This window comes from Tenrec ecaudatus, chromosome 2 (genome assembly GCF_050624435.1).
Source record: "Tenrec ecaudatus isolate mTenEca1 chromosome 2, mTenEca1.hap1, whole genome shotgun sequence".
NCBI classification, from domain to species: Eukaryota; Metazoa; Chordata; class Mammalia; order Afrosoricida; family Tenrecidae; genus Tenrec; species Tenrec ecaudatus.
The window spans coordinates 139,978,228-140,109,446 of record NC_134531.1 but is presented as its reverse complement, the minus strand read 5'-3'; the positions used below and the strand labels follow the sequence as shown (position 1 = coordinate 140,109,446).

The 131,219-nt window shown below is 39.9% G+C and overlaps 3 protein-coding genes and 1 pseudogene across 4 annotated transcripts; 1 reads left to right on the top strand and 3 right to left on the bottom strand.

Moving 5' to 3' along the window:
- Positions 1-11,492: 11,492 nt before the first annotated feature.
- On the bottom strand, positions 11,493-17,610 carry CAMLG (calcium modulating ligand). Its single transcript, XM_075541570.1, has 4 exons — positions 17,377-17,610; positions 15,535-15,995; positions 13,314-13,379; positions 11,493-12,682 (listed from the first exon to the last, which is right to left on the bottom strand). The coding sequence occupies exons 1-4, from the start codon at positions 17,546-17,548 to the stop codon at positions 12,491-12,493; spliced, it is 891 nt and encodes a 296-aa protein (XP_075397685.1). The 5' UTR covers positions 17,549-17,610; the 3' UTR covers positions 11,493-12,490.
- A 7,479-nt stretch (positions 17,611-25,089) lies between these two features.
- Positions 25,090-25,208, top strand: LOC142441676 (U6atac minor spliceosomal RNA; annotated as a pseudogene).
- Positions 25,209-29,756: 4,548 nt separating this feature from the next.
- Positions 29,757-124,058, bottom strand: SEC24A (SEC24 homolog A, COPII component). 2 transcript variants are annotated; one of them, XM_075541567.1, is made up of 23 exons: positions 123,632-124,054; positions 93,373-93,867; positions 84,090-84,260; positions 81,739-81,816; positions 80,114-80,274; positions 79,447-79,619; positions 78,590-78,692; positions 76,737-76,863; positions 71,160-71,269; positions 69,520-69,632; positions 68,088-68,206; positions 63,741-63,796; positions 61,533-61,739; positions 60,078-60,198; positions 59,629-59,787; positions 53,082-53,255; positions 45,912-46,022; positions 44,241-44,416; positions 41,976-42,113; positions 40,204-40,308; positions 39,838-39,930; positions 33,369-33,472; positions 29,759-32,947 (listed from the first exon to the last, which is right to left on the bottom strand). In XM_075541567.1, the coding sequence occupies exons 1-23, from the start codon at positions 123,726-123,728 to the stop codon at positions 32,833-32,835; spliced, it is 3,306 nt and encodes a 1,101-aa protein (XP_075397682.1). In that variant the 5' UTR covers positions 123,729-124,054; the 3' UTR covers positions 29,759-32,832. The 2 variants fall into 2 exon arrangements, with proteins under 2 accessions (XP_075397683.1, XP_075397682.1); XM_075541568.1 differs by lacking the exon at positions 81,739-81,816 and having other exon boundaries at positions 29,757-32,947; positions 123,632-124,058.
- Positions 124,059-129,518: 5,460 nt separating this feature from the next.
- Positions 129,519-129,992, bottom strand: LOC142439304 (large ribosomal subunit protein eL24-like). Its single transcript, XM_075541569.1, has one exon. It carries the CDS (start codon positions 129,990-129,992, stop codon positions 129,519-129,521), a length of 474 nt encoding a protein of 157 aa, XP_075397684.1.
- Positions 129,993-131,219: the final 1,227 nt, after the last annotated feature.

The following is a 131,219-nucleotide window of genomic DNA, read 5'->3' as shown; positions in this document are numbered from 1 at the left end:
TCACCATCACCACGGCCACTCTTTTTCTCCAGGGCGTCACTCACCGCAGGCCCATACCGCTGCACGGAAACAGACCAGTATTTGGCAACTTGAGACGACCATGTATTTGCTATTTTCATAATTTGTTTCATGTGACATACCTTAGTTCTGTAGACAAATAGTTTTGCTTTGAAGGAGAAATTGTTGCCTTGTGTCTAACCGTTGTTTTATTAAGCAGTGTTCTATCACTTAAATCTATATAAGTAAAACTTCTTAAATCTGTGTAAGTAAAAGTTCCATGTACTTCTCTAAAAATATTCAATGTATATTCATATTCTCCTTTTCTCACTAATATCTTAAACTCTATAACACTGGCTAAATTAATATTATCAGAATTACCAAATATCCCATGGAAGCTACTTATATTATTTCTCAAGAAGTCGATTGTGCTGCCTCGAAAGTGAAATATATATATATATATTCCATAGATCTTAGATAATTATGAACTCACACTTAATTGGAAGCGCCAATCTATAGACAATTCGTTCTTATGACGTGGCCCTGCCATGAAGAGATCACTAACGATATGGGTGCAGAAGCAAAGTTTGTTACAGAAATCAGATGGTGCCAGCTTTCAGAAAGAATAGCATCTGGGGCCTTAAAAGCTTGGCTTAGAACAAGCAGTCATCAAAGTGAGGTGTCAGCTAAATCCACACAGAAGTAGGTCAGCTTGTGTGATCCAAGAATTGTTAATATAATCCGTGATCAGAGAAGGGAATTTTATTAGCACTTAAATTCTGAGCACCCGTTTGCAGTAGGCTGTGGATAACAGTGAAAGGCCAACATCTATTTGTAGAGTTCTTATGTGGATTAAGACTCCATTGAATTCCTCTTGACCATTAACCAGGAATCTGAACAGCCTTGCCCTCGCTGGATAGCGAAGGCACCCGGTCCAGCCAGCCTGGGGAGGGGTGTGGTGCCCTTGATGGAGATCCGACACTGGGGTTGCATCGTACATGAACCATACTCTCACTGCCTTGGTCAGAAGCTCTTCTCAACTAATGTACATCCGCAGTCGTGGTTCTGATGCTGCCTCTTCAGTCTCACCTGCATCTCTGATGTGTTGATCTGCCACCCACCATGCTTTTGGGAGTTTTCTTTGCTCTTCCATGTTCTTTTTAAAAGTTATTTCCGCAAACACTTGGAGGCCATTATGACCTCATGCTAATGATCTCTTTCATCCAGATGATATGTCTTTGTCTTAGTCCCATTTAAGACGTAATAAATGTTCATTTTAAATATTATATATATTTAGACTCAAAATCGAGTGAGGACTTCCACTGTATTTGCATTTTTCCACAAATTAAATGTTTTCAAATTTAAGCTGTAATGTAATATTAGAAATTTATAATGGTTCTCAATATTCACTGCAATAAAAATTTTTTAAGTGATGTCCAGATTCCACCCCAAAACTCTGATATGCTTGGTCTGGATTGCTACATGTACACTGGAAAAATTTAAGCTTCCCAGGTGATTATAAAATACAATTGAGGTAGAAAATGGTTAACCTAGAGGAACCTGACCTTTTGGTTAGCGGTTGTTTTTGCAGAAAAGTGTCATGGTGCCACTCAGAGACCCTGTGCTTTATGAGAGCGTATTTTACATCTAAAAGCGATAAAAACCAGTCCGCCTCCCGAGTTTGGTACAGTCGCCAAAGTTCATTCACTTTAAAATGACACATTTCGTTGGATGTAAATTTATTCACAATCAAGTTAACTTGTAAAAAAGTCATCTACAGGTAAGATTCCAAGCCTAGCGCCTGTTCTTCTGTTGACATATGCCCCCCACGGGCAGCAGAGAGCAAACACTGGAGGCCCTGGCAGATTGTGCCAACCTAAAGACGACCTGAACAGCCTGTGGCGAATAGTCAGTTGGCTCAGGGTATCAGAGATTGTAAATGGAAAGAATTGACAATTGCTTGGATGTGGAAAGGTAGTAAACCTTTCTCTAATCGACGCCACGTTCTTCTGGATGCACTCCAGTTCCTCAGAGTTTGTGTGCCGCACACAGACAGAGTAAGTACAACGAAAGGATACAACCCGGACACACACCTTTTCTGATCTACACCCTTGGACTTGGCGAGTCACTTTTGGATGGATCCCTTACTCCTCGTCCTCTCTGAAGCTGCCTCGACGTCCGTGATGTGACCTTTGACATGCCACTGCAGTCATTTAAAATCATCTGCAGCAAAACTTTCCTTCCTGTGCTATTAATGATATTATTTGATTAATTTCTACAGGGTGTTGGGTCACCTTTCAATGGAGTGGGAACACATGGATCTCGTAGAGTTGGCTCACCAGGTGGCTGTTTCCCAGTTCCTTGGACTACCTTAGCAAATGCTCCCAGTGCTGCATCAGTTTTTGAAACATTTCACAAACACATCCATTTTGTTAATGCTTTCAGTGCAACTTTCGGACTCCTCCCTTCAAACTATTGGTTCTGGGTCATATGCTACCTCTTAAAATGGTTGGACATCAATCCTTTTAGGTTCAGTGTCTCATGTATTCCTTCCCTCTTCTCTGGAGGCTTCCCGAATCATTCAGGATTTTGCTTTTTACATTGAGTTGCCATCCAGACTAAAGTCTTTGATTTTTATCAGCAAGTGTTGCAAATGGTCCTCATTTTCAGCAAGCACAGGTTGTTCATAAGCATCCTCCAATGCTGATTTTTCTTCATATAAGCCTAGCTTCTCTGATGATTGGTCCACAGCATTTTGTCCATAGACTCCTTCAATATTCTAATTGAAGGCTAATTTTTCTCTTCGATTCTTTCAGCTGGAGATATGCTGAGCATGTACTTCCTGTAGTTTCCTAACCTCGGATCTTTCATATTTATTTCAGCAAAATAGTACAATCTACCGTCTTCCCCACTGTCCTTTGACATGTTCTCTTCAGCTCTTCCTTTAGCTAATCTGTATTGAAGAGTAAGTTTCAGAGTCTCTTCTGATAGCCACTCTGGCTTTCCCCCTCCCTTTTAATGATCTGCTTTCTGCATATATGATGTTCTTGATACCCTCCCACAATTCCTCTGGTCTTCTGGTCAGTGAGTATGGTGATGGTCTCCATATTCAGGTGGGTGAATATTCAGGGTGATATTTTAGCTTTTGCGGACTTGTTTTTTTGTGTTCAACAATGTTCATTGCAGCACTATTTACAACAGATAAAAGGTGTGAACTATTTAGGTGTCCATCACAGATAAATGGATCGACAAAATGAAGAATATACAAACAATGAAGTATTTTTCAGCCATGAAGAGAAAGTTCTGATCCATGTGATGGCATGGTGAATCTTGAAAGCATGACACTGATTTGCAATCAGACATAAAAGGACAAATATTGTCTGATGCCACTGACATGGAAAAGCCAAAGAGGCACTTACATTAGGGATTACCAGGAGCCTAGGGAGACTGAGTCTTTGTATGGAATAATTAGAAGCTTTTCAAACGCAACATTATGAATATGTCAGTGGATTACACGTGTCAAAATGGTTGAAATAGTGTTATAGATGTTACCATACCACATTTTTTATCCTACTAAAATCTTATTTTAAAATTTTACTCTCCCTCAGGAAGCCATGGATTTGCTTTAATTTTCTTCAGCTTCAACCTGAACTTGCGTATGACCAACTGATGGTCTGTCCATTTGGTCCTGAGCCTTATTTTGACTGTTCTTTTCGCATGTCTCCTCCCCCAGATGTCATCCTTTTGATTCTTCTTGATTCCATCCACATGCACAGTCACTGTTTATCACTGAAAAAGGGTGTTTACAACGAAGAAGTCATTGGTTGGTCTCACAAAATTCTACCAAGCAATCCCCAGCCTTGTTTCTATCACTAGGGCCCATGTCTAGTAATCCTTCTGTTTTCAACATTCCACTCACCAGCAATTACCAATGAAACTTGATTGCAAGTTTGATCCATTTCAGATTAAAGAAGTTGGTAGAATTCACATTTGTCTTCATCTCTTTAGTGGTTGGTGCAGATTTGAATAATAGTTGTATTAACTGTTCTTCCTTTTAGGAGTATAGAAATCATCCTTTCACAGACAGTACTGTATTTGAAGATAGATCATGAAATGTTCTTTTTGATGATCAACACAATGCCTTTCCTCTTGAATGTTTCATTCCTGTCTGATTCCAAATGGCCAATGAAATTCCATTTCAGCTCACTAATGTCTAGATCCATCTTTAAATGAATTCCATTTCATTTTTACTTCCCATTTTCCTAGATTCATACTTCCTACATTTCACATGCTGATTGTTAATGGATGTATGCTGCTGTTTCTTCTAATTTTGAATAGTGTTCCATCAGCAAGTGAAGGGCTTAAAGCTTTATTCCATCCGTGTCATTATGGTTGACTCATTTTAAGTGCTTCCAACCTGAGTGGCTCACCTCCCAGCACTATATCAATGTTCTACTCTATTATGATGGTTTCAGTGATTAATTTCTCAGAGAGGCACCCTAGTGCACTAGTGGGTTATGTATTGGTCCACTAATTACAAAGTCAGCAGTTGGAACTCACCAGGAACTCCATGGGAGAAAGATGAGGCTTTCTGCTCCCTTAAAGATTTTTTTAAAAAGTTTTGTTAGGGGCTCATATAACTCGTATCACAATCCATACATACATCAATTGTGAAAAGCACATCTGTACATTCATTGCCCTCATCATTTTCTTTCATTTATTTATTTATTATTAGAACCTTGATTTTAAAAAAAAAACATTAGGTGCTCATACAACTTTTATCAGAATCCATACATACATCAATTGTGTAAAGCACATCTGTACATTCTTTGCCCTCATCATTTTCAAAGCATTTTCTCTCTACTTAAGCCCTTGGCATCAGGTCCTCTTTCACCCCCCCTCTCTCCCCGCTCCCTCCCCCTCATGAGCCCTTGATAATTTATAAATTATATTCTCATATCTTGCCCTGTCCCACGTGTCCCTTCACCCCCTTTTCTGTTGTCTGTCCCACAGGGAGGAGGTCACATGTAGATCCTTGTAATCGGTTCCCTCTTTCCAACCCAGTCTCCCTCTACCCTCCCAGTATCGCCACTCACACTCCTGGTCCTGAAGGTATCATCTGCCCTGGATTCCCTGTGCCTCCAGCTCCTATCTGCACCAGTGTACAACCTCTGCCCTATCCAGACTTGCAAGGTAGAATTCGGATCATGATAGTTGGGAGGGGAGGGAGCATTTAGGAACTGGAGGAAAGCTGTATTCTTCATCGGTGCTACATCGCACCTTGACTGACTTATCTCCTCCCCTAGGCTCCTCTGCAAGAGGATGTCCAGTGGCTGACAAATGGGCTTGGGTCTCCACTCTGCACTTCCTTCATTCACTATGGTAAGATTTTTTTTTTGTTCTGATGACGCCTGATAACTGATCCCTTTGGCACCTCATGATCACACAGGCTGGTGTGCTTCTTCCATGTGGGCTTTGTTGCTTCTGAGCTAGATTGTTTACCTTCAAGCCTTTAAGACCCCAGATGCTATCTCTTTTGATAGCCGGACACTATCAGCTTTCTTCGCCACATTTGCTTATGCACCCATTTGTCTTCAGTGATCCAATGATATGATTTTTTTGTTCTTTGATGCCTGACAACTGATCCCTTCAGAACCACGTGATCACACAGGCTGGTGTATTCTTCCATGTGGGCTTTGTTGCTTCTGAGCTAGATGGATGCTTGTTTACTTTCAAGCCTTTAAGACGCCAGATGCTAACTCTTTTGATAGCCGGGCACCATCAGCTTACTTCATATTTGTTTGTTCACCTGCTTTGTCTTCAGCAGTTGTGTCGGGAGGGTGAGCATCATAGAAAGCCAATTTAATAGAAGAAAGTATTCTTGCATTGAGGGAGTCCTTGAGTGGAGGCCCAAATGTCCTTCCGCCACCTTAATCCTAAATCTATAAATATAAGCACATAAATCTATTTCCCCAACCTCATATATATATATTTGCATATGCACATGTCTTTGTCTAGACCTCTATAAATGCCCTTTGCCTCCCAGCTCTTTCCTCTATTTCCCTTGACTTTCCTCCTGTCCCACTATCATGCTCCGTTCCCACCTGGGTTTCAGCTATATCTCTTCATTACATTACCCTTGATCATGCCCTACCAGGCCTGCCACACCCACCTCACCACCGATTTGGATCACTTGTTGTTCCCTTGTCCCTGGGTTTGTTAACACCACTTCCTTTCCCCCCACCTCCCCCTATCCCATGTCCCCCTGGAACTGTTGGTCCCTTTGTTTTTCCTCCAGATAGTTCATCCAGCCTATCTTATTTAGACAGAACTGCGGAGATAATAACATGCACAAAAACAAGACAGAGCAAAACGAAGCAACAATATGCATCAAAACAACAACAAACCACTGACAAAAAACAAAACATAATGAGAAAGAAAAGCTTGTAGCTAGTTCAAGGATCATTTGTTGGCCTTTAGGAGTGTTTTCCAGTCTAGTCTGTTGGGGCACCATGCCATAGCCCCAAAGTCCACCTTCGGCATTTCCTGGGGACCTTGCTGCTCCATTCCCTTGCTGTTCTGCTGCACTCCCCTAGTGCTTTGCCTCAGTGTGGTGGGATCAGGTTGGGTGTAATTCCCACACTGTGTCTCTGGTGCTGTCCCCTGCAGAGCCATGGGTCAGTGAGTGTCTCATCATTTTCAAAGCATTTTCTCTCCACGTAAGCCCTTGGCATCAGGTCCTCATTTTGTCCCCCCTCCCTCATGAGCCCTTGATAATTTATAAATTATTTCGTCATATCTTGTCCTGCCCAATGTCTCCCTTCACCCCCTTTTCTGTTGTCCGTCCCACAGGGAGGAGGTCACATGTAGATCCTTGTAATCAATTCCCTCTTTCCAACCCAGTCTCCCTCTACCCTCCCAGTATCGCCACTCACACTCCTGGTCCTGAAGGGGTCATCCGCCCTGGATTCCCTGTTTCCAGTTCCTACCTGTATCAGTGTACATCCTCTGGTCTAGCCAGACTTGCAAGGTAGAATTCGGATCATGGTATGGGGGGGCGGGGAAGGAGAAAGCATTTAGGAACTAGAGGAAAGTTGTATTTTCATCGGTGCTATATCACACCTTGACTGGCTCATCTGCTCCCCTAGACCCCTCTGCAAGGGGCTCTCCTCTCTGCACTTCCCCCTTCATTCACTATGGTAAGATTTTTTTGTTCTGATGATGCCTTATACCTGATCCCTTTGACACCTCGTGATTGCACAGGCTGGTGTGCTTCCTCCATGTGGGCTTTGTTGCTTCTGAGCTAGATGGCTGCTTGTTTACCTTCAAGCCTTTAAGACGCCAGACGCTATCTCTTTTGATAGCCGGGCACCATCAGCTTTCTTTGCCACATTTGTTTATGCACCCATTTGTCTTCAGCAATCGTATCATGGAGGTGTTCACCCAATGATATAATTTTTTGTTCTTTGATGCCCAATAACTGATCCCATCGGCACCTCATGATTACACAGGCTGGTGTCCTTCTTCTATGTGGGCTTTGTTGCTTCTGAGCTAGATGGATGCTTTTTTACCTTCAAGCCTTTAAGACCCCAGACGCTATATTTTTTGATAGCTGGGCACCATCAGCTTTCTTCACATTTGCTTATTCACCCGCTTTGTCTTCAGCAGTTGTGTCAGGAGGGTGAGCATCATAGAATGCCAATTTTATAGAAGAAAGTATTTTTGCATTGAGGGAGTACTTGAGTGGAGGCCCAATATCCTTCTGCTACCTTAATACTAAACCTATAAATATAGGGACATAGATCTATTTCCCCATCCTCATATACAAATATATTTGCATATGTACATGTCTTTATCTAGACCTCTATAAATACCCTTTGCCTCACAGCTCTTTCCTCCATTTCCCTTGACTTTCCTCCTGTTCCACTATCATGCTCCATCCGCACCTGCCCTTAAAGATTTATAGCCAAAAAAAAAAAAGATTTATAGCCTTGAAAAAGCAAAAGGGCAATTCTATCCTGTCCTGTAGGATTGCTATTAGTGGAAATGAACTTAATGGCGATGAGTTAGTGTTTTAATTTCTCAAGTGGGCCGCCTATGTTTTCTCCCTCGTCTGTTCTTAATCTGGAAGCTCATCTGAAATCTGTCCACCATAGGTAATCCCGCTGACATTTGAAATACCAGTAGTACAGTTTCTAGCATCACAGCAACATGCATATCACCACAATATGACCAACTGGCAGACAAATGGTGGGAGAACGCATATATAGTACATGCTTTGAAGCTATGCAACTGGATGCAGCCATGCAGAAATATATGGGATTACTGCTTATCCACCCAAAACTCACTGCCATGAAGCTGATTCTGACTCACAGAGACCCTAAAGAACAGAATAGAACTATTCCCTTTGGATTCCAAGACTTAAGTCTTTATGGAAGCAGACAGCCCCATCTTTCTCCATTAAACTGGGGAGTTCAACTCACTAAGCTGGGGGTTTGCAACTCACTAGGTAATCCAATACACTACCAGGGTTCCTTGAACACTTCTAGTGGTCACATGATTAAAGCTGTATCTCCAACAAATATTTAAAATCACAAGTTTCAACCTTAAAGTGAGTATACAGAATCAGAAAACATTTTGTCTTAGAGATCACTTATTAGCATCTGATGCCTCAACCAGAGTTCTCTTCCAGATATTCCACCTCTAATTCACTGTAGGGGCCACTGAGTCAGGACTGCCTCAATGGCAGTGGGTAATTTCATCTTTTTTTAGAAGACAATTCTGACTGCCTTAGCTATTTTATACCTACAATATATTGACCGTAAGTTCCTATCACTTCTATATCCTAGAAGAAACTGCTTTTGTGATTGAGTGAATGAAATATTTCAATGTCTCTATTATATTAAAATACAACAAAGGACTGGCTCACTTGTAAAAGGTGGTGTTGTCTTTTGAAGCAGATTTTGAGTTTGACACATGACCACCATTCTGAGGATCTCACATCCTCTTACTGAATTCAGTTCCAACTGTGATCCACAGATCCCTTGGGGGCAGTTTGCACTTTACTAATCTAAAAGTTGGCAGTTTGAGCCCACATAGCAGTAGCACAGAAGAAAGGTATGCTCCCATAAAGATTAACATTTTTGAAATTAAAAATATCCAGATGGAGGGAATAAAGAGGAGTTGTTATCAAGGGGCTCAAGCAGGAAAAAAAAGTTTTGAAAAAGATGATGAAAGCATCTGTACAAGTTTACGTAATGCAATTGATTTATGGATTGTTATAAAATCTGTAAGAGCCCCCAATAAAATGATCAATTAAAAAAAATCCAAACATGCAACCATGTAAGTGAGATGTCAACTAAGTCCTCATGGAAGAAGCACACCAACATCAGTGACCGAAGGATTATAAATCTGAAGCTGAAGAAGGGAATAGTATCAGAGCCTAAACGTTTTCTACTTTTCCTTAGTATCAGCTCATTCTCCCCTCCCTCCCTCCCTCTCCTGAACCTCGGTAATTCATATTTTTTCATGTCTTACACTGACCAATAACCCCTCACCCACTTTTCTGTTGTCTGTTCCCCTGGGGGGGGGTTATATGTAGATCATTGTGATCAGCTTCCCCCTTCTCCTCCTACCGTCCCTTTACCCTCCTGGTATCACTACTCTCAATATTGGTCCTGCGGGGTTTGTCTAGGATTCCCTGTATTACAAGCTCTTATCTGTACCTGTGTAGATGCTCTGGTCTAGCTGGATTTATAAGGTAGAATTGGGGTCATGCTAGTCATGGGGAGGAAGCATTAAAGAAGTAGAGGAATGTTGTGTTTCATTGGTGCTATACTGCACCCTGACTGGCTCACCTCTTCCTTGTGACCCTTCTGTGAGGGATGTCCAATTGTCTACAAATGGGCTTTGGGTCTCCACCCTGCACCCCACCACATTCAAAATGATATGATTTTTTGTTCTGGGTCTTTGATGCCCGACACCTGATCCCATCAACATCTCATCACACAGGCTGGTGTGCTTCTTCCATGTGGACTTTGTTGTTTTTCAGCTAGATGCGTGCTTGTTTATCTTCAAGCCTTTAAAGATCCCAGATACGATATCTTTTGATAGCTGGGCACCATCAGCTTTCTTCATATTTGCTTATGCACCCATTTTGTCTTCAGTGATCACGTAGAGAAGGAATTCCAGTTAAAAGAACAGTGTTCTTATGTTGAGGGAGTACTTGAGTGGCGGCCCAATCTGCTACCTTAATACTAAACCTATAAATATATGCACATAGATCTATTTTCCCATTATATATATTTACATATATATACCTATATTTAGACCTCTATAAATGCCCTTTGCCTCCTAGTTCTTTCCTCTATTTCCTTTTACTTTCCTCTTGTTCCACTATCACGTTTGGCCTTCATTCAGATTTCGGTAATTCTTCTCGGCTACACTGCCCTTGATCAAGCCCTACCAGGCATACTATGCCTTTTTTGCCATCGATTTTAGATCGCCTGTTCCCTTGTGCCTGGGTTTGTTGCACGCCCCCTTCCTTTTCTCAATCTTGGTCCTGAGGGGTTTATCTATCTTTGATTCCCTGTGTTGTGAGCTCTTACCTGTACCGTGTAGATGATCTGGTCTAGCCGGATTTTACGGTGGAGTGGGGGTCATGATAGGCATGGAGAAGCATTAGAGGAATGTTGTATGTTTCAACAGTGCTATGCTGCACCTTTCCACTGGAGCCCTTGGCATCAGCTCATTTTTTTCTCTCCCTCCCTCTTGAACCTTGATAATTTATACATTATTTTTTCATGTCTTACACTGACCGTTATCTCTCTTCACCCACTCTTCTTTGTCTGTCCCCCCGGGAGGGGGCTATATGTAGATCATTGTGATCGGTTTCCCTTCTCCTCCCACCCTCCCCTTACCCTCCTGGTACCACTACTTGTTCAACATGGACCCTAGCTGTAGCTGCCTGGGGTTTTGCAAAGGCAGCTTACATACCCCTCTGGAGTCTGTCACCCACAGCCCAGGACAGCTTATTGATGTGGATGACCTGGAAGCAACAGATGGAGACACAGCTGATGTGAAAGCCAACTGAGCCACCTTTTACCATGTACTTATTGGCACAAATATGGACAGCCTCAAGGGCTTCTGAGGAGAGCTGCTTGTATTCCTTTGACGTCATGTGGTCAGAGTGGGAATTCAGCCATTCTTGTCTTTTTATAACCCAGGTCGAAGATGTGACTCCGGCATGAGGGAAACAGCGTGGCTGAAGCAGGACTTTGGGTGGGGCTTGTTCTTACAATGCTGGAAACACTGCTTGCTAACAGCTGGATCTCGAAGGTAAGAGCCCATGCTGTACAGTTACAGCAGCTGACTGCCACCTGTGTGTAATATCAAGAATTAACCAAACGGCCATGCAAAAATCTGTAAAGGAAATGAAACAACAAATGACATACCACGTAGGTTTTATTCTCTTTCAGGAAGATCCACACAACCATGTAACCCACTTTGTTGGGTTGTAAGACCTCAGTTAACTCTTCAGATCCAACTTATGTGTATATATATACACAGATATATAATTACGTTGTTGGAGTCGAAATCATGTCAATGGTAGTGAGTTTGGTTCTAGTTGGCTTTAAAAACACACTTTAGAAATTTTTCAATTTGAGTTTGGTGTCCAACTCAAAAAACAACAACAACAAAACCCACACTCACTGGCATCAAGTAGATTCCAGCTCATAGTGACCCTACAGGACAGGGTAGAACTGCCCCTGTGCGTCCCAAGACTGTAATTTGTTTACTAGAATCGAAAGCTGTCTTTCTCCCACGGAGCAGCCAATGGTTTCAAACTGTTGACCTTATTATTAGCAGCCCAATGTGTACCCACTATGCCACCAGAGAATATAGCAAGGAATAATTTTCTAAATAGTTCCTAATTTCACATGTATGAAATTTAGCTATTTCTTCCATTAAATAATATTTGCCAAAAAACCCCAAAACTGTGCCAGAGTAAAATCAGAATACTGACTCGAGGTAGGATTGACTACCTTATTCATTCTTTTAAAGTAAAAATATACAGACTTAACATTTGACACTTATTTTTATTATGGCTCCATTACTTAGGACAGCATGACACAATACAAGAAACAGTTCTTAGGATTGGCTGAGACCATGTTCACTTGCCCTCCTAAAAGCATTAGCTCAGCCCTCAAAAGTGGGATTACAACTCTGAGAAAGTGAGGGAAAGGTAAAGACTAGGAATCTAATCAAGAAAAATCAATTCATGACCTTCAGTAGTCTATGCTTCACATCAGTACTAATACAAACGAGATCATTTTAAATCACGGAACCTGCCATTCCCTTTCTAATTGAGTGATTTTACCACCCATAGATGTAAAAGAATTACATAAAGGTGTAACCAGCTTGCCTCCTTTAGAGATACTGTTGTATGGAAGAAAAATGGTTTCTTGTAAGCTCCTTCCAAGTTCTGTAGGCTTCAAGGTACTTCTGAGCCCCAATAATCAAGCAGTTCATGACAAAAGATAAAAGTGAAAAAGTAGACACAGAGATCTGTAAAGACCTCGCCCATTTTGCTGTAGGTATCCATGGACCGATTGATCACCTCAGCAGGAATTCCCGATAGCAGAAGTGCGGCCGTTAGTACTGTTGTCTTTATTTTCTTCTCACCCTGCACAGAGAAATGCTCAGATGAATGTCACAGCTTTCAGTCGACTACCATATATACTCGAGTATAAGCCAACCGAAGATCCACTGAGACACCTAATTTTAACCACAAAAACTGCATTAAAACTGTGCTGAAAAACTCACTTATACTTGAGTATATACGGTACTTTAGTGTTCATGAAGATTCAAAACTCCAGTGATATACTAACATTTCTTAAGCAAAAGGTCTAAGAAGTAGGGAAGAGATGCCATTCTTACACTCAAAAAGGTTTAAAAAGGTAAAAATATTAAAAAACTTATACAACACTACAAGACCAAAACAAGAAAAAGGAGAGATAGAAATGGCTCCAGGTTTTTACTTGTACATAAAACTCAGGGAGAGATTCCAGGAGGAAGTAGAATTAAAATCAGAATTTCAAGGCTGAGCAGGATATTTAGAAAGACAAAATCATGAGGAGAAATTTTATTATTCATTTTCTGAATTTCTCACAAACAAAAAACTGTTTCAAGGTTGGCACTACCGGGAATTCACACCTGCAACAGCACTGATTCCAATAGGTAAAACTAAGGTTTAAAAAAGCTAAAAAATTTGCTAGTTTGTACATAATCATTATTTACAAAAGTAGTTACTTTACCTTAGGAAAATATTTGTATAGTCCCATGTATGCAAGTTGTAAAGTAAGAAATGGAGCAAATATTGACTGTGGAAAAAGAAGATAAAAATTGTGTTATTTTCAACATAATCATTCAAATGATAAATCTGACAGCAGCTATAAAATTCCAAGCAAAACTAACAGGAATATTTTGATCTTCATGATCTTGTTTCTGCAGAAGAATCAAGAAAGGACAGGGATTTGAGTTACTACCAATAAAACATGTTTCTCAAGTCATACAAGTCGTTCCTATTTTTTTATGTTCTCAAAGTCTTCCTCTCATGAAAACCCATCTTTAAAATGATCTACAATATTGCGTGGTGGTAGTGCTTGCTCCCGCATCTACCGTGAATGAGCCAGTGGGACATAAAAGGTCCTAGCAATCAAAATTAAAACCATTTATTGATGATGCCAGGAAATTAATGACCACCACATCTCTAGCTTTCCATCACTGAGCAAGTGCTATTATAGATGGAGTGCTTGGTTTTATGACTTCTCAGACAGTAAAGTAGTAAAGATACAAATAATAGTAAATTTCCACGTACTTCTAAATGAAGGACTTCTAAAATGAAAAACTCAAGGGGGCTTCAAAAAGTTAATGAAAAAATGGAATTGATGTTAAGGGAATTTCCCATGAACTTTGGCAAGTCTTCTGGTCCTATGGAGAGGAGCAAACATTGTCAGGTAGAAATATGGTGAGAGCAGCGAGAGGTTGAAAATATGATAGCAGGAAAAACAACACAAAATTGAGGTCCCAAAACAACAGGATACACTTTAAAGCAAGGAATGAGTCTCTTCAGTTACACTTCTCACTAACTGCTGCAAGCATCACTCACCCTTCTTTGTAACCATGCCCCCACTTGTCAATAGGAAAAATAAGAAAACCTAGTCAACATTCTAGTTTTAAAATATTTGCATAAAATCACTAAGAAATAAAACCAAAATCTTTTTTGCTTCATGATAGTCACATTGTCTTGAGAATGCATCTATTTACCTGGTAGATGGCTGCCGGTTTTAAAATGTTTACGGAACAGAAGACACCGAATCATGAGCTCTGCTTTTCTGCATTCCTCCATATGCTGGAAAACTAAAGGACCACGGCGTCCCGACTTTCAAGGAAGAGCCACTGGCACATCACAGAACAGTGAAAACTGTACACTAGCCCAACCCCACCCCAAACTCACTGTTGGCTGACGCCTGGCTCGCCTATAGGACAGAGAACTGCCCTGTTGGGTTTCCAAGACTAGTGTTTTAATTGTGCTATAGGTGAAAGGTTTGCAGAGCAAATTCATTTCCCATTCAGTAGCCTGTACATAAAATGCTCCATGTCATTGGCTGTACTCCTCAGTGTCAGCATGTGCCCCATTTCATCAGACTCTCCTACCCTTCCTGTTCTCTCACCTTTGCAATTGTTTACTTTATGGGCCTAGTTTTTGGTTAAAAGGTTGTCTCCAAGAACGGAGACTATAAATCTTTACAGAAGTGGACTGTGACATCTTTCTCCTGGAGAGTGGCTGGTGGGTATAAACCACTGACTTTCTGGTTAGCAGCCAAGAGCTTTAACCACAGCGATCCTCTGTACAACTGAGGATTAATAATAGTATGAAATGCTCAAATGCATTCTGAAGCATAAAAATGTGTCATGATCAGGACTGGGGAACTAAAATGCTTCAAATTATTTAAAAGTTGGTAATACATAATATAGGGTTTACCCTTTGATTCTGCAACTGCATGGGTTGAAATCCCAGTTGCCATTTTGTAGCTGTGTAACCTTGGACAACTGATCTAACAACTCTGGAGTCTCCATTCCACCACTCGTAAAACATGGGTTCAAAGGACAGCTAATTCATAAGGATTACAATTACATGAATTAATACATAAAGGACTTAGAATGGTGGAAAGAGTCCTACTCCCATATAAAATTACAGTATTGGAAATCCATAGGATTAGTTCTACCCTGTCCTATAGGGTCACTACCCTGTCCTATAGGGTCCTAACTAGCATGGACTCAATGGCAGTGAGTTTGGCCTTGGTTTTTTATCCAAGTCGAACATGCAGGTGAGTAATACATTTCTAAAAGTCATGTGAATAGGGTAAAATGTTAAGTTAAAGTTGATAATGAATTCTATGGATTAAAAACAATCATTATTATAACTAACTTTCAGTTTCCACTGTTGGTAAAGCTACCATTATTTTTCCTTACCAAATATTTGCAAACAAAAGCCCTGACTCCAAGGGCAAGAAGAGCACATCCCACCAATCGAAATATTCGAAAAGAGTCAAATTCTTCTGTTGTACTACCATCTTCTTGACTGGGTTTCTCACTGATGAGCTGTTTCCTTAGCTTCATTGCTTCTTCAAATCTGGAGAGGTACTGTTCCAGGCCGTGGCGAGAAGCCCTCTGGACCGGGTCCGAGGTCAGGTCCCCTCGGTTCCGATGCCGGAGCTCAATGTTGACATCAGCACTGCATTCAGGTGGTTTAATGAGAGAGTCTAGTTTGTCTCCCAGTTGGGTCACCTTTGCTTCTGCCACTCCACCCTGTTGGTCAGCTGCTCCCGTGGTGACAGAATCCCCCAGCACTACCCGCTTTGAAACGGAAGGGATGGTGAGGGGGTTCAGTTTATCACTGTCCAGCTGCTTTGATCTCGTCTGGCTTTCGTCTTCTGAGAAAAGAAAATTTTAAAACCTTATGTATTACATACTAAGCAAACACTTCTACGTTAATGGTTCCAAAAAAATATGCTGCTGCAAGTGAATTCAGAAGTTTATGAATCCAATTAGTACTCAGTTTGCATAAAGTATGTATTAGTTTCTTCCTTAAGAAATAAGGGGCTTCACTTCTTTTCATCCCATTAGTTCCCCATGGGCTTTTGAAACCTCCTTGCATACAGGAGGTTTTTGCTATTCTCAAATGAGATCACCGAGATGGAAAAATTTGGAAACAGATACTGGCAATGGTTCTTCAACAAGAATGTAATTAATGCCACTGAATTCTATATGGAAAATGTGTTGAAATGGCAAATGTTCTGTTACCTACATTTGAACTACAATAAAAAAGAGTATGTTTTTAAAAAATCACCCAAAACAGAATTCCTGCCAAAGGAATTATCTAATTCTTGGAAAAAGGATATATAGACTAAACCAAGAATGCCACTCAAAGGAAGGTCAGGTCAAAAAGGCCAATTTTTCACAGATATTATATTCCAGATCTAAGTCTGCATTGCCTGCTCTACCATACGTGTTCAAATTGTAAAATGATGAAGGCGTTAAAAAAAACCCGTACTTTGAATGTATATTTCAGAACCCTGGAGTCTGGTCAGCATGGGGTGTGGCCCATCTCGCGGCCACTGTGGACCAATCCTCCTACTGCAGCCAGGCAGCCCTTTAGGAGCAGTTGGGATGCTGTTCTATTATTCCTCAACTTGAAATCCTGCTCTTTCCTTTCCGGGTCACTCTCGGCCTCGAGCTTGGAAACTGCCTGAAGTTCAAGACTACAAGGCTAGCTGACCCTCAGGGAACAGCACACCAATCACGCAGATCTGCGGCCCTTGCAATGGGTGACAAAGACCCGTTCCTACAGGCACGCGGGCACGCACTGCGCTGAGCCAATGTTCACATGAACACATCGGCTTTGAAGGACCTCATTCCTGGACACGTCCCGGCGGGGAATTAGAAGCCCCATCCCACCCCCACCCTTTTAGGGGTACGTGCGTTTCCATCACAATAACTTCAGGGGGGCAGCGCTCAGGGGGCACTTCCACCTGTGCGGAAGCCCCGTCCGCGCGGGGGCGCCTGGGGACGGGCCGAGGGGGGCAGTCAGCGGGGGAGCCGGGGAGCGGGCTCGCCCGGAAGGGGTCGACCTCAGGTAACGGGCAGGGGCCGCGGCGGGTCCGGCGGAGCGCGGGGCCTCGGGTCGCGCTTGGGGTGCAGGCGTGCGGAGCAGACAGGAGGCATGGGGCGGGGCCGGGGTCAGAGGGCCAGGCGGGCGCGGCGGACCGGTGGGCGAAGGTTCCCGAAGCCCCGGAGGGCGGGGTGGGCGCTCACCCGCGCCGCTCCCGGGCCTGTGGAAGCCCATGATGCGGTTGATGCGCTGCTCCGAGTTCATGAGCAGCTTTCGCCGCCGCAGCTCGGCCCGGCGCTGCGAAGCCGACAGGCCCGAGCCCGCAGGAGAGCCCGGCCGCTCCCCGCCGTCCGACGCGGCGGCCACGGGCTCCATCCTCCCTCCAGTCAGGGAGACGGTGCGGACTGTCGCGGCGGCGCCGACGACGTCACGCCGGCCCGCGAGGCGCGCTCCCGGAGACGGCGGGCGCCGCGCGCGGTGCCCGACGGGAAGCAGCGCAGCCCCGCCGCCATCTTGGATGAGGGCAACCGGGTGGCTTAGCAACCTTGCGGCCCAGCCGCCCCGCTCTCCCGGCACCCGTCTCTGCGAGCTCAGTCGGGCTGGGGGAAATGGGTGCACAGCCTGACGGACGAGAACGGGACGGGAGCAGGAGCCGCCTCACCCGGACTCCCAGACGGAGGCCAGGGAGTAAAATGGAAGTCGCAGAAACGGGCAGACACTTGTTTCCTGGGTCTTCTGCGGACTCACAGGCGCGGGCCTGCGTGTGACTGCGGAAGCGACGCGTCAGAGAGCACGGCGTTCCTGTGGGTGGCCGTCCCTCGAGAAGCTGCTCCCGCCCCAGTCCTCGCCCGCTGTGTTCCCAGGCGACCTCACGTCCGGCCTAAGGAAACAAAGGTATACACGACCTCCTAACTATCTATCAAAATAGCAACATGCTGTCTTTTCCTACCCTCTTCTCCCTGCACAACAAAGTGGGTCAAATGCAATTACAGGATAAACAAAATACATTTGAGAAAATCTTTGCAAGAATGGATGTGTTTGAAATAGGGTCCCGGCGAAGATATTGGTTAGACAAACTCGGGGAAGAACGAACAGACCGGTTTTCCAGCAAGAATGCACCTTAGATGGCGAGACTCTGACGTACTTGGGCATGTTAGCAGCGACTGGTATCTGGAGAAGGACGTTGTGCTTGGTGATATAAAAGGTTGGAGAACAAGCAAACCCGCAGGGAGGAGGATTGCTCCGAATAGCAACCCCTGTGAGGATGGTGCAGGACCAATGTTCAGTTCACGGAGTCGGACTGGTACAGTGCACCCAACAGCTCTGTCAGCCTGATGGAAATTTCAGAGTTAAGTGTCCAGATTCCCTATTATTTCTGGGAAATTTCACTTGTGATTATTAAATCTACTCATTATCCTTCCTAGTATTCCTCAGTGGTTCTTTGATAAAGACCTGCACACTTTTAATTCTTACATGAATTTATATTACATTCACTAGACCGTAAACTCCAAAGGAGCCCATCCTCTCATTTACAGACTTTACCCCACCCTGACACAGGGAACACTTGACGAAACCTAGCTGAGTATTTGAAGAAAAAATTTTAAGTTGTTGATAAAAGGAGGGCAGTTTTAATGGATTTTGCATATATTTGACCCTAGCATTTTTAGGCTAATGTTAATAATTTATTAATAAACTGCAGATATAAAGCTGACATGATTTAATACTAAGAATTAAGTGATACACAGAGAATCCAGGACAGATGACCTAGAGGGTGGAGAGAATGTGGGGTAGAAAGGCAGAACTGATTACAAAAATCTTCATATAGCCTCCTCCCTGGGGGAAGGACAGCAGAGAAGAAGGTGGGGGGGAAATGTTGGACAGTATAATATATGAAAAAATGATTTATAAATGATGAAGGGTTCATGAGGTAGGTGGGAGTGGGGAATGGGGAGGGAGGGGGAAAATGAGCAGCAGATATTAAGGGCTCAAGTAGAAGGCAGATGTTTTGAGAATGATGATGGCAACAAATGTACATATGTTCTTGACACAATGGATGTATGTATGGATTGTGATAAGAATTGTACGAGCCTCAATAAAATGATTTTTTTTAAGTGACAATAAAAACAAAATTTCAATGCCATCAAATTCTATGGAGAGAGTAGAGCCGCCCTGTGAGTTTCCCTGTCTGTAAATCTTTATGGGAGCAGAAAGCCTTGTCTTTGTCCTGTGTAGCAGTTTGTGTGTTTAAACTGTTGACCTTTTGGTTAGCAGCCCAAAGCAGAACACTTTCTGCTACCAAGGCTTTTTAGTAAAAGGAAACCACCTAAGTATTTTCATCAACAGATGTCGTCCATGCAGTGGGATAAAGAACAATCATAAAGGGGGAAAATGAGCTGATACCAAAGGTTCAACTAGAAAGAAAATGTTTTGAGCATGATGATGGCAAAAAATACACAAATGTGCTTGACACGATGGATGGATTGTGATGAGTTGTACGATCCTCCAATAAAATGATTTTAAAAAAACCAACAATAATGATCCCACAGCACATCTCACAGATGGGCCCTAGATGTAATGCTAAGTGAAATAAGTCAACCACATAAAGGATAAATATTTCATGATCCTATGCACACAAAGAGCTAAAAAAGTAAAATAAATAAAAAAACAAACTCATTGCCATCAAGTCGATTCCAACCCATAGCAACCCTATAGGGCTGAGTAGAACTGCCCCTATGGGCATCTGAGGCTGTAATTCTTTACAGGAATAGAAAATCTCATCTTTCTCCTGCACAGCAGCTGGTGTTTCAAGTTGCCGACCATGAAGTGTGTCGCCCACCTATTCATTGGTGGCTATCAGGGAGGGGAAGAGGGAGTGTCACCCTTGAGCTCAGTGTTTCCCAGTGTGAGTGAGGCTGCCCCTGGGAGGGGCTGCACTGGACAGATAGAGCAGGGCTGCAAAAGCTCACAGCTCCACTTTCTCCTGAGCTGTGGCTATAGCACAAAGGGGCGCTGAGTTAAACCCACAGACAAAACTGGAATGGGGTGGTAGGTCAAATACCTTTGGCAACCTATGTTCTCAATTAGGAGTCAGCAAACTTTTGAGACAGAAGTGCCAATCCTGTCCCCCACAACCATTTAACAATTATTCGAGAGCCTTTTACCAACTATGAAATCACCATTAAAAAAAAGAAAAAAATCACCATTATCTGAATATCCTTTTTTTTTTTTCACTTTTACTTCAGAGCCACATGTATGTGCCAAAAGAGCCCAATGTACACCTGGCTTTCCAGTCGCAGTTTCCCCACCTGTTTTAGATCATGAGTACTTATTATTTTGGATAATATTAATGTGAGTGTTGTCAGCACAGATTGATTAAAGTCAATCATGTTGCTCAGAAGCACTCAAGAGAAAAAGATGCTTTGTATTCAAGAATTTTGACATAGATAATTGGCAACTTCAACAAAGACTAAGAAAACAGTGTATCGTTATGCATATATGTACATTGGTGTAGAGACATATGAGTAGGTACTGACAGGGACAGAATAGGGGTTTTGCCTGCCAAGAGAATGGACTGTCTGCAGGGGCAGTGGATTATTTAATATGGCTCTTGTAGCCAAAGTCTCTAATTCCCACCAAATGATCTTTCCCTGCATAGATCTGGTAAGAGAATGGGGGAAGATATTGATAGGATTTGTAATGAATAAGATTTCCTGGCATGGTATCCTGTGTATGAAAACCCTCTGAGAAGCAGGAGCAGCGGCCTCATTACCTGCAAGAGCTGGGAATGGAGCATCCTCTGGACCTGAGATCCCTGTGCAGAGACCTCTTGGATCCAGAAGACAGCTGTTCCCTCAGATTAGCAGTAGCAGAAACAGGAATCAGAGCATGGGAAAGAGTGATGAACTTCTGAACCCACAGAGTAAGTAAAGGTGAGTGTTTTTATACTGGAGGCTAGCTTGCATAGTAGGGTACCTCTGGGCACTTAATTGGGGAAGTTGGACTGGCTGACCTACAGAACTTAAGCTGAATGCCTTCTGGTTGAGGCTTATGAGTGGTAAGCCCTTTGGGCATTTTTTAGCAGACTTGACAGAACTTGGTCACATGTCCTGGTAAACAACTCAACCCTGAGCATCTCTCACTGGCATGACAACTTGATAACTTCCTTAATAAACCCTTTCATCATGAATCTTGTCTACGAGTGCCTGTCTAGTCATTGCCGTGGATATTAGAACCCAGAGAGGTCAAATTGAGAGCATTAGTTAAGACATCATACCCTCTGCTCTTGAGAATATTTTGCTTATTAAAGACGGAGAATTCTACAAGGTAAGAACATGAACAACGAGCTAACATATGTCTCAGGCTGAGCGGACATCCTAAATGGTCTCACCCAGATTTACAGCTCATGAGAAGATTGCAAGCATTCTGATGAAGAATTGTCAGCTAAGATGAATCAGAATTTAGTAACTTGTTAGAAAGTATCCTGACCATCAGTGAAGCATCAGTCCCTCTCCCTGTTGAAACCCAAGATCCAACTCACAGTCATCCTTTCTGCGCCGACTCCTAGTGACCCTACAGAACAAGGAAGACTGTCCCTGTGAGTTTCCAAGATATACTTCTTACAAAAATAAAACGTCTCATCTTCTTCCCTTGGAGCAGCTGGTGGTTTCGAACTGCTGACCTTGCAGTTCACTTAGCAGTCGACCAGCAGAGCCCTTTGAAAGTACCCTTAAAAAAACCTAGACGTGTGATGTATGTGTGGATTGTGATGAGTTGTATGAGCCCCTAATAAAATTATTTTAAAAATATGTTTAGTAAAAAAATTAATAATGTATTGTTTTCCTAAATGACTCACTGTAAGTTCTTCCCACAAAAGCTCATAAATGATAAAATAGCAACGACAACAACAAAAAAAACCCTAGAAGTGTTTCCTGGCGTAGACAAAGTCCTCCTCTTTTACCTTGCTAGGGGGACCGGCTTCATCTTTTTTTTAAATAACCATATGCTTAAATCAACTTTGGCTTAACTCTTTTCTGCTTTGTGTGTGGACGCATGCACCGGAGCACAGCTTGTCCTTGGCCCCTTACAAATCACATGGGGGTGGAGCTTGCTGGTTCCCCTGTGGATGACAACCCCATGCTGAAAAGTCAGACCTGGCATTCCTCTGTGGGACTGAACATCCCAGGTACCAAAGCCAAACCAAACCCATGGCCACAGAGTCAACTCTGACTCCTAGTGTCTCTACGTAGGTTTTGCAAGTGTATTGGAGAGAAGTATCTTTTTTTCTGTAGAGCAGCTGGTGGGTTTGAACTACTAACCTTGCAGTTAGCAGTCCAACACTAACCCAAAAGTGCCACGAGGGCTCCTTATGGGTAGGTACAGGTGTATACATATGTGTGCACAAAAGCAATATATGTACCTGTAAGTACAGATGTGTGTGCAGGTACATATATTCACAGAAGATACAACTACAGATACACTTCATAAATAATCAAACACCTTGGAAGATTAGTTTTGTAGGTTTTCAGGCCTAGGACCTTAGTCCTCTGAGCTAACAGTGTCAATTGGTATACAGTAGTTCACAAGTTCATGTTCTGCATCTTAGTGACATAAATAGTATCTGAGGTCTTAAAAATTGTGATTGGCCATCTAAAATATAACTATTGGTCTCCAATATTTGCCAGGAACAAGAGTAAGAAAGAAAGAAAAATCTCAGAGGAAAAAAGATTTACAAGGCTAATTGTTTACCCAAACCATAACCTGACCTACTTTGAGACCAGAAGAACTAGATGGTGCCTGGCCACGACTTATCCAACTATTCTGACCTAGATTACCATAGATGATCCCTGATAGAAAGGGAGAATGTTACTCTGAGATGTTCTTTAAACTTTGACCCCAAATTATGCATTTCTAGTGAAATGACAAAGTGGCACACAGAATAAAAGGATACTACCTGTAAATACAGGTCCACCAAAAACCCATCTCTCTGAAGTCAAAAGATCATCATGTAAAAACGCAGGGATGAGAATACAAAGCAGGGATGAGAATACAAGGAGGTCTGGACACCAGAATATGGAAAATGGAGTAGCCAGAAGACAAGAAGAGAATGTTGACATACTTTGAAACACTTAACCAATGTCACTGAATAATTTGTATAGAAATTGTCAACTAGGAACCCAATTTACTGTGTAAATGTTTACTGGAGACACAAACAAATATTTTTAAAAATAAGTGAAATAAACCTAACATTCAGTCTCTGGGATGAAGGTAAAAAATCAGACAAGTTCACTACTATCAAGTCGATCCTGACTCAGAGCGACCCTATAGACAGAACAAATCTGCCCCTGTGGGTTTCCAAGACTGAACTTTTGCTGGAACAGAAAGCCACCGCTTCCTCCCACAGTGACTGGTGGTTTCAAACTGCTGACCTTGAGGTTAGTAGCCCAATGCATAACCCACAACCCTGAGGCTCCAGGGATTAAGGTTAGGCAGTAGTACATTTGTTCCCCTTTCTGCTGCACACAGTAAATAACATTTAACTGTAACAGAAATATAAAAAGGGAAAAATTAAAAATAAACACTGCCGTTGACTCATGGTGACCCTATAGGAGCAGGTAGAACTGCTCCAGAGAGTTTCCAAGACTGTCCATCTTTATGGTTCCGAGGAGAGACTGGTGGGCTTAGACCACAGCCCAACCCTTAGCCCACTGGGCCACCCCAGCTCTTTAAACATGAACAGTGGTTGGACTAAAAAACAAGAGAAACAGCCAATCAAATGATGAGAAACGAAGCAGGATGAAGCTGAGATCGGGTGCCTGCTAGTTGGCTGTGGGTAGTAGGCACTACAAGTGTGCCACAGGAGAGAGGGCTGCCGGCAACCTTCCTTTCCCCTGAAGGAGTAGCAGTCATGCAGCCACCTCGCCTTGGACTTCAGTTTGACAGGACACTGTGGACCTAGCGATGAGCAGACCCACCAGGGGGCTGGAAGGGTGGCATACCAAATTCCAATAACCATGCACACATATAACACTTAACCTTTTGCCAAATGAAAATGAGATTAAGAATTCCATCCCAAAGTAACTATTTTATAGTTTCCAAACAAGTACTTTGATACTTAGCCATAATCGAACAGCTCACAGGATTGATTTTCGGGGTTGGGAGGCTTACAGATATGGGTCAACTCACTCAATTGGTGTAGAATGTGTAGTTTATGTTCTACACCCTAGTTTGATGAGTAGTGTCTGGGGTCCTGAAACTGGTGAGCAGCTGTCTAAGAGACTATTGTTGGAGGAGAAGAAAGAGAAAGCAAAGATCCAAAGGAGAAATTAATCTATAGTACTACTAGCCTACCCTAACCATGGCTTCTTCTGGCCTGAGGTCCGAATTCCATGTTGCTTAACTCCCACTACTGCTCAGCAACAGAAGAGGCCCCTGTTAGAATGGGAGGGGAATGTAGAACAAGACTCAATCAAATTCTTAAAAATGCCAGACTTACTGGATTGTCTGAGACTAGAGGAGCCCCAAGACGATGACCCTGACATAACCTTCAAACTCAGGACTGAAACCACTCTCAGGAGCTACCTTTCCGCTAATTAATAGATGGACACAATACACTAAAACTAAAGAGATGCTTGGAAATTGTATTCTTGTACCTCAAAAAGTTTAAAATCCTGTGAGAAAGACACCTTTCTAGAAACACACTACTGTTCTCACTCAAACTAACACCAATACAGGAAGAACATCTAAACAAATCTACTTAAACAAACACAGACTGAAACTGCATTTATAAAAAAAAAAAAAACAACCCATAAAACAACAAGTGCTGGCGAGTTTCTGAAGGGACCCAGTTGGTGGGATTATGGAAAGGCACAGTCACTATGGAAAGCAATGTGACAGGTCCTCAGAAAGCTCGAGCAGGTGTGTTGCATGCCAGGGTTAGCACTGCCCTGGACCAGGGTGGAAGAGGCCCGCGGGCCCGACAGCACACATAAGGTGAAAGCCTTGCCGCCGCCTTTGTGACATTGAACCATATATATATTTTCTCTTACCACTGCAACGGCAGGATGACACCCTTCTATTTTTTTTAGTAGCTCTTGTGGCTAGTGGATAGTTTTTGGGCTACTAATTGCAAGGTCAGCAATTCGAAACTGCCAGCTACCCCAATGGAGAAAGATAAGGCTATCTAATCCTCTATAGAGTTACATTCCCAGAAACCTACAAGGACAGGTCTAACATGTGCTGTGGAGTCACTCTGAGGCAAAAGTAACTCAATGGCAATGAATTAAAAAAAAAAAGCTAGAAAACTATGATCCAGCAATTCCACTCCTAGAGATGCAATAGGGACATAAATAGACATCTGTGGGAGCAGATTGTTTTCAGATATGCTCTGTTGTTTGGAATTTCCAGGCTTCTGAGTAACCAAGTACATTTATAGGACTGTCTGTAACTCATTTCCTTTCTCAATTAAGACAGGACTATCGACATAATTCATGATTTAACAGGCCGTAGGAATGCAGACTCTGCAAAAAGTCTGATCTTCAACTAAGATAAACTAAAAGCTTTCGCTCCCATTCCTTGGGAAATGGTTGAAACACAGCATTCTACAGGGGTTCATTTATATTCCCCTCCAGACCATATTCTCATTGGCTAAAGATATTCTTGCTTGTTTGCCTTCAGAGAAATGGTCAACAATCCATTTGTGTGAGAACTTGATAGTGTGAGACTGCAGGATAGGTGACAAGAATTGTCTATAAACCTGCCTCAACTACAGTTCTGGGCCCTCGAGTGTCTAGTGCTGCAGGAGTCCCCTACACCCTCACCAGTCCTGTCTCTTTATCTTTCTTAATTGCACATGTCTTACAGACAATGCACATCTATAGTCTCCGCAGCATGATTCACAACAGCAAAAAGGTGAAGCTACCTCTTCATCACCAGATGGAGAAAGGGTAGTACATAGAAACAATGGAATATAGGAACCGACAAAGAATATGGGGTTCAGGAACACCTCATGACATGGATGAATCTAGATGATATTATGCTAAGTAAAACAGGTCAATCACAAAATGAGAAATACTGTATAGTGCACCTTTATAAAAAGCTGAGTATACATACAGAAATCAACATTCTTTGATTGTTAGCAGGAAGGGAGCAATTGGAAGGGAATGACTTTCTAGATAGTAACTTACTGCCATCGCGTCGACTCCAACTCATAGCCACCCAATAGGACAGAGGAGAGCTGCCTGGATGGGTTTCCAAGACTTTATTTACAGGAGCAAAAAGGTCCATCTTTCTCCAAATGAAGTGGCTAGTGGATTCAAAATGCTGACCTGTGGTTACCCCACTATGCCACCAGGGCTCCTTTCAGAGTAGAAACTTGTTATTTTTGGTGATTGGAAAGATCATACCTAATAGGAGTGAAGTCTGCCCAAACTAAATGAAGACAACAAGAAGTAAGGATGATGTATATACAACTCATTTTAAAAGTGATATAACCATGGAAGTGTATGATATGTGAATACTATATCAAGAAAACTAATGAGGAAAAAAACAAACGAAAAGAAAGGAACCAAATGACCAACGTTACCATGGGTGAAGGAGAAAGAGGTGTTGCTTAGGGGACATTGAGTCTATGCTAAAGAGGTGAAATAATTTGGAAAAGGTTATCAGTAATAGTTGTACAACATGAAGAGTATAATCAATGGGACTGAATTGGACAATGTTTTGTTGTGTATATTTTTGCCAAAATTAGAAAAAAATTACATGAATAACAATGAGTACAAGGAAGAAGAAAACATTCTAGAATTGAATGTGATGATTGTACAACTCTTCTTGATATGATTGAATTGTATGACGTGGATGAAGTGCTCATAAAACTTTTTTTAAAAAACATTTTATTAGGGGCTCATACAATGCTTATCACAATCCATACATATACATACATCAATTGTATAAAGCACATCTGTACATTCTTTGCCCTAATCATTTTCTTTTATTTTCTCTTTTCTTTTTTTACATTTTATTAGGGACTCATACAAATCTTATCACAATCCATACATACACATACATCAATTGTATAAAGCACATCCATACATTCCCTGCCCCAATCATTCTCAAAGCATTGGCTCTCCACTTAAGCCCTTTGCATCAGGTCCTCTTTTTTCCCCCCTCCCTCCCTGCTCCCCCCAAAACTATTTTTTAAAGTATGCAAAACTAGGACTGATTTTGGTAAATGCTTTAACAAAATTTTACGGAGTATTTATAACAAAAAAAGCTAGTGGTTATTACATAACTAGATATGTAAGCATATCTGTTTAAGAGGGCACATGTGAACACATGTATATATGGGTATTTGTGTACATATGTATATACATGTTTGTGTGCTACAGATACAGTAGCCATATAATAAAGCACATCGGGGGAGCAGTTATGGAGACTTGCTAGACATCCAAACACCTTGTGGGCCTGGATTTCTGGGTTAAAAGGCTTAGGCCCATCCTATCTTGAGACAATTTGGTCAATTGGCTTGACAAGAACATAATTCATAATGTTCGATACCCTAGTTGGGTAAGTAGCAGCTGGGTCTTTAAAATAAGAAGGGAAGGAAGGAGAAGCTAGAATAAGGGTGACAACAAACAAAACGAGAATGCTGATACATTATGAAAACTGTAACCAAAGGTCTGGAACATATTGTATAAAAATTGTTAAATAGAAGGCTGAGCATGATATTGGGACAAGAGGAAAGTAAAAGGAAATAGAGGAGAGAACTAGGAGGCAAAGGGCATTTATAGAGGTCTAAATACAGGCATGTACATATGTAAATATATTTATATATGACAATGGGGAAATAGATGTATGTGCATATATTTATAGGTTTAGTATTAAGGTAGCAGGACACTGGGCCTCTACTCAAGTACTCCCTCAATCAAGAACACTGTGTTCCATTAAACTGGCATTCCATGATGCTCACCTTCCCAACAGGGTTACTGAAGACAAAGTGGGTGCATAAGCAAATGTGGTGAAGAAAGCTGATGGTGCCCAGCTATCAAAAGATACAGCATCTGGGGTCTTAAAGACTTGATCAACAAGTGGTCATCTAGCTGAGAAGCAACAAAGCCCACATGGAGGAAGCACACCAGCCCATGTGATCACGAGGTCTCAGTACGATCAGTTATCAGGCATCAAAGAACAAAAAAATCATATAGATGTGAATGAGAGGTAGTGCAGAATGGAGACCCAAAGTCAATCTGTAGGCAAATGGACATCCGCTTACAGAAGGACCACAGGGAAGAGACGAGCCAGTCAGGGTGCAGTGTAGCAATGATGAAACATATAACTTTTCTCTAGTTCTTTAATGCTTTAACGCCCCCCCCCCCACTATCATGATCCCAATTCTACCTTCCAACTCCAGCTACACCAGATAATGTACACTGGTACAGATAGAGCTGGAAACACAGGGAATCCAGGACAGATAAACACCTCAGGACCAATAATAACAGTAACAATACCAGGAGGGTAAGGGACACATGGAGGGAGAAAGGAGGAACTGAACTGATCACAATGATATACTTATAACCCCCTTCCTGGGGGATGGACAACAGAAGAGTGGGTGAAGGGAGACCGGTCAGTGTAGGACATGAAAAAATAATAATTTATAAATTATCAGGGGTTCACAAGGGAGGGAGGGTGGAGGAGGGGCTGGGGAAAATGAGCTGATACCAAGGGCTCAAGTAGAAAGCAAATTTTTTTTTAAAGCAAATGTTTTAAGAATGATGATGGCAAAAAATGTGCTTGACACGTAGAATGAATGTAAGGATTGTGTTAAGAGCTGTACGAGGCCCCAATAAAATGATTATTAAAGTGGACAGATAATTTTTTAAAAAGTAGTGAAAACATATTTAATAGGAGGAATCCTGGAGGTTGAAAATAGAATGGCAAACCAGAAAAGCAAACTTAATGCCATTGCGTCAATTCTGACTCATAGCAACCCTGTAGGACAGAACTGCCCTGTGGCTTCTGAGACTGCACTCTGCGGGAGCAGAAAGCGTTCCTATTTCTTTGGTGGGGTGACTGACTGTGGCTTCAGACTCGCCCATCCTGTTCTTAGCAGCACAATTCACGACCCACTTCTTAAACTCGGGCCACTCTACCCTTAAAGGAATGGCAGAGGAAATATGTGTATAGGAAAGCAGCTGGAAGATCCCAGGATTGAAAATAGAGAATCATTTCTGAATTAATTAAAGGACATCCTGAATAAAAGTATATAAAACACAGAGTAGTAATAACTATAGCACATTAAGGATAAGAGAAAAATGTTAAAATATACAGAGACTATCTACAAATGAACAATTAGACTGACTTTGGTGACCTTCTGATAAGTAAGATGAGTCCAAAAGATAAAAATCTTTAAAATAATGAGAAAAAAATAACTTTTAATCTAGATTTAAAACCTGATACCCTTGAGGAATGAGTGTTTATGACCTCCAAAGCATGTACTTAGGAGATTTAAAGAACTATCTGCAATTGACTTAACTTGATACACAATGAAGTTGGGGTTGGCAAACTAATGTTATCACTTTAAACAACTAGTCATTGTATGCAATCTCTTTCAATTAACTTTATTGATAGCCAAATCAATAAGTTAGCACAGATCAAATGATTATTTGCATGGGTTACAAATGACTCTTTAACAGGAAGAAAACAGTGAAAATTACAAACAGTAAAAAGGGGGACAAATCTTGTCTCTTCACATTTCAGAGAAGCAAGATTGAACACAACACACTGAAAATCAATACATTTGAATTTGAGAACAAGAATTGAATGTTACAATATTATACACTACTTTACAAAATTAAAATTTCTATATAAGGATTATATTGGTAATAGTTAACAAAATCTTAAAATCACATTTGGTGGTCCCCTAGATAATAGCTGTTATGCATCTTTGATTAGAAGAAATAAATCTTTCCTAATTATTGCAAACAGTCTATTAGACTCAATACATTATATTAAATTAAAAAGAAAGAAAGTATATGCAAACTAAATAGTACTGCTTGGATGGATATTAGTATGTCAGACATACAGAAATGTTACTTTAAAAATCTTAGAAATTAGAAAAATAGAGTTCTTTTTATGGTAGAACTGTCATGCTCAGATTTAAATACCAAGATTGCCCTTGCCTGTTACTTTAGTAGTTGTAGATCTGTAGAAAATTCAAGGATCTTTCATGATAATTTACAACTATAATAAAAAAAATATGGCATATTGTAAATATTAGTTGTTTTACATCAAAAAAGTAATACAAGATGAGACAGGAGATAGTGCCCCACTGCCCCTGTCCCCCAAAAGAAAATCAAACAAAAACACCCCACATTCAATATTGTGAAAAAAATAATTGCTTTAATATCAACATCCCAAAAAGGTTCTTTCATTCCCTCATAATCTGGAGATGAAGAAAAATTATTGGAAAGGTAAGGACTTTTTTAATGAACTGGTTGTTACAAAATTATTTGATTGCACATGTTATGCAATACTTAAAGGAAATTTGTGAAGTATGCTAACAAAGCTTATATGGTAATTACAAGAGTCAACCCATGAAGGGATGTAGTGAGGCACAAGAAAGATTACTGTCCCTAGAAGCATGACATTTTCCTCTGGACGATCCTTTACTGTTAAGGACTTATGAATACCAACATTTAAAATTCACATTGAGAAGATAATTTATTATTTTAAGAAACATCAGTGCATAATAGTGACTTAGTTTCTTTAAAAGAGGGGAAAATAGAAATTTAATTGTTACCATTTGAAACTTGCTTCCTAATAAAAGAAACCTTGTCATTTAATGTACAATGTATACACTGAAAACAAACATTAACACTGCTTCAGGGAGATGATATTCTTATAAAACACAATTATTCTTGATCCACCAGTGGTGGTGGTATACTCTCAAAGGTCCTTCTTTACTACCCCAAAAGCTTCAGTTGACGTTTGCTCAGATTGAAATGAACCAGAAAGTTACCATTTCATTGGTTGGTAATCATATAAAACCAAGATTGTAAACACATTTTCTGACCCATTAAAACAAACAAAAATTTTTTCATCTGGTTATATACATGAAGATCTTTTACTTTAAGAAGTTCATACCAAACAGAATCTGTGAAAATGGAGCCAAATTTCCCGAAGACACTAGATCACATCATTTTAAATATACAGATACATAATTCACCTATTTGTAAACAAAATTTGCTTAAAAGTTTTGACTATAATATTCTCCTTGCTGAATCAAAAAATCAGCCTCTTGAGCGTGTTCAGAAATCAAGTTTCTTCCATAATTTCATGTCTGTATGACTTTAATAGCCACCAAATCAAATAGCAGCATTAATGCTTTAATAGGTTTCTACATCTAAGTAAAATTTCTTAGGATCAAATTTCAATTTGATTATTAAATTCCTTCGAAAAATGGTACTGATGCATTTGAGACAGCATTTAAGAAACCTTCAATTTCTTTCAATCACCCTCATTTCACCAAAATAACACTTTCATTATACATCACAGGGCAGAAATGTACCAAATAATACCCACTTAATGGATCAAGATCATTAGTTTCCCATCTCCCTATCCATCACTGCCCAGTTCCAATATATTTATGAAGACAGCTCTGATGCTTTTTACTGCAGAATATAACAGAATCTCTAAGCAATCTTGAGGCAGATGAGAAAACCACTTAGTTTTTACTACAGACTGTAGTCACTTTGTTCTTCAAGTATAGAGAATACTGACAGATTTTAAAGCTTGAATGTATTCATATTCTTAAGTTTAAGTGAGTTCACTCTAGTTTTAGTTAACACGATGATCCCTTTCCTTCCTTAAGAAAAGAGAAAAAAAATATGTATGGGGGAAATATTGTAGTTTTTCTACATTTTATTCCTTTCTAAAGTTTTTTAAAAGATCATTTTCAATAGATTTATAACTTCCCTGCAACACTTGGGTCTTGTGAGGTTTAAAATGTAGCAGCCAAAAATTTGGAAATTAAAAAAATGACAAATATTGTGAACACAGAAGCATTTATTAACAAAAGTTCTTTGCCTCTGCAATACTGTCTCATCTTATTTCAATTCATAACAATGAAAACATAATTGATAACAAAAGAAAAAATGTACCTAATAATATGCAGATATATTTTGAGTTGAAGAATACAGTATTTGGGGTTGCATGTTTCATTCTCTGCTGTGGTCTTTTATTTGCTACAGTTTGTTGAAGTCACCGTGAGAATGACCAAATTATTTTCTACTTTGGATTATCGTTGATACCATGTGTTTTTTTCAGTATGCTGAAATCAAAGGGAAAACTTTTTTATTTTGTGGTAACAGGGATTTTGATACAATTATGTGGGACATGTACATCCCACATGGACTCTGGTGATGGGACTGATGGGGGAAGACCAGTTTCTTCAGATCCACGCAGTTTTACCAGTGCCCCCACAAGGCGGCAGCATGTACTACAATTGGGATAGCAGCTTCCCAAAAAACCTGAGAGGCTGAAAAGGTTGGTGGACAATATGTGTCCCACAGGCCAGAAAAGGGCTAATCATCACATTAGTTCAAAAGCCTAATAGAAAAGGAAGATGTTCCATATTCTCATATGCTCCATCAAATTTCTTCATTTGCTCATTTATTCACTTGTTGTTGTATATGCAAAAGGAATTCATAATACGATAACGCAGACTCTGTTCTGTCTTCTACCATGTACTGCAGGAAAGTTGCTTTCATTGGACTCTCATCCCTTAGGAATAAAAGGTAAAAGTATTTATATTCATTAGATAAAGTTAGTAATTTAAAAAAGGCTTGTCATGAAACTTTTGGTACATTCTGGTAACTATCATAATATAACACACAAATAGCTGCTAGTTTCTCATGTTTCTCTGAGAATAGCTGGGAGATAATGATGACTTTGTTACACAGGAGGTAAAAGTTCAGAGTGGAAGTAGAATTAGTTAAGCATTTTACCAACAAGTTCATTAAAAGCTGAGGAAATTCAATACTTGTGTATAAAGCAAAATTTAGTACTTTCTATTAGAAGCATCTTTTTCATTTTTAAAGAGTTTACTTAAGCAATAATTCTCATATATATTTAATTCAAAATCGGTCCTTTTTCAGGGTAAAACAAATTGTTTCACTACTAGGAAATGAAAATTCCAACTTACCTTATTATATATAGTATTGGAAAAAATGGTCTTTGTTCTCTAAGCCAAGAGATGAAAGCTATTGTTCTGGCAGATTCTGGTGTATTAAGTTCTGGAAGATCAGTCTGTTAAATAAAAAACAGGAATACCCAATTGACATTAGTCATGTGCCTAATAAATCATTACCCAAACCTACTGCTGTCCAGTCAAATCCAACTGACATTAACCTTACTACAGGACAGAGTAGAGCTGTCCCAGAGGATTTCCAAAGCTCTAAATCTCCTTCACAGAGCAGACTGCCACATCTTCATTCAACAAAGCAGCCAGTGGTCTAAGGGCTTCTTTTATCAGGCAAAGTACTGCTCAAAAGTTAACTGGAGACGAGCCAGTCAGGATGCAGTGCAGCAACAATGAAACATACAATTTTCCTCTAGTTCTTTAATGCTTCTTCACCCCCACTATCATGATCCCAATTCTACCTTACACATCCGGCTAGACCAGAGGATGTACACTGATACAGATAGGAACTGGGAACACAGGGAATCCAAGACAGATGATCCCTTCAGAACCAGTGGTGAGTGGCGATACCAGGAGGATGGAGGGAAGGTGGGGTAGAAAGGGGGAACCGATTACAATGATCTACATATAACCTCCTCCCTTGGGGATGACAACAGAAAAGTGAGTGAAGGGAGATGTCGGACAGTATAAGACATGACAAAATAATAATAATTTATACATTATTAAGGGTTCATGTGGGGCCAGGGAGGGAGGGGAAAATGAGCTGATACCAAGGGCTCAAGTAGAAAGCAAATGTCTTCAGAATGATGATGGGAACAAATGTGCTTGACACAATGGATGTATGTGTGGATTGTGAGAAGAGTTGTATAAGCCCCCAATACAATGATTTAAAGAAAACAAGGAAAAAACAAAGTTAGATGGCATACAAAAATCACCTGGTAATCTACTGAGATTCAGACTGGTTTAGGAGGTGAGGAGAAGAGACAAAATGTCTAACCATTTCCTAGGTGATGAATACTATATGCTACTTGGCTGGAAACTACGTTTACCACAAGGATCCAGAATAGCGGTTCTCAACCTGTGGGTCTCAACCCCTTTGGGGGTCGAATGACTCTTTCAGAGGGGTCACCTGCTTCATAACAGTAGCAAAATGACAGTTATGAAGTAGCAACAAAAATAATTTTATAGTTGGGGAGAGGGGGTGTCACCACAACATGAGAGACTGTATTTATAGGGTCACGGCATTAGGTTGAGAACCACTGATCTAGAACAGCAGGCAAACATCTTTTCTGAAAAAAAAAAAAAAAAGATGCATAGGAATGTTTTTATTGTTTCATTTGTTTCAACTTCTAGGATTTTAAAATATTTTATTGTAGTAAATGTAGTAACTCAGTGACATGAAATCACTACCTTGTCCAGCCATTAGCACTACTCATTCCCCAAAGCTTTTCAACTCCCAAAGAGAAAGCAAGTGCCTACCAAGCAATACTTCCCCTTTCTCTTTTCCCTCCGGCCCCAGGTGGCTGTTGTCTCATTAGGTGCTACTGAATCAATGCTCACTCAGAGCAATCAAACGTGGAGGAGCAGAACTGCTCCATGGTGATTTCTTGGCTGTAATATTAATGGGGACAGATCACCAGCCTTATCCTCCACTGTGCCAACCTCTAGGTTCCCTGCTTGTCCAGGCCCAGAGGACTTCCAACTCCTGGTGACCAGGAATACACTTTTGTCTATGCATTTGCCTGAATGAGATATTTTGTGTAAGTAGCATTACATAGTAATATTTCTTTTTTATTTTTATGTTTGACTTATTTCACTCAGTACAATGTTTTCAGGATTCATCTACATTGGAGCATGTATCAGAATTTCATTAATTGCTATCACTGAATGACATTCCATTGTATGAATAGACCACATTTTGTTTATCCACTCATCTGTTCCAGACACTTGAGTTGTTTCCACCTTTTGGCTATTGTGAATAATGCTGCAATAAACTGGGCGTATAATTAATATCCTTCTGAAAAGACCACATAGTAAATTAGACTTGTAGGTCATTTAGCTCCTAATCCAATTATTCAGTGCTGCTATTAAAGTAGCCACAGAAAATAACTAAAGAGAGGGGCATGGCTACGTTCCAGTTGAACTTACGTGCTGGTCAGTTTGTGCCGTGCTGGCTTGTGTGTGGCTGTGGTGCTGGGAGCTGTGCCACTGGGATTTCCAAGGCCAGCAGGGTCAGCCAATGTATGTGAACGGGCTTCAGCGGAGCTTCCAGACTAAGAACAGACACTGAAGAAGGACTCTGCTCCCCACTTTGGAGGAAGAAGCTGCTGAAAACCTTAAGCCTAGCTTCTAAGCATTGTCAAATTCTGAAAGGCTAAATAAAGGAAGCAGAACATTGTCAGAGATACTGTCAGAGGATGGACCCCTCAGGTCTGCGGGCACTGGAAAGGTGACTGAAGAACAGCTGGTTTCTGGGAGGGAAGTCGACCATGGTGACATGAGTCGGGTAAAGCCTGTGGAAATGGAGCCTTCAGAATTTTCATGTGCTGATGGAGCTTGACTCAAAATAAGGAGAAATAGCTGCAAAAATCTTCTAATGATTAGAGTTTAGAATGTGTTAAGTATGAATTTAGGATGATTGGGAGTAGTCAAGTGCATGAAGATTGATGTCCTGGCTATTAGTGAGCAGAAATGGACTGGTAATGGGCACTTTGAATAGACAAGCGTATAATTTCGTATGCCAGGAATAACACAATCAAGAGGAAAGGTGTGGCATTCACAAAGGATACTGGCAAGTCAGTCATGACGTGCAATACTATCTGTGATTGGATTATAGCTATCTGCCTTCAAGGAAATCCAATCAATACAACAATGGTTCAAATTTATGGACCAAACACCAAAGCTAATGGTGAAGAAATTAAAGAATTCTACCAATGACTTCGGTTGGAAATTAATCAAACATACAATCAAGATGCAATGATAGTTATTGGGGATTGGAATGCAAACGCTGGAAGCAAAGCGGAAGGAACAGTAGTTGAAACTAAGGACTTGGTGAGAGAAATGAAGTTGGAGATCGCATGATAGAATTTTGCAAGACCAACAACATAGCAAATACCTTTTCCAACAAGACAAAAGGCAACTAGACATAGACTTCCCCATATGGAATACACAGAAATCAAATTGACTACATCTGTGGGAAGGCATGAAGAAGCTCAATAGCAGCACTTAAAACCTGGCCAGGGGCCAACTGTGGAACAGACTATAAATCACTCATATGTAAGTTCAAGATGAAACTGAAGAAAATTAAAACAAGTCCACAGGAGCCAAAACAGGACCTTGAGACTATCCCCCCTGAATTTCGAGAACATTCTCAAGAACAGATGTGCTGCATTGAACACTAATGACAGAAGACCCGATGCGCTGTGGAAGGACATCAAGAACATCATTCATGAAGAAAGCCAAAGGTCATGTTAATGGCGGTGGAACAATTAGGCAAGGGATAACAATAGTGGTTGTACAACATGAAGAGTATAATCAATAGCACTGAATTATATGAAGTTGTTGAATTGGTGAATGTTTTGTTGTGTGTATTTTTTAAAAACTTACATTAATAACAATGAGTACAGAATAAAAGTAATGTCAAAAATTGATTGTGGTAAAGATTATACAACTATTCTTTATATGGGTGAACTACTGAATTGTATGATATGTGGATGAAGTACCAATACAACAATTTTTCAAAAAAAAAGCAAAAGAACAAAAGAGAAGATCAAAGTGGATGTCCAAAGAGGCTGAAACTTGCTATTAATCATAGAGTAGCAAAAGCAAGAGGAAGAAAGGATGAAGTTAAGATGCTGAACAGAGGAGGTACAGGGAATCCAGGGTGGATGATACCTTCAGGACCAAGGGTGTGAGGGGCGATGCTGGGAGAGTGGAGGGTGAGTGGGTTGGAAAGGGGGAACTGATTACAAGGATCCACATGTGACCTCTTCCCTGGGAGAGGGACAGCAGAGAAGGGGGGGAAGGGAGACTCCGGATAAAGCAAGATATGACAAAATAACGATGTATAAATTACCAAGGGCACATGAGGGAGGGGGGAGCGGGGAGGGAGGGGGAAAAAAGAGGACCTGATACAAAGGGCTTAAGTGGAGAGCAAATGCTTTGAGAATGATTGGGGCAGGGAATGTATGGATGTGCTTTATAAAATTGATGTATGTATATGTATGAACTGTGATAAGAATTGTATGAGCCCCAATAAATTGTTAAAAAAAAAAAGATGCTGAACAGAAAATTTCAAAGGGTAGTTTGAGAAGACACAGCCACACATAATAAAACGTGCACGGCTGTAGAACTAGAAACCCACAGGAAGAACATGCTCAGCTTATCTGAAACTGAGAGAATTCAAGAAATTCAAGCCTTGATTCGCAATTTAGAAAGATTCTATAGGCAAAATAGTAAATGATATAGAAAGCATCAAGATAGAAAAAATACACAGTCACTGTGCCAAAAAGAACTAGTCAACACCTTTTCAGGAGCTAGCATATAAGGAAGAACCAATGGTGCTGAAGGAAGGTCAGGCTGCATTGAATGCATTAGCACCCCAAAAGGTTCCAGGAATTGATGGAATTCCAATTGAGATGTTTCAGAAAGCTGAAGCAGCACTGGAAGCACTCACTCGTCTAGGCCAGGAAATGTGGAAAACTGACTAGAAGAGATCCATATTTATGCCCATTCCAAAGAAAGGCGACCCAACAGAATGTGCAAACTACAGGACAGCATCATCGATACTGCGTGCAAGTACAGTTTTGCTTAATATCAGCCAACAGTGGTTGCAGCAATACATTGACAGGGAACTGCCAGAAGTTCAGGCTGGATTCAGCGGAGGATGCGCAGCAAGGGCTATCATTGCTGATGTCAGATGGATCTTGGTTCAAAGCAAAGATCTGTACCACAAGGATCTTGGCTCATACCAGAGATTTACTTGTGTTTCACTGACTATGCAAAGGCATTCAACTGCGTGGACCACAATAAACTGTGGATAACCTTCAGAATGAGAATTTCAGAACAATCCATTGTGCTCGTGAGGAACTTGTACATGGATCAAGAGGCAGTTATGCAAACAGAACAAGGGAATGGCTTAAAATCAGGAAAGGTGTACATAATAGTTGTATCCTCTCACCATACTTGTTCAATCTGTATGCTGAACAAATCAGAGAAGCTGGATTCTAGGAAGAAGAGTGCAGCATCAGGGATGGAGGAAGGCTTATTAACAACCTGTGGTATGCAGATGACACACCGTGCTTGCTGAAATTGAGGACTTGAAGGACTTTCGGATGAAGATCACGGATTGTAACCTTTAGTATGGATTATACTCAATGTAAGGAAGAGCAAAATCCTCACAACTTGACTAACAGAGAAAGGGTTGAAGTTGTCAAGAATTTTTTTCTTACTTGGAACCACAATCAATGCTCATGGAAGCAGTAGTCCAGAGAGCAAAAGATGTTACTTTGAGGAGTAAGGAGCGCCTGACCTGAGCCATGGTGTTCTCTATTGCATCAGATGCATGTGAAAGTTGGACATGGACTAAGGAAGACCGTAAAGGAATAGATGCATTTGAATTGTGGTGCTGGAGAAGAAGTGAACATACCTTGGACTGATAAAAGGACAAACCAACCTGAGTTGGAAGAACTAAGACCAGAGTGCTCCTTACAGGCAAGGATGGCAAGACTTCGTCTTACATACTTTGGACATATTGTCAGGAGAGAGCAGTCCCTAGAGAAGGACATCTTGCTTGGTAAAGTGGAGGGGCGGTGAAAAAGAGGAAGGCCCTCAACGAGCTGGACTGACACCGTGGCTGCCACAATGGGCTCGGGCACGGGGACAATGGTGAGCAGGGTGCAGGGTGGTGCGGTGGGTTGTTCTTTTGAGCATCAGACTCAATGGCACCTAACAACCACCAATAGGAAGAGCAGCTGCCGAGCGCTTCTCATTTTATTATGTCTTTCATTAGTTGAGACAATAAGGTTGAGACATATTATTACAAATATGATCCTTTCTCACCCTCTTAAGACTAGCTTGTCGGTCCAGCAGTACAAGTCAAGGCATGAAAGCTAGTGCTTACATTAGCTCAATCCTGACATGTGTCCTTTTTTTATTGGGGGCTCTTACTACAATCCATACATCATCAATTGTGTCAGGCATATTTGTACATATGCTACCATTGTTCTTTTCTAGACATTTACTTTCTCTTGAGTCCTTGGTTTCAGCTCCTCTTTTTTCCCTTCCCTTCCCACCAATCAAATACGAAATGAGGGTGATCAATTGGAAGAGAAGCATAACTGTAGAGACATTTTACTTTTAGAGAAGTTCCTGAGATGATGCTTTTATTTCACAATAGGAAATTCCTGTCCTTGTTGCCTTTGAAACCTACTTTATGTGTCCTATGTAGCTGCTGTAGTGAGGGACATCTTACCATCGTCTGTGGAACTGACGCATAGTTCTGAACTCCTAGAACGTGACTGAGGAAATTCTGCCCACAGTTTTTTCCAACCCAAAGAATCATTACCTGGGGGAGAAGGAAAAGAAAATTACTTGGAAATACCCAGCAGTGAGTCTCTCCAGTCACTTCTACCACTGCATGTGTCACAAAGATAAACAAGATGAGAAAGTTCACTGAATGAAGTAGGCTGTGAAGAGAGATGGTAGGTTAGCACAAATACAAACTGATTCAGTTGAAGTAGGTCTATCATTCGTTCAGAAATAAAAATGTTAAGGAGAAAATATGAATGCTAATCAGGTACGGCAAAAGACAGAGGAGGGTCAGGTTCAAGCTACTTACAAAGCCTGCGTCCATGAGGAAAGCTCCGTCCCTGCTCAGCTTCTCCACAGAGAGCTGAAGGATAGGGGGCTGCGGTATGGTTCTATCGCTGACACTGAGCGCTCCCTGAGGAATTAAGCACAAGAGCAAAGCTTCCAGATACTGCTAGGTAAGGTGGAATCACAGTTGGACAAGCAAACAAACAGAATGTTTCAATAAATATTCTAAGACAGTGGGTCTCAACCTTCCTAATGCCTCCATCCTTTAATACAGTTCCTCATGTTGTGGTGACCTCCCAACCATAACATTATTTTCACTGATACTTCATAACTGTAATTTTGCTACTGCTATGACACAGGCAACCCCTGTGAAAGGGTCGTTTGACCCTCAAAGGGGTCATGATCCACAGGTTGAGAACTGTGGCTCTAAGAGGTTGGGCAAATTATTCACATTTAAATATAAAAGAGAGAAATCACTATCTTAAGTATTGTTTTAAAAACAAATACAACCTATTGGGATCTGGGTTTACAAAAAACAAAACAAAGTTCTTGCCATCGAGTCAATTCGACGGATATAAACCCTGTAGAACAGCAGAGCTGCCCCGTGGCTTTCTGAGACCGTCAGTTCCCGGAGTTGAAAGGCTCATCCTTCTCCTGCAGAGCACCTGGTCTCAAACTGCTGAACCTGTGTCTGGCAGCCCAAGAGCTGCCGCTAGAGCTCGCTGTGTGTTCCCCCTCTTTTTATCCAGTTGTTCTGGATAAACCATGTTCAGGAATGGTAGCCGACCACCATCCAGTCTGGGGCTGATGGCAAAGGCAGTGGTGGTTTGTGGAGGCAACTAGCCACATGCAGCGGATCCACCTCCTGTTCCTGACAGGCCTTCTTCCCCTGCTGCTCCAGGTGACTAGAGACCAACTGCTGTGCTTTGAAAGGGATGAGTCTGGCTAATGGCAAAAATCGTGCTGCAAGTGATACTAGTGAGCTTTTTCTTTTAAAAATATTTTTGGCTTAGAGTGGTGGAAAATTCATATTAATTAAGGGCAGGATTGCATAGTTGATTAACTGTCAGAAGTTGTAACAAGTTGAAACATTTGCTAAAACATTGTGTGGTAGATATCTTTACAACAATGAAAAACAACACACATGTCATTTTTGAGGTTGTACAATGGACTACCTCCTGGGACTAGGTTAGGTTCATGGTTTCATGGGATATCCCGGGCAATTAGCCTAATGATGCATTTGATCACCCTATTCTGCCTCCTAGTTCACTGTATCCTCCCTTGTGAACAGTTGTCCCGGGCACGTCAGTTGGTCGGGATCAACTTGATGACAGTGAGTTTGCTTTAGCTTGGGTTTATGGGTTTCGATTTATGTTTATACTTATAAATTAAACATGGGTAAATGTCCAATGAAGGGCTGAACGTGCTACAACCTACACATCTCCCCCCTTTAACTCAAGGACAGTGACACGGGACAATGACTTGGGATTTTCAGATGGACTTTTACGCCTAGAATATTCTTTTCAGAACAATTTATTTAAATAAATAAACAAAGGTTGAATCGTTCAATTTGTTAATCATATCATTTACTTAGATACACTTTATGTATTTTTCTTAGTAAATGTAAAGAAAGTCACTAATTTCAGGTGCAAACAGAATTTTTTTATTCAAACTTAGTGAAGAAATAAATTATAAAGCTTTAAAAAACATATAAGCCCTTTCTCATTTCTGTATTTGATTCCATATCATTAGGCTTCTACACTTAATAAAAGTACAACAATGAAACAACCTTACCTCATCTGAGAGGTTATCCACTCGATACAAACTGGGATGAGTTGTTAGCATAAGGTAAATCAGGGGCTGATTTTTCACTTGACACATAGCAAAAATGCGCTCATCTAGACGAACATTTGTCCCAGTCTGGAATGATTTCTGTAACAAAAAACAATGCCCCCACCCAGGAGAGAAAAATCTATTTTAAAAGTATGTAAAAAACTTTATAAATGCTAGATCTTTTAAGAATATCTTCAGATAAAATTAGCAAATTTATCATTAACTATTCTTTGAAAAATACCATATTTATTATACAGTGGCTATTCTCGATCAAAAGCCTAAAGAAATTAATTATTCAATCAGGACAAAGGCATTTGACGTGCTTTCTACCCAGGACGAGTAGTCATGTAGCAATCTCAGCAAGGCCACGAGAAGGCTGAAGTGACACTGTAGATGACGAAACGAAAGCCCGTAACAGGACCTAATAAAGAAGTGATGGTTAGCCTGGCTGTCTTTATTTCTCCCCCAGGAAGAGAAACTGAATGATACAAACCACATGTGCAGATCGACCAACAAACAAGCAGAGAACCTTCGAGCAGCCGCTGACTAGTGGAACACAGGAAATCAGGACCTTTTTAGGCCTCACGCCTTCTTCGGGGCTCTGTGTGCCCCCCTATTCTCCATCTGAGGAGGCCGATGGGAGTGCCTATAATCTTAGGGGTCACAATAGCTTTCTGGAGACTCATACTTTGAGGTAAGATTTTAAGCATTTAAATTGATAGGAAAAATAAAAAGAAAGACTAGCAAAAAAAAGACTAGTAACGAAATTATATATTAAAACAAGTCTAGACACTGTAGATAAAGGAAAATTCGAAAAGGCTCTGAGGCCTTTTGCAATTGGCACAGGGATAGTCATTAGGGAAGAGAAAAGAGTATTGTAGGAAATGAAAGAAGATAATATCTATATATTGGTTTTAAAAATGAAAATCATATGTACTAGGTGGAATCCTGGGTGGTGTAAACAGTTAACATACACAGCTGTGAAGTGAAAGGTTGGAGGTTCAAGACCACTTAGAGGAACTACAGAATAAAAGTCTGGCAATTTACTTATAAAACACCAGCCATTAAAAACTACGGAGCACATTTTACTGTGATATGCATGGGCTGCCACTGAGCAGAATCAACTTGGGGGTAACTGGTATGGTAAGCACTAGGAATTGTTCTAGGTGCTGGGACTTACTGGTGAATGAAAGATGAAAATCCTTACTCTAATAAGGTAGAGGTAGAAAATAAATAAGTATAACTGTTAGTAGTAAGTGCTATGGGAAATAAAATAAAAGAGGGAAGAATAAAGAAGATCAGAGTAAAGGTGGGATGGGATGAGGAGAGACAGATGCAGAATAAACAGACCAGAGATGGCAAGCCTCAGTTAAATACAGCATTTGAGGAAAGAGCTCAGATTTGTAAATATTAAAATATATTTACTTTCTGTGAGGGTACATTATATTTGGAAGTAAAACACATCATTGGAGTAAAAGAAACAACAGCTGTAGATTCAAATGCCATTCAGAGGAAGGAGGAGCAGCCTGCCTTACACTTGGGAGAGGCAATGTAGCAGGCAGGCTGGGTTGATTATGGCAGTGGAAAAAGAAACCTTCTCCACCAGCTCAGGCTTTTCTTCCTTTCTATGAGGGGGAAAGCGGGGAGGTAGGGAGAGACATACATAATTGTCAAGTGTAAATCTGTACAGGAAAGAGGTGCAGATGAAAAGGCAACTGCCAGAAAAATCACATTTGAGCTTAAAGACAAGGGAAGCGCACGCCACATCATGGAAATGAGCAGGCAGGTTTGAGTAGGTCTATCTAAAGACCCTTATGAAGAGTCATGGGGCTGAACTAATGCAGGGAGGAGGGCAGGGCCATGAAGAGTCTCATGTGTGACTCCTTCCTTCAAGATAAAATATTTTTGAAAATATGGATAAAAAGAAAACTGATCATCCCACGAATCTTAGATAACATTTACGGAATGCTTACTTAGTAAGCATTTCTTATTACCAAGGCACGCGCTTTAGATCTGCTATTGGTGAACTTCTTTGGTTATAAATCTGTTCAAAGTTCGAATAAGAGCTAGGGTCCATGTCCTCAGAAAACATAACTGGTGTGAAGTTACATAGATAATGCTTAGGAGTTCAAAGGATAAAACACTTGGCATTTCACATTCCCTGCAGAGTTCTGGCTCCTCTGCTCCACCCTCACCCCCCCACCTCCTCCTTTCCTTTTTCCTTACCTGCTTAAGAAGAGCCAACACAAAGAGTGGGAAAAGCCGCAAAGAAAAAGGAACCATGAGTCCAGGATGCTGGTTACTTAGGACGGAAGAACGGTAAGCTGAGAGGGAGTCAATGACAGCGTTCACGAGGGCATCGCGAGCATCACTCAGACTGGCAGTGACGGACCTGTCAACAGCTAATGGAGGTGGAGAGCGAGACAAAAGAGAAGACGATAAGGCTTAGCAACACCACTGTCAATGGTATAAAAGACCATTTGAAAAATTATACAAAGTCTCCCTCCAGTTGATTACATACACAAGAGGCAAACAGCAATTAAAACAGTTGGGAAAGACTGAGAAATGAAAGCGGAAACAGTGGAAGGAAATGGGATAAATGATAATACATCAAGGGGTTTTAAATAATTAAGTTGAAACAAACAAATAAATCATTGAATGTAAAACTGATGATGTGCTTTGTAGACATTTCCCTAAATCACAATAAAAAAGTTAAAAAGAAAATCCATGCTTTGGATAATCAAACTGACCCCTGAAGTAATGCTACTCTGCTCCTTCTTCACTGTATGACAACTTGGCAAGTAAGCTTTCTGAGCTCTAGTGTCTGGTAAAATGGGAAAAACTGCATTTCATTGAATCTAAGATGCTACTGATTAAAATTCATCACGATATATCACTAACAAAAAATACTGCAATGAACAAATAATGCTTCTCAGCACATATAATTTTTATTTTAGACTTACTAAAATAGCTCTTAGAGTTACTTAGACAGATTTCTATCATCTATCCTGCTACTCTGATTATAAGCCTTTCTACATGCTTAACACCTTTTCTTTTCAGATTTAAGCTAATAAACTACTTGTACCTACCTTGTAGGAGAAAATATGCAAGGATTAAATTGACAATGAGTTGTATAGATATTTGAAAAAGGGACCCAAAATTTAAAAAATTAAAAAGAATCAAGAAGCCAACTATATCTGAAAAAGAAATAAAGAGGTAGCAATATCTATAACATTTTTGCTAGGCCACATGATTTGGTTAATGGTCAAAGCTAAAAAACTGAAGTGTGGTAGGAAATTGGTTTTCCATGATTCCAAGTATAATGTTTAATAATCTTTATGGTGCACTTCAAGCTCTTATAATCTAAGTTAATAAACTTAGAAAAAGCAATGAAGTATTAGTGTTATGCACTAAGTAAGAGGAGGTTATTTAAGCTCAACAGATAAATCAATAGAGACAGAAAATAACTTAGTGGTTGCCTGAGGCCAGTGGAGAAGGGTCAGAGAAGTGTGTTGTGACTGCAGCTGGCATGTGGTTTCTTTGTGGGGTGACGAAATGCTCTGAAATGACACTGGTGATGACAGCACGACCCTGTACATACGCTAGGAACAACTGAATTATATACTGAAAATGAGAGAAATGTCAAGGCATATTAAGTTACACTTCAATAAAGCTGTTTAAATGCTGCAAACGATAAGCCCATTAACTTAAGTCAAACACATCACAGGCACACACACAAGGAAAAAGATATTCTTTTTTATCATGGAAAATAATAATACTATCATCTGCAGAAGATTATTTCATTCAAATTATTTAACAGGTATCACTTAAAGAAAAACAAAGCTACATGTCTAATAATATTACCTATAAAATATTTAAAAAGATAATAACTCTTACCCATATTGGCCAATAACCCTGCTATTGCTTGAACATCAGCCCCAAGAAATATTTCATTCAGAGTTGAAACTACAGGCAAACACAAGGTATGAACACGGATTCTTCTTTCACCTTTGGGGAAAAGATATAACTGATGGTAAGGAAAATATTTAAATGGTTTATATCAGTCACGCACAGTCAGGTTGGCTGCTCAGAAGCCCCAGCTGCTCCTCGGGAGAAACACAGGGCTCCTACTCCACAGGTAGTCTCAGAATATCACAGGGCCGCTTTACCCTGTCTGATGGGGGCACCATCACTCAGCACTGACTGGATGGCAGTGAGTTTCTATTTTTGAGTTTGTGGAAAAACCACTGAGATTTATTTATTTATTTATAATCACAGATTTAGAACTCAATAGAGTTATACAGTATGTAGACACAGTGTCAAAAGTTTAACAAGTAAAACTGTGAAGTTTTAGTTCCTGACTACACAATCCCTTGCTGAAGCTCTTTCTAAAAAGAGAACAGCAATTATACTCAAGTGATTGTAATACATTAATTTGCTTGGGGTTTTGATTATTTTTTTAAAAGTCTCTTTTTCTGAACTTTACAGCTATATTTTGAATTTACATGTGTGGTAAAAGATATGACTACTCTACCCAACATGTGTTCTGTAGTCTGCTTTGACATTTAAAATCCTGAATAATCATACTTTGCTTTTTAATCACAGAAATAATTTTTAAAGAAATAAGCTAAATGGTCACTAAGCTTTCTGTTTTATAACTATTCAAAATAACAAATATCAACAATTGTACATCAAACTATACACAAAAATTCAAAGTAGATCAGAGACCTAAATGTAAAAGTGAAAATTATAATGTTCCTGGAAGATAATATAGGGAAAAAAACTAGGGGACCCGATTTTCAGAATAAATAGCCTGTCAAACAAAATTTTAAAATGCACAAATGATAGAAGATAAAACTGTTAACTGGGACTTCATAAAAATTAAATACTAATGCTCACCCAAACACGTTACCAAAAGGGGAGATAAAGAACTTACACCAATGACGTATGTGATAAAGGTTTGATTTTTAAATTATAACGAAAACAAACAACTCACAATAAAGACAATCTACTTAAAAAATGGCAAAGGACAGGAACACACACTTCACTAAAGAAGGCATATTAAGGCAATCAATAAATAGTGAAAACATTTGCAATCATGAGCCATTTAAAAACCAAACAAGACCACTGCCACTGAGTTAATTCTGACTCATAGCAACTCAATATAGGGTTTCTGAAACTGTGGATCTTTAGTGGAGGAGCTGCTTCATCTTTGTCTTGAAGAACAGCTGGTGGGTAGAACTGCACATCAAAACCACAAGGAGATACTATCTTACCATGGCAAGAATGCCACTGATCCATCCCACCTCTCAACAACAACAACAACAACAACAACAATACATTCCGGTGAGGTTGAGGGGAGACTAAACTCTTGTATATTGTTGGAGTGGTAAAATGGTAATAATCATATGGAAAACAGAAAGGTGCTCCCTCCGAAAGCAAGAATATGAGTATCTTATGATTCAGCAATCCCACTCCAGAGTATAAGAAAGGGCAGCAACTTTCACTAGCTAAATTGTTTCTTTTCCCCAACCGCACTTCTGAGTATTGTATTCTTGGTCATCTCAGCCTCTAGACTCAACTATATTCCATTCCCCAAGTTTCCATTCTCTAATTCTATCTAATCTCCCACTGCCCCACCCCCACTTGATTGGGAGGTTAAAGGATTTTATAAGACCTACTTTCAGGTTCCTACATTAGAGGCATAGTTAACTTGCTGAAAAGAGTTGAAAATGGGTTCAACTCTTGCTTCATTCTACCACCAGTGTAAATCTCATCACCAACTATTAAAGAATGTTTTGCTGGCGGCATAGTACTGAGACTTGCTAGAATAATGGTTCTAGAAGAAAGTTCTAGAACACAGTCAGGATTTTTCTGGGTTCATTCTCCACTAGCTTACTTATGATCTCTGCCACACAGAGCCTCAGTACGTCTGTGCAACAGAATGATGATCACCCAGAGTCACGTCAGAGTACATATTGAGACAACAGTTGCACCTTTCGAGAGTGAACTTTGCCAATGAAGACCAAAAACAGAGAGGAGGGCTTCCACAAGTGCATGGGACATTTTCATTTAATTTTCCCACCACATGTTAAAGCCCTCTCATATATTAGTATGTGGGTATGTCAAAAAAGACTTGCTACAAAATCACTGTAGTTTATTAGGTGTCATCAAGTTGGCTCCAACTCACAGTGGCCCATGTGCAAAAGGACAAAATACTACCTGGTCCATTTTTTTACAACCTCTAATTTTCCCAAGTCCATCCTCTGTACATTCCACATTTTAATTAAGAGTGGATGTTGACAGCTGTTTCTTCTCATTTTGAATCATATCCTCTCCACAAATAAATCATGTCTTGAAAGCCGAAGCTTCTTTGGGAAGGCAGCCCTTCCAGTTGTGTTTTGAGCACCGTCCACCCTGAGGGGCCCATCTTCCGGCACAATACCAGATAATGTTCCACTGCTGTTCCTAAGGTGTTCAGGGCCTGGTTTTCCACAAAGTGGACTGGACTGCATCTTCCTTCTTCCTAGTCTGTTCTAAGCTGGGAGCCCTGTGAAAACCTGTTCACTATGGATGCTCCGCTGGTGGCACAGCTCCCAGCATCACCAAGTGACAGGTGAGTGGGCCTCAAGACTGACTGCCATTCAGTCAATGCTGACTCAAAGCGACCTGCAGGGGTCACTGCTTATGGAGTAAAAAGCCCAGTCATTCTCCGGAGGAGCTGCTGGTGGTTTTGGACGGCCCAGGGTATGAATTACACCACCAGGGCTCTATAAAATAGCAGAAGCTCTGATTCAATGAAACTATCGAAACGCGAAGCTGCCAGGAAGCTAAGGGGAGGTGGGGGGAGAAAGGGAGAACCGATCACAATGATCTACATATAACCCCTCCCAGGGGGATGGACGACAGAAAGTAGGTGAAGGGAGATATTGGTCAGCCTAAGACAAAAATTTTGTTACAAATTATCAAGGGTTCATAAAGAAGGGAGGGGAGGGGGGAAATGAGCTGATACCAAGGACTCAAGTAGAAAGAAAATATTTTGAAAAGGATGATGGCAACATATGTACAATGTGCTTGACACAATGGATGTATGTATAGAATGTGATCAGAGCTGTACGAGCCCCCAATAAAATGATTTTTTTAAAAACACACAAAAAAAGCCGTGAAGCTGCTGTTTCTTATTTCTGAAGACAGTGTTTGTGTCTAACTGCCCCCCACCCCTGGAAGAATTCTGCACTCTAATATCACATCAAAAAGCAGTATTGGCATCCCCAGGGGCTCAAATACCATTCCTTTTAAGTGTTCTTTGAATTTTATGGCCAAAAATGTCTAGAAGGTTAACACTGAGGTTGTAGGGTGATGGAGTTAAAGTTCCCCAACAAAGGTTCTATGGGACAGTCTTTGCTGTCATTACAGAATAAACAGGTCCATTGTCAGGATGGAGAGAAATCCTTGCAATAATGTTCCTGCCCTTTTTCTCCCCACTGCCCTTGTCCATTTTCTTAGTTTTCTTCATAATAAACCCCTGTGACTAGTGATAAAAAGACGTAACAACACAAATGTGCTTGACACAATGTATGTATGCATTGTGATAAGAGTTGTATGAGCCCCCAATGAAATGATTAAAAAAAAAGATGTAACAACATGGCAGGATCCATGTCAAATATACTATGTCAGTGAGAGAAGACAGATTTAAAAGGGTATATACTATGTGATTCCATTTTTTTTTTCTACTACACATTAGAAAAGCAGGTGTTTATTTAAAAGCACACAGTAAAGTTACAGGCCTCAACATGGGACTGTTACCACAACCTACTAAGTAATTTTTTCCAAAAGACTATTGAATAGTGTTTATGGAATGCATACCTTGGGTTTATGTGTATATAAAAAGTTAGAGAGCAGAGAGATTTATCGTGGAGGTAGTCAGGAATTTCTGCAATTTTTGTGTAGCCCGTTTTTTATAGTGCATTTGTATTACTAAAAACTGAAAAGACCCTGAAGATTTGCGTTTTAATTGGTATAGAAAATTAAAGATAAAAAAATTAAAGATGATACTTAAATATTCATCCACATCAGATTAGAGCAGTGATTCTCAACCTGTGGGTCGTGACCCCTTTGGGGATTGAGTCACCCTTTCACAGGGGTCACCTGATTTATAACAGTAGCAAAGTTACAGTGATGAAGTAGCAACAAAATAATTTTATGGTCGAAGGGTCATCACCACATGAGGAACTGTATTAAAGGGTCTTGGCATTAGGAAGGTTGAGAACCACTGGATTGGAGTATCATATATACACTTGATAGTAGTTTTTTGGGGTGAGTAATTCAATGATTTATTCTTTGTACTCTGTTAGTAGTATTCTAACAAGTATAGAAAATGGATAACATTTTCCAAATACTTTTCTTGCATGCCCAAAATAGTAATAATGACTTCAAATAAAAGCAGCTATAATGACCTTACTTGAAATGTGGTCAGAACCTTCATCAATTGAGGGTCTTCTTTGTTGAAGACTCAGGAATAGTCTTGATTAGCTGCCATTCAATAAAATAGGTCACCAAAAAATTGGCTTTGCTAAGTCTTTCCATTTACCTCCCCTTTTTTCCCCTCCATAAATAATCAGAGTGGTTGCCTTTGATTGCAGGTCTATGGTCGACACATGAGAAATTTGGAAAGTTTCTTAGAAATAAAGATACTTGGGACCCACTCCATTTATAAGATGTTATGGGAAAGGCAAAACTAGGGACAGAAAAGAGATGAGTGGCATTTAGTGATGGAAGATGGGAAAGGTGTTCACTATAAAGAGGAACAGAGAAATTTTCAGGGGGGAGTTGCTTGTATATCTTGATGGTGGTAGTTACATAACAGTCTTTCAGAACTTGTGGAACTATATACTACAAAGCTGCATTTTACTGTATGTAAGTTACACATTAATTTTAAAAAAGAGTAACAAGAAAATTCAATGAGCAGAAAAGGGACTAAACTATCCTTTCATTAAATGCAAAATGGGATATTCTATGACAGCGTTGAGTCACGACCCCTTTGGGGGTCAAACGACCCTTTCACAGGGGTTGCCTGAGACCATTGGAAAACACATATTTCCGATGGTTTTAGGAACCAAGACACTGCTCCTCAATCCGTCTCCAGGAGGGTATGCCCATATAGAGATACATCCACATACGAGTACCCGGCATGAAGACTGTTATCCATGCTACACCATGATTAAAGACAAAATTTCATTTGTAATTAGAAATAAATATTTCACAATCTATAATTACATATTATTTTTGTGATTAATCACTATGCTTTAATTATGTTCAATTTGTAACAATGAATATATATTCTGCATATCAGATATTTACATGACGATTAATAACAGTAGCAAAATTACAGTTATGAAGTAGCAATGGAAAATTATTTTAAGATCGGGGTCAGCACATGAAGAACTGTATTAAAGGGTCACAACATTAAGAAGGTTGAGAACCACTGTTCTAAGATAGGATAGATTATATGTGTATTATATTTAATATTAATATATATTCACAAAGGTCAGAATGAGTATTCAACTCAACTGCAATGGATTTGGTTATTTGCTCTTTTGAATCAGAAATCCAACATACTTCATCCTACATTTAAAGTGGTGCTGCGTATTCATTATAGGAGTCCTCGAGCCCTGGTGGTATAGTGGTTACACGTTGGGCTGCTAACTACAAGGCCAGCAATTTGAAACCACCCGACGCTCCTTGGCATCAGGTCCTCTTTTTTCCTCCTCCCCCTTCCCTCCCTCCACCCCCATGAGCCCTTGATAATTTATAAATTATTATTTTGTCATTATCTTGCCCTGTCCAACATCTCCCTTCACCCACTATTCTGTTGTCTGTCCCCCAGGGAGGAGGTCACATGTAGATCCTTGTAAATGGTTCCCTCTTTCCAACCCACTCTCCCTCTACCCTCCCAGTATCGCCACTCACACAGCTGGTCCTGAAGGGATCCTCCACCCTAGATTACCTGTGTCTCCAGCTCCTATCTGCACCAGTGTACATCCTCTGGTCTAGCCAGACTTGCAAGGTAGAATTTGGATCATGATAGTGGGGGGTGAGGAAGCATTTAGGAACGAGAGGAAAGCTGTATTTTTCATTGGTGCTACATCGCACCTTGACTGGCTCGTCTCCTCCCCTAGACCCCTCTGCAAGGGAATCTCCCGTGGCCGAAAAATGGACTTTGAGTGTCCACTCTGCACCACCCCCGCCATTCACTATGGAAAGATTTTTTTTTTTCTGACAATGCCTTATACCTGATCCCTTCTACACCTTGTGATCACACAAGCTGGTGTGCTTCTTCCATGTGGGCTTTGTTGCTTCTGAGCTAGATGGCCACTTGTTTACCTCCTTTCCTTTATTTTTATCCTTAACTCTTACCAGTATATGAGGGAGTTTCAAAACATTTGTGGAAAAATGGAGCTAAAGATAATGAAAAATTTCCAAACTTTTTGAACCTATCTTGTATGAGATATAGTTTTACTTATTTATCATGTTTATTGTTTGTCTTCCCTTCTAGAATTAAGTTTTATTGTGGGGGGAGGCCAGACGCTTACAGACATCCTCCCTGAGGACAGTTAGTCAACAGACTACAGGGTAGGCCTTGCTCCCTGCTGCTGGGGACAATAAACTATGATGCTGTAGTACCATCTAATACATAGTTCGAGTATCTGATACATAGTTCCCTCAATAGGTAGGTGTTAAAATACATAAACTAAAACAAATTAGAAAATGAACACCAGCTATCTCGCTTGATCAACAGGAGCACTAATGCTCGAAGAGGAACAATAGGCCTCTACTGAAAGGAGTTGCTGCTAACTGCCTTTGAGGGGGCGCTACCTTATGGGGCCCTCCTCTGGTGCACAATGAAAAGCTGCCCAGTCCCAACCCACCATCAGGATCGCTGGTCTGTTTGAGGCCACTGCTGCAATTACTGGAACAATCTCTGTCACTGTTTCCCTGGTGTTCACTGACCCAAGACAGGAGGGAGTTCATCTTAGGGCATGCTATAGAACTACATTTACAACTTACCTTTGCTAGATGTATACAACAGTGCTGACTGAAAAGAAACCAACTGAGTGTCAGTAAGACTCTCTTCCACGGACATCTGTACTGCATACCCAGCATCTGGGTTGACATTGGGCAAAGAGAGTAAGTCTGTTGACCGAACAAAGAAGTTCCCATGGAAAGTATGAATGGAAAGACCTAGAAGAGAAAAAGTAAACAAAATTATTTATATGTACTTATATACAGATATTTGATCCTGGCCACTTTTCAGACTGGCAAAGACAAAAAACTTCAGATACTGTAAATTATGACATTCCCCAAGAAAATAAGCTATCATCGGTGTATTTGTAATCTATGGATATTATCATTTGTTAATTATTATTTTAAAAATTATATAGAGACAGTGAAGGATAATAGATGTCTTTTTCTTTTTTCCTTGTTCAAGGTCTGTTTGTTGACCTTTAGGAGTATTTTCTGGTCCAGTCTGATGGAGTGCCATGCGCTGGCTCCAAAGTCTATTTTTGGTATTTCCTTGGGACTTCCTTGCTCTGCACCCCTTGATATTCTGTTGTACGCCCTCAGTGTTTCGCCTCGGTGTGGTGGGTCAGATTGGGCGCAATTCCCACACCACTTTGTCTCCAGTGCTGTCCCCTGTAGGGCTGTGGGTCAGTGAAGGATGTCGTGTCTCAATAGTGGGATCAGCCATATGGTCCACTCTGTGCATTGACTGCTCTGAGTAGGGATATCGTCCTCAATGCTTGCTGGGCCAGGATGTGCTCCACTCTCTCTTTCTCCCCCTTCATTTGCTCCCATGTGCTCTGATCAGACATGTCCCTCTCCCTGAGCTGTAACTTCAGTGTTGTCCTCTGAAGTAAATTCTTCTGGGGGGAGGGGCAGATGTCCACGTAGATGGGATTGGAGCCGGCCTCTCAGACTTCTCAATAGATTTCTTTTTCTTTTTGGTAGGCCACAGTATTTTATTATTCTTCATCAACACTACAATAAAAATTCATTAATTCTGCAGTCTTTAAAATTTTTTTAATTGTTTTATTAGGGGCTCATACAACTCTTATCACAACCACACATATATCAATTGTATAAAGCACATTTGTACATTCATTGCCCTCATCACTCTCAAAACATTTGCTCTCCACTTAAGCCCCTGGTATCAGCTCCTCACTTTTTCCCCTCCCTCCCTGTACCACCCTCCCTCATGAACCCTTGATAATTTATAAATGATTATTTTTAGATATCTTTTTCAATGAAGGTAGGAACATGAATCTTTTAAAAACTTATTTGTAAGATAATTTTCAAAATTCTAAATTAATGTTAGGCTATAAAAATCTTATACCTAAAAATCAATGTATAGACTTCTATAAGTACCAAATTAATATGAGTAAAAGTTTAAGTCAGAGCAAAAAAAAATTATAACACTCTCAGTCAGGTGATTTGCATATTCAACTGAATACATGGTAGAAATGAAAAGAATCAGATAGATCTATTTATACTAAAAATAATGGATCTTCAAGACTTATTGACTCAAGACTTTAAGACTTAGCAAAAGAGAAGCTATTTTACACACCCCAAAGGTGTAGTGGTTATTCAGCAGTTGACCTGTTCAAGTTTCTTTTTCTGTTTTAGGATAAGTTTCATAACAAGTCAAATACAGGCTCTTGGTAATGTGAAAAAGGATATATTTTTATATGGGTTCATAAAAATATACAAAGATATAAAACATAAAAGTTTCAAAAGTCAAATTCAAAGTTAACACACTTTTTTCTATATCAATATCTTTTATATATATATCAAAAAATTTCTCATGCATATAAAAGCCTTCTCTGCATTTATTTTTATCTTAATTTTAAATTAAAAAGTCAAGAGCATAGCTGATTTTTGAAATCACATTATCTGGGATACCTTTCTATATTTGTACATAAATAGAAACCTAAATCCTTCTATTTTCCATGATACTTATTTTTGAATTGCATTCATTATTCTTGTAAAAACTACAGGTAATTCCTCTTATCCCAGCAAGGGCACCCTCTCATTCCTTGTGTTCCAGCATTCTTACTGTAATCTCTTAGGTGTATATTGCACTTTTTCTACATAGTTATATACTTATGTATATCTCCATAGAACATATGTAACATGATATATTTGCATATATGCCACATTTTTAACATGCAATATATCCAAAGGCTGTAAGATAAAATCTTACTATCTATCCTCCCTTCTAAGGAGCATTCTGACTACACTTCTCTCAAGGAAGATTGATGCACAGTTGAAGAAACAAACACAAATCACTGTCATCAAGTTAATTCTGATTCATAGCAACTCTACAGTGACAGGGCAGAACGGCCCGGGTGGGTTTCTGAGATGTGTGAGTGGAAAGCTTTGTCTTTCTCCTGTGCAATGGCTGGTGGTTTCGAGCTGCCGAACCTGCTGCATTCACAGCCCAATGAATAACCACTACACCACTGGGGTGTATTAAATTGCTTCTATTTTGCTAAGTAGAAAATCTTAAAAGGTCAGTCAACTGTGAAAGAATGGGACATCCAATATTTCTACACAGTAGCAATCAATAAGCAAAAATCGGAAACTAACAAATTTATAATAATATTAAAAAGAATAAAACTAGCAGCGGTTCTCAACCTGTGGGATGCGACCCCTTTGGGGGTCAAACAACCTTTTCACAGGGGTCGTCCTATTCATAAGAGTAACAAAATTTCAGTGATGAAGTAGCAATGAAAATAACTTTCTGGTTGCGGGGGTCACCACAGCATGAGGAGCTGTCTGACAGGGTCGCGGCGTCAGGGAGGCTGCATTAAAGAGTCCATTTAGTAAGTGTGGACTTATATTCAGAAAACTCTAAAGCATTTTTGATGTCAATACAGATCTAAATAAGTAGCTTGTGAATGAGATATTTTTATATTGGTAATTTGGCAATATCTATCAAATTCATCTTTTGATTCAATGCAATACCTATAAAAATCCCAGTTGGGGCAAACAAATTAAAGAAGAAGGGAAAAACAACCCAGCTGGCTTCTTTGCAGAAATGAACAAGATGATTCTTAAATTCATCTGGAAATTCAAGGTGTCTAGAACAACCTTAAAAAAGAACAAAATCGGAGGAGACACAATTCCCCATTTCTTAATGACTACAAAGCAGCAGTAAACAAGACAATGTGGTAATGGAACAAGAAGAGATACATATCAACAGACTATAGGCTCACATTATCGATCAACTGACTTTTGTCAGTGGTGCAAAAGCCATTCAATGAGGGAAAGAATAACCTTTCTAAAAAAGATGCTAGGAGATTGGATATCCACAGAATAAAGTAAGCCAAAAACAAAAATTACACCTAATACAAAAATTAACTTAAGGGGAACCGATTACAAGGATCTACATATAACCTCCTTCCTGGAGAATGGACAACAGGAAAGTGGGTGAAGGGAGATGTCGGACAGTGTAAGATATGACAAAATAAAAACAATTTTTAAAATATCAAGGGTTCATGAGGGAAGGAAGGTGGGGGAGAGGGGAAATGAGCTGATACCAAGGGCTCAAGTAGAAAGCAAATGTTTTGAGAATGATGATGCTAACAGATGTACAAATGTGCTTGACACAATGGATGTATATATAGATTATGATAAGAATTGTACGAGCCCCTAATAAAATGATTAAAAGTAATAATAATAACTTAAGTGGGCCAAGAATTAATGTAAGAGAGAAAACTAGAAATCTTAGGAGAAAAGAAGGGCATAAATCTTTGTAGCCTTAGATTATGAAGTGATTTTGTCTATAAAACAGTAAAAGAAAAAAGTTATATATATATATATATGAGTAGACATCACTAAATTTGAAAACATTTATGCTTTTAAAGGGTACCAGTTGAAAAAAATAGAATGGCTAAAAAAATTCTGTAAATTATATACTCTCATCTGATAGGAGATCTTTATCTGAAACATATAATGAACTTTTACAAATCAATAATAAAATAATAAAAATTTTAAAATAGGAAAAGGTTTGAATATGCATTTCTCCCAAAATAGACAAACAGTAAATAAGCAGATGAAAAAATTTTCAATACCTTTAATTATTAGAGAAATGTAAATCAAAACCACATCAAAGTACCACTTTACATAGTCTAGGATGACTAACATAAAAAATGACAGAAAATAAGTACTGATGAAGAGGTCAGAAATAGACTCATATACTGCTAATGGAGATGTAAAACAGTACAGCCATGATGGAAAACAGTTGAGCAGTTCTTCAAAAAGTTAAGCATAGAGTTACCATATAACTCAGGTACAGACCCGAAGTTACTTGAAAGAAATTCAAACACATCCTACAAAAACTTGTACGTGAACGCTCATAGCAGCATTATTCATAACTTCCAAAGGTAGAAATCTCCACTTGTAAAGACTTTTATTTTAAATTGTGGTGTAATTCATCTTGAAGGCTGTAGTCTTGATCCCCAGTAAGTGCTTCAGGTCTTCTTCACTTTCTGGAGAGAAGGTTGTGGTATCTGTACATCGCAGCTGTTAATGACCTTGTCTCTAATCCTAAGAATGAATTCTCATTCACATAGATTATTTACTGAATATACAGATCAAAAAGTATTGTGCAAGGATACAGCCCTGGCACACACCACTCTTGATTTTCAGTCATAGAGCGCCTTCTTGTTTTACACAGCCGCCTCTCAGCGTATCCACGGGTGCTGAATGAGCACAATACTGGTTCTGGACCTCTTCGTTTTTGCAATGTTACCCATAAAGTGCTATGTTCCACACAGCCTTGACTGCCTTGGTATAGTCAATAAAAGACAGATAAACATCTTTCTGGTAGTCTCTGCTTTCAGTCAAGATCCATCTGGCATCAACAATGATATCTGTCATTACATGTTCTCTTCTGAAGCCATTTAAATTTTTGGCAGTACTGTTGTGATTATTTTTAAATTATCTTCAGCATGTGATATTAATAATACACTCTGATAATTTCCACAAATCTTCTGGGTCAACTTTCTCTGGTTATTATATTCATAACAGTTGCTAGGATTTTGTTTTGTGTTCACGTTGTTTCTTCTCTTAACTATGTATTCTGTCAGTCAGCAAAGTATGGGAGAGTGTTAATCTGGGTAGACTAGAGACACAAATCCAGGGAGACTCATATGTGTATAGTGTCTCATATAAAAGGGCAATTGTATATTGACAAAACATCCCAGTCCCATCCAGATCAAGTCGATAAGTTCAATATTACCCCATATGTCCATTCTAGTCCATATATTCCTCTTTAGACGCAAACAGTCATGCAATGACACTGAATGCAGGAAGAGCCAGCCCAGTGGGTGGAAAGTCTTGTAGATCTATTTGTGGTAGAAACATCTCAGTGAAGGCATGGCTCCTCCAGCTCCAAGGCCCTGGCTGCCATTAGCCTGTCTCCATGTGGCTTGTCAACAGGAATGTCTCATAGGGAGTGTGTGTGTGTGTGTGTGTCCTGCCTCCAGCAAGCTATTGATCTCCTTAGGGTCCCCAAATGAGGTCAGCAAGCTCTGACCTGATTGACAGGCTAAACTCCACCCCTTTACTCTTAAGTCTTAAATTGACAACAGATTATGTAACTACCATAAAGAGTTGGTTGAAATTTTTCATTATTTTAAAAATTCACATATAATTCATAAACCATACAGTTCAATGGTTTAAACATATTAAAATGTGGTACAATCATCACCACAATCCATTTTAATTGATTAATACATTTTCTTCATTCTTGTACCCATTACTATTAGCTCCTCATTATGTTATAACCTCTCCTGCTATAACCCCAAGGAATTATTAACCTAATTACTGTCTCTATAGTCTCTGGATTTCATATAAGGAAAATAATATTAAAAATCTCCAAGGACAACAAAATAAAACATAGAAAAATCTTAATCCTAGAGGAAGCAAAAGTTAATAGCCACTAGAACAAATTAAAAATGAGTCAAAGGGAAACAAATGATCATATGTTAAATTTTAACCTAACATCTACTATATTCCACTTTCCAATGCACTCTGAAGGCAAGATTATTTACATCACTGGTGGGGACTTGGTAAGTGGGTTTTCGGCTTTCACTGTCATCCATAACCTTTTGAAATCTGGGTGCTCAGATTTTAAGCTCTAACACAATTTCCTCCTTTGATTAGATTTTATTCTTTATAATTCTTGGGTCACATAGGCTGGAATGCTTCTTCTGTGTATACTGAGCTGACAGTTCACTTAGATAGTTGCTTGATGACAAGCCTTTTAGATACCAGATGGCTGAGCACACTCTGATCTCTTCACTCCACATTGCTCTAGAACCCATAACGCTTCAGTGATCGCTTCATGCGGGCAAGTGTTGGGCAAGGTCACCTCATAACAACTAACTGTTCTTAGGTTAGGGATTTTTCCCATAACCTTTTATTCCATTTTCCACACATGTTTTAAAACTCCCTCATAACTTTGAAGATTATATTTTACAAGACTATGTAAAAACAACTATATTTTTGGGTATCATAAACATTTGTTCTCCTAAGTCTGTGTCCCTACCTTTGGTACACCGAATTCTCATGACTGCTTCAAAGCCAATCTTCCGAGTGAGGTATCTTTGCAGTTCTTTCTGTAACTTCTGTGCTTGGACTGGGTTATGTTGATGGTGATAGGAGGGATAGTAATAGACACTACCTGCCGAGTACCGAGAAATACAACCTGGAAGAGAATGCACAATCCTTTTAACTATACAGCAATCTACTATTACAACCTCAAAGCAATTAAGACATTTAAATCAATCCTGCTTTATCTTTCCAAGATACAGAGGTATAGACATTTCTCTGCACTAAATATTTAGAATAAAAGACTGTACTGTTCAAAACAGACTAAATTGTTTAGAACTCTTACGAGAGAATAAAAATTCTTTTACTTGTACCCTACCTCAAATACTATCATATAAATAGTATTTAATATTCACTTGAGAAAAAATAATCATGAGAAGAACTTACCCAGAGAAGCCAGATCTGAATACTGTCCACTAAGAAGGAATAAGTCAACAGCTACCTGCTGACCAGAACAGTCCAAGGCTAATTTCTTATAGAAGTCAGTGGATGGTGTCAGATGTATTTCCTATTAATAACAAATAACAAAGATTAATCTTAAAAAATAATGACAGTAATTGTCATACATTTTAAATGTATATCAACATTGCTAAGAATGACTGCCTCTGGGTATTACACAAAGATTTTTTTTGTTAGATTTTCTGATATATTTTTTTTTAGTAAGAAGCCTTACTGCTAGTAATTTTCTATATTTTGCTTTTTAGTTTGGTTTAAATTTGTTTCTATAATTTGTTTAAAAGAAATGAAAAAAAGAGAAAGAAATGCAACCAACACAGGTACTAATTTCCTGATTAGTAAAGATAAATATTTTTTACAACTAAAATCTATTAAATGCTTACTACACTGGAAACTGTTCTAAACAATTCACACATACTATCTATTTAATCCCCTTAAGTACTCTAAGAGATAGGTGTTATCATTATTTTACACACACATACATAGGCACTTAGGAAAATTCATGAAAAATGGAATGAAATGATAATGGAATTTTCCCATAAACTTTTTAAAGACCCTCATATGGATGTAAAAAAGCAGAGCAGCAGAAATCACCTAACTATTCAAGCCATACATCCAGTGTTGCCAGGTGCTGCGGTGCTGGTCCCAACTCAAAGCGACACTGTACAACAGAGTTAAACATCGCCTGGTCCTGCACCATCCTCACGATTGTTCTCTATTTGACCCCATGCTACAGCCACTATGTCAATCCATCTTGTTGAGGGCCTTCATTTTTTGCTACCCCTCCACTTTAGCAAGTATGTCCTTTTCCAGAGATTGGTCTCTCCTGATAATATGCCCAAAATATGTGAGACAAACTCGTACCATCCTTGCCTCTAAGGAATACTGCGGCTATAGTTCTTCCAAGACACCCATTAAGCAGGAGTATTTAGGCAGTCAACACTATGATCGACACCATTATAGCAAACAACTTTTGCTCCCATAGTCTTTTGGGAAAGAGGTGTCAGACTCTATGTCTGTGCATACGAAGGGTTCAAATGCAATCCTTGACAGTCACTACTCATATATCCAACTAGGACTATTCCAAACTGGCCATCTAGGTTCTACTTTGTTCCTAAGCAGCATATTCTCTTACTCTGCCAGATTTTTCTTTCAAAGGCAAGTTGGATTGCTAGTAGCCTGCTTAAAACTCTGAGAGTGAAAGGAGGCAGATCATGTAAGAGAATAATGGAATAAGCTGGGAATGACTATATGAAAGAGAAAATGCCTACAAATCCCCTTATATTCACTCCCTTCCCCCAACTGAAAACACACACACATCAACAGACCCTATGATCGAAGGGCCAGAGCATCAGCATGAAACTTATACCAGGACAGCTGTCTCACCTTAGCAGACGACCTTTGGTTGGGTTCCTCTCGTAGTTTCAGGGCTCCCACTCCAAGAGTTGGGAGTTGTGTTTGAAAGACAGACATTCGACCACCAGTTGGGGACAGCAACTTAAAGGCAGCCTGAAGTGTAGGTCCCAAGGCACTCTGGGTCTCCAGAGTCTTTTTAAACATTTGTGGCATAGTTTTCAGTAAATCTTGGACAAGCTTGTGAAATAAAGCAAGAAAACTCAAGAGTTAGATTAAAAATATACTTTCTTTCCCCCACAGTTAGTCAATAAATAATACAATAGACGAGAGACATTGAATCATGATGATGGTTAGAGAATCTACAGACAGTACAATAAACAATGAAACTGCTCACATGACAAGAAAGCAATTTCAAGTCAACATTATAAATTGGCAAGCAAGACAAATCAAAATTGGGGCCTTATAGTCTTTGCACATGCAATCGTCCAGCAAGACTATAAGTCCAAAATGTACCAAAAGAACCATCCAGTTTATATTTATTTTACTGCCACGAAGATGGCCTTCTCAATGACTTCTACATACTCAATTCTTTTCATTTTCAAAGTGAGTTGAACTCTTCCCCTTGCAAAATGTAAAATATCCAGTAAAGTTGCTATCTAGCATTATCACTACAAAAGGAAAACAAAATGAAAAACAAACAAAAACCCAACTACCTATATTCAAGTTGTTCTTCACTACAAATAAAAAGTTATGGGTGAAAAATTCTTTTCACTATGGCAAAATCACCATTGCCAACAGCTGAGACCACGGACTTGCTAGTTTAAATGTTACCCCTATGGCATATATGCATGTACAGGGTAGACAACACCCCCCCTCAGACACATTCTGTTCACCTCTCACTGTATTATGTCATGGCAATTCCCAGGCAGGTAATAAGAGTCTCTTCTGAACTGACCCAATGACACTCTGTGAATCAGAAAAGCAAAGGGCACTGAGAGCAGCCTAGCTCATGTGCTCATTTTGTGACCAGATGCTAAACTCAGCAACCCTCCCAAGTTCCCAAAGGGCTGGCAAGACAGGTTCCCTTTAGCTTTTCCTCCTTTGTGGAAAGGCTTATTTTCGACCTTATTAAAAATAACTTGCTACAGTCTGGCTAGACCAGAGGATGTACACTGGTGCAGATGGGAGCTGGAGGCACAGGGAATCTAGGGCGGATGCTCCCTTCAGGACCAGGGGTGTGAGTGGCAATACTGGGAGGGTAGAGGGAGAGTGGGTTGGAAAGAGGGAACGATTACAAGGATCTGCATGTGACCTCCTCCCTGGGGAACGGACAACAGAAAAGGGGGTAAAGGGAGACATCGGACAGGGCAGGATATGACAAAATAATAATTTATAAATTATCAAGGGCTCATAAGGGAGGGGAAAAAAAAGGAGGACCTGATGCTAAGGGTTTAAGTGGAGAGCAAATGCTTTGAAAGTGATGAGGGCAAAGAATGTACAGATGTGCTTTACACAATTGATGTATGTATGGATTGTGATAAGAGTTGTATGAGCCCCTAATGAAACGTTTAAAAAAATAACTTGCTACATAAGACTTAAAAACAATCACCTCACAGGCAAATCAAGAGCTGCTCAATCTAATGGACTTTTAAAAAAAATTAATAAATCTTTTTATTGGGGCTCGTACAGCTCTTATCACAATCCGTACATACATCAATTGAGCAAAGCACCCTTATACATTCGTTGCACTTGTCATTCTCATAATTCACCTTCCACTTGGCTTCCTGGAATCAGCTCAGTTTCCCTTTTTTTCCCCCTCCCCCTCCCTCCCCGCTCCCCTCTTCCCCCTGGTCCCTTGATAGTTTATCTTACACTCCCCGGTGTCTTCCCTCACCCACCTCTCCATTGCCCATCTCCCAGAGAGGAAGTTACATATAGATCTCCAAGATCGGTTCTCCCTTTCTACACCCCCTTCCATCCTGGTGTCGCCACTCCTACCGCGGGTGTTGAGGGGTTCGTCTGTCCTAGATTCCCTGTGCTTCCAGATCCCTACTGCACCGCTGTGCATCCTCTGGTCTAACCAGGTCTCTAATGGACTTTTAACTATGATCAAATATAAAGTGCTACACATCTTAGAAATGTCACAGAAAGAAGCAAAGTTTACTTAAAAAGGTCATTTCAAAAATATACTCCTTCAGTATTTCAATTAAACATGTCGGGTAAGAAAATGTGCCTTACCTCTTTACTTTCATTTAAATTTACTAGTAAGTTCTCTGGCATAGGTATAAAAACATCTGAAAGAATAAAAAAATAAATATTTACTTAAAACAAAACATAATTGTTTACATTTCAAAGTAACCACCCCCACCTACAAAGAAGAGCTACCTCTCCCACTTTTGGAGTACTGTCTGTGTGTGTCCTAAGAGCCGTCAAAGGAAAGCTGATTCAGGTCGTCATTGCTTCTTGCTTGCTACCTTGTAAGAGTGTCCCAGTTAAAAAAGCATGGATCAATAAGCACTCCGAGTGCATGCACATGCTCTGGTGTTTACATTAAAGGCAATTTCGAGTCCTGCTTTCTCATCTTGCTTAGCTTTGGAAGCCACTCTGTTGTTGCTGTTGTTGTTAGGTACCATCACATTGGTCCCCTGAGTGACCCCATGCAGACAGGACAAGCCCCTGTCTGGTTCTGGGCCCTCCTCACAATTGTTCCTAAGCTGGAGCACACTACTGCAGCCACTTTACCAAGCCATCTTGATGAAGGCCTAGGGCACCGGTTCTCCACCTTCCTAATGCCGCGACCCTTTCATACAGTTCCTCATGCTATGGTGACCCCAACCATAACGTTATTCTTGTTGCTGCTTCATCACTAATTTTGCTACTGTTATGAATCCAGTGACTCCTGTGAAAGGGTCATTCAACTCCCCAAAGAGGTCGCAACCCTCAGGTTGAGAACCACTGGCTTAGAGTTACTCTAGGTTTTAAAAAATATGTTGACTAAGAAGACACACATGACTATGATTTTTCACAGAAGCAATAGAGATCACCAAACACTGTCATTCAGAAAGCAGGGGCGTTCGCAAAAGTTTCCACCAACTAATAGGACGACAAGATTAAGTAAATAATATGGCATATTAACTGACTACATCAAATGAATTTCTCAGATGTCAAATTCACTAGGAATTAAATTCCCCTTCTAAGAGGAGCACAAACATGGAAGGTAAATGGGTGGTGGTGGAAGATTATAAATGTTTCACTGTTAAGATATGCTTCACATACCAGAAACCCCATCCCTTAAAGGACATGATTCTGTGATTTTCAGAATATTCAGAATTGTGGAATTACCACTACCAAATCCCAGAACTGTTAAATCATCTCTCAACGTCATCACATGGATACTAATAGTCACACTCCCTACGTGAATTTAGCCCCTCATTCCTAAGCTTCTGGTAACCACTGATCTACTTTCTACCTCTGTGGATTGCCTACTTAGGGCATTACCTATAAATGGAACCATATAATAATGTGCTCTTTTGTGTCTGGTTTCTTTCAGATACCATAAAATTTAAAGATCTAGCTGAGTTGTAACATCTATCAGTACCTCATTCATTTTTATTGCCTTACATCCTTCTAAACTTACATCACATTTTGTTTAGCTGATGGATACTTGGGTTGTTTCCAATTTTTAGCTATGCTGGTATGAACATTCATGTAAAAATGTTTTGTTAGAGAGATGCTTTTCGTTCTCTTGGGATTCCTGCTCATGCTGCAGCTCTGAAGGGGCTTTGGGGGCACAATGGGTAAGTACTTGCCTGCTAACCAAAGGTCAGCATTTTGGGATCACCAGCAGCTCCTCAGGATGAAAGACTGATATGCTCCCATAAAATTACATAGCAAGACAAACTCACTGCCATCAAGTCGATGCAAACTACAGCTTAGGAAACCCTGTCGGGCAGTTCTACTTAGTCCTGTGGAGTTCACTGTGAGTTGGACTTGACAGTGCACAAGAGGCAGCTTTATGTTTAATTTTTTGAGGAACTGCCAATTGTTTTTCATAGTGGTTGTACTATTTTACACCCCCCCCCACACACCCGCTAGCAAAGTACATGGGTTCTCGTTTCTTCCCATCCTGGCCAGCATGTGTTATTGTTAGTCTTTTTTACTTTAGTCATTTTAATTGATGTGAGGTAGTATCTCTTTGATATTTTGTTTTGCACTTTCCTGATAATTCTGATGTGCAGTAGTCTTGTGTGCTTATTAGCTACTTAGAAGAGCCCTGCTGGTGTAGTGGTTACGAGTTGGGCTGCTAACTGCAAAGTTAGCAGTTTGAAGCCACCAGCCACTCCTCTGGAGAAAGACAGGTCTTTCTACTCTTGTACAGAGCTGTAGTCTAGGAAACCCACCAGGACAGTTCTACCCTGTCCTACAGGGTTGTTATTAGTTGGCATTAGCTCTATGGCAGTAAGTTTGTTTGTTTTTTAGCTGTTTGTATATATAAACAATTGACTGTTGAATGTATATTAAATTCTTTTGTCAATTTGGAAATTTGGCTGTCTTGATATTAAGTTGTAGAAATTCACTGTTTATGTTACAGATACACATCCCTTATCAGGCACAATTGGAATTTACTAATTCACTGCTACTCTGTAGATTATCTTCTCACTATCTTGATGGTGTCCTCTGAAACACAAATGTTTTCAGTGTCAATGAAGTCCAATTTATCTATATTTCTCTAGTTGCTTGTTTTTGATATCATATCTAAGAAGCTACCCACAGCTTAATTCAAGGCCATAAAAATTTATTTCTGAGTTTTATTCTAAGTTTTTAATTTTAGTTTTCTCATTTTGGCCTATAATCTATAAGTTTTATATATGATCTGAGATAGGGGTATACATATTCTTTTGCAACATAGGTATATATCTAGTTCTGGCTTTATGTTGTTTTGTGAATAAAGCACTATACTCATTAGCCTTAAAAAATAACAAGGGTTAATTCAAGTGAAATGCTTCTATTTCCTCTTATGTTGTTGTATCATAATGACCTATGCACAACAAAACAAAACACTGCCTGAGCCTCCTTCATCCTCACAATTTTTATGTTGGAGCATACTGTTGCATTTCCTCTCATATTCTTTAAAAGGGAAAATAATTGTCCAATCATAAACTATGTAATACAGCTTTATTTAGCTAAGAATGTTCCTTTATACTCAACCAAATGTACTTGATAAAAAATATTAACTGACTTGAGCCACAAAATATAGATAAGAGGTTTCTGAGAAATCCTAAAATTTCAGTAATACTTAGTCTGACACAATCAATAGAAATAGAACATTACATCTCCCTGATACGACTGCTGAAGACAAATGGGTGCACAGGCAAATGTGGCGAAGAAAGCTGATGGTGCCCGGCTAGCAAAAAATATAGCGTCTGGGGTTTTAAAGGCTTGAAGGTAAACGGCCATCTAGCTCAGAAGCAACAAAGCCCACATGGAAGAAAGACACCAGCCTGTGCGATCACAAGGTGTTGAAGGGATCAGGTATTAGGCATCATCAGAACAAAAAATCATAATCCCTTCAGGACCAGTGGTATGAGTGGTGATACTGAGAGGGTGGAGGGAGAGTGGGTTGGAAAGGGGAAACCAATTACAAGGATCTATATATAACCTCCTCCCTGGGGGACGGACAACAGAAAAGTAGGTGAAAGGAGACGTCGGATAGTGTAAGATAAGACAAAATAATAATTTATAAATTGTCAAGGGTTATGAGGAGTGGGGTAGCAGGGAGGGAGGGGAAAAAATGAGGAGCGGATGTCAGGGGCTTAGGTGGAGAGCAAATGTTTTGAGAATAATGAGGGCAATGAATGTACAAATGTGCTCTACACAATTGATGTATGTATGGATTGTGGTAAGAGTTGTATGAGCCCCTAATAAAATGACTAAAAAAAGAGAAATACTCTCAGTATTCAGTTATTGCTCATGAAAGTCTTACAACTTAAATAGGATCTGAATATATATCTTTAAATTTTAATAATCTTCGATTATGCCACTAATTCATAGTATGCATCTTTATACTATATATAAAACAAGAAGCCTTTTCCGCCCACCCAGTTCATCTAGTAGTCATCCTCCATTTCCATTCGTATCTTATTCATTTCTTTAAGGGTAATTAATTCCATGTAAGTTTAGTGTTGGCTATCTGCTCATCGCCTTTCTCGGTACAAGATGAGCTCTATATTAGCAGGAGACTTGTCTGCCTTGCTCACCAATAGAGTCCCAGAATAAGCAGCAAAATAGTTCCTCATGAGTGCATGAGGAAAAATGGTACGAGATAAGTTAATGAGCTCTAACACTAACATGTTTTTGTTGTCTTGTTCAGAGTTCATTCTACCGCCATGACCCTGACTCCTCTTCTATAAAGCGAGAGATTCAAGGGCAGTTACCGCTCCAGTGATCTTACACTTTTACAATGAGGATTTTGCTTGATGAAGTAGATTCACACAATATATGCATTCATTTATCAAATAATCACAAACTATATCTAAGGCTAAAGTTTACTAAGGCAGCTCAATAATTTTAAGTATAAACATATACCGTCGATATCTGAAACTATTAGCATCTGCGGTTGAGAGAGACCTTCTTGAAGACTGTAGAAATGGATTGTACTATCAAATGTTATGAAGCCAATTTTCGTTCTAGTGTTGCCAGGAAGCCTATAAACAAATTCAAAAGAGACTTTTATCAAAATCTCCCACATGTATGTTTTTACATATATATACATTATGTATTTTTAAGTAACATTTAAATATCTAATTTATCATTGTGGAAATTGTCCTGATGGAAACAGAAGCAATAGACTCAATGTTTAAAAACTTTGAAAGCATACCTTATTCAAAATAGAAAGACCAGCTATAAGGCAAATAATTTAAGAAATTGTATGTAAAAAAATACTGGAAGATACTTACATGTATAAAACTTTACAGATAATTTATTATGACAACTCTAAAAGATAAATTAGACTTATCAACAGACAACCTCCATATATAACTAGCAAAATTAAATATATTAAAGTTGCCGTTTTCAACAAGGTGAGGGAGTTATCCTTTTTCTGATGATATCTAGCCTTTCAAAATCCTCCATATTATGCAACTGTAATTTACTGAAAGGTCACACAAGCCCATCTGAATTACACTAAGTATATAAACATGGCTTAAAATACTTAAAAATATTTTTACTTTACTAAGAACCTTAAGAGATACTATAACCAAATGCAACGTGTGTGTATTGTTTTGATTGTGATTCCAACAAAGTTACAGTTAAAAAGACAATTTCCAGAAACTGAAGAAGAAAAAAATGAACTGGGTATGAGATCATAAAATCTTACTGTATTTTTACCCATGTAAATAAATAGTGCGTACACACACAGAACATGCACAGTGACCATAGGAGACTAATGTAAAAGGGGAGTGTGTGTGTGTTCCAGCCCCATCCCTGCCAAACTCATAAATGAGGACATTATTTGCAAAAAAATACAGGGCTGACTATTTTGTTATGATGCTAGTATTGTGGTTAGGATTAAACAAAACAAAACACAACAAAACACAATACCCTCAAGTCTTTATAAGTGAAACGACATGCTATCTGAGATCTGCTTTCAAATGCTAACGAGAAAAACAGAAGTGTGTATGTGGAGGAGCAGGTAAAACAAGCACCAAAGAACGCTGAAACCCTGAAGCTGGGGTACAGGTACCTGCGCACAGTCCTTAGGGTTCTCTTTCTACTTATATGTTCAATGTTTCTCCACAATTAAGAGGAAACATTTTAAAGGTTAAAACAAATATTTCAAATGGAAAGAGACTTAATGATTTAAATGTACTTTTGAAAATTTACATTTTGCTTTGTATATTCTCTGCAACAACAAAGTAAATTTAGAGAAAAAAATACAGAACCATTGTTGTATTTAAAACCATTTGTTCATTTTGCCAGCACTGTTCACTTTAGATTTAAGCGGAATTAAAACACTTACAAATCCAGATTGTCTAACAAACTCTGGCAAACCAAATTCAAGTATCCGGTTTCAATTGCATTATGAGATACATCAAATACAAAGAGGTACACAGGAGGCTGAGGTGGTCGTAACTAAAGAAAATAAAAAGGATCTCGTTAAATACATTTAACAGGACTGAATTTACACTTAGGTCTGCCTATAACTAAGATGCTGTGTTCAAATGCAAACTGGTAAGCAAACATTGTGGGTGAAGAACGCAGAGGGAGCAGCATAACTGTACTGGACTGTTTACATATGCACAACGGAGAAAGAAAAGGGGGGATGAGCGTGTCATACATTCCTTTTTTCCTAGGACAGAAAAGGAGACTGTGATCACAAGAGCTTCTGGACATATTGGCAATATTCAGTTTCTTAAACTGAGGACATTTACTTAACTGACCACCTGGCAGGCCTTACATGTGCATAACCTTTGGGCATAAGCATCACATGCACTACTTCGGGAAATTATAGCTCTGAAAGCGACAGACCAATTTAGTCTACTATTTAACCAACACATTTAAGCCAGATTTAACAAAAAATGCCATATTCTACATTCTAAACTTCAGCTTGTTATTAATTTCATAAAAAGCATCAAATAGCCAAAACCGAAATGACATAAAAAATACATTAGTCAAATGGCTTCAATTGGCCAGATAGTGAAAAATAACTAAACAGAAACATATTAAAATAAGATATTAAAAGCTGGTGTTATGTGGACTAAGTTTTATATATTGATATTTATCAAAAAAGTATCCTAAATATAAATATTGAACTTAAATACATAACAAGTATGTACCGCAGCTTTGGCTGATTGTCTTGTGTTTTGACTTCAAAGGGCCTTCTTTCTGCTCTTGATAAACTAACTAGACTTGAAATCTACTTACAAATCAATTTCAAGTTTGTGTTTTTTAAATTATTCTAAAAAAATGTTAATTTAAAAAAAAGCTGGTGTTAGCTCTTATCTTCATATTCCCTTTCCTTTGAAGTTGTTATATCACAGCCAAAGAGGAAGAAAATCAAAAGTCAGAATTTTTATGCAAACTTTACCACGTAATAAATGAGGCTTGGCAAACAAAATAGGATTAATAGCATTTCTCTAGCTTACTGTAGAAAGTAGATGAGGAGGATCAAACTACAGAAGCACTGTGTAAAACACAGCTACTTCAATACGCGGCAGAAGTGAGTAGTCTTATCCCTCCCTCACTGCCACTGAGCTGGTTCTGACTCACAGTGACCGATAAGACAGAGGAGGACTGTCCCTGTGCGCTTCTTTCATTTTTTTTACCCTGTGGGTTTCTGAGGCTGTAAGTCTTTACAGGAGTGAGAACTGCCAGATCTGCGATATTCATTCATGAGTTTAAAAGTTCTCGCAATAGGATATTCATCATACCATTATTTGTAACAAAAAAGATCAGAAGTGACTTATAAGTAAATGTAATCCTAACATTATATTGCAAATTTCTGAGTGGGCAAGCAAGATTTAAATGGAACTTATACATAAACTTATTTTCCAACATGCACTTTAAAACATAAAATCCTAATAAATGATATGTTGTTCTATTTAAAACCCAGTATGATGTAGTGAGTATACTATGCTGTTTAAAACAATGAACGCTTACCATGTATTCTGAAGGCGCCATAAACTCAATGGTAGCATTCTGAACTTCAGGTCTTCTGTGAGGTTCTCCATAAACCCGGGTCAAAGGGTTGTACATAAATTCTTCAGGAACTGTATAAAGTTAGCAGCATATAATGATAAAACTAATAGCTTAAGTTTAATAAACATTGCCTTTGGTTACATTCTTAATTAAGGAATTTATCAATAATATTGACACAATATTACGAGATAAAGACATGTTTTGTGAGATCCATTTAAGTTTTCCATATACTAAAGCTGGACTAACTGTAACTTGCTTTTATATCTATAATCACTATAATTGTTCTTTTCCTATTTCTTGATTCCTTTGTCTTAATTTCTGCTAAAGCTGCATTTCTAAAATAGTTTGGATGACAAAGGTTATCGCATGCAAATTATTTATTAAATGCAAGATTTGTCTTCACTTTCAAAACTGTATAAGGATGTCAACTCTTTCAAGAATGGTGGTGGTGGAGTGAGTTATATCAGCAGTGGGAACCCAGCAGTCACTCCAAGGGAGAATGAGGAGCGATTTTTTTACTTCTGTGAAGATTTACAGCCTTGGGCACTCAAAGTGGCAGCTCCAGTCTGTCCTATAAGGTTACTAGGGGCCAGAATCAACTTGATGGCAGTGGTTTGGGTTTTTCTGCGGGGGATATTGACTCATTATTTGTCAGGCTCTGGCTGAACTCAAATAGTTCCTGGGTAGCACAAATAGTTCAGTGCTCAACTACTAACTGAAATTGAACTCCCCAAGAGATGCCTTGGGAACTCTGGTGGTGTAGTGGGTTATGCACTGGGCTGCTAACCACAAGGTCAGCAGTTCGCATCCACCAGCTGTTCCTTGACAGAAACATGTGGCTTTCTACTTCCACTAAGAGTGACAGTCTCAGAAACCCACAGGGGCAGTTCCACCCTGTCCGACAGGGTCACTAAGAGTCGGCATCAGGTCAATAGAAGTGAGTTATGGAACATGAGGTGTTTTATAACACCACTTATAGTTCAAAGAGTATTTTATAAATTAATTATCATGGCATCTGTCTTCTCAGTAATTTAGGATATTTATGAATTCAAATCCCTATGTACTCTAATGGGTAAGCTGAAGTTCATTAAAAGGGCTGGCCTAAATATGACTTCAATCTTAATTACAATATTATTCTACAATTTGAAGCTCATGTAAGAAAGATTTTAAAGTTGAGCTACACATTACACAAACATGTTCTGAATCATTATGGAGTTCAGAGTTCTTTTCCTATCCACAATTACCGTATATACGCGAGTATTAGCTGACCCGAATCAGCTGAGGCACCTAGGTTTACCACAAAAACCGCATAAAAATGTGAAAAACTCGGTTTATAAATGAGTATCTATGGTCCTTCTTTTCTGAAAGCACACATACCATATACACAAATTAAAAATGGATTAAGGACCTAAATGAAAAGCTAAACAAAATTCTTAGAATAAGCAGGGACATGTTGTCATCAGGCCTATATTTCAACAATGAGTTCACCAATATAATAACAAAGGTACAAACAGAAAAATCAAAATAAATGAGCCCTAATAAAAGTGAAAAACTGGTTTATCATAAGACTTTCACCCAAAATATAAAGGACACGCTGGAATAATATCTTCAGAAACCATATATCTAACAAGAATCTCGTAAACAGAATATATATAAAACTTTAACAACTACTGTGATAAGAGTTGTATGAGCCCCTAATAAAACGTTTAAAACAAATAAATAAAGAAAGAAAGCTTGAACAACTTAATAATAAAAAGACAAATGGCCCAATCATAAAATAAGCAAAAGACTTGGTTGGACCAAAGAGGGCATTCAAATGGCCATGAGACATATTAAAAGAGAGACGAGGACGGCACTGACTCTGCAGCTCCGGGAGAGGGAAACATCTGATCAGAGCACACGGGAGCAGATGAAGGGGCAGGAGGAGAGTGGAGCACATGCTGGCCCACCAGGTCCTGAGGACGATATCCCTGCTCAGAGCAGCGAATACACAGAGAGGACCAGATGGCCGGCCCCACTGAGAAACAGGACATCTCTCACTGATCCATAGCCCTACAGGGGACAGCACTGGAGACACAGTGTGGGAATTGCATCCGATGTGACACCACCACACCGAGGCCAAAGACTAAGGGTGTGCAACAGAGCGGCAAGGGGAGTAGAGCAAGGAAGTTCCAAGGGAATTCCAAAAATATACTTTGGGGCAAGAGTGTGGCACCTCATCAGAATTAACCAGAAAATACTCTTGAAGGTCAGCAAACAGACCTTGAACTATTTACAGGCTTTTGGTTTTTTACTGTTGTTGTTACTGTTTTGTTTTCTTTTGTTGCTTTGTTTTGCTCTGTCTCGTTTTTTTTTGTTTTTTTTTTGTGCATACTATTATCTCTGCAGGTCTATCTAGACAAGATAGATGGGATAAACAATCTGGAGAAGAAAACAACAGACTGATGGTTCTGGGGGAACAAGGGAGAGGGGGAAGTGGGGGAAAGGAAGTGGGTGTTAACAAACTTAGGGACAAGGGAACAAGTGATCCAAAATAGATGGCGAGGAGGGTGTAGGAGCCTGGTAGGGCTTGATCAAGGACAATGTAACCGAGAGGAATTACTGAAACCCAAATGAAGGCTGAGCATGATAGTGGGACAAGAGGAAAGTAAAAGGAAATAGAGGAAAGAACTAGGAGGCAAAGGGCATTTATCGAGGTCTCAATACAGGCATGTACACATGTAAATATATTTATATATGATGATGGGGAAATAGATCTATGTGTATATATTTATGGGTCTAGTATTAAGGTAGCAGATGGACATTGGGCCTTCACTCAAGTCCTCCCTCAATGCAAGAACACTTTGTTCCATTAAACTGGCATTCAATGATGCTCACCTTCCCGACACGATCACCGAAGACAAAGTGGGTGCATAAGTAAATGTGGTGAAGAAAGCAGATGGTGCCTGGCTATCAAAAGATATAGCGTCTGGGGTCTTAAAGGCTTGAAGATAAACAAGTGGCTATCTATCTGAGAAGCACAAAGCCCACTTGGAAGAAGCACACCAGCCTGTGTGATCACAAGATGTCGGTGGGATCAGGTATCAGGCATCAAAGAATAAAAAATCATATCACTGTGAATGAGGGAGAGTGTAGAGTGGGACCCAAAGCCCATCTGTAGGCAACTGGATATCCCTTTACTGAAGGGTTACAGGGAGGAGAGGAGGCAGTCAGGGTGAAGTGTAGCAATGATGAAGCATACAACTTTCCTCTAGTTCTTTGATGTTTCCTTCTTCCCACTATCATGATTCCAATTCTACCTTACAAATCCGGCTAGGCCATAGCATGTATACACTGGTAAAGATCAGAGCTGGAAACACGGGGAATCAGGACAGATGAACCCCTCAGGACCAGTGGTGAGAGCAGTGATACCAGGAGGGTAAGGGGAAGGTAGGGTAGAAAGGGGGAACCAATCACAAGGATCTACATACAACCTCTACCCTGGGGGACCAACAACAGAAAAGTGGGTGAAGGGAGATGTCAGATAGTATAAGACATGATAAAATAATAATTTATAAATTATTAAGGGTTTGTGAGGGAGGTGTGGAGAGGGAGGGGCAAAAATGAGCTGATACCAAGGGTTCAAGTAGAAAGCAAATGTTTTGAGAATGTTGATGGCAACAAATGTACAAATGTGCTTGATACAATGGATGGATGTATGGATTGTGGTAAGAGTTGTATGACCTCCCAATAAAATGAATTAAAAAAAAGAAAAAACTCAGCATCATGAGCCATCTGAGAGATACAACCCAACGATTTGAAAACAAAGACCCAGAGACTTGTACACCAGTGTTCACTGTAACACTTTCTCACTAGTCGAAAGGTCAAAACAACCTAAATGCCTATCAACATGAATGGATAAACAAAATGTGATATGTAGGAGAAATGAAGTCCAAATACATGCTACAGCATAGATAGAGCTTGAAGATATTTTACTGAATGAAGTAAGTTAGTCACAATAGGATGAATATTATTTTGCTTCACTTATATGTCAATGTATAGAGATCAAAGATTATTAGGAGCAGGAGTAAGGTGGGGAGATGATGTTAAGGGTGACAGAAAAACCTCACTGATTAAGCACAACGGTTGCACTATGAATTATTGTAATGCACTGTATTCCTAAAAAAATGTTTAACTGGCAAAAGTTGTATGATAAGATGTATTTATAACCACAACAACGAACATGAACACTGTGATACAAAAACTATACAGAAGAATCCTGATCTTAAAAGGGGAAAATACAAAACAGAATCTCAAATCTCATGAACTCTAGACTTCCTGGCACCATGGAGGTAGGTGCATGAAACCCTGAAATTACTGTCCTGAGATCACCTTTGAACATTAAACCATAAATATTCCTTGACGTCATCTTCAAAACAGAAAGAGTTTAGCATAACTAGTGAAACAAAGATCTGCCTTGAGCATTATGCTCTTTAAAGAACTATTTAGCATAACTAGTGAAACAAAGATCTGCCTTGAGCATTATGCTCTTTAAAGAACTATCTATATGGGGGTCAATGCTCAGCACTACTGAAAAGGAGCAGAAACTTCAGGGGCTAGTGAGTTTGAGAAGCAACTCAGAGAAACAACACTACCACTGAGTCCATTCTGAATCATAGTGTCCCTCCCGGCCAGAATAGAACTTCCCCTTTAGGTTTCTGAGACGTTAACTATCTATAGGAGTAGACAACCTCACTTTTCCCCCTTGGAACAACTGGTGGGTTTGAACCACTAACTCTGTAGTTAGCAGTACAGAGTGTAACCTACTGTGCCACCAGAGCAACTCCAGGTTAGAAAAGGACGGTGAAAACGATTGCAGACTATTGAACAGATCCATATTTTGTTGTATATGTTATCAAGAACAAAATAAATTAAACTTAAGGTCACATATAAACAGTGAAACTAGCTGTAAAGAAATCTTGTATTCCTCTACCTTCAAACTTTTAATGAAATTTCTTCCAGAGACTTAAACTCATACTGACAATCATACTTTTTTCTCTAATCCCAAAGAAATCTCGTTATGTGATATTCCTCAAGCGTGAATTAAGTTGTGAAACAGTTACTGAAAGACATCCTTCCCCTGAGTTACTGGGAAAACTGCATCTAACTAACCTCTAAGCACTGTCCACTTCCCTTCACACAGCAGTCTATTCTATGGACCACCTGCCTTCACTCCAGAGAAAAGGCACGGACAACCTCTAAATGGAACGTTTTCTTAAATTATTGGCTTAAGTAATACCATGAATTATACACACAATATAATACATCTAAAAGTGGTTTCAAAGTAGCATTATTATCATATTTTCTTTGTTTAAAAAGTATAAAGATATTTATTTATAAGTACAGACATAATATTAAAAAAGGAACCGGTTCTCCGAGTGGAAAGATTACAGATAAATAAGAAGTGCTTCCTTGCGTGTGTGTTTGTTTCCTTAACTTCACACGTGTATCCTACAAAGGTACGGAGATGTTTTTAAACGATTAAGAAAGAATACATACCATCATTGACTCGGTAACATAAATTGCACTTCCATCTCCTTTGGTCAAGAAAGCTGACAAAAGGATTGATATATGTTCTGCATGAGCGGCATCTCACAATGGTACTGGAGGTAACCACAGGCAATTGCTGAAAAGAGAGAAACTAAGTTTTTAAAGGCTCAGTGATCATCATGTTTAAAGGTCAACCATCAACCCTTCCCTCCAAATAGCTGCTGAAGTATGTCCAAATTGCCACACACAAAAAATTACACAGATAAAATGGACTGATTTTAAACTGCATATTTCTTCAAAAAGGATATTAAAGTTTGCCTTTGGGGGAAAAATTAAATATTTAATGTTTCAAAATTACAATAGTAAATTTTCAATATATATTTGAGATGAATGGAATAGGAAACAATTAACATTCCAAAACAAATAACCAACTAACTTATTAGTAAGTTTCTTAAAGTTTCATTAAGGGACCTTTTTATTCCTCAAAAAAGAATTAGCATAAAGTAAGGATAAACTATATTAAGTATTCAATTAAGCCTTGAAATTATGCTAATTAAAATTTATCTTACCAAAGGATATTTCTACATATAAATTTGTATGTGCCGTAAATATATATCCATGTCTATAGTACAGCAAATGTGAGAAAGTCATAAAAACTTCTTGGCCAGGAACCTGTGGGAATAAGTCCCTGAACTCGGGCGCTTAGGACCACAGTGTGGGAATGTCACCGTTCACAGAGAGAACGTTCTGCATTGCTGTGGTGCATAGCGACAGCTCTTAAAAACTGGTTTCTTCCAGTTCAGTGGAAAAAAGAGTGAGGAGAATCAAAGACTGAAGACCATGTGAGCCACAGCCTCCATTTACCTGAAACCAGAGGAAATGGATGGTGTCTGGCTACCACTACCCATTGCTCTCGTTGGGACCCAGAATGTCCTGGACCGAATGGGAGAAAAATGCAGAACAAGTGGATCAGACTGGAGGAAATCCTGAAACTGGGAGCCTTAAACACCCTTCAAGCCAAGGACTGGACTCTCGCAAAGTAGAGGAAAGGGTGTAGAGAAGGATGGCACTCATGAGGAATGCAGTCCTCAAAACAACACCTGAGACCAGAGGGCAGCATTTGTCCACAGACAAAGCTCAAGAAGGGGGTGGGAAGAATGTGGAAGGAAACGAATGTAGCTGTACTGAGGAAATTTCAACTGTTTTTTTTTTTTTTTTTTGCAAAACTGGCAAAGAGAGTTTATTCGCTAGCTAGAAGCCCAGCGTGCAAAAGGGAATCCGAAATTTCAACTGTTTATGAAACAAAGCATGTGAAATGTATGTGAATTGTTGAATGGAAAACTAATTTCCTCTGTAAACTTCACCTTGAGCATAATCAATAAATAAAAATAAAATGTATCATGCATATTAACACCAAAAATTAGCAAAGCAAATATTATCCTATTACCATAAATCTTATTTTTTGGAAAATCAGCCTATTTAGGTGCTCTTGCTCCCAAGAGTATATAGGAGTCAATTTCCTAGAGCCTTAGCCTAAGGCTTCCTAAGCACCCAATTTTCCCCAAGGATGGCACAACTGGGGACTGAGTAAAGGGTTTAATGGGTAAATAACTTACTGCCTTTAAAAATATGCTATCAGTTTATTTCTTTTCTTTCAGTTACCTATACCTCTTGGATTTTTCAACAATAGTGCTTGTTCTACTTAATTTTGCATGTTTGGTAATAAAATGTGGGATGAAACGCAAATAAGGAAATCAAGCTCCTAAAACTCATTCTATACCAGATTCTCGCTTTGATAGTGAAAAATCCTCTTCAATAAGGTAATTTTCCACAAGACAGGTACTGTTAGCAATGAAACATACCACCAGGTCTTTGAAAGGATGAAGCAGCAGCCCCAAGGGGAGTTTGGCTCTATTCAGTAAGGCCTGAGTTTGAGGAACTCCAGTCAAGGTGCAGCGAAATAACCTACATCGAAGTAAAACACACCGGTCAGTGGCTGCCATGGCTATTTTCCAACTAAAAAGTAGTTTTAGGGTTGCACATGTTTACATTGGTCCAATAACCAATGGAAAAACTTCAATACACACTTTTGAAACTTATCCCATTAAAATATTTAAGTCTACATCCAATTCAGAAATACAGAGTAGCGTTATACGTCTGTATTACTTAACTAATTTTAGTCTCTTCGTGGTTGATCCATAAAACAGCCTACACTGCACTGAAATGAAAAGAGGAGGACTCAAGTTTGAAAACTTAAAGCCATGGTTATAACTGGAAAGGTCAGTGCTGCTGAAGGTCCTAAAAAAAAAAAAAGTTTCAAAGTAACAAAGTTCGATTGACCCCCAAAAATTTCCTCAAATATACTTAATGAAAATTTTTAGAGAAAAAAATATTAAAATGTTTTTATAAAGAGAAATTCAGACTGAGATCAAATACACAATTTTAGAGAATCAAATTCCTGTACTTCTTTTGAAGAAAGAATGAATGAACATCACAGTCCCATCACAGCTGATTCAAATAGCAGTGGCGGCAATCAGTTCACAGCTTCAGCCAGATCTCCCAAATGCCATCAATTTAAAACTCAATTAAGTAAGCAAGTAAGAGCTCTGGTCTTCTAGAACTACTGTTATAAATGATATATCTGTACAGTTTATCTATTGTACAGGAAGCTAAAATAAATCTAAAGATTTTTTATGAGAAATGCTGTTCAAAGCCTTACTCTGGGCTACAGTTAAGTTTCTGGATATCTTCATGCAAATTTGGAACCGGAGGCTGTAAAGGTGTCGATGGAAGCATGTTTCTTTCTTGAAGAAGATTAAGAACTCTTAGTCCTTCTGGATGTAGACTTAATCCACTCATGCTTGCAGTTAGATGAGTAGCACCTAAGGGAGTCTACAGATAAATAATTTCTAAGTAAATAACTCTGTAATGACTTTAGATGAAAACAAATACTTAGGGACTCAGTTACTTAATTTCTCTCTAACACAACTGCAATCTGGATTTCTTTGTCAATTTTAAAGTTTTGAAGAGTGTAAAAAACAACAAAGACCTCATGAAATGGTCATTATTCTCTGAATTAAACAAGAAGCATTGGTAGCATAGTGGGTTATACAATGGGCCCTTAACCATAAAACCAGCACTTCTAAACCACCAGCCGCTCAGTGGGAGAAATACGAGGCTTTCTATTCCAATCAAGAGTTACATCCTTGGAAATCCACGGGGAAATTATACCCTGTCTTCTAGGGTCAAGACTCAATGGCAGTGAGTTTTTTTGTGTAAGTGATTAATTATAAAAAGAATCAACATATTCCTAAAGTTATCTTCATGCACATAACAGTTTGAACGAAAAAGGAGAAGAAAAGGCAAGAGGGAGAGAAAAGCTATACCTGAGTAAAGGTCGGTGGCCCACTTGGGTAATTCAAGGAAGAAGGTGGCATTCCAGTTGTACTGGCTGGTGTTGTGTTCTGATAACCAGGTGGTAAAGAAGGATATGCATATCCAACGCTTCGGCCCATTTTGGAATTTTTATTAGGAAACTGTGGGGTTGCTAGAAACAAGGTAACTTTTAAGTTCTATTTTGTACTCCACAATACTTCAAATCAACACATTCAAAATAATAGGAAATCAGAATTCCAAAATGCTTGGAATAATTCAATTCTTCGATTTTTCAATTTTGTATAAGATAAGGAAAAACTAATAACAAGTATGTAATCTATATTAACCATGTTATACCAGTTAATATCGTATATAGCTAATAACTCTAAAGTCCTCTGGATAATTTAACACTTTGATATATCAATTTTATATAAGACAAACCCTAGTAACAAGTATATAGTCTAACTAAAATCTATACTAACTATATTATTAATCTATACTATGTTACACTATCCTAGTTAATGCAGTGTATAACAATAAACCCACAAAAATAAGTTTTATATAATTAATTTACTTTTATACTATCTACTAAATTTCCATTCAAGTTAAAATTCTGATTCATCAAAATAATAATTTATAAATTATAAAGGGTTCATGAGGGATGGGGGAGCAAGGAGGGAGGGGAAAAATGATGAGGTGATACTGAGGGCTCAAGGAGAAAGCAAATGTTTTCAGAATGATGAGGGCAACAAATGTGCAAATGTGCTTGACACAATGGATGGATGGTACAACTTAAGAGTTGTACTAGCCCCCAATAAAATGATTTAAAAAATTTTTTTATGGTTAGTATTAAGGTTAGGTTTAAGGATTCAGGTGGGTGTTTGACTTAGGGTTAAGTTTACGGTTCACGTTAGACTTAAGGTTAGGGTTACGGTTAGGGTTGGTGTTATGGTTAGGGTTACAGTTATGGTTAGATTTCAGGTTAGAGTTAGGGGTGGGCTTAGGGTTAGACTTAGGGTTAGGGTTGGTGATAGGCTTAGGATTTGTTTTAGGGTTAGAGTTAGGGTTAGGGTTGGTGATACGCTTAGGACTTGTTTTAGGGTTAGAGTTAGGGTTAGGGCTAGTGTTAGACTTAAAGTTAGGCTTAGGATTAGACTTAGCGTTAGGGTTAGTGTTGCTTTGAGTTTAAGCTTGGTGTTAGAGTTTAGGGTTAGGGTTAGGTTAATGTTAGGATTAATGTTAGTATTAGGGTTCAACAAAATGATTTTTTTTAAATCTGATTCATACCACTTTAAATGAAAATATCCTTGATGTGTAACTTAGGAAACTAGTTAAATTTAAATAGATACAAATTATTTAAAATACTATACAGTCATAAATGCTAATAATGAAGTCCTCAATCCCAAATCTGGAGTAAAAACGCCACAACACTAAGACAGAAATCTAAATGCAAAACAAACCAATAACAACTAAGTGCATGGTGATAAAAATGTGAACAGTGCGTATAAACAGTGCACGACACGATTAAATTTTGTTCTTTGTTTCTCATTTCCCACATTTCCTAAAATGAAGACATATTATTTTATTATCAGAAAATAAAAGATTAAAAACAAAACAAACTTTCATAGCATCTCACCCAAGAAGCCACCTCCTTCAATTTCATCATAACTATTATGGACCATCATAGATCCATTATTGGTGTTTGATGTACCACCTAAAAGAGAAGTTTATTAACAATATTTAACTTAGAGCAATTATCATAACATCTTTCACAGTTTGAATTAATGCCTAAAATTTAAGACAATTTTCCAAACAATAAATAGTTGTTTGGAATAAATAATCATAGCCAAACAAAAATGTAAAGTATTGAAATGTGAACTTCAAACAATTGCATACTTTTTACCCTGAGAAAGCTTTTTAATGTAAAAGATATAAATAGGTGTCATATAACTTAGGACCAGCACATATTGGGGAAATAAATAATCAAAAATACTACTACTTACAGGTAAAGAAAATAGTCATATCAATAAAAGATCTTAATTCAAAGTATCTAGTTAGCAAAATGGAGTGTAGAAATAATTTAAAGGTGAAATAAATATTTCCAGCACTTAGACACAAAGGTGCTACCTCTAACAGTCTATTTTAACACCAAAGATAAGACTTTAATAGTCTCGATAAAGTTAGTAAACTTTTTCCAGTTCTCAAGGCCACCATGACTTTGGCCATGAATTAATACAAAAACATTAAAACTTTTTATGGGAACAACAATATTGGGTATGTTATGAATTTTTAGAGGGTAAATGTCTTACTATATTTTGATTTTCAGTGTTATAATGGGGCAACTGTTGAGACAACATCAACACTAGCACCATTCTTTTCAAACTATTCACAGGTCATTTTTTTCTAACTTATAATACTTAAAATATTGAGTACATTCTTACTTTACAAAGCATCTTATTTAACTTTATAAATTTGTTTCAAGGTTACATCTCAAGATAATACTATAAAACATTTGATTACTTATACAAACATTTATAATCCATGTATACTTGAATATAAGCCGACCCGAATATCATCCAAAACACCTAATTTTACTACAACTACATAAAAAACATGCCAAAAAACTCGGCTTATACATGAGTATAAATGGTATTCAACTTTTCATTTAGGTTTATAAATATTTATAAACATATCTGTAATCAAAAGACCGTTCTAAAACCATATCCAAAAAGGCAAAAATTTCCTCACTCAAACTGTCCCTAAGAGGCATGATTTTAAAAAATCTGTACAGCAACAAAACAAAAGAAATAAATTAAGAGAAGTTCCCAAATGGTAGCAGACAGCAAAGCAAAGGGCAGTAGAATTTCTGAAGAACTTTATAAAATTTTAAATTCTTTTTTTTAATTTTGCAACCATACTTTTTATTTTTTTAAATCATTTTATTAGGGGCTCATACAATTCTTATCACAATCCATACATACATCGATTGTGAAAAGCACAATTGTACATTCATTGCCCTCATCATTCTCAAAACATTTGCTCTCCACTTAAGCTCCTGGCATCAGCTCCTCATTTTTCCCTTCCCTCCCCGCTCCCTCATGGACCCTTGATAATTTATAAATTATTATTTTGTCACATTTTGCACTGTCCGATGTCTCCCTTCACCCACTTTTCTGTTGTCTGTCCCCCAGGGAGGAGGTTATATGTAGATCCTTATAATCAGTACCCCAACTTTAAATTCTTTTATTTAATAATATAAAAATAATTCTTTATTAATGTAATTTTTTACTAATCTTAGGAATTAAAAAATAAATCATTTTATTGGGGACTCTTACAGCTCTTATCACAATCCATACATCCATCTATTGTGTCAAGCACATTTGTACATATGTTACCATCATCATTTTCAAAATATTTTCTTTCTACTTGAACCCTTGATATCAGCTCATTTCCCCCCTCCCTCATGAACCCTTGATAGTTTGTGTGTGTGTGTATATATATATGTATATATATACATATATATATGTGTATATATATATATGTATATATATATATATATTCCCCCCCTCCATATCTTACACCAACCACTGTCTCCCTTCACCTACTTTCTGTCATCCATCCCCCTGGGAGGGGTTATATGTAGATCACTGTGTTCGGTTCCCCCTTTCTACCCCCACCTTCCCCTTACCTTTCTGGTATCTCTATTCTCATTATCGGTCCTGAGGGGTTTATGTATCCAAAACTTTAAATTCTTATGGTCTAGCCCCAATCAATTACAATTTTTTAAAATAAAGCAAATATATATATATATATATATATATATATATATATATATATATATATATATATATACACACACAGCATGTATGTATATACACATATATACATCGAAATACATATCATTCTGATGCAAAGACTTCACAATATATTCAGCTCTCCAAACCAAGTTGGAAGTCTTAGATTTGCTATTGCTTTTAACTTGCTTACCTTCTTGGTTGGCAGCTGAACTGAATGAGGGCTGGGGAATAGCACTGTGTGACGGTTTCTGGGGGGTAGGGGCCCTGGCTGGAGGTGGGCCTCCAGTTGGAGGGGGTCCAAGAGGAGCTCCTGGTTGAAAAGTAGTAGGCAGGGGCGGATTCACTAAAGAAGGTGCAGAACCTAAGGAAACATTGATTTTTCATGCGTCATATGATTGATTATAAGGCAAAGGTCATAAACAGCTTTTCATCAAATCTGTTTGAAAATTATATTTTAATTATCATTATGAAATTAACAGAGACTTCCCAGGTTTTTGACTTTTTAATCTATATGTCTATTTTACAAATTCCCAAGCTTCTCCCCATAATATTTCTTCCCTGTCAATTACTAAAGCAATGTAGATTTAAAATACACCCAAAGCAGCAGCAGCAGCAGCAAGAAATCACTTCTAAACACAAACTTGTCGGCACCAAGTTGATTCTGACTCACAAAGACCCTACAGGACAGTACAGATCTGTCCTAAAAGGTTTCTTCCCCAGGCTTTGTGGATGGAGACGGCCTTGTCTTTCTCCAGCACTTGGCTTGTTGGTTTGAAGCACTGCTCTTTTAGCTAACATGATCAACCACTGCCACCAGAGCGCCCAAAGTCTCCTGTACAGTAGGTAAAACTCTCCAGTTATTGATTTGTCATTAACTGGTCATAGAAGTTCAACAGATCATGTGAAATATCACTAGGAGAAACTAACATTAAAAAGATTATGCTAATGCTCATTAAATCAAGCCTACTGAATTAACATCAACTAGGTCCAGGGTGAAGGGCCTCTGGTTGTGTAGAGATTACTCACTGGGCGGCAACCCCAGGTCAGCAGTTTGAAACTACCAGCTGCTTCAAGGGAGAGACGAGGTTTTCTGCTCCCATAAAAAGTCAGTCTCATGTAAGACATGACAAAATAATAATTTATAGATTATCAAGGGCTCCTGAGGGAGGAAGAGCGGGAGGGAGGGAAAAAAGGAAGAGCTGATACCAAGGGCTCAAGTAGAAAGATGGCAACAAATGTACAAATGTGCTTGACACAATGGATGTATGTATGGATTGTGGTAAGAGTTGTATGAGCCCCCAATAAAATGGTTTAAAAATTTTACATACCATGTACATTTTCCCATTCACCCATTTAATAAGGTATATCATTGTATGGCTTTTCTTAAATTCATTTTTAGATAATGATTTTTTTTGCCTATGTATGTATCTGGTGTATCTCTCATTGGGTACTTATATCTAGTTATTTTTACTTATTTTTTATGTCTGAAATCCATGATAAAAATTTATGTGTCCTTTAATTATATGTGTTGCAATACAGGGGGGGAAAGTCAGTCTCAAATATCCACAGGGCATCTTGTTAAATTTAATATATCATTTTATTGGGGCTCATACAACTCTTCTCACAATCCATACATACATCAATTGAGTAAAGCACCCTTATACATTAATTGCTCTCGTCATTCTCAAAATTCGCCTTCCACTTGGGTTCCTGGGTTCAGCTAATTTTCCTTTTTTCCCTTCCCTTTCCTTCCTGCTCCCCCCTCCCCCATGAACCCTTGATAGTTTATAAATTATTGTTTTATCTTATCTTACACTGCCTGGCATCTCTCCTCACCCAACTTCCCGTTACCCAGCCCCCAAAGAGGAGGTTACACGTAGATCCCCGAGATCAGTTCTCCCTTTCTACACCCCCTACCCTCCCGGTGTCGCCACTCTCACCGCTGGTCCTGAGGGGTTCATCCGTCTTAGATTCCGTGTTTCCAGAGTCCTACTGCACCGCTGTGCATCCTCTGGTCTAACCAGGTCCGCAAGGCAGAATTGGGATCATGATAATTGGGGGGGAGGAAGCGTTCAAGAACTAGTGGAAGGTTGTGAGTTTCATTGTTGCTACACTGAACCCTGAGTGACTCATCTCCTCCCCACTACCCCTCTGCAAGGAATGTCCAGCTGTCTACAGATGGGCATTAGGTCCCCATCACGCACTCCCCTCATTCACGGTGATGATTCCCCCCCCCTCCCCCACTTCTGTTGTTTGAAACCTGGTTCCCTCGGCCCTTCATGATCACACATGGTGTGCTGATTCCATGTGGGCTTTGTTGCTTCTGGGCTAGATGGATGCTTGTTTACTTATGTGCTAAGAATTTAAAAATAAATCATTTTATTGGGGACTTTAAGTCCCCAGACGCTATATCTCTCGATAGCCGGGCACCATCAGCCTTCTTCACCACACTTGCTTATGCACACATTCGTCTTCAGCGTTTATGTGAGGAAGGTGGTCACAAAATGATGGTTTTTGTTCCTTGGTGTCTGCTACCTGGTCCGTTCAACACCTTGTATTCACTTAGGCTGTGTGCTTCTTCTCTGTGGGCTTTGTTGCTTTTGAGCTAGATGGCCGCTTGTTTGCCATCAAGCTTTCAAGACCCCAGACGCTATATCTTTTTGATAGCCGGGCACCATCAGCTTTCTTCACCACGTTTGTTTATTCACCCGTTTATCTTCAGTGATCATGTCGAGAAGGTGGGTGTCATGGAATGACCGTTTAGCTGGGCGAGGTGCTATTGTATTGAGGGAGTGTGCACGAGGAGGCCCAATGTCCACCTGCTACCCTACTACTGAACCTATAAATATATGTACATAGGTCTATTTCCCCCATAATCATAAATATATTTACATTATGTACATGTCTGTATTTAGGCTTCTATGTATGCCCTTTGCTTCCTACTCCTTTCCTCTATTTCCTTATACTTTCTGGAGGCAGTTTTACTATGTTCTACAAGGTCGCTATTCAAATCAACTCAATGGCAGTGAGTGAGACCTAGAATTTGAGTTCTAAAAATGGTACTAATCGTATTGTAAATTCCCAGGTTTTAGTTTTCTTGGCATATGGCCTAATAAAACAGATTATAAAATTGCATGCTGTTCAATGTTTACCTGAAAATAATTAAAGATCATTTACTTTCCACAGTCACTTGAGCATTGTATCACAAACATTCCTCAGACTTAAAAATCAGGACAAAATCCAACCTTGAGGTACTTACATAATAAATGACTGCAAGAGGTTTGAAAGTTAGTAGTCAAACTAAACTCAAAATGACACTGGATCTATATATCTACCAGTGTCTCACTGCCCCAATTTCATCATTTTTCAACTAGGACATACATTCTGAGTAATGGGAAAGTAATTCTCTGGCAAATTCTTCTATGTGGTATCACAAGTTTCAAAACTTGCTATGATCTGTTCTTTCAAGTTAACCACATTGCTTCCATCTTCTCATTTGTGAAAGAGAAAGAATAAAATCTATAGAATAGTCAAAGGAAAACGGACAAGTGTATGATTTGACTTGATATGTAAAATAGGTAATACATTTATTTGTAATGTGCTATACAATTTACTCTATAGTTAAAAGTAAAAGAATAAAGATATCCAGATTTCAAGTTTTCAACTTGTTTCTATAATATTGTTAAATTTTCCAGTTGAAAAATTACACTGCTTGCCCTTTACATTCCACTATCCTCCCAGCAAGACTTACAAATGCCCTGTTGGTAAAGTGAAGACAAAGATTACTTCCTTGTAATTTGTCTTATCTAAAAAGCCTGTCTCCATGGCTTTACAGAGAAGTCAGAGGAACAAAGGAGCAAGGTACATTTCCAACGCAGCATGAAAATCATGTATGATACATCCAGTCACAAAACTGTAACCTAATTTTAATAGAATGCAAGTAAATTTAGAGAGATTTTTTCACAAATTTAATAAGACTATTTTCGAATCAAGAATACTGTTGTATTTTGTAAAAGTAAGTTTTTTCCCCAAGTTGGATAATCCTTACCTATAACACTGAAGTATCATAATCTGTCTTCCTTGATACCTCACGTCAATGTAAGGGTATCAAAAAGTGGCCTATTAGGAATAAGCTTTAGGGAATTTAATATGAGGAGGACTAAAAAAGTTAATGGAAAAATATAATTTTCCCCTTTAGCCACAGGAAAGGGACTTGAAAAGCTTTACTCTCAGAGATTATTGTAAACTTGATTGTGGTGGATCGAACCACGCTATAATATACTTGATCAGTTTGACCTCCCTCTTGACCCAACCTGAATTTGCTCCAAGCTCAAATATTTCTCACTTGTTCCATGACAGAAATTTCTTCTGTGGCTTTTAAAATACTGGTGGTCTTTTCCTGCTTACTCTTTATTTTTATCTTTAAATTTTTATTATCACTATTTTCCTCTTGCTGTTTTGTTTTATTTTTGTTTTCTATTGTTTCTATTGGGTTTCCCTGTTTGGGAAGCACAGGAGTGGATGCATGCAGACAATAGTGATATAATGACCTGAGACTTGGAGAGGGGGAGGACGGGGAGGGGCTTGGGGGAATAAACAATGCATGCAGGAGGGGGGAGGGAGCATTAGAACTGATTTTGATGATGTATATGCAACTATTAAAAAGCAATTTAAATATGGAAGTGTATATATGTGATTATTATATCAAGAAAACTACTAAAAAAAACCCTGATCGTTACCATGGGTGAAGGAGGAAGAGTTTTTGCTTAGGGGCATTGAGTTTATCTTAATGGTGGTGGAATAATTAGGAAAAGATATCAATAATGGTTGCAAAACACGAAGAGTATAATCAATGGCATTGAATTATACATGTAAACGTTGTGGAACTGGAGAATGTTGTGTATATTTCTGCCACAATTAGAAATATATAGTTACATGAATAACAATGCATATAAGGAAGAAAATTATGTAGAATAGATTGTGGTGATAATTGTACAACTTTTCTTTATATGATTGAAGTACTGAACTGTATAACATGGATGAAGTGCCAAGTGCTAATACAATTGTTTAAAAAGAAAGAAAAATAGAATTGAAAGTTAATGGGATTTTTCCACATTTTATTTTTGATTTTTTAAAACTTTTAATTATGAATTGGGTGAAGGTTTATGAAGCAGACCATCAGTTTTACATTAAACTATGCGTACACATTTTGTTTCAACTCACCTATTACAAACCCTTCAATCCCCTACCATCAAGGAATAGTGGGTTTGGTTGCTATTTGCAAGGTCAGCATTTGACACCCCAGTTGCTCAGGGGAAGAAAAATGAAGCTTTCTACTCCCAGAAAGATTCACAGCCACTGAAACCCATGAGGTAGTTCTACCTTGTCCTAGAGGACAACAGAACTGACAGAGAGACTGTACCATAGCTTATCCTACTTCCACCCTATATTTCGTTTATCATTCTTCCTTCTTTCCTAACCCTCTGAACTTTGTCCTTGGGTAGAATTGCCTTTTTTTAACCTTAAATGGTCGATTATTCTGAAGTGTGGGTACCTCCTAGGTCATCATTCTCCTTACAGGCCTGTAGTGTAGCTGAAAACGGAGTTGCAGACCTGCAGGGTGACTGAAGACCACAGTCTTAGGGGTTCCTCCAATCACCCTGCATCCAGTAAGTCTAGTCTCTTTTAAGATGCTGGGGTCTGCTCCACATTTGACTCCCACTCTATGCAGAACCTTCTAATGTGACCCTCATCAGAGCAGTTGGCAGTAGTAGCATCTAACTATTCTGGGCTCGAGCCTCGTGTAAGAATAAAAAGAGGGAGCCATGGTTTATTTAGGTTTGTTTTATTAATTTATATATCTTTCTCTTCCCTTTATTATATAGAAATCAGATTTGCTTACATCTCTCTTCATCTGTGCTGGGGTCCAAATGTTCCCCTTGAGGTTTTTGTCGAAGCCAAAAAGAGTATGTCAGATTCCCAATAAAATGATTAAAAAAAAATTACAAGTAGCTTAACTTAAACTTGAAAAAAAAAGTCATATTACTTTAGAGTAAGTGCCATTTCCATGAGGGTATTAGCTTAGCAAAATCATGCAGATTTCAATATGGAATTTTAAATATTTTTAAAAGCTACCGTACAAAGATCAGTAAGTATATAAAAAATCACTAATTTAAATAACAAAAAAAGAAAAATGAAATGGTTCAATGAGCTACTTTCTCATGTCCTTTTAAGAAAAGCTAAACCTAGACCCCTCAACCACCACCCACGCACCCCCACCCGGGCTATACCTATTTTTTAGAGCCCTGGAGGCACAGTAGTTACTTGTTGGGCTGCTAACCGCAGCGTCAGCAGTTGGAAAACACCAGTCACTCCTCAGAGGAAAGATGAGGCTTTCTACTCTCATAAACAGTTACAATCTCAGAAACCCAGAGAGGCAGTTCAACTCTAGCCTATAGGGGGGGCATGAGTCAGAATCCGTTTAATGTCAGTGAGTTTGGTTTTGAGTTTTATACCTATTTTTAAATAGTATCATTTCCCAAACTATTTTCTTTGTTGCTTTGTGCAAATTATTCAAGTCTTATATTGTAACTTAATAGATTCCTCAGTCTAGCAATTACAGATCAGAAGATTTCTAGAAAGAAACTAAGTTTCTAAAGCAACCCTAATCTTTCAATATTTTCTGCATGTATAATTCAGTCATATTGATTACATACCTCAAGAAGCTGTTTTAATCTTTATGAGGCGAAAATGCAAAAGAACAGACATTTACTAGGGCCAGTCACTGGTTAGGAGACTTGCACCGCAGTTTCAGCACAAGCTTGATAAGAGTATATGCAGTATACAAGAAGGCCATTTTATTCTGTTTCGTTTTATTGAACTTTGCAGACATGGCATTTTGTATAAACTGAAAGTTGAGTCTATTGGCACCATTCTTCCAACAGCATGTGCTCACTTCATATATCTGTATCACATTTTGGTAATTATAATATTTCAAATTTTTTCATAATTCCATTACACACTTTAAAAGACCACAGTAAACCCAGTCTTTATATGCAATGGGAAGCCAACGAGTTCATGAGCCTCCCTTTATTGTGATAGTCACTTTATCACAGAAGGCTGGAGCCACATGTGTGATATCTCTGAGGTATGCCTGTATGACTGTAGAAGTACATACAATTACTAAAAGCTAATTACTGATACTGCTATTTCACTTAGAAGTTTTCACTAATTCATTTTCTTGAGAATGCCTGTTGGGCAGGAAACTTTTCAAATTAACACTACTGATGTCGATAAGTAAAGCACTGCTAATTTTAATCACACAGAAAAGTAAAACGATTCAATGAATTAATTTCTGAACCAACTATGAGGGTTAGAAAAATGAGATTGCCAAAGTCAGACAGGAATATAGAACTCTCTGTCCAAACTGCTCCGCATGTCGACTCGGCTTACTTCCTACCACAACCCTGGAGGCCTTTTCTAAAAGCAACAAGCTCAGCCTAAAATTCTTAGGGAACCGCAAGAGACTAAAGAACAGCCAATACAATCTTGAACAAGAACAAAATTGGAACCATACTTACCAAATCCAAACTTATGATGAAACTAAGGTAATCAAGACTGGCATAAAGACAGACAATAGATGAACAGGATAAAATTCAAAGTCAAAAATTACCCATCGATTTATTGACTTCAACTAGGGTACCACGACTATTACATGGAAGAAAGAACAGTCTTCAACAAATGGTGCTAGGACAACTATACAGCCGTGTGCAATAAAGTAATTTTAAAAGTTAGACCTCTAAATGCTTTGCGAGTGATTAGGGCAAAGAATGTACGGATGTGCTTTATACAATTGATGTATGTATATGTATGGATTGTGATAAAGAGTTGTATGAGCCCCTAATAAAATGTAAAAAAAGGAAAGGAAAAAAAAAAGTTAGACCTCTACCTAACACCATATACAAAAGTTTAAATCTTTACAGGAGCAGACAGCCTCAGCTTTCTCCTGTGAGACAGCTGGTGGGTTTGAACCAATTAAATCAATGCACCACTAGTGCCTTTTACGGACTCTAGTTGTGGCTAATAACATTCTGATCTCCAAAAGCACTGTTCTGACCCACGCTCCAGGATCCTGAAATTTCTATGAACAAAAACTATTAATAGCCATGTGAAAAAGATCATTTAAGCCTTAGATCAAGACTAAAGAGAGACCCCTGGGATTCAGCTTCCGTGGCATATAAGATGAAACCCAATCAATAAAATTAAATTAGTCCCCAAGGAAGTGGTTCTTCATGAATTCTTGAAATATCATGCATGATTCAAAGAAAAACAAATGATCAAAGGAAAGAAACACAGCAAGCTAAATCCATGAATTTATATTATTTGTGTAAAGGTTGAGAAACAATGTTTAAAGACTGACAAAGATTTAAAAGTTAATACTTTTACACATGGATCTAAAGTGTGAAATGTTCCTATACTTTAAGCTCTCCTACAAATCACTCTTGAAAGGAGCCCTGGGAGTGCTGTTAAGTCCTGGACTGCTAACCGGCAGGTCTGTGGAGAAAGATGAGGCTATCTGCTCCCATAGAATGTACAGTCCCAGAAACCCTATATGGGGTCACTATGAGTTGAAATTGTCTTGATGGCAATAAGACGAAGCACTCAAGGAGTCCTGGTACTCTAGCATTGGGCTGCTAACCAGGATTAGTAGTTCAAAACCACCAGCCACTCTTCAGGAGCAAGATGATGCTTTCTGTTCCAGTGAGGATTTATAGTCTTGGAAACCCTATGAAGCAGTTCTACTATGTTCTATATGATTGCCAGTGTAGAGATAGATGAGCACAGAGCGAACCTCATGGTTGCTGCTTTGGCAAGCTACACCAGGCCTAAAGGGAGATGCTTTACATGTGGAGCAGAGGGACATTACCAGAGAGACTGCAGGCAGATATTGCAAAACAACAGGACAATTATCAGCAGAAAAGACCTAGGGATAGAGTCCAAGGGAACCAAACTTTGCCCCTGCTGCGATAGAGGTAGTCACTGGGCAGAGTATTGTCACTCAAAGTTTAGCAATAGAGGACATTTACCTGGAAGTAACACCCAGCCAAAAAGCAGGGTGTGCTCCGAGCCCCTTTGAATGGAGCGCAGGTAATAGAGGAAGGAGCTAGATCCAAGCCCCACGTTGGGTGCCCTAAGTGGGGGGCTGGACCTCCCCCCACAGCTATGAGTTGGAACTGACTCAAAAGCAGTATGTCTTGGGTTTGTAAAATAGATGTCTGCTAAGCAACTCATTGGTTTCTCTGTGGAAGAAAAGCCCTAATGATTTGCTACCATAAAGATTATGACAACCTAAAAATAAAAACAAAAAAAGTTAAAGCCCAGGAAACCCAATGAGGTATTTCTCCTCGGTGATAAAGTGTCTATATGAGTCAGAATCAACTCAACAGCACACAACATGTACATAACAATATTACCTGATTTTATGTAGCTATTTTGAAGTGAAGGATCACCAGAAGAAATATATTGATGATTCGCTGTTAAATTTGTATTCCCAGATCCAGTTGGTTGGGTGGATACAGGAGGAGAGTGGTTTATCGGGGATCCTGTGGCTGGAGAGTTATATTGCCAATTCGAAGGTGGTGGTGGTAGGTTGACTCCAGGATGAAAACTACCAGAAGGCATTGGTGTAGCTGTTGAGTTCTGTGAAGCAGGTGGTGGCATTCTAGAAAAAGGACCACCATGGAGTGAAGGTGTCATTGTATTAGAAGCCATGGGTGGTCTATTAAGAGTCTGCCCAAGTCCCTGATAATTACTTAATGGAGAAACAGTCTGAAAACCACCATAGTTAGACTGTCCAGAAACTGGATTCAAAGCAGTCTTTGCTGGTAAATGATAGGATGCTGGAAGCTGAGAATTATACCCTTGGCCCGCTGACACGTGTGAAGACATCAATGTGTTTTGGACTGGACCTTCCAATAAGAGAAAGAAAAATTAGTCTTATAAACAAATACAGAAATACTTAAAAAATATATTAAGACATATGGTACTCAATAATTAAAAATAAACTAATTTTAAAATGGGTGAAAGAGTTGTAAGAAATTCAGATATATTTTTAAAGATGATACATAAATGGTTAACAAGTATAAAAAAGAATACACATCATTAGTAATTAGAAAAATACAAATAAAAAACCATATTGAGGTGCCACTTGACACCCACTAAGATAACTAAAATTAAAACCCACATAATACCAAGTGCTGGCAAAGGACAAATAAGAACCCTTATAAACTGCTATTTGGAATGTAAAATAGTACAGTTACTTTGGAAAATGTTTTGGTAGTCCCTCACAATGTTAAATATAAGATATGACCCAGCAATTTCACTTCTAAGTATATGCCCAAAAGAAATAAAGCCATAAAGAAAATTTGCACACAAACATTCTAAATAGAAATAGACATAACAGCTAGAAAGTGAGAACAAATCAAAGGTCTGTCAATGAGTGAATGGATTTTTTTTAGAAACATGGTATATCTATACAATATTATGTAGCCATAAGAAGAAATGAAGTGTTGGTAGATATTACAATATGGATAAACCTTAAAAACAGTAAACTAAGTGAAAGAAGCCAACCACAAATGACCACGTATTGCATGATTCCATTCATATAAGATGTCCAGCACACGGAAATCTACAGCTATAGAAAGCAGAGTAGTCGTTGCCTAGTAGGGGAAGGGGATTAGGGTTACGAGAGATGACCACTAATAGGTAAGGTTTTAAGGTTTGCTTGTTTTGTTGTGTGTTTTTTTTTTGAGGGGGTGGACAGTGGAAATGTTCTAAAACTTATTGTGATGATAACTATATACTGTGAGTATACTAAGGAGTTCTGGTGGTACTGTGGGTGTCAACCACAGGTTGGCAGTTCAAACATACTTTAGATCCTTGGGAGACAGATGAGGCTTGTCTGTTCCCATAAAGCTTTACAGCCTCAAAAACCCTATAACGGGTCACCATGAGACAGAATCAACTTAAAGGCAGTGTGTTTAGGTTTTTGGTTTGTGTGAACTCACTAAAAAGAACTGAACTAAAGAAAAAAAAGGCAAAAAAATAAATGAAAACTAAAAACGACTGAACTATAGTACAAATGGGTGAAGTACACTTAAATAGGTAAACTGCATGGTATATATGAATATATATTTCAATAAAAGCTGTTATTAAAAATATCCCTATAATTATCACTTCTACATAAGAATATAATGTCACAGACTTTTTTACATTTAAAAGATATTAAAAACAAACCAAATCCACTGTTGTTGAGTTGATTTGACTCATAACATGTATATAGGACAGAGTAGAACTGCCCCTGTAGGTTTCTGAGACTGTACATCTTTAAAGGAGCAGAAAGTTTCATTTTTCTCTCAGGGAATGGTGAACGGATTCCAGTGGCTGACTGCAATTGGCAGCCTATGGATATCCTACTAAGCCATCGGGGCTCCTTCAGGGGTTGCACAACATATGTAAATATATATAAGGGTAAATTGGGAATGTTATGGATTGAACTGTGTTCCCCCAAATATAAACAGCCTTCCAGGATAAATACAAACAGATTCATGTGTCAACTATAGCATTGCCTATAATAATGAAAATATGGAAACACAATATTCATCAATAGGGTAATGGACACATAAATTAGTCATACAATGGATTAATTCTTAATGAAATTAAAACCTAGATATCCAACAACAAGGATAAATTACAAAAAGAATATTAATGGAAGACTACCCCATGCTCATGGACAGGAAGACTCAATTTAGTAAAGATGTCAATCTTACCCAAGGTACTATATAAGTTTAATGTTATCCCGATTCAAATACCAACATCCTTCTTCAATGAATTGGAAAAACTGACCACCAATTTCATATGAAGAGGGAAGAAGCCCAAAATTTTGTCATGAAAGGACAAAGTTGGAGGGCTCACTTTACCTGACTTTAACACTTACTACACAGACACAATGGTCAAATCAGTGTGGTACTGGAATAATGACAGATACTCAAGCCAATGCAAAAGAACAGAAAAACCAGAAATAAAACCAATAAAATGTAGACAACTGATCTTCGACAAGGGCCAAAAAAGCATCAAGTGGGAGGTGAATGCCCAACAACAAGTAGAGCTAGAAACAATGGATATTCACCTGTAGGAAAATGAAATAAGATGCTTACCTTACCCCATGCACAAGAACCAACTCCAGTGGATCACAGTCCTACAAGTAAAACCCCAAACTATCAGGACCATCAACAAAAGGAATCAGGACAAACCTAAGAACCTTGGCTCAGGGAATACATAGGCTAACCGGAATAGGGTACACATATAGGTGAACCTGAAATCGACAAGTGGGATGTACTAAGGATAAAACAGCTGTATGCTTTAAAAGACTTCACCAAGAGAGTATCAAGAGAACCCACAGACTGGGAGAGGATTTTTAGCAATGACACAACAGACAAAGGGCTTATTACTAAAACCTACAATACCCTCCTAGCCTACCCAAAGAGGAAAACCGTTAACCCCCACCCCCAAAGAAGTGGGCAAAAGACCAGAAAAGAAGTGTCACTAGGGAGGAGACCCGAATGGCCAATAAACATAGAAAAAATGCACCAATCACTAGCCATCTGAGAAATGCAAATTAAAACAAACATGAGATACCACCTACTACCCTTGAGGAAAGCCCAAATCAGAAAATCAGAGAGCAACAATGTTGGAGGGGATGTGGCGAGACAGGAACTCTCCTCCACTGCTGGTGGTTGTATAGATATGTACAGCCTCTGTGGAAAGCTATCTGGTGATATTTAAAGCAAATGGAAATTGAGCTAATCTATGACCCAGCTATACTGGGCATATACCCAGAAGAGGTAAGAAATAGACCATGATCAGTAGTCTGCACTCCAATGCTTATTGGGGCACAATTCACCATTGCAAAGATTGGAAACAACCTAAATTTCCTTCAATAGAAGAGTGGATTAGAAAACTCTGGCACATACACACAACGGAGCACTATGCCTATAAAGCACTGATCGCATGAAGCACCTGGTCTCACGGGAAGAGTTGGAGAAAATTATGCTAAACAAAGTTAGCGGATCACAAAAAGACAAATACAACATGAATCCCCTGAGGCAAGTATAATCAGTGCAGTAGGTATAGAAGAAAAATCACAGATTTCACACTACACAGATTGAGGTACAGGCAGTCAGGTGGGGACAGACCAAACCCAACACAAAGAAGTGGAAAGAGGGGAAGGTTGAGGGAGAAAAGCGGGGTAGGGGGCAGAGATGATGGCAATGGGGGAGCAGGGCACTAACCCACCCAGAGGGAGAGTATTGTTATGTCTCCACAGAATTGGGAGTGTGCATGCAGACTCCACCATGGCACACCAAACCTTGAGAGCAACATAACCGCATAGAGCAATGCATGAGAAGAGTGGGCTATAGGCCTGGCCCCGATCAGAGCCAAATTGACCCCTTCCCTATAAGTATGTGCTACAGAGGACAACACTAAATCTGCAGGTTGGGGAGAGGGGTCGGCATGCCACACCCGCACAGAAGCAAACCAAGAAGGAAAAAGAGAGTGAGGATCTAGACCCCCTATCAGCATGCCAAGCCCCAAGGACAACGACCCTGCTCAGAGCTGGGAAGGCACAGAGAGAACTGCAGGGCTGACAACAGCTTGAGACATGATGTCCCTTCACTGGCGCATACAGCAACAGAGGACAATACTGGGGACACATGGCAGGAGTGAGTCCGGTCTGAGACCCTCACAGAGGAGCAAACCAAGAGGGGATCCTAACAGATCAGCAACAGGAGCAAAGCAAAGCCACAAAGCCCCTGAGGAGCACCACAGATAGACTTCAGGCTACGAAGGGCAATTCCTGGGATTCCCCAGGACCAACGGGGGAGACAGTCATAAAGGTCAAAGGACAGACCTGGAATTAGGTAAGCTTCCCCCTTCTCTCCCTAGTTATTATATTCTTGCCTCCCCTTTAAAAAATATTCAATCTGTTGTCTTTTTGTTTTGTCACCATTATTGTTGTTGGTTTTGCCTACTTATATAAGATAGGGATGGGAAGCAAGCTTGACGAAAAAGCAACATCACCAATAGTTCTGGAGGGACTTGGGAAGAAGAGGGGGCGGGGGGAGCAGTAAGCAAACAATGCCATACACAGGGGAACAACTAATGAATTAAAATCAACAAGGAGGTGGACGTAGAGATCCTGGGGGTGCTGGAGCAACAGCAATCTAGCTGAGAGGAATTACTAAGAGGCAGAAGAAGGGCGAGCGTGATGGTGGGGCAAGAGGAAGGTAAAAGGAAACAGAAAAAATCTAGAAAGCAAAGCTATGGATAGAGGTATAAACATAGCTGTGTACATATTTAAATACATCAATTAATAAAAATAGAGGTATTGGCCTTTGTACATATATTTATGATGACAAAATATGTACAAATATGCTTGATACAATTGACGTATGGATTGTAATAAGAGCTATAAGAGCCCCCAATAGAATGATCTTTTAATTAAAAAATATTAAAAGAAAAAATTAAGTGACAGAGAAATAGGTAAGATACCTTCCTTACTTATCCAGTGCTGTTATAAACAGAAATACTACAGGTAGATGGCTGTAATAACCAAAAAAAACAATTTCCCCACCCTTTAAGAAGCTAAAACTAAAAAACGAGAGCACTGGCTCCCTGGAAAGGCTTTTTCTTCCTGCAGCTGGAGGGAGGGTGAGGGGTGGAGAGGGTCGTGTCATGCTCCAAGTTTCTACTTCTGGGTTTCCCATCCTCTACCTCTGTTCCACCCTCAACCCAATCCTTTTTTTCATCTCAAGAGATTTATTTAAAACATATACCAGCCTACACTAATTCTGTCTCATCGATATAACAAAGACAAATCTCTCCCAAATAGGATTATAGCTAAAGGCATAAAACCCAACTCCACTGCCATCTAGTCAGTTCTGAATCATAGTACCCCAGATAGGGTTTCTGAAGCTGTAATCTTTATGGGAACAGACAGCCTCATCTTTCTGCCTCAGAGTGGCTGGTGGTTTACAGTAAGTAGTCCAATGCCTAACCCACAGCACTATCAAGGCTCTTTAACCACAGGTATGGAAGGGAGAAGTTAGAACACAGAGTTTTAGGGAACACAATTCAAATCATAACAATACTTAAAAAAAAATCCTTCCATCATTAACATTTTCAGACATATACACAAATTTAAGAACACCTTATGGAGTCTTCCATACACAAAAAAATGTTGAAATGTTGACTGAAATTAAATTATATTTATTTATATATAATTTTTTTGTTGACTCATATTTTCATTAAAAACATTCTATTCAGAAACATTCCATTGTATTCAGGAAGCATAAGATATACTTACTTGTTAAATTTGTCACTGCTGTGAATGAAAATTTATTTCATTTCTATTTATAACAACTTTAAAGATTATCAATTATTTAAAGTACCATAAATGCTTAATTAAGAAAATTAAAAAAGTGATTTCTCAAGAAAAAGGGAGTCATCTTATATATGCACCTCTCCAAAGGTTCTCTAGAACAAGAATACTTTTTCATTCCAGAATAACTCAGTATTTTTCACACTGTGGGCCGCCAATCATTAATGGGGTTATGAAATTAACATAGTAATTTGCAAATTCATTTTAAATCAATGAAGTATAAAATAATGGTTTAGAATAAAATGTATTCGCATGTTACTGATAGAAGAACAAACATTGCTCAAAATGTTCACATTAGTTATAAATATTCAAAAAATGTACATTGCTTATTGGTCATTATTTGAAATATATTTCATATAGTCAAAATCGGAAAGCCACATGATTAGTTGATAACCTCTAGTCCTGCCATTTGTAATTCTGAAAGAAAACAACCTGCCTGTCCTGTTATCTATTTATTCATTGCTGTTTTGAGAATGAAAGGCAAAAACATACATCAATTCTAGTTTCTACATGTACAATGCAGTGACACTGATTACATCCTTCTAGTTGTGCAACTATTCTTTCTTACTCTCCTGTTCTGAGTTGCTTCTCCCCTATTAATATAGAGCCCCTGTTAACACAGACTCACTGCCTCCTAAGTTCCTTATTTTTCTTTCAAATTGTTGGTGTTAACTTGACCCCATAGCCAAAGATCTTCAAAGAGCCAACTGCTCAGGGCAGACATGCTCTGGTAGTTGTGGTGTTGTAATCTGGTCGGAGGCTGCAGCACTAAAGATGGGAAGAGGCCTGGCAAGGGTTCCCCGGCAGAACCTGACGGGAGCAGACACATGTTGCCAGGAGAGGAGAGTGCACTATGAGTTGGATCACTTAGCAGTGGAGAAGCTGACAACGAGGGAGATGAAGACAGAGAAGCCTGCCTATATGGTAGAGAGGCCTACCAGAGGCACACAGCAGCTAAAATAGCTGCCTGGATGGTAGCTGCTGTCTTCATTGACAACCTGCACCCTGCATCAAGTTATTTCTGCTACTTCTAAGTTGATCCTGAACCTGAATTTTAGTCTATTAGTTTTCCTGATAAACTGCCTGAGAATGGTCTTTAAGTTCTGGGTGGCTATGGCAATTAGTTATACAAAGCAACAGAGAAACAAAGTGCTGTGTGTGTTGGGGGTGGTGGTGTACAGATAGCGTGCGAAATGGTCAAGAAATTGAAGAGGGAAGAATGTTTGACCAGATTTGTGCTGATCTTGATTGCTCTTGTTAGGCGTCCTCACGTCGCTTCTGACTCAAAGCAACCCAGCCTACAACAGAAAAGTCCCGCACCAGCCTCACAACTGTTCTTAGGTTTGAGCAATCCATCTTATCAAAGGTCTTCCTCTTTTTTGATGCCCACTACTTTACCAAACACGATATCCTGGTGTAGTGGTTATGTGTTGAGGTGCTAATCTTAAAATTAATCAGTTTTGAAGGGAAGCTGATCAGTGTTGTTAAAATCATTAAGGAATTTTGCAGCAGTCTGAATGACCCAATGAAAAAAGACAAAAAGCTTGCTAGCAGTTGGGTGCCTCTCAGCATTTGCTGGTGTGGAGGTAAAAGCTGTAGCGCTTGAGAACTACACAGAGGCCAGGCCCAAGCAGCCTGGAGGCCCACACAAAGAATGCAGCTTGCTGGGCTGTGCCCATGTCTGAGAAGCTGAGTTGTCTTGGTTGGAAGCTGTCCTGTTAAAGAACTGTATTCTGTTGTATCCTATTACCTTCAAGTTTATCCTGTTCCTGCATTGTAAGCTCTTACCCCAGAATCATGAATTTGGTCTTTGAACTCTGCATAAGCATTAAAATGAATTATCGCGCTCAGAGGAGGAAAGCGGGGCTCAGAATTGGTAAAAAAAAGTTGGAGAGTTGATGTTATGTCAGATTAGTACCTAATAGCAACCCGTCTTGAGGTCCCTTGTTCTAGCTGCACACTGCCTCTTGGTCCCTGTACAAGTTTCTCACGAGCAAAATGAGGTGTTCTGGAATTCCCATTCTTCTCAGGATTATTTTTGGTTTATTACATCCACATAGTCAAATGTCTTGACATAATCAAGAAAACACATGTAGTACAAATGTGCTTGACACAATGGATGGATGTATGGATTGTGATGAGTTGTATGAGCCCCCAATAAAATGATTTTTTTTTAATTAAGAACAACCAAACAAAAAAGAAACCCACATGTAAATATCTTTTTGGTATTTTCTTCTTTTAGCCAAAATCCACCTGATATTAGCAATAAACTAGGGATAATCTTGAGAAGAAAAGGAATTCTCGAACACTTCATTGTGCTCATGGAGAACTTAAACACAGAGCAAGAGGCAGTTATGTGCAAAGACTACCTAATTTAAAATCAGGAGAGGTGTGCAACAGGGTTTTATCCTCTGACGATATCTATTCAATCTGTATGCTGAGAACATATTCAGAGAAGTAGGCTTATATGAAGGAAAACGGGGCATCAAGATTGGAGAAAGGTTTATTAATAACCTTCAATATGCAGATGACTCAACCTTGCTTGCTTAAAGTGAGGAGGAATTGAAGTCCTTGCAGATGAAGATGAAGGTTTGTAGCCTTCAGCATGGATTATAACTCAATGTAAGGAAAACTGAAACCTTCTCAACTGGACCAATAGGTAACATCATGATAAATGAGAAAAGGTTGAAGTTGTCAAGGATTTTGTCTTACTTGGATCCACAATCAATTTTCATGGAAGCAGCAGTCCAGAGATCAGAAGATGTTACTTTGAGAAGTAAGGTGTATCTGACCCAGGCCAGGGTATTTTCCATTACCTTATATGTATGTGAAAGTTGGACACTGAATAAGGAAGATCGAAGAATAATTAACACAGTTGAATTATGGGGCTGCTGAAGCATATTTAAGGTACCAAGGACTAATAAAAAGACAAACCAATTTGTATTGAAAGAACTAAGGCCAGAGTGCTCCTTAAGAGACAAGGATAGCAAGACTCCATCTTACATACTTTGGACATATTGTCAGGAGAGTCTAGTCTCTGAAGAAGAATATCATGCTTGCTACAGTTGAGGGGCAGGAAAAAAGAGCAAGGGCCTCAAGGAAATGGATTGACACAGTGGCTGCAACAATGGGCTCAGACATAGGAACAATTGCAAGGATGATGCAGGACCATGCACTGTTGTATGTTTCATTCTGTTGTACATAAAAGGCTCACTACTGTTCAGAACTGACTCAATGGAACCTAACAACAACAATGAAACAGTAATCAGTCTTGGGCTAATCTTGATTCTCTTACCTTACTAAGTTAGAAGACTTCTGTCAAAAATAAGCAAACAAAAAAGACTCCTGTCACTATCTTATTCTAATAATAAACTGCTAACAAATAAATTGATGACTTAATTCCCAGTCCACATCTCTGAAGAGAATTTTGCTGTTCCTATGACTAGTACAGAATGTTCTGGGAGAAAAGTCTCCATATATTGGGGTTTCTTCATTCTGCCCAGGCCACTGAAAACCTAGGTTTTCAGTCTCAGGTCCATGACTCCAAACATACTGTGTATTTATGGAGCATTCATAGCTGAAACCCTTGGTTAGCTGAGGAAAGTGAAGCATCTGCAGGTGGGCACTGAGGTTTGGGGGAACAACCACATAGCCCAAACCCCACTCTCTTCACCAGAAGCAGCTGCTTTGGAAATCCAAGCAGTCTTTTCATTTGAGATCTTGAATTCTGGAGAGGTGTTGGTTATACACACCATACTTAAATCCATTTGGTATAGATTTGTGGTTCCAAACAAAACATACCTGATTTGACAATTCTACCTTACAGGAGTTTATCACACAATATAAAATGGCTTTCTACAGATGGGCTTTGAGTCTCTACTCCAACTCCCCTTGTTTGTTTGGATATGATTGTGTGTTTGGGGTTTCTGATACTTGATTCTGAAAACACCTCATGATCACACAGGCAGGCTGCTGTGCTTCTTCCATGTGAGTTTTGTTGTTTCCCTGCGAGAAAGCCACTTGTTTAATTTCAAGCTGTTAAGACCCCAGGCTATATCTTCTAATAGCCGGGCATCAAGAACTTTCTTTATCACATTTGCTTATGCACCCATTTTGACTTCAACGATCATGTTAGAAAGGTGACCATCACATAATGCCAGGTTATTAAGAAAAGTGTTCTTGCCTTGAGGGAAGACTTGAATGAGGTCCAATGTTCATCTGCTATCTTGATACTTAACCTATAAATATATGTACATAGACCTATATCTCTATCATTATATATTAATATAGTTACATATACACATGTCTATATTTAGACCTCTATAAATATCTTTTGCCTCCTTGTTCTTTCTTCTATTTCCTTTTACATTTCTCCTGTCCCACTATGATGTTGTGAATGAGGGATGATCATATCGGAGACCCAAAGCCCATCTGTAGACCCTTGGGCATCCCCTCACAAAAAGGTCACAAGGAAGGGAAGAGTCAGAGTACAGTATAGCACTGATGAAACACACAGCATTCATCTAGCTCTTTAATGCTTCCTCCTCCCACTATCATGACCCCAGTTCTAACCTAGAAACCCGACTAGACCAGAGCATGTACACTGGTACAGGTAAGGGCTCTTGACACACAGAATCCAGGAGAGATAAACCCCTCACTAACAACAATAGGATTAGCGATACCATGAGGGTAAGGGGATTTTGGGGGGTGAAAGGGGAGAAAGGGAGAACCAAGCGTAATGATCAATGTATAACCACCATCACCCCCATCAAGGGGGACAAACAACAGAAACATGGGTGAAGGGAGACAGCAGATGATTTAAGATATGAAAATAATACTAATTTATAATTTACCAAGGGGTCATAAGGGTGGAAGATGGGGGGACAGAGGGAAAAAAGAGGAGCTGATACCAAAGGCTCAAGTAGAAAGAAAATGTTTTTAATATGATGAGGGCAATGCAAGTATAAATGTGCTTGATACAACAGATGTATGGATTGTTATTAAATGCTGTAAGAGCCCCCAGTAAAATGATTTATTTAAAAAAAAGACTTTCTAAATAATTTCCACCAAGTACTGAAAATGCCATATATGTTCTAGAGCTAGCCTTCTACTCTAGTTATCCAGTACTGCTGTAATAGAAGTACCACAATGGGCTGATTTTGGTGGGAGAGGGAGGGAAATAAAAATGAGAAGCTGTAATCAAAAGCTCAAGTAGAAAGAAATTGCTTTGAGAATGATGATGGCAACAAATGTACAAATGTTCTTGACTCGATGGATGCATGTACGTATTGTGATGAGCTGTATGATTAAATGAAATGATTTTTTAAAAACAATAGGCTGCCTTTAACCAACAGGAATCTATTTTCTCTCAGTTTAGAAGCTAGAAATCTACATTCAGAGTGTTAACGCTAAACAAAGGATGTCTCCCTCTGTTGGCTCTCAAGGAAGGGCCTTGCTTCTTCTGAGCTCTATTCTTGGGCAATTTTCCTGTGGCTTGGCATCTCTTTTCCTTCATCTCTTCTTATTTGGATTGCTTGCTTATTAAACTCTTCTTTTTTTTTTTTTTTACATTTTATTAGGGGCTCATACAACTCTTATCACAACCCATACATATACATACATCAATTGTATAAAGCACATCCATACATTCCCTGCCCCAATCATTCTCAAAGCATTTGCTCTCCACTTAAGCCCTTTGCATCAGGTCTTTTTTTCTCCCTCCCTCCCCGCTCTCCCCTCCCTCATGAGCCCTTGATAATTTATACATTGTTATTTTGTCATATCTTGTCCTATCCGGAGTCTCCCTTCACCCCCTTCTCTGCCATCAGTCTCCTAGGCAGGAGGTCACATGTGGATCCTTGCAATCGGTTCTCCTTTTCCAACCCACTCACCCTCTACTCTCCCAGTATCGCCCCTCACACCCCTGGTCCTGAAGGTATCGTCCACCCTGGATTCCGTGTGCCTCCAGCTCCCATATGCACCAGTGTACAACCACTGCCCTATCCAGTCCTGCAAGGTAGAATTCGGATCATGGTAGTTGGGGTGAGGAAGCATCCAGGATCTGGGGGAAAGCTGTGTTCTTCATCGGTACTACATCGCACCCTGACTGACCCATCTCCTCTCCTAAATCTCTCTGTGAGGGGATCTCCAGTGGCCGACAAATGGGCTTTGGGTCTCCACTCTGCGCTTCACCCTTCATTCACTATGGTATATATATTTATATATTTTGCATGATGCCTTATACCTGGTCCCTTTGGCACCTCGTGATCACACAGGCTGGTGTGCTTTTTCCATATGGGCTTTGTTGCTTCTCAGCTAGATGGCCGCTTGTTCACCTTCAAGCCTTTAAGACCCCAGACACTATCTCTTTTGATAGCCGGGCACCATAAGCTTTCTTCGCCACATTTGCTTATGCACCTGTTTGTCTTCGGAGATCGTATCATGGAGGTGTGCAGCCAATGATATGATTTTTTTTTCTTTGATGCCTGATAACTGATCCCTTCGGGACCACGTGATCACACAGGCTGGTGTGTTCTTCCATGTGGGCTTTGTTGCTTCTGAGCTAGATGGCCACTTGTTTACCTTCAAGCCTTTAAGACCCCAGTCACTATCTCTTTTGATAGCTGGGCACCATCAGCTTTCTTCACCACATTTACTTGTTCACCCGCTTTGGCTTCAGCAGTTGTGTCAGGAGGGTGAGTATCGTAGAGTGCCAATTTAATAAAAGAAAGTATTCATGCATTGAGGGAGTGCTTGCATAGAGGTCCAAGGTCCTTCCGCCACCTTAATACTAAACCTATAAATATAGACACATAGATCTATTTCCCCATCCTCATATATATATTTGCATGTACATGTCTTTGTCTAGACCTCTATAAATGGCCTTTGACTCCCAGCTCTTTCCTCTGTCTCCCTTGACTTTCCTCCTGCCCCACTACCATGCTCCGTCCCCACCTGGGCTACAGCTATACCTCTTCTCTATGCAACCTTACCCTTGATCATTCCCTACCAGGCCTGCCACTCCCCACTCACTACCATTTTGGGTCCCATGTTGTTCCCTTGTTCCTGTGTTTGTTAATACCACTTCCTTACCCCTCAACTTCCCCTTATCCCAAGTCCCCCCGGAACTGTCGGTCCAGTTGTTTTTCCTCCAAATAGTTCATCCAGCCTGTCTTATTTAGACAGACCTGTGGAGACAATAACATGCACGAAAACAAGACAGAGGAAAACAAAGCAACAGTATACAACCAGACAACAAAACAACAACAACAACAAACCACTGACAAAGAACAAAACAAAACACATCAAGAAAGAAAAGCTTGTAGTGAGTTCAAGGATCATTTGTTGGTAAACTCTTATTTCAAGAGATTGATTTAAGATACATATTACACTAAAATTGTCTCATTAACACAACAAAACCCATCCTGAAGTGAGACTATAACCACAAAGAGGTTCGCATTTACAACACATTTTTTGAAGTACACAATTCAACCAATAACAACCTTGAATATAGTAAATACCTACAATACAGTCAAGGAGGTATCTGATTGGAGAAAGACTCCTTAACCACCTGTTATATATAGATACAACAACCTTACTTGCTGAAAGTGAAGAGGACTTGAAGCACTTACCCACCTGACCCCTATAAAATCCAATGTAATACCCCTAGACGTAATCAACTTCCTCATATTGTGAAGTGACCTGTTTTTATTTAATCATTTTTTTAAATGGGGGCTCTTACAGTTCTTATAACAGTCCATCCATCATGTCAAGCACATTTGTACATGTTGCCATCATCGTTTACAAAACATTTTCTTTCTACTTGAGCCGTTGGTATCAGCTCATTTTTTCCCTCCCTCCTCCACCCTCCCCAGGTGACCTGTTTTGTGATGGAATCGTACTTTGCTTATTAAATTTTTGCTGTTTAAAACAAACAAACAAAAATGCAAGTCAGCTCTGATAAATGCTCGAAGGGCACTCTATAAATCTGCAGAAGGCACACGTTTTACTAGTTCCGTGGCCTGAGAAACCTGCCGCTGTCTCACAGTGTCAGCGTTGCTTCTCTGCCAGCTCTCCACAGAGACCTCAGCCCACTTCACCCCTGCTCTTGTTTCTTGGCAGTTGTGGGAATCCCTGTGCCTGCTTCTCAGGGGCTCACTGTATGCATGCCAGAGGAACAGCGAGCTGAGCACTCCCTCATTCAAATGTTTGACCTTATTTGCAAGCCCCACCCAATCATTTAGTAGACATAGAAACTACAGACAGAACTATACAAAGTAATTTCATTTCACGGCACTGTACCTGATCCAAGCCACAGGGTTTTCAGTGGCCTCAAATGTATGTGAAAGACAACAATTAAGGAAGAGACCGAGGGGCCAGCCCCAATCCCAACTACATGGATAGCCCACCCCCATCACCCACCACCACCCCCGCAGAAGAATTCACTTCAGAGGGCAGCATTGAAGCTACAGCTCAGGGAGAGGAACATGTCTGATCAGAGGACACAGAAACAAATGAAGGGGGAGGAAGAGAGAGTGGAGCACACGCTGGCCCACCAAGCCTTGAGGACGATATTCCTGCTCAGAGCAGCCAATAAATACACAGAGAGGTCCATAGGGCCAAACCCACAACGAGACACAACATCCCTCACTGATCCATAGAGCTTCGGGGGACAACACTGGAGATGCAATGCAGGAATTGCATCCGATCGGATCCTACCACACCGAGGTGAATTATGGTGTTTGTGGGGAATATTGAGTGTATCATGGACTGCCAGAATAACATGCACACCTTCCTTGGAAGAACGTACAGCTAGAATCCTTCTTAGAAGCAGAGATCATAAGACATGGTCTCAAGTACTTTGGCCATGCTATCAGGAGGGACCAGTCCCTGGAGAAGGGCATCACGCTCAGAAGAGAGCAGCAAAAAAGAGGGAGACGCTCAGTGAGATGGACTGACACAGTGGCTGCCAACAATGGGCTAAAACAACAAAGACTGTGAGGGCGACGCAGGGCAATGCCATGACTATTTTGTTCTGTTGTACACAGGGTCAACCTCATGGCAGCTAAAAGAAACATGGTAAGGTCACAGCCCAAAGACTTCAGTTACTCCATGTGATGGCTAAACTATCAGAAGAATTCCCTGCCCTGCTTCCTCACTACTCAGTTCCAACCACATCATCTTTTTTTTCCAATGTGGTATATATATTTTTAAAGATATTTTTAAGGTCTTCCACTAAAGTTTTAAATTTTCCTTCAGAATGTTCTTACATACTAATTTTTGTTCGTGTTTATTTTCATCTTTTATCATGAGTTGGGTGGTTTACAAAGCAGATCAGCTTTCTGCTCAATAGCGCACACATCTTATTGATTACACAGCCCTACAACGGACTCCATTTCCTCACTGTGTGTGCAGTTTGCGGTCCTTCTTCTTTCCTAGTCCTTCTAAACTTTGTCCTTGGGTAAATATTGTCCTGTAGATCTCCAATGGCTGATTATGTTAAGGTGTGAGTACCTAACTAGTGTTGCTGTTTCTCTCTGTCTATTGTTTGACTGAAAACAGAACCATGGGCGAGCTCATTTCTAGACCTGAAGAATAACTAAAGGAGTTCCACTAGTCTCGGGAGTTCACCAGTCTATCTGACCAGCAAACCTATCTTCTTTTATGATTTTGAGTTTTATTCCATGTTTTTCTCTCGCTCTATCCAGTACCTTCTAATGTGATCTACCTCGGAGCAGTTGGCAGTGGTGGCCAGGTGTCATATAGCTCTTCTGGTCTCAGGGTCACGGAGATGATGTTCGAGTTACGCTCACCTTCTTAATGTTTCTCTAATACGGTAAACATACTCTATCTCAGGATTTTTCCCTTTGGACTCTCTGCTGAAAGCAGCTGTCGTGACTCAGTGGCAGAAGTCTCTCCTTCCCTACAAACAGGGTTTGCTTCCTGGCCAATCCATTGCATACACAGACCCCACTGCCTGTCAAACAAGGTTTGCATGTTGCTGGGGTGCTGAAAGTTTTCAGTAGAGCTTCCAGACTAAGACAAATGATTAAGAAAGGCCTGGCAATCTATTTCTGAAAATCAGCCAGTGAAAACCAAATGGATTCTAATAGCCCAGTCCACAACTGATCATGAAACCAGGCAGCAGTTCATTTCAATGTGTATGGGGCCACCATAAGACAGCATGCAAGTTCTCCCCCTTTCAGAGAAGGGACTCATGGATATGGAAAGGGGGACAACTTGAATGAACCCAGGAGTTGGACTTAATTGGAAGTAACCATAGAAATTCAGGATTTTCAATATTATGTAGTTAGATTCTCTAAATACCATTCTTCACTACAAGAAATCAGAGTTCCCTGGAGAAACAGCTGGTTCCAAGGCTTAGAACCTACCAGGTAAACGAACTCAGAACATCTTGAGTCAGAAAACAAACACATGCTCAAAAAGAATGGACAGGACAAAAGAGCACAGAAGACAGCCTGAAGGCCAAACATGAAATACTACGAGCACCAAAATAGAAAGAGTTATAAGCCTGTTGCCACTTAGGTCTATTCCAACTCATAGCAAGCTAATCTGCTACAGAGTAGAGCTCTCCATCTGGTTTTGTTGGCTACAATCTTTCTGGAGGCAGATAACCAGGCCTTTCATCCAGGGAAATGCTGAAAGGTTCACCACACTTTAGGTCGGTACTCACTCAATTCCCTAAGACAGGGTACAACTGTCCCGGTGGTTTCCAAGACTGTAATTCTTTAGGACAGCAGTTTCAACCTTCCTGATGCCGTGACCCTTTAATAACTCATGTTGTTGTGACCCCCAATTATAAAATTATTTTCATTGCTACTTCATAACTGTCATTTTGCTACTGTTATGAATTGGCGACCCCTGTGAAAGGGTCATTTGACAACACCCCCCCCAAGGGGTCACGACCCACAGGTTGAGAACTACTGCTTTAGGCGAATAGAAAACCTCATAATCTCCTGCAGAGTTGCTGGTGGTTTCAAACTGCTGACCTTGCAGTTAACAGCCTAATGAGTAACCATTACTTCACCAGGGCTCCAAGTAGTTTAGTAATGGAGCATAAATCACTTGCACCACACAGTCTTCTAAAAGAATATAGCCCACTAAAAGCATTTCACACCAATATGAATAAATGAATAAATTAAAGGTCCAATAGGGTGTGAGATATTTACATGGTCTTAAAGTTCATTCTTACAAAATACTTACTAGTTGCAAAGGAAAAAGGAGTAACTTTACAGTGGCAAAGTATGGCAGACACCACCGTAATCAAGTAATCAAAGTGAACGTCATCAATAATGGAACCAACTGAAATCATGTACTAACTGATAGGAAGCAACAAAAAGAGCACAACATCATTTCTCCTGATATGAACAGACAATCTGAATCTAACTAGGAGGAAAAATCAGGCAAATCCAAATTGAAGAATGCTCTACAAAACAATTGGCTTGTAATTTTCAAAAATGAGCGGTGAAGTCAAGGAGCAACTAAGGAACTATAAAAATTAAATGCTAAATATAATCCTGAAATGGATTATTTTGTTATGATAAAATGGGGTGTTAAAAATCACAAGAGTCCTACTATTCAGTCCTAAACTTGGGGAATATAACAAAACCCCACTTTCCTATTTTTTTTTAACAATTTATTGGGGCTCATACAATTCTTGTCACAGTTCATACATATACATACATCAATTGTATAAAGCACATCTGTACAGTCTTTGCCCTAATCCATTTTTCTCCTCTTTTCTTTTTTTACATTTTATTACGGACTCATACAACTCTTATCACCATCCATACATATATACATCAATTGTATAAAGCACATCCATACATTCCCTGCCCCAATCATTTTCAAGGCATTTGCTCTCCACTTAAGCCCCTTGCATCAGGTCCTCTTTTTTTTTTCCCCTCCCTCCTCACTTTCCTATTTTGTGTTCGGTTTTGACACTCTTCTTTCTCTGAGCCTAGTCACCTGGAGCTAAGTCAAATCTCAAGTTAAAAGGATACCATCCTTCAGACAGCCAAATAGGCAGATACTAGCCACAAGTCTGGGAGTCCACATAACACTCTCAACTCTGAGCTACAAATATGGGGGTTCCTTCTAATATGCTATAAATATCTGTAGCAAGCTCCATAGTCCCCACTCTTTGATTTGAAGCCTCCCATTACTCTTTCTTTTTTTAAGCCCTTTTTTCGTGATTTAGGTGAAGGGTTACAGAGCAGAGCATCCGTGGTTCCAACCTAAGACAGAGCAAGGCCTGGGCAAGGTCAGGAGTGGGTGGATGAGGTGGGTGGTGGTCCCTTGCTGGTCACCAGGATGGTGTAGGAAATGGGGGATGATCCCATCTTCCTCACTGCCAGCCACCAGCATGAGTCTGTGAAGAGTCAGGCCACTGTCTCAAACACTGCTTGCAGAAGTTCAAGATGGTGGAGCTGCGAATTCATTTGACTGTCTCCTTTCTGATTATTTTTGTTTAGTTACTTCTGATACTAGTCGGTATTCCATCCACTTGTCTACCTTTCCTTTGAATCTGAGTTCCAGGATTGTCATCTGCATCTGTTTCATTTGGTCCTTTGTGTTTGTGTAGTGTGCCTAGCTTGCCATCTTGCATCAGTATCTTTCCCTCCACTCTTTGGAGTTCTATAATTCACCAGAAGGACTCTCAGAATTCATGGAAGATGCTATACTAACTTGTACAAGTTTTTGTGTGGGTAAAACAGGATACAAAAGAACGCTGCCTCCTAGTCTGAGGTTTCAGAGGGTTCCTAGCAGGAAGCTAGGACCCACTACACTCTCACATGCATGGGTATCTTTCACCAACCAGGAAATCCATGAAGCCCCCAGGTCTCGAGCTTTTTATTGGTTTCAATATGTAATCGTGATAGATTGGATCAATTCTCTATCACCCCCTGAGGTCAGCTGACACCAACTAATAGATTAGAATTTGCCTAGAGCTCAGAACATGGGTAAAATGGAGGTGGGCTTTCTGGTCAGGCTAATCCCCACCCAATAGCACAAGCCACCAGGTGTCCTCTAGATGCTATTGGCATCAATTCTGGCTCACAGCGACTCTGCAGAGAAGAGTAGAACTGCCCACGGGGTTTGCGCAAGGCAGCGACCACATCTTTCTCCCCCAAAGTGGCTTGGGTTAGAACTGCCCATATTTCAGTTAGCAGCTGGGTGCTTTACCACTGCTCCACCAGGGCTCCTTCTGTATAACAAAAGTCCTTTACATACTCAGGAAATTCTAATAATATACAGTCATTTCTTGGGAACCAAACAGAAAGGCCAAATGACTGAGATAATGAAATTCTTCATCCTACACCTATGAAGGGATTTATTGGGACAGCTGGTTAAACTTGAATGGAGTCTAAGAATTGGAAATATGGGCCCTGCTGGTACCATGGGTTAAGTGTTGGGCTGCAAACTGCAGAGTCAGCAGTTTAAACCCACCAACTGCTCCAAGAGAGACAAATGAAGCTATCTGTGCCCTTAAAGATTTACAAACTTGAAAAACTGATTGTGCCAGAAATTGTACAATACCGCTTGGTGTGATTTAACTATGGATTATTATGATATCTGCAAGAGGTCGCAATAAAATGATAAAAATTTTTACTTTACAAACTTGGAAAGCAGCTTTTCTATAAAGCCACTATGAGTGGAATCAAATTAAGTGATAGACAGCTTGGCTAGCCTGGTGAATTTTAAAATGCCCTGTCTCCCTCCCCGCCACACCACCCCTCCTCCACCCCTCACCCCGGTCCCCTAATCCTCCTGGCATTTTTAAAAATTAAGCAATAGTATGTGATTTCATTGTGAGGGCACAAATGAAAAAACTTAAAAATAATGGTTTGCGGTAACATTTCTATTTTTGAGAGGAAAGGGGAGGTACAAATTTCGAATGACAGCATCTTACCCAACTTGAAAGTATGGTATATATCAGACAATTTAAAGAGAAGTAAAATATAGACTCTAGAAAGCTATTTTACTAATGATGGCAACACTGTCAAAGGTACATTTAAGAAACTATAAGAATTACTTCACGCTAACAAGGATGACAATAATCAAAGAGACTTACAACAAGACTTGGCAAGGAAATGGGAAAACGCAAACCTCACACATAATTAGTAGGAATGTAAAATGGTACTGCTATTTTGGAAAACAGTTTGGCAGGTCCTCAAAAATTTAAATATAGAGCTACCACAAGCACTACTAACATTAATAGTAACAGGCAAAAAAGTGAAAACAATGAAATGTCTACCAACTGAAGAATCAATAAAAATACATGACTTGTTCATAAAAGAAACATTATTCAACCGAAAAAAAAAAAAAGAACTAGTGATACATGCTGCAACATAGATGAACTTTGAAAACCGTAGACTGGGTGAAAGAAGCCAAAGACAAAGGACCATCTAGTGTAGGGTCCATAGGCAAGTCAATGGGGCAGAGTAGAGGAGTGGTTACCCAGGGCTTGGCTCAGGGAGACAGGAAGTGACTGCCAGGGGGTCCTTGGTGGGGGACGATGAAAATAATTTCAGGTGGATTGCAGTGAGGTCGCACAATCCTGTGAATCTACTAAAAAGCACTGACCTGTACAATTAAACGACTTCACTGTACATATGATTTAGATTCAATAAAGGTGGCTATAGAAAAAGGAAGGATTTACACAACTTATGACGTGATGGGGAGTACTGGCAACACTCTTCTTAAGCTAGGGGATGAGTACAAAGGCATTTCTGGTTTCTCTTTAACTGGACATACATGTTTACATACACCTTATGTATGTGTCACAAGAAATTTTCAAAACCAAAATAAAGTGGACTGAATAGTTCTAATAAAATATTTTCATAAAATATGAAAGAAACTAGAAAATATATATAGAACAACAGTATGAATTTAAAGTATTGATTACACAGACAACTTTAAATTCAAAGTTTAAAGGTGTTTGTGCTAATAAACTATTATAAATATTAAAAATCGCCCCAAAATTAAATAAATAAATAAATAGAAGTTTTGAGCTTGAAATTGCCAAGTAGTCCCTTGGTTTGGAGAAAAGATTACCGGCATCCAGAATTTCATTTTACTTAGGCCCACAATTCCCGGCTTTGGAAGCAGCAGGCAGGAAGTCAAATGAAGTGTTGTACTAGGCAAACCCACTGCAAAAGCGATCTTTAGAATATTCCGAAAGTAAAGACGTTATTACAGAATAGAAAACTTTTTTGAAATTAAAAAAAAAACAAAAGGTGGGCAGGATAGGGAAAAAGTGGGAGAGAGGTAGGTTGACAGGGGAGATTTAAGAAACCATATCTATGGAGGGTTTAACAGGATATTCTTGATTTCATTTCTGGAGATGGGCTGAGTAAATATATAAAGTATGTTTCTTGAAAACAAACAAACAAGAAATCCCTCTAGATTCCTTATCTCTCAAATCTAAGTGGCTTAAAAGCAAAAACAAAAAACAGGGAGGAAAAGAAAAATTGAAATGGACTTAATTCTTTCATGAAAAACAAGTTCATCTCAAAAAACAAACAAAACAAAAGTCCAGGTTTTACTTTGAAGACGAAAGTGCACCTGACATGGTATTTTTAATTGCCTCATTGTGCATATGCATGAAGCAGAGGTGCACAGCACTGGGCTGCTGGTCAGTTAGAAGGCCAGCAGTTCTGATCCATCAGCTGCTCCGTGGGGAAAGGTGACCCATCTGCTCCCTAAATGATGTGTGGTCTCAGAAATTCTAGGGAGCAGTATTCCGCTGTCAAGGACAGTGGACTTAGTTTCGGTTTCTGCATATGCATGCAAATGTTGGAGAATGAATAAGAAAGGCCGAAGAAGAATCAGTGCCCTTGAATTAGAGCGTGGAATATTAAATATACCATAGACTGACAGGAAAATGAACAAATCTAAAAACGAACAAGTACAATTAGAATGTTTCTTAGAAGAAAGGATGGCTTTGTCTCACATACTTTGGACATTTCATCCAAACAGATTAAGTTCTATTGCCAAGCAATCATTTTACCTTCTTTGGATACGCATATACACACACTAAACTCCCAACAAAGCCTGACATGATCGTGACTCAAATATCTAATTTGGAGTCCTGTTCTATTTGACTGCTAAATTATAACTTATGGAATTATATGAAGCTAGAGAACCAATGACTGCCAAAATTATAGTCATCTTTCCAAATTAAAAGAACAGTTAAACAAACTCATTTAATCCTGGCTATTAGCAAGTACATTACCTTCACTGAGACTATTTCAAGTTAATGTTTGGACCCTTCTATTTTTAATTTGAGGGTAAATTATGCTATCTGCTTCCATAAATTATTTAGTCTCAGAAACCCTCAGGAGCAGTTCTGCCCTATTTTATAGGATTGCTATGAGTCAGAATTAACTCAATACCATGAGCTAGGTTTTCTATTTATGATTAAGTCTAAAGACCTCAATGAAAGTTGACACTGATTTGTTTACGTTAAAAGTGCTGCAAGCACTCAAACACCATTTTAAATTGGTGTTGCAGCCCTCTGAAAGCTCGTTGGTGCCACTGGGCCTCTAACCAGACAAAAGGTACGCCAGAGGAAAAGGCCACTAGTGCATGTACCACCAATGAGAATCCACCAATAAGAATGTTCAAATCAATAAAGCCAAGGCAATCTGAATGCGTGTAGAAAACAACCAAACGCTTCACTATCATACAACGCACATAGACTTAGAAATGTTTTATTTCCCTTAACTTTCACTTCTTTAATAATTATATAAAATACTTTTATATAGCAATCTTAAATTTCATGGCCACTGTGAGCCACAAGGTCTGCAGTCTGAAATCACCAGTCATTCCCTTGGGAGAAAGATAAGGCTTTCTACTGTGGTAGAAAGTTAACAGTCTCAGAAACCCACAGGAACAGTTCTACTCTGTCTTACAGAGTTGCTCTGAGTTGGAACTGACGTAATAGCAGTGAGTTTGGAGTGTGGGTTTATTCACACTTTAAAAGGAGTCCCGGTAGAGGCAGAGGGTTACTTGTTGGGCTGCTTCCGAAAGGTCAGCAATTCACAAAGAAGAGAGATGAGGCTTTCTGCTCCCATAGAGATTTACGGCATTGGAAACCCAAAGAGCTAGTTCTACTCTATCCCACAGAGTGAGTTGCTGTGGGTCAAAACTGACTCAATGGCAATAAGTTTTGGTTTATTCACTTTCCCCTATTTTACATGAAATCTAAGAAAATGACCAGTTCAGGCAATCGAAGGGTCTTCAGATATATTCTTGTAGGTCTAGTAATTGCGGTGTCCTACATGAAAGAAAGGTGCCCTAGTCGGTGCAGTGACTACAGAGCGTGGATGCTACCTGGAAGGTCAGAGATTCAAACCACCATCGGCTCAGTGGATGACATCTGGAGACAGTCTACTTCCAGAAAGCTCTATTGCTTTGTTCAATTGTGAACACCTGGTTTGCAGAAGGCTCCGGATGACAGCGGAAGCCCCAAGTCCAGAAGTAGGCCCACATGGGTTACGTCCCTGGTGAACTCCTCTGACCATGGGCCAGGGTTGTGAATAGCTTTGGCAGCACGCAGAATGCATGGAAAGTGGATTGTCTCGGATGCACTCAAGTTAAAATTTAGCACTCAGTCACTTGGTCTCCCTAATGACACATGAAAATTTGTTCCAGTTTTTCATATTTTCTCCTTTCTTTTCAATTGAGGTTTTTAATCTGCATTATTTTGTTACTGTTGTTAGTTTGGGGGTTTGGTAATGTTTTCCTGTATGTGAAATCCAGGATGGGTAAGTCTATAGCGACAGTAACTGGATTAATGGTTCCTTGGGGTGTGGCCGGGGAGGTTGGGGGGAAATGGGGAGCTAATAACAATGAGCACAAGAATGAAGAAAATGTTCCAAACTGATTGAGGTGATGATGGCACAACTCTACTTGATGTGATTATGATATGTGAATTATATTCCAATAAAACTGTTGGGGGGAAAAATCTTTAGCTATGAAAACCTTATGGGTCCTTTTTTGTTTGTTTGTTTGTTCATTGAAAGGGTCAATAAAAGTCAAAGATAAGTAGCCGAGTACTCAAAAATAAGGACATTTTATATAGCAACGAGTTACTAAAAGCTTGAAAAGGTTTTGCCTAAAAAAAAGAGGGAAAATTAAAAAGTGGTAATAAGTGAAAGAAAAAAAGGGGGGGGGGGAATTAAAAAGTGGTAATAAGTGGGAAAAAAAAAAAAGAAAAGGTTTTGCCTTCTATGTATTTGATTTTAAATACAACCAGTAAGATCTGGTTAACTATTGGGGAAAAACATTTAATTTAGTAATACACATCTCACATCCTTGAAGAGTTGACCAACTGATCTTATAAGTACAATCAATCCATGCCACTGCACGAGTACAAAACATAGGTCAGGCGCTCCAGCAAGGGCTTCCCAAGCAAGCACCATGGAAAAAGCAAATGCTAGAAAATCCAATGTGTGGCTACGGGCAATTTTGGGATCTATAGGACAGTTACATAATGTTGAAACTACAAATAATCTAAGAATAACAAACTAGGATCAGGCCAGGCTCCAATTATAAGCTGAAGGAAAATAAACAAGGTGCCAGTTTAGAAAAATGTCAGCAAACTATTTCTTTTATTTTTTACTGTATTTCAATGTACCTATTTCCATAAAGAAAGCAGAGAGAAGGTTCTGATTCTTAGTTCAGACACTAACTCAAGAGGCTAAGACTTAGAATTCATAGGCAACCAGGTCAAGTAGACTAACAAAGGTTAACTAAAAAGTACTGCCAGAATGCTCCTCAGAGGCAAGGTCAGCGAAACTTCATCTCATGTACTTTGGACATGTTGTCAAGAGAGACCAGTCCCAAGAGAAAGATAAGGTATTGAGGCAGCGAAAAAGGGGCAAGACCTTCAATTAAGATGGATTGACAAAGTGGCTACATGGATAGGCTCAAACATAAAAAAATTGTGAGGTTGGCACAGGACCAGGCAGTGTTTCATTCTGTTGTACACAGGATCACTGAGTCAAAACCAACTGCTATTCTACTTAACCTCAGGTGTTCAGCTGCTCATTATAAAGGTCCACAGATCAAATCCACCGGCCTCTCTTTAGGGGAAAGTCTGCTTATGTAAAGATCACAGCACTAGGAACCCACTGGGGCAGCTCTACTATGTCCTGAACAGCTGCTAGAGTTGGTTTTTGTTGGTTTGCTTAAGTTTCAACCTGGTTTCCCAGATTAAAAAAAAAAAAAGTTTAGCTATGCGACCTTGATCTAGTTGCTTAACCATTCCTAACAGTTTCTTCATCAGTATAAATAACACTTGTTATGCCACAGGGCTGTACTGAGACGAAAGGAGAAGATGCACATAACGCAACCCTAGCACAGCCACTGGGCAGACACGCAGTAAGTCAATCATAAATGGTAGCTCTGGTTACTGTTTCTGGAGCTCCCAGTCCATGAGCAGAGGCCAATAAGAAGTCCAAAAGTGACTACCAACAATTCAATAGATTCAAAGAAATATGCCAAGAATCTTATGGGAATCCCAGAGCAACCCCCCCACTCTCCACTGAAAAGATTAAGGGCAATTTAGCCACACGCAGGCTAGCAATCACAGGGGTCGTTCCTATTGGCAGCAATGACTAGGGGATTCCCATATTAAACACAACCTTAACTATGGCGTACATCACAACAGAATTAAAAGGGATCTTGATTTTGTCACCCCCAAAACAGAAATTATAAGCCTAGTATTTAAGCTGATAGGGAACCCACACATTACAATGTGTTTTGGCTGATACCACTGTGCAAACACTCACAGAAAAATGAACCAGGCGGGGAAACAGCTGCAAGTGTACGCTAATGTTACTATAAATCATTTGATTCAGGTTTAGTGAACTGAATTGCAAAATATAGTCCTGAAACTTCTGTTCAACCACACTGGCGCATCTCTGAAATGTGATGAGATGTGTGAAGAATTAGAGAGATGGTTTCTGCACAATTGTAGATACTCTTGTAGGACTTTTAGTCTGAAGGGAAAACAGCTAATATGTTACAAAATTATGAGAGGAATTTAGGCAGAGAAGAGGGAAGGAGAGATGAGAATATCTTTCTGACCTTTGTGTATAGTTCTATATAACAAAAAAAAGAGTATATATAAATATAACAAAGATGAAATAAATAAAACTGCAAGTCTTCATTGCCTTGGCAAACTGCTTCAGTCAATGATAGTGGGGTGGCCGGTAAGCCTTACATATATGACACCCAAACTAAACCGAATCCAATGCCATCCAGTAAACACTCTGGCTCATAGCAACCCTCGATGGAGTTTCCAAGATGACAAATCATCCTGGGGCCGGCAGCCTTATCTTTCTCTCTGCTGCATGTGCCTGGCATGTTTGAACCACCCCTTGTGGTTAGCAATCCAATGTCTAACTCACAGCGCTGATTTGTAGCTAAGCAGTCTTTCTTTTTTTTTTTTTTTTTACATATTAGGGGCTCATAAAACTCTTATCACAATCCATACATATACATACATCAATTGTATAAAGCACATCCATACATTCCCTGCCCCAATCATTCTCAAAGCATCCGCTCTCCACTTAAGCCCTTTGCATCAGGTCCTCTATTTTTTCCCCCTCCCTCCCCGCTCCCCCCTCCCTCATGTGCCCTTGGTAATTTATACATCGTTATTTTGTCATATCTTGCCCTATCCGGAGTCTCCCTTCTCCCCCTTCTCTGCCGTCCCTCTCCCAGGGAGGAGGTCACATGTGGATCCTTGTAATCAGTTCCCCCTTTCCAACCCACTCACCCTCCACTCTCCCAGCATCTCCCCTCACACCCTTGGTCCTGAAGGTATCATCCACCCTGGATTCCCTGTGCCTCCAGCCCCCATATGTACCCATATGCACCAGTGTACAACCTCTGCCCTATCCAGCCCTGCAAGGTAGAATTCGGATCATGGTAGTTGGGGGGAGGAAGCATCCAGGATCTGGGGGACAGCTGTGTTCTTCATCGGTACTACCTCGCACCCTGACTGACCCATCTCCTCTCCTAAACCCCTCTATGAGGATCACTTGGGCCTTGGGTCTCCACTCTGCACTTCCCCCTTCATTCAATATGGTACACACACACACACACACACACACACACACACATACATATCTTTTTTTTTTTTTTTGCATGATGCCTTATACCTGGTCCCTTTGGCACCTCGTGATCGCACTGGCTGGTGTGCTTCTTCCATGTGGGCTTTTTTGCTTCTGAGCTAGATGGCCGCTTGTTCATCAGCTAAGCAGTCTTTCAGTCGCATCTTTTTTTTACAAAGATAATATAGAAGGAGGCTTCAAAAAGTATGTTGGAAAATGGAATTAAGAGATAATTGAATTTTTCCATGAACTTGTTAAAGCCCTCGTGTACATACACACACGACTTCCAGAATGTCATGCAGCAATCTATCACAGGGCAAAATGCCAAGGTGTGTGTGCAAGTGTCTTGGATGTATGGGAACACCACCATCTGAGAGGAAGCTATAGAAAATTTAAATGGTGGTGTAGCTCAAAGGTGTTATGTCATTGGAGGTCTCCCTCTTGAAGTTGTGTCATATGTTTTTCTGTGTTTGGTATATGAAACCCAGGATTGACAAACCTATAGGGACAGCAAGTAGAATATGAGTTTCGGGGAGAGGAGGATACAGTGGTGGTGGGGTAAAAGGGAGATACCAAGGAGTTCATGTAGAAAAAGAATGTATGGAAACTGATTGTGGTAGCAATTGTACAAATCTACTTGACATGACTGAAATATGAAATGATATATGTATTAAATCCCAATTAATAATATATTTTTTAATGAAAAAAGTGACAATTGGGTCTTTTGATTATGATCTAACCTAATTGGAAGGTCCAAGCATACTATAACAGGTAATTTGGGCAAGCCACATTAAAACTAAAGCTTAGATGTTTTCAATAGAAAATTTAAGCAACAATTATAGTTCTGGAAAAAGCTAAACAAAACTAGATTCAAGCACCAAATCGTCTTGTTATATTTCATAGAGAAATCCCCTCCCCTCTAGTTCTCCTCTACATACCAATTTTCTATTAGTTGGATAAACAAAAAAGCAATCCAATATAAGGCATTATGCACTTTAAGAATAAACCTACCAAATCAACATTTTTAACTTTAAGAATGGGGCTTATAAAAAGACTATCAAATTACATCTTAAGTGGCAACGTATTTGCAATTCTGTTTCTCTGACTGCTACAGAAGCCACTTGACGCTTAGCCCAAACATGGCAGTCTGAACTTTACTATCCAGAAACACCTTGGCAAACAGGCCTGGCCATAGCTTCGGAAAGCTCACAGCCTTAAAAATCCTGTGGGTGCTCACCTTGCCAACATGGTATATTCCTAAGGTGGAATCAATTTACCAGCGACTAACAACAAGGATTTCCCTCCTCACCTTAGGTGGTCATATTTTTGGAGCTGCTAACACCCTGCAAAGAAGTCCTGGTGACACCGTGGATTAAACGTTGGGAAGCTAACTGCAAGGTCAAAGGTTCAAACCCCGCAGTCCTTCTATGGGGCAAAAATGAGGCCATCTGCTCCCCAAAAGATGTAGGGTCTCAGAAACTCAGGTCTTTATGGGGCACTGAGTTAATCAACTAGATGGCACCGGGTTTGGCTTGGGTTATCCCCTTGCATTAGCATCAGATGTGCATCTGAATCCCAAACTGGCTCTGGGCAGTCTGTCAACAGGGACTGTTTTCTTATTCTCTTATATCCCCAATTACGAGAATTCTGAAGATGTGCTAAGAGCTATCTGTTGGACTGATTCTCATCAACATAATGGCAACGTCTCCAATAGAGCAAAACACAGGCTAAATTCCTTTAACGTTTCAAGATGATCAAAACTACACGTACATATAAATGCGTGCACACGTTCCTATGATTTGCCCTTTATAGTTCAAGTGAATTTATGGATTATAAGAAAACTCTCTATGGCATGTTGCTTAGGTCTTCTTCACTTTTAAATAAATGTCTTAAAATAATGTCAACTTCTGTGCACACGGTACTAAATAGTCTTGAATGAAATATTGTTTACATAATCTGTTACCATAATTGGAGAAAGAACAATTAATTGATTCAAGTTACGACCATTCTAGTCTCTAGGCCCCACTTATTCTTGCTACTGCCCACATACCTGCCTACGCACACACATTTTTAAAAGTCTTCTAGTGAAAGATGACAGTAGGGTTCTCTAAAAACAATGCGGGGTGGGGATCAGTTTGGCCATTGGCTATTTTCTAAAACTTTCCAGCAATCTTAATACCAATGGGCAATTTAAGAATGTTGGTATTATTCTACTTGTTTTACATCCATAAGCCAATGATTTGTAGGCCAGTAGGCGAGCAGCTGGTAGAATATCTTCCTCTATGAAGTCAATTAAAATCAGCTCAGTGAGGAACACTGCAGAGAATCCTAGTTATAAGAAACTAACACACCAAATGACAAACTATGGGGCCAGCAGTACTCTCCTCGGACGTTGGAGAGTTGTGCTCACCCACCCACTCTCCAGGGGATGAACAGGCCTCTCTCTGGCAATCAAACACCCGATCCTGCTGCTGTTTGGTTGCGCCAAAGCAGAAAATGGGAAGAAGGGGTCTAAGTACAATTCTGCACGGGTCCTGAGGGGCGATGTGCCAGTCTTCAGGGGGGGTCTCTACAAAAAGCTTCATTCGCTGGGTGTCATGTATGTAAGGCTTACCGGCCACCCCACTATCAATTAATGCTTCAGACTTATGCCTCCTTGCCTGGTCCGCCCCGTTGCTGGCCATGCGGAACGCAGGTGACTCTGGCCAAGAGCCCGCCCCTCTAGCAGCCCGGGGCGAGGTGGCGCAGTGGGGAACGGGGCGCAAACAGGCACGATGAGGGGAGGGAATGTGCGTTACCCGTGTACACCCAAGGGACCAAATACAGGTCGCTGGGAGTCAACATCGACTGGACAGTGAAGTGTTTGCTGAAGGAATGAATAAATGTGACTCAGGGACCAGACCTGGGCGGCCAGACACACAGACCAGACCTGGGTCTCGGGGACCCCGCCGCCCACCGCCACCTGGTCCGGCCCCGGCCCAGAGGTCACTCTCTTCTAGCTTCGGGTGGCAGCAGCAACCAAGATCGACTCGAGCCCGGGCACAGGCTGCGGCCTCTCCACCCCAGCACCCGGACGGCACTCACCGTTGGTGTAGGGAGACCCCGAGGTCGGCGCGGCCCCGTTTTGGGCCTGGAGGCCGGACGGGGCGCCGCCGGAGGCCGGAATCCTCGGCTGGGACATGACGACGGCGATGATCGGGGGTGGAAGGGGCTGGTGGGGGTCGGCGACAGCAAGCGGCGGAGAACTGAAAGGCGACTGCTGAAAGCAGAGTCGGGGGAGCTAACGCGTACGGACTGAAGGCCGGGAGGACGGAGGGCAGCGCGTCAGGCCGTGAGCATGGCGCCGCACTCTCCCCAGCCCGCCGGCAGCCGGCGCCCGGTCCGGGAGCGGAGGCTTGGCAGTCGGGCCCGCGGGACCGGGAACAGCGGGCCGGGAGGCGGCGGCCGGGCAGAGGGAGGCCACGGCCGGAAGTGCCTGTCAGCCGCCGGTCGCGCAGGCGCAGTCGGGACACGTGGCACTTCCGGCGCCTGCTCGCCCCGGAGACTGCCGGCGCTGTGTGCTAGCGGGGCTGCCCGCAGGCCTCCTGACAGCTGGGGTTTCCCGGGACCAAGGACCGGCCCTGGCCGCCTTCGCCGCCGCCGCCGCCGCCGCCACGTCACTGAGTGTGGACACTGGCCGGAAGCGTTGTGTGTCACCGTGACGGAAATCCCCGCCGTCGTGAACGTCTTCTCGTGGGCCCGACCGCCGTCGCCCGCAGCCAGCGCTTCAGCTGGTTTTTGCCAACATGGGCCTAAGACGACAGACAATATCGCCCACTTTGAGGCTGAAACACCCTTGGTAGCTAAACTGATTAATGTCCGTTGCACTTCGATCGGTTTACATTTTGTCATAGTCTGGAAGATGAAATTTCAAGGGGCGGCTAATTTCCCATGCGTATTGAAAGCTTAACCAATTCGGAGAGGAGACCTTTGCTGTGTGACTGGAGGACTTACAAGGAAATTTTTAGTTTGAAACTCAATGATTCATAGCATAGTCACGCTAAAGTTCAGTAATAACACATTGATCAGGCATTTAAATTTCAGTTGTACTTCCTCTTCTGAGAGGTTACAGTCAGGTGAAGAACTCAAATCTCCTTACTGGGCACGAACACTTTGTGACTTTTGACCCCAGAGATAGTCAGTAGAGCTCTTAGATAACGTAGTCCATCAGTGATTTTAGTCCGCTTGTCCTGAGCTTATGATAAACTACAGGTTTATGCGGTTGATTATAATGTGCCACAGTTCACAAAATCAGGATGGAGGGCATCTAGCCTAATATCATATGCCAGCTCTCAAATGTTAGATAAAAGAGGGTAAGTCAAAATGTGTTGCAACAAGGTCATAGAAACCTTTATTAATCCAATATCAAAATGTGAAGCTATTGTTTCCTCAGTTTAGAGCTCTGCATTTCTGGAGCCAGTTTCCACACCTCATCAAACTGTCCCCTGAAGAATCCCCTGCTCTTCGATTCACTCCACATCAAAATGGTGGTTTTGGTATCCTCGGCGGGCAAAAACTGTGTCCTGTTTCGATGATACTTGGTTTGGGGTGAACAATAAGAGATCTGATGGGACAGAATCAGGGTTGGATGGAGTAATGGTTCCTAGCCAAGTTCTCCATAGGGTAGCCTTTGCTACTCTCAGAGAAGAGCAGATGCAATGTACGATTGGGGGGTGGCGGTGGGGTCCTCAACTCAACTTTCTTGACCTTTTTCTCACCGATGCAATTTCCATTTTCTTAAAACTCCTTCGTAATAAGCCCTGGTGATCATCCTGTATCTTTGGGAAACCTATGATGATTTTCCTTCTGTGGTCCCTGAGTCACACTTACCACAAGTGTGCTACTGAGAAAACGTGTCTGCAGCCTTACACCGATCACAGAGACAGACTGAACACCTTTCGTTTGGCATACGGTTGTGCATATGTGCATGGACTGAAACACTAGTCGCGATACTTTTGACTTACCCTTGTTACACTACAATAAGAACAAGTCCTAAATAACAAGCAGCAAGAGTTCAAAGAACTATTTGATTTTGACTCTGTTAACATTTGCCACAGAACCTTACTAAAATACATATTTGCTTTAAGTGGAATTCAGCAACACTTTTATTACAAGATCCAAGTACAAAGTCATCTTTTAGATGAAGACAACACTTTTAGTCAAGCTACTTTAAATTTAGAAACTGAATAACAAACCCCAAATCATATATTCCAAGAATTTTTTAGAAGGTAACAAGCACAAGCCTTTCCATGTTTAAAAATCAAATAGACCTGGAGGGAAACAGAACTTTCCTGAGGTCAAAAGAAAAGCAGGGGGGAAAATTAAAGAAAAGCAGGGTCACACATCACAGAAGCAAATGTTTACAACTGAGCTCAGAGCTGTAGCCATTCAACTTTCTTACGCAATTCCTGAATAATCTTGGTTTGTTGGTTTTGGCACAGGCATTAAATCAAATTTTCTTGAACTTTGTTCCCTTTGAGCAATATCTATGTGTTCAGAGAAAACTAATGAAGTGGATTAGCCATTTTTAAAAGCAAATAACCTGCTTGGTTAAATCAGGTTAAGTAAACATAAATAAAGTGTCTTTTCTATAAGTAATTTCTCCCCCCCCCCCCTTGAATTGCTCTGTGGCTACTCAAATTAGGGTTGTTTTTTTTAACACTTTTTTTCTTTCCATTTTGAATGTTGTCCCTTGTAAAATAATGATGAGAAAAGCAGCATTTGTCAGCTGTCTACCTTCGGGGATAGGAGAAGAATACATCTAAATAATTGAGTTGGAGCAACATTAAAAAAATTCACTTTTATTTTAGATGTTATCTTCACAATATCAAATCCATCTGCCGTCTTAAAGGGTGGCCACGGAAACAGGGAATGTTACTTGTGATTGACACCAGTGTTCAAGTAGATTCTGACTCGGGGAGATGCTCGAGTTTCGGAGTAGAACTGTACTCGAGGGTTTTCGGTGGCTGTGAAGTCTCAAAGTAGTTTACCAGCTCTCTCTGCCAGGCACCTCAGGGTGAACATGCACTGAAAGGTTGGCAGTTGAGCACTTCAGCCATTTGTGTCTTCCAGAAACTCCAGTTAGTACTATTAGCAATTGTTAAAGACGATCGATTACCTATGGATATTTGATACTACATACATATAAATTGACACCAGCAATTCCTTTTTTTTGGCTTTTCCAGAGTAACAGAATGCTTCTGTTACCTGTTCATAGGTCTGTTATTTTCAGAACATTCTGCCCTGCTGAAGATATTGTAAACAACAAAATAAGTGACCAGAAATAAAAGTGGAGAAGCACTAGACCAAGAATATGTCACTCCATTTGCTTATTTATTTCAACCCCAAAGAGGGAGGCTAGCATTTCTAATAAAATTTGCTAAAATGCAGAAGTGAACTTAGGCTTCCACCAGGGCTCCTCTTCTATCCCTGACTATTGCAATATCTGAAGGACAGCATCAATTTGTTTACTTTTCAGAAGAGGGCAGTTATTTTTAGGAACTTTAAGTGCTTGAATTTTTTTGTTGTTATTCTGTTTCTATTTCAAACAAATACACATACCAAAAAAATGGTTTCAATTTACCGAAGCAAAACGGGGCAATCACTCATTTGCTGACACTCCAGCGCTCCATTGGGGCTTCATTTGCCTTTGTCGGGACATCTGCTGGTATCTGAAGTCAGGAGCTCTGAAGCAGCTTCACGGGTATACTCGTCTCCCATGCATTTCAGTCTTTGCAGTGTTTTTCTTTTTATGTAGTTCTTGCATCCCCCTGCTCACTCTGGTTATCGTCCATCATCTTTCATTTAAACTATTGGAAGTATCTTCCTGGTTCCCTGCTCTCCAATACATTCACTGTTGACTAGCCCCTAAAATACTGATTCAGTTTCTGTTTTCCTGTACTCTAAAACCTGCGATTGTTCCCTGTGTCCACTGCAACAAATTAACATTTCTCTGCATGGCTTATTTCATGTTGAGTAAAATCCAAAGTTCTATCCACAAGGAAGACCCTTGATGAGCTGGATTAACCCAATGGTCACAACAATGGGCTCAAATACAACAATTGTGAGGATGGCCCAGAACTGGTAGGGTTTTGTTCTGGGGTAATCAGAGCTGCTGTCACTCAGAACCAGCTTGACAGCACCTAACACCACCACTACCACTACCACCACCATCACCACCACCACCACCACCACCACCACCTAACACCACCACCACCACCTAACACCACCACCACTACCACCTGACCTGACTTAGCTACTTCTCTGACCTATCATTTACACTCCTCACTCACTCCACCCCAGATCTGCTTGCTTTTTGTCTAGCTGTCCAAGCCCTGGAGTCCTGTTGCTGTCGTGGGTTACACACTGGACTGCTCACTGTGAGGTCAGCAGTGTGAAACCACCAGCTAGCTGCTCTATGGGAGAGAGACATGGCTTTCTGCTCCCGAGAAGAGTTACAGTCTCAGGGGGAAGGTGGGGAAGGGAGAAAGCGGTCGGTGTATAATATGAAAATAATTATAATTTATCAAGGGTGAGGAAGGGGAGAAAAAACGAGTTGATACCAAGGGCTCAAATAGAAAGTAAATGTCTAGAAAGTAATAATGGCAGCATGTACAAATATGCCTGATACAACTGATGTCTGGATTGTTATAAGAGCTGCAAGAGCCCCCAGTAAAATGATCTCAAATAAATAAATAAGAGGTACAGTCTCCGAAACTCACAGGGGTAGTTCTCCTCTGTTCTATAGGGTCACTGTGAGTTGCAATTGACTCAATGATGGTGAGTTTGTTTTTTGTTTTTTTATGCAGGCACAGGCCTGCCTTTGCATCCCCATTAGTTAGAATGCTCTTCCCCAAGACAACCTTGTAACTGTGCGGCCTTTATTCAAGTGTTATCTTATTAAGAGACTGTGGTAGTTACATAATCTGGTGTCAATTTGAGGGTTAAGAGTGAAAGGGTAGAGTTTAGCCTGTGAATCAGATTGCAGCTTGATGACATCATTAGGAGGCGCTAAGGAGATAGCTCGTTGGAGGCGGGACACAGGCTTACTCCCTGAGAGATACTCTACTGACAAGACACAAGGCACTACGCTGATATAGCCCATGCCCGCAGAGCTGGAGAAGCCACATGGAGACCCTTGCCAATGCTGAGATCCTTATACCACCACTGGATCCACAAGACTTTCCACCCACTGGCCTGTGATCGTCCTGCATTCGGCATCATTGCATGTGTTTCGTGAGTCTGAAGAGGAATTTCTAGATCTGTATCAAACATATGGGCTAATACCGCACTTATGGACTTGATCTGGACTGGGATGGGATCCTTTCTCAGTATGTAATTGCTCTTGTATATAAAGTTCTTTCTTATACACATATGAGTATCTATGAATTTGTTTCTCTAGTCCAGACTAACACAGACCTTCTCTTAAAGCCTTAGAGAATAACATATCCCCCCACGTTCACTGTATCCCTCTTACCCTGTTTAGTTTTCTTCAGACTGCTTCTCTTCACTCTTGTTTATCTTTTTATATTTCTCTTTCTTCAATGGAATGATAAGTCTATACACCTCCTATATATGCTTTAAGGCATTTAATTTAGATTTATCTCCCTGTTTAGATTGTCAGAGATTATAAAGCAGGGACTAGATCTTATTCACATATATTTTTATCATTTGGTTTAGGACTTCACATTTAACATGCACTCAATGATATTTGTTTAATGAATAGATCTAAAGTACCCTCTTTCCTAATGTTCCAGTGAGACTACCTTGACCTTCATTAATTCACTTCTCAAGTTTTCACTGCATGTATAGCCTAAACTATACCACCAGCACTTGTTTCTAAATCAATTGTTTTAGTCTTTCATATTTTCAGTTTCTTAACTCTTTTATTTTTTTATAGTTGCATCTTTATTAGAAAGTCTCTGCTGCCAACTTATCGTTTTCCACCGACCCGGGGAGCGGGCACTTTCACGGGCTTCACAATCTTTTGCTCAGGTGCTGCCTTGGTGGGGGCCTTAGTAGCAGCCATTGCTGTCTTTTTAGAAGCTTGCTTTGCCTTTTTTGCTTCCTTTGCAGCCCTGATGGCCTGTTCTCGCTGGGCCTTTCTAACCTCAGGCTTCTGATTCCTGTTGGCCATGATATCAGCAAGAGACACACCCGTGATGGCCCTCTGGAATTTGACTGCACGGCGGGTTCTTTCCTTTTGAATTTCTTCCGACTGCCCCTTCTTGCGCTTCCTCCTGTAGGGGACGGTCCAGTTTCTCTGCCGAGGGCTCCTCTGGGAAAGGAACGCCCACTCGCATTTTGCATTCAGGAACTGGACAACCTTTCCGTCGGTCCTGGCGTAGCGCCGCCCGTGCCCGGGGTAAATCTTGTACCCGCTGAGGCTGCGCAGCTCGACCTTCATGGCTGCGGCAGCGGAGGCCCGGGGAGACTGCAAAGAGGAGCCAGTTTCTTAACTTATGCTATATTGGATCATCTGAACTGGACAAATAAGCAACCTGAGGATAACTAGAGACAATATTGAAGTTATGAAGGATTTTACTTTCTTTGGATCCATAATCAATGCCCATGGAAGAAGCAATCAAAAAGTCAAATGACCAAGGGCGTGGATAGAAAGGGGGTGTTTGGAGGATGGTGATGGCAAGTGTGGAGTGTTGTGGGAGCTGTGGGAGCCCCAATAAAATGATTTTACCAAAATGAGAACGGGGAAAAGAAAATGTTCTAAAATTGATTTTGGTGAAGACTGTACAATTCTTGATAAGGTTAAGCTGTTGAATTTTATAAGTACTAATAAAACTGTTAAAAATATCAAATGATATATTGCATTGGGCAAATCTTGACAGTCAGTTAAAAAGGAGAAGGCCATCAATGAGCTGGGTTGACCCAGCAGCTGCAACAATGGCCTTAACCACAAGAACAATTGTGAAGTTGGTACAGGACTGGACAGTGGTGTACATGTACTGAGATGGAACCGACTTGACAGTACCTAATAACATCTCTAATACTCATAGGCCTGATAGTACAGCCTCTGGCCAGACCCCCATCCCCTGGACCTGACTGGCGGTGACAGCATCAAATGACAACCCTACATTTTCCTTTCTCTCTCTCTCAACCTCCCACATACCCGTTTCCCCATTACCTGAGTAATCTAAGATTCAACTTCCCTTCTAAACCTGTCTTCTCCTGAGGACTTTTTCTGTTGAATGGCTTGACCAGCTACTTCATTAATTGATTGATTTACTCAGCAGATACTTACTAAATGCTTGGCAGATGCCAGGTACTGTGCTGGGCACCAAGTAAAAACAGAACCAGACAGAGAAGGTCTCTTTCCTCTGTGCATTTACAACGGAGGAAATAGGGAAAAGGTACATAGATCTCTATTTTAAAGTTTCAAATTGTGATCGGGGTTGTTGAAGAATAGGTGCTACAGTAGAGACTGACAACAAGGACCTGATTTCAGTAGGAAGATTAGGAAAGGGGGTGGCATTAAAGCTATTATCTCTAGAATGGGAAAGCTAGCCAACAGTGAAGAGAGAAGATCAGGAAAGAACTTCAGACAAAGAAAACAATAACGGTGAGGGCCCAGAAACAGGAAGGTGGAAGATGGAGCTAGAGAAGCAAAGACCTTACA

Excerpts from the sequence above, each read along its gene's own strand:
- CAMLG (XM_075541570.1), bottom strand. The coding sequence starts at position 17,548 with ATGGAGCCCGTGGCCGCCGCGTCGGACGGCGGGGAGCGGCCGGGCTCT. Across the intron at positions 15,996-17,376 it reads CAGGCCCGGGAGCGGCGCGG|AAGACGAAAGCCAGACGAGA; the intron begins GTGAGCGCCCAC and ends TTCTTTTCTCAG. Across the intron at positions 13,380-15,534 it reads CTTTTGTTTGCAAATATTTG|TCAATATTTGCTCCATTTCT; the intron begins GTAAGGAAAAAT and ends CTTTTTCCACAG.
- SEC24A (XM_075541567.1), bottom strand. The coding sequence starts at position 123,728 with ATGTCCCAGCCGAGGATTCCGGCCTCCGGCGGCGCCCCGTCCGGCCTC. Across the intron at positions 76,864-78,589 it reads ATCCTTTCAAAGACCTGGTG|CAATTGCCTGTGGTTACCTC; the intron begins GTATGTTTCATT and ends CTCTCTTTTCAG. Across the intron at positions 61,740-63,740 it reads ATTTAAATGAAAGTAAAGAG|CTTGTCCAAGATTTACTGAA; the intron begins GTAAGGCACATT and ends TTATTTCACAAG.
- LOC142439304 (XM_075541569.1), bottom strand. The coding sequence starts at position 129,992 with ATGAAGGTCGAGCTGCGCAGCCTCAGCGGGTACAAGATTTACCCCGGG.